General features: G+C 38.6%; 5 protein-coding genes and 13 pseudogenes across 6 annotated transcripts; 12 read left to right on the forward strand and 6 right to left on the reverse strand.

The window, feature by feature from the left end:
- Positions 1 to 702: 702 nt before the first annotated feature.
- On the reverse strand, positions 703 to 4,082 carry LOC131782899 (uncharacterized). 2 transcript variants are annotated; one of them, XM_059099641.2, is made up of 2 exons: positions 3,227 to 4,082; positions 703 to 768 (listed from the first exon to the last, which is right to left on the reverse strand). In XM_059099641.2, exons 1-2 carry the CDS (start codon positions 4,080 to 4,082, stop codon positions 716 to 718), a joined length of 909 nt encoding a protein of 302 aa, XP_058955624.2. In that variant the 3' UTR covers positions 703 to 715. The 2 variants fall into 2 exon arrangements, with proteins under 2 accessions (XP_058955624.2, XP_058955623.2); XM_059099640.2 differs by lacking the exon at positions 703 to 768 and adding an exon at positions 2,131 to 2,695.
- LOC131782918 (uncharacterized) lies at positions 4,081 to 5,564 on the forward strand. Its single transcript, XM_059099654.2, has 4 exons — positions 4,081 to 4,120; positions 4,277 to 4,400; positions 4,650 to 4,864; positions 5,410 to 5,564. The coding sequence occupies exons 1-4, from the start codon at positions 4,081 to 4,083 to the stop codon at positions 5,529 to 5,531; spliced, it is 501 nt and encodes a 166-aa protein (XP_058955637.2). The 3' UTR covers positions 5,532 to 5,564.
- A 1,765-nt stretch (positions 5,565 to 7,329) lies between these two features.
- Positions 7,330 to 9,801, forward strand: LOC131773464 (zinc finger protein 862). Its single transcript, XM_066158485.1, has one exon. The coding sequence runs from the start codon at positions 7,330 to 7,332 to the stop codon at positions 9,586 to 9,588; it is 2,259 nt and encodes a 752-aa protein (XP_066014582.1). The 3' UTR covers positions 9,589 to 9,801.
- Positions 9,802 to 10,969: 1,168 nt separating this feature from the next.
- LOC131793316 (uncharacterized) lies at positions 10,970 to 14,059 on the forward strand (annotated as a pseudogene).
- Positions 14,060 to 17,114: 3,055 nt separating this feature from the next.
- Positions 17,115 to 22,912, reverse strand: LOC131772620 (uncharacterized; annotated as a pseudogene).
- A 267-nt stretch (positions 22,913 to 23,179) lies between these two features.
- LOC131792429 (uncharacterized) lies at positions 23,180 to 25,424 on the forward strand (annotated as a pseudogene).
- Positions 25,425 to 25,882: 458 nt separating this feature from the next.
- Positions 25,883 to 27,529, reverse strand: LOC131782939 (uncharacterized; annotated as a pseudogene).
- An 18,964-nt stretch (positions 27,530 to 46,493) lies between these two features.
- On the forward strand, positions 46,494 to 51,043 carry LOC131782925 (uncharacterized protein C17orf113-like; annotated as a pseudogene).
- A 1,948-nt stretch (positions 51,044 to 52,991) lies between these two features.
- Positions 52,992 to 56,573, reverse strand: LOC136284165 (uncharacterized). The gene is made up of 4 exons (XM_066173991.1): positions 56,250 to 56,573; positions 54,958 to 55,040; positions 53,561 to 53,978; positions 52,992 to 53,489 (listed from the first exon to the last, which is right to left on the reverse strand). Exons 1-4 carry the CDS (start codon positions 56,571 to 56,573, stop codon positions 52,992 to 52,994), a joined length of 1,323 nt encoding a protein of 440 aa, XP_066030088.1.
- A 7,544-nt stretch (positions 56,574 to 64,117) lies between these two features.
- LOC136284166 (uncharacterized) lies at positions 64,118 to 64,711 on the forward strand. Its single transcript, XM_066173992.1, has one exon. It carries the CDS (start codon positions 64,118 to 64,120, stop codon positions 64,709 to 64,711), a length of 594 nt encoding a protein of 197 aa, XP_066030089.1.
- Positions 64,712 to 65,415: 704 nt separating this feature from the next.
- LOC136284167 (uncharacterized) lies at positions 65,416 to 68,921 on the forward strand (annotated as a pseudogene).
- Positions 68,922 to 70,166: 1,245 nt separating this feature from the next.
- On the reverse strand, positions 70,167 to 76,343 carry LOC131793257 (uncharacterized; annotated as a pseudogene).
- Positions 71,073 to 73,522, forward strand: LOC136284437 (uncharacterized; annotated as a pseudogene).
- Positions 76,344 to 76,580: 237 nt separating the features above from the next.
- Positions 76,581 to 78,140, reverse strand: LOC131782927 (uncharacterized; annotated as a pseudogene).
- Positions 78,141 to 80,143: 2,003 nt separating this feature from the next.
- LOC131793254 (uncharacterized) lies at positions 80,144 to 81,789 on the forward strand (annotated as a pseudogene).
- Positions 81,790 to 86,619: 4,830 nt separating this feature from the next.
- LOC131782876 (piggyBac transposable element-derived protein 5-like) lies at positions 86,620 to 87,353 on the forward strand (annotated as a pseudogene).
- Positions 87,354 to 97,059: 9,706 nt separating this feature from the next.
- Positions 97,060 to 107,496, forward strand: LOC136284168 (uncharacterized; annotated as a pseudogene).
- On the forward strand, positions 99,228 to 100,104 carry LOC131782928 (uncharacterized; annotated as a pseudogene).
- Positions 107,497 to 117,500: the final 10,004 nt, after the last annotated feature.

A 117,500-nucleotide genomic window follows, 5' to 3' on the forward strand; every position in this document is an offset into this window, starting at 1 on the left:
AATTAGGTAGCCCATTGGGTGGATAAACTCAATTGAGCCAATTGAAATAGGTCATCATAAGTAATTGTACAATTGTAAGAAATTCAAAGCAGACACAAAATGGTGAGGCAAAGGTGCCTAACGGTCAGACAAAAAAAATATTATTTGTGATTAAAAGGACTTTCTATTGATGAATTTGGCAAACAGGTTAGGTACCAAATTGTATTCTCATCTGAAAAATGGGATTAAAAAGTCTGATTTCTTGGTTGATCTTGACAGTGATATATCTGTTGTTTTTTTTCATAATTTAATCTTTCTAAGCACCAATGCCATCATTCATGTTCCACAGTTTTACATTTAGATCCTTTTTTAAGGTAATGTGAGAAATATTTCAACTGATTTTAGCATAATACTTATTGAATACCAACGTCAAGTTACTATTTTATCATCATAATATTTTTATTGCAGTCGACAAAAAAAACCCAAAACAAAACAAAATAAAACAAACTGATTGGCTGCATTAATTTTGTAAACATTATCCCTTTGAATTTAAGGATGTTTATTAATAAAAGTGAATTGACAGTGAGAAGTGCATCCTTCCATCTCAGCTCTTACTCATGTTGCTTTCCAGTAGCAAGTTTGCAAGATTATATAATTCCAATTTCTATATAATCAGACTCTCCAGTTACTTATGGCACCCTGTTCTTTTCTTCAACTGAGATGGTTCATCTATGAATCAACTGCCTGCTGTTTCCATTGTAGGACAATAAGCCTTCCTTGGATTTAAACCTTCAAGCATAAAAAACAACAAAGAGAGCAAACGTGTGTGGGAAATATCAGGGACCTTTGGCAAAGAGACTTTTCAGGACGGAGATGGTGACTGGAAGTGAAGTTTTACTTCCGTTTGAGTTCGTACATTTGGCGCAAAGTAGTCTAGGCTCGGCACTGACCTCAAAAGGCTTGTTTTCACGGTGTGTAGAAAACGTGTGTAGATACGAGGCTTTTGTCTGCCTATAATCGTTTTTCTTCTGGCCTTTTAGTTTTCACAACTTAAGGGAACACCTCGTAATTTACTTGAATAGCTTTTGGCATAAAACTTATTTTATTCATTGCATTTTAAAAGGACAGCTGTAGACTCAGACTGACTATGGCGGCATCTGATGATCAAGTGCAAAAATCCAAGTAAGTGAAATTACTTGGCCATGGTTTTTAGCTGCTTTGATTCTTCATTCCCTTACCAAAGCAAAAGTATGGGAATGGTATGGGACTGCTTGGACCATATGTGACCCATAGATGGGAATGGTATGGGAAGGTAACCTGGGTATATGGAATTGGTATGGGGCCAAATTTTACCAAATTTTTAACTATGGGACATGCATGGGAAGAAAATAGAAGGCTTCTTATTTTATGGGAAACCTATGGGAATAAGGTTCCCATACACATCCCATACCAATAAGAATTCCCACAACTGTCCTTACCTATGGCATTGATATGGGACATTCATTATGAAGAGTATACCATAGATTACCCATACCAGCTGACAGGTGTTCATCATGCCCCATAGATTTCCCATTGTGAAAACTGTATGGGATCTCTATGGGACATTCACTCCATATTTCAACCATTTCAGCTCTTGTTTCCCAAAGATCTCCCATGACAGTAGTTCTATGGGAAATCTATGGGACATATCTATGCTCATAATGGCAATGGGAAAACACATGTCCACACATTGAGTAATTGACAATTTTATTAATTGGACTGAGACAATAATGTCCTCTATTGTAAACAGAGAGCAAAAACCATTAATTATTCTGACAGGCTACATTTTTTTTTAACTGAAATGACCATAAAAGTCTAAGAATATTTTACATGAGTCAAGAGATAACTTTGCAACACTCTGACATGCTTCCCCAATAAAAATAGATGAAAATTTCATTCAAGTTTCTGTTCACCTATGCATTGTCATTGTGTTACATGTCATAATTCAAGTGTTAACTTGAGTTTTATGAAATTTACAACAATATCAACATGCATATACTGCATCATACTTTGTTGAATAATAGATCCTTCTCATTGTCACCATGAACTGAAGGCCTTTTTTCAAAAAAGTTTTTCATGTTTGAAAAATTAAGTTTGGTAGAAAAGATTCAAGGCTTTATATTAAATGAAATCTTTGGAGACTGTAAGTAGGAAAATAACAAGCTACATGTTCCTTATTACATGAAATCTTTGCAATGCCTAAACTTTGCGAATTTGGCAATTAATTTTAAAATATTGAAAAGTTTAAGTGGCATGAAAAACAAGTTTTGTGTACATAACATGATGTGAAAATTATGTGATGCATTAGGTAAAAATCAAGAAAGAAAAGTTAAATTACAGTTTGCAAGTCCAAAAGAAAATGAAAAGTGAAGTTAACTTTGAAGATGTGTGTCAACGGACCTGAAGCTTGATAACATAATAGTTTTTGAAACTTATTTGTACAACAATCCTTATATTTAGGTCAAAGAATTTTTACAGTAAATTGCCAAAAAGGTAAATCACCTCACTGATAAACACAGAATAAAAGTGACTCAAAATACAAAACCTTTTGCAAAATTGTGAAATGCATAAACCTCAAAATCACAAAATTAATGTGGTGCGAAAATTTAATGTAATAAGGCTTCAGCCCTCTTAACTCGGTGAAATCGGTACTTTAGTCCATCAACAAATTCTGAATCTGAAGAAAGAGACCCTTGTATAAAACATAGCTGAACGTTCTTGATGTAGAGGGCATACTAGCATTTTACATTTCCCTGTAATCTATGCTTAAATTGTATTCAGTAACAGCTCATATGCAAAAGAGGCATGCATTAATTTTTGCAGTTCCAGGTTCAAATCCCTGTATCAGAATGCACATGATTTGTGTGAAATCCCCACCTCCCCGGACCCAAAAAACTGTCCATTGATGTCGATTGACTTGCAAATTACGTAGGTGTCCAATTACAGGTATCCGATTTGAAGTATGCAGACATTGGATACCAGTACATGTACAGTACCAACCTGATCATGCACCAATTACATGACAAATAGGCCTCTCCAGAACCAGAATTTTGTTATAGATAATGAAAATAATAACGATATTATGTTATAAATTATGACGACTGTTGGACTGTGGTAGTAGCATTTGAAAATACTTGAAAAGTGGCTGGGTATTCTGAAGTTTAGCCAATAATAATAAACACAATTAGATACTTAGTCTTGCACTTACCAGAGAAAAACTTAAGCAGCTGATTTTCAATAGGCACTTCAATGAAGAATCCACCGTTGTTTTGGATGCTTTTGCCACAAATGGTACAGTTTCCTTTGACATCTTTGCCATAATATGCCTTGCAGAAACCACAGAAGTAATGCTTGACAACATTTCCCTTCGCTCTGCTCAGAAATTGGAACAGGTTGTTTACTGTTGTCTTGCAGTTGTTAGGCCGGGGACAGTGAGCCTCTATTACTGCAAGCAAATCATTGAATGCTTCACGTGTAAGCTTGTGCTTAAACACGAAAGATAGCAACAACACAACACTTGAGTTACTTGTGATTGGAGCTCCCGAATATAGCATGTCATCTGATTCTGCTCCACAATGTTCTGGAATGCATTCAGTGTCTATTTCATCAGGGTTCTCACAGTCACTGAAAATGTCCGAGCAAGCATCCTCGTCTTTGACAAATTGTTCAAAAGTGTTAGTATCCGCGGAATCAAACAGTTCAAATTCGTCTCCGCTTATCCTCGAATTATTTTCTTCTTCCAATCCAAATGTGCTTGAATCTTCCATGTCTTGCACTTGAAAATAGCTGCAGTCTTCACCTAAAATCATGCTGTTTGTTTCTGCTTCGAATATTTCGGCAGGATCGCCAGTACAAAGAGGCTGTGCATGTCGCGTGTCGGGAATCATTTCTTCAACATCGCATTTGTTTAAATCATTTCGTGTACCAGATGATGATTGTTTCGCTTTATAGAGGTTGCCTTTTCGTCTTCTTGCCGCTGGAAATTTGTATGGATTAGAATGACGCATGTATTCTCGGTAGCGACCTCTTTGTTTTCGTGCAACCTTCTCGCCATCGTCGGCCATGTTTGTTGACTTAAAGTCTAGTTCCCGGTCCCTCACACGTTAACCCCACACGTGTTGTTGTTCAAGTGCGCGTGCGTAGTGGACTTTCGGACTCAACACAAGAACACGTGGTGTTAAATTGACCAATAACGAGAGCCCTTCAGACCCACGCCGAAATGCGCGTCCTTTTCAAATTTTTCACACATTTCGGCAAGCCTTTCTTCAGAGAGTTTGTTACTTATACAGAGCGAGTTTTAAGGTTTGTTTGCCTATTTCCACTGCAAGAAAAGATGGAAAGAAATTCAAGGAAAAGAAGTTCTCCAGCGCGTCTAAGAGAAGGTAAGCAACTCGATTGAATCGTGTTTATGAAAGCACAAAGTGATCGACAAGCATGGATGTTGTCAGATCAGTGAAAAGAACTCTTTACTGATCAGTCTATCCAAGAGCAAGTTTCAATGATTGTAATCCGAAAAGTATGCCTGTTTACTACGTTAAGGCCGTAAGTACATGCACCTTAGTTGTTTATAATTTTTGCCAAACTATCAAGTTTATTCAAAAGGATTCACTTGTACTCTTGCATGCTTATAGACCTTGCATATGGGGATCCAGTGTCTTCTGGTACCCTCACCAACGGGCCTACTGTTCTGCGTTCAAGTCCTGGTCCGGATATGTCAACGCTGTTGTTGACATATTCTTCACCAAAGAAACACTTGCAATTTCAAGTGCAAGGGGAAGTGAAAGAAAAGGCAAAAGCGGTGATGCAAACATTCCGTTGACCCTCCTCATCATTGATGCCCTTGTTGGTAAGTAGTGCAACACTGAATTATTTTATTCAGAAATAAGTACATAACTTGCAGTCATGGGGATCTCTAACTCACTAATTAGAACTTGAATTGACTGGGTTTTTAAGGCATTGTTGTCCTTAAAAAATAAGCAATTTAATACAAACTTGCATGCAATAATTATGATATAGAATTGAAGCAGAAAGAATTTTATTTGGACACAAAGTACTGGAATCCCAGTAGTTTCCATTGCAGCCCATTACAATTAACCTGGATTGAAACTTCCACAAAAAATGTATAAAACTGATCTAAAGGTTTTAATCTTACTCCCTTAGCCACAGCAGAGATAATTAAGACACCAGTAAATGAAAAAAAAAATAATGTCACTGAGCTTTCAATTAAGTTATTAATTTTATAAATCAAGCAAACAAAACAGAACCCATTACAATTGATTACCTCCAATCAAGCAATTTTTGTTCCTTGGTAAGGCAACATTCCACGTATAAGTTGGGGTACTGTTTTACATGTAAATATGACTTAATATTAACTTAAACTTTTTTTTTCAGGTAAAGTCTGTTCAAAGTTTTCAAAGGACTCTCCTCAACCGAGCCAAATCATACAGAAGATAAACATGAAATGTGTGGAAGCTAGAAGGCCCCCAAGAGTACGAGAGCAACGAGCAGAATGAACACTTTTTATAATTACTGTAAAACTGTTTAACTTCAAGAGTTTACCAATTTCATTATGTTGACCAAAAAGAAAATTTCTGTTTGATAATGTTGACCAAAATCAGTGTTTTCAAAAGTAACCGGCGCCCGACGCAAGTCACCGGCTACTTCGAGCGTTAGCGCCGGGTACTTTTGGAAGTCAAAATTAAAAAAAAAAATTAAAAAAACATAAAGTTCCGATTCCTATGGGTTAAAGTTAAGGATAACATATTTTGTTCTTGCCCACTGATCGCGTTCCAGCATCAGAAATCGTAACTCTTTTATTCAACAGCATTCAACTTGGACTGGAAACCATTTGCGTTTTCCCACGAAAGACCGACATTTGATCCTGCTATTTCGTGACTAGTTTTTTCTTGCGTAAGCGAATTATGAAATCGTCTTCTTCTCCACATCGCGTGTTTGAATCTGTTTGTGAATTCGTGAGAGCTTTGTACTTGGCGCTTTCTTTAAGAAAACGGTCCCAGTCACCGGATGAAAAGGCAGAAATCACAGCCGCTTTTAACCCAGTTTGGGTTCAAACAGCAAAGAAAGGAGATTGCAGGTATGAAACACTTTTTAAAATGCAAATGTTCGCCGGGTTCCTGTTTACAATCCCCCAGTCCATCAGAAAATAAGTATTGGTGCATGTTATGAATGAAACATTGCTTGAAAACAATATTGTATCGCTTAGGTTGAATTATTTATTGTCAACAAGGCGATTTATAAAGGATGCTTTTATTTATTCAACGCTTGGTTTCGTGAGGCGCCGTTTCGAGAATGAACTGGCAGACTCTGGCGATTAAATAAATTTTATGCCGACACAAATTTGGTCACATTTAACTTTTTATATAAGCCAGGCATTTTTAAGATTTTTGTGAGACTTAAAGTTTCATTTCAAGTCTTCATAATCAGTAAAGCGGGTGAAACTGAATGTTTTACAGTTCTTTATGGAAAATTAATTTTATACGAAGCCGACACAGCCAGACTAGTCGCGACATAAGTCGCGACACATGTTACGGCTCGCTTAACATATATGAGTTTTACTGAAATTGATTGTTTAGCAAAGCATTGTTCTTCTGATAACTAAAAAAAACAGTTAAAACAGTTGTGCCCGCGGAATAAAATTGATTTATCTAATCGATTGAAATTTTGGCTAACAATGCATTATTTATGGAGCTTGTATGTCGCGCTAAAAAATAAAATTTAATCTCCGCCTTTAACTCAAATTTTGTATACGTGAGGTCATATACGTGAGCGCGAAATAACTATGCTTGGTTTATTTAACGCGTTGGTCATGGGGGATAAATGGTACACATTGTCAACATCGATACATATTCTCACTGCTTTCGTTAGATGCACCAGACACGGAAGGGTCTTCTGCAACGCCTAGTACGTCCTTAAACTTCGAAGATGCCGAAAGTTTGCCCGTCAATGTGTTACGCGACTGCCAAGAAATCTCTGTGACCGCAGCCCCTACCAACCACGCTGAAGGTAAACGAACTTTTTATTACAATTCGTGATATTTCTTTCTTTTTTTGAGAGTAGCCTTCTCTAGTTGGTGGTTTGCATCACACACTGAAGAAAAAAGGTAAAGAATCTTACATGTATTTTCCTCCCACAGATACTGTGTGTATACAGTCAGAGAGTGATATCACGAACAGTTTCACTGAAGAACAGCAGACGAAGAAAATTCATCACTACATTCTCTGCAAAAAGCGTGACTGCTTGGGTGTGTCTCAAGAAGAAAGAGCACGCATCAAAACAACCAAAAAGAAGCAGATGTTTAATCACAGCCTTATCTTTAATAAGGATTTGGCCTATAGCCCTAAAGTACAGATGTGGTGGCTCGTTTACATCGAAGGAGAAGGTCAATACTGTCTGATCTGCAAGAAGTTTGATTCCAAGAATCCCCAAAACAAAAAGGAATTTTTTTCTGCAGAACCAAGCACAAGGTTAAAGAAAGATTGCCTCGAGGAGCACATTGCAACAAAGAGACACAAAGATGCAATCACTGCCATTCTTATGAACAGGTTCTCAGTTTTCCAGAAAGAGCTCGATCATAATGCTGAAGTTCAGGTTGATGTGTATGAAAGAGTTTTCTATTGCCTTTACTGGTTGGCAAAGGAGGATATAGCAAATGTCAAGGTTAAGAGTCTGTTAAAGTTGGTTGCGAAGCTGGGGTGTGATATGAGTGGCTTTAATCACACATCAGTAGGTTCCTTTCGCAACATGTTGCTTCTTCTTGGTGAAATGATTCAAAATGAAGTCATTTCTGCTGTAACTGGGCCATTTGGGGTGATGGTTGATGACATGACTGACATTGCAAATTTGGAGCAAATGATTGGTTTCATCCAGTATTATAACAGGGGTAGCGAAAAGGTTGAGGTGAAATTTTTGTGTTTGGAAAATGTTCTCGCCAGCTCTGACGCAGCAGATTCTTTAACCATCACAAGCATCCTTCTGGAAGTCATTGAGAAACACAGTCTCAATTTTGACTGGTTTAAAAGCTTTGTGTCAGATGGAGCAAGTGTCATGGTGGGAGAAAGGTCAGGTGTAGCTACCAGGCTGAAAGCAGATGAAAGAATCCAGTCGTTAATATCTGTCCACTGTGTTTGTCACAAACTAGCGCTGGCGTGTACCGACACTTTAAACGATCTTGCCACAATAAAGAAGATGCAGAACACACTAAACACCCTTTGGCAACTCCTTGACAACTCGAACAAGAAGACAGCCATTTTCCTGAAAGTTCAACTAGAGGTGAGTGAAATAACTCTCTCAAACAAGAATTCGCAGAAGAAGATAGCTAAGAAGCTGAAGAAGGCCTGTCAGACACGATGGCTGTCATTTAACGCTGCCGTTCAATCCGCTTGGGAGAGCTTCTCTGCCATCATCCAGTTCCTTATCAGGATGAAAGATGAGGACCCCACATGCCAGGGCCTGTTAGTTCAAATGAACAACGTCCGCTTCCTGGCTTGCTTGTATGTTTTAAAGCATGTGCTTCCTGTTCTTGACAACCTGTCAAAATCGTTTCAGCATTCTACTGTCAATTTCAGTCACCTTAAACCAGAAATTGTTCGTGCTAAGGCAGCGCTGGATGAAGTGGCAACCAAAGAAGTCCCCATCAAGCAATTTTGCCAAGATATCAAGGAAGGAAAGATGGTGCTGCTGCAGTTTTCCCCTTCTGAGCATCAGCTTGCATCCATGCGAAATTTGTTGCTCAAGTATGTCTCTGCTTTGAAGGAAAACATCGACCTGAGGTTTCAGAACACCGTCCCTCTTCTGGGAGCGCTCTCCATCTTTGATCCAACTCTTATTCCTGCAAGCTCTTCAGAACTTCCCTCTTACGGAGTAGATTCTATCCAAGTTCTTGCCAAGCACTACTTCCCCGACCAACAAGACCGACTTTTGGCAGAGTGGAATATATTAAAGTACCACATGAAGGAGATGGCCATTCCAGCTGATGTAAAAGAAGGCAAGACTACCATGCCAGCAGAGTGGTGCATGTCCCAGCTAATAAAACAAAGATCTTCTTTCCTTTCTCTTCTCCCTCTCCTCATGCACATTGTAGAAATAGCTCTCACGATGCCCATAAGCAACGCATGGCCTGAAAGGGGAGTCAGTCGAGTTAAGCTTATAAAGTCAAGGCTCAGGAGCAGGCTGATCAATGAGATGCTGGAGGCCCTTGTTAATATCTCTATGAATGGTCCAGAGGCAAATTCTTCAGAATGTGACACCCTGGTGAAGAAGACCACTGAGAAATGGCTCTCTGGAAAACGCTACAATTTGGCCAAAGGGAAGTCAGCCTCAAGAGAAAGCAAGGGCAAAGAACCTGCACCACCAGAATTAACAAGTGTATCAACACAGACGGACCCACAAGTTGAAGATCGTCAGAGTCAAGAAGAACAACAAGCGTTGCAAGAGGAAGAGCAGGCCCTCATTAAACTTGGCTTAGCAAATTTTCAAGATGATCCAAGTTGTGACGACAGTGACAGGGACAGTGCAATGGGGGAAAGTGATTTCAGTGACAGTGACTTTTAACTAAAAAGAATCGAGCCTGAGTGCTTGGATGCCATAACGAAACTGTTCATCTGTATTTTCAATCTGTAGGAAAACTCTGACTGCAAAAATAATTATTTCAAAAGTTGATTCATGTTATAACAGGTCAATGAAGTACTGACAAGGGAAAGAGGTCAATTTTTATTTAGATGTAAATTGTAATATGTAACATGGGACTGGAAGGAAAGCATTGTAATATGTATGAGTAAACATAATTTTCAAGAAACTCTTGATAATGAGTCAGATTTAAGAAAAACTTTAGGTTATAATAAAGTGTACAACGACCTAAAAAATAACTTTTTGGTCCTGAAAATGCACCAGAATGCACCTCAGAGCATGCAGATTTTCAAAATTTTCTGGGGGAGGCCCCCCATACCCCCCCTGCAGGAGGGGGAAACCCCCTCCCGCACCCTCCCCACGGGCGGCTTTGCCGCCCGGCGCCGCTGTCGCGGCGCAGTGGTGCTCCGGCTATTTTAAAATTTCCTCCTGATACTTTTTTTCATTTTGAAAACCCTGCCAAAATACAGAATAACAGTTTCATAGTCTTGGCCAAAAATAACAGTAACCGTATTATAGTGTCGATCAAAAAGAAGAGTAACAATTTGACAGAGTTGGCAAGTTACCGGTAAGTCGTATTGCTTGATAAAAAAAAGTAGTGTTGTTAATGATAGTGTTGAGCGAGAGGAAAACTACCGGTTTCATAGTGTTGACCTAGAAGAAATATAAGATTTTTGGTTTTTTGTTATTTTTATTCAATTTTTTTTGCAAGAAATTTTAGATGCAATTAAAGATATGGTTTCAATGGACGAATATGATGTCACCATTACTTGCCTTTAACCTGACAGTCCCTTTAGTAATTTCTGAATCATATGGTAAAGATATGGGGCTGAAGTCAAAGGACCCCATGGTGTTCCCATATGACAGGGTTCGCACGCGCCTTGAAAGTCCCTGAAAGTCCTTGAATCTCAAAATAAAAATTCAAGGCCTTGAAAGTCCTTGATAATTGTAGTCAGTGCTGGAAAGTCCTTGAAATTTGTAGCTAATTTAATCCAACTTAGATTCTAGAGTGCCTTATCTGAAAATATATGCAACTGGCACAAACGTAGCAACACATAATAGTAAGATACAAATAACAAACGATCGTAACGCCACTCCGCATGTCGATCAATCGCCCATATCCATTTGTCCTGTTCTTGGTTCTATTAATCACTCTGATTGGTTGAATTTCTCGAATGTCAAGGGCCAATCAAATGTTTTGTACTATTCCCTCTTTCTGAGAAAAGCCATGTGCTTTGAGTGCTTTCCTTGTCTGGGTTAGTGTTGATTGTTTGCGTTTTGTTTCACGAGTGAGAGATTTAAAACAATGGGCAAGTGTGTTTTCAACAACTTGTGGCTTCAGAAATCACTGTATAAAGATTGGCTTCGAGAAGTCAAGGGTGACAAGCACAAGGCACGATGCATCGTGTGTATGAAGGATGTTGACATTTCGAGCATGGGAGAGTCAGCGCTCACAAGTCACTTGAAAGGAAAAAACATCAAACACTGACATCCCAGAAAAGGTCATTAGCAAGCATTCCAGATTTTTTTGGCGTTTCTTCTCAACAACCAGCAACTACAAGTGACGATGCCAAAGAAGTTTCAAAATCCGCTTCGTCTGAAAGTGGCGAACACAACACGCTCAACCCTACAAAGTCTAGTACTACGAGTTCATCTGGTTCATCGGTGATGGAAAGAATTGTCACTCGTGATGAGACTTTGAAAGCAGAAATTTTGTGGGCATTGAAGGTGATAATGTCTCATTACTCCTATAAATCATGCGAAGGTACGAGCAAATTGTTTCAAGCGATGTTTCCTGACAGTCGGATCGCGAGTCAGTTTACATGCGGAGAAAAGAAATGTGCATACTTGATCTGTTTTGGGCTCGCTCCACACTTCAAACAACTTTTGAAGGACGTTGTGAAAAAAGAAGAAGCTTATGTACTTATGTTTGACGAGAGCCTGAATAGCGTGTGCCAGTCAAAGCAAATGGATATTCACATTCGTTCATGGAATCATGACAAACACGAAGTTGAAAGTCGCTATTATACCTCAGTGTTTATGGGGCATGGAACAGCAGAGGACATGCTTTCTCATTTTCGTTCAGGCATAGAAGGAATTCCTCTCAAAAAAGTTTATCAGGTAGGATGCAACTCTCGTTATGTTTGGGTAATCCATGAAATTGTTTGCAAGATATGCTTCTTTGAAGTTGTATTATTTCTTACCCTCAATTATCGACATTTCGAAATAGGCAATAGCACAAACTTAGTCTTCACACAATTACCTAATTTCAATTATTCTTTGTCATATTGCCACTCTTTTGAAAGACCTATGTCTTGCCATTATTAAAAGGTGTGATCAAATTGGAATCAATTATATTGTTTTCATGACTGGCATTTAATTTCATCGTTCGCCGGCAAACGATAATTACAAGAAGTTGCGTTAAATTTTTTTTAACATGAAAATCTTTCAATGTCTGTTATTATTTTGCTGTAGAAGGGCGAAAGATGCAAGATTACTTAATCTAATTTATTGCATGTAATATAAATTGTGCGTTCACAATCTAGCCAATGTTCCAAAAAGCGATAAAATTGTATTAAATAGAAATGAAACACCTTACTTGGTTTTCTGCCCTTTAAGGTCTAAATAAATCAACACTCTTTCATTGCAAATCTTCACAATTCCAATGCATCCATGACTAGTTCACTTCGTGTCTAGGTGGACAATGACACGAACTCTGGGACGTAATGCAAGTACTAAATTAAATAATCTGTTTCCCTTTCAATATTACAAGGAATGTTTTCTCTCATACTAGTTGTCAATGGATGGACCCAACGTTAATTGGAAATTTTACAGTATGCTGACTGATGAGGCAAAAAGGGAGCATAATAGTCACATGCTGAACATTGGCAGCTGTGGTTTACACATTCTTCATGGAGCATTCAAGGATGGTGCTGTGGCATCAGGATGGCAGTTAGACAGGTTGTTCTCCAGCCTTCACTGGCTTTTTCAGGACAGTCCGGCAAGGAGAGAGGACTACACCAAAGTAACAGGAAACTCACTGTTTGCTTTGAAGTTCTGCAAACATAGGTGGTTGGAGAATGTCTTGGTTGCAGAACGTACACAGAGTATGTGGGACAGTGTTGTCAAGTATGTTCAGAGTGCAAGGGCAGGAAAAGTTCCACAGCCACAGAATAAATCCTTTGAAACTGTACAAGAGTTTGTTGCAGATCCCTTTACGACTGCAAAAGTCGCTTTCTTCCTATCAGTAGCCAAGCAAGTGACACCGTTTTTGACACTCTATCAAACCGACAAGCCTATGCTTCCTTTCCTGGCTACAGACCTGTACAGCATGCTTGGGGGATTAATGAGAAGATTTATTAAGACCACTGTTATCAGTGAAGCCAAAACCCCATTGAAGCTTACAAAACTTGACCCTGCTGACTCCAGCATTCATGCCTCTCATTCCAAGATTGACCTGGGGTTTACAGCTGACAAGAAGATCAAGGAGTCGATTGCAAAGTCCACAGTTTCAGAGAAAAGAGTGCTTCAGTTTCAGATGGAATGCAAGGAGTTCCTTATGAAAGTAGTTTGCAAACTGATTGCCAAAGCACCAATTCAGTATTCCCTTGTAAGGAATATAAATTGCTTAGATCCAAGAAACATGATGAGTGACCATGATGTTTCCATCACAAAATTCAAGAGAGTTTTGACTACCCTTGAAAATGCCAAGAAAGTCCCGGAAGGTGAATGTGATTCCCTTTTGGAACTATTTAGACAATTCATTATGGAAGTCCCCTCTTCTTCTCTGTCGGAGTTCAAAGACTATGATCCTAACAATGATAGACTTGATTCCTTTCTGTATCTTCACATGGGACAGAAGCGATCCTTCCAATCATTGTGGAAAGTAGTCTCAGAGCTACTGATATTATCACATGGCCAGGCCAGTGTCGAAAGAGGATTCTCAGTCAATAAGCAACTGGAAGTCGAGAACCTCCAAGAGCGCTCCTTCATTGCTCAAAGGCTGGTACAAGACCATGTACAATCTGTGGGAGGTGTCCTTGCTGTTTCAATCAACAAACCACTTCTTTTGTCAGCTGCAGGAGCTAGGCAGAAGTATTTATCATATCTTGATGAACAAAAGAGGAAGAAAACCTCTGAGGGTGTAGAACTGAAGCGAAAGGAGCTAGTCGATGAACTTGACGAACTTAATAAGAAAAGAAGGCGTTTAGACAGTGATGTTGACAATCTTGTTAAATCGGCAGACGAGTTTGCACAGAAAGCAGAGGACACTGGGAAACTTGTGTGGATTACAAAGTCAAATAGTTTGAGGAGAACTGCAAAAGAAAAGGAGATAGCTCGCAAAGACCTTGAGTGCAAAATTGCAAATGTTGTGGATGAACTAAAAAAGGCATAGACTTTTAGCTCGACTTAAGCTCGGCACAATCGCTACTATGATAAGGTGAACATTCTTTTATTTTGCAGTTGGTGGAGTCCTTGAAAAATAAAAAATATGTCCTTGAAAAGTCCTTGAAAAGTCCTTGAATTTTTAGTCCAAAAAAGGGTACGAACCCTGCATATGAGATGTCAGCTTTGCTGAATGCTATGGGAATGATATGGAACTTTAAAATCCCATAGCAATCCCATAGAGAATGGTCCAGGGTCATTATGGGAATGGTATGGGATTGTTGCATACCATTCCCCTAATGGATACTATGGGGAATATATGGAACTTTACGAAATACGTAGCAATCCCATAGAGAATGTTCAGCCATCATATGGCATCACTATGGGACTGACCCATACCATTCCCATACCAGATCCTATGGGGAATGTATGGAACTTTACGAAATACGTAGAAATCCCATAGTGAAAGACAATAGAATGCACTTGGCGGGCACTAGTCACTATTTATGGGTTTGATATGGGAGCTAACATCCCATATAAAAACCATGCAATGCCCATAGATTAGCCATATGTTGTCCCATACCATTTCCATATTTGGACCATATATGTTCCATATCAACAGCTTTGGTAAGGGTTCTTATCTATTCCATTGTTTCACTGTAGGCCAATGGAGTGGAGCGAGGAACATGCCGTGCTTTTTCTGAGAGAAATGCCAGCAAGAAATGTTTTTGGAGCAAAGAAAGGAAGTCCTGCTCATGGACTGGCTTGGGAAGCGATAGTAGATCATCTGAATGAAATCCACTCTCCAAAATTCCAACTGAAGGTTAAAAAAGCTGTACGAGAGCAGTGGAACCTTCTCCAAAAAAAGTTCAGCAAAAAGATGAGCGAGGAAGAGAAGGCAAGTGGGATTTCTGTGGAAGAGTTAATGGAAAAGGAATCCCTGATCGAGGAGTTAGTGGAGAGAGAAGATGCCATACAAGCAAAGGCTGAATCAGCATTGAAACAGCAACTCAAGGACAACGAGACTACGGAAGATATCCGGAAAAAAGCGATGGGGAGCCTTAAAAAGACCAAGAAATGCAATTCAGAAGAAGGTGGAGCTGAATACCGCACTTTTGACTGTTTTGCAAAAGCCACTAGACAACTAATCAGCTATCAAAATGTTTTTATTTAGAACATATGTTGTTGTTGTATAAGATTTAAGCTTAATGTTTCCATGTATTTCAGAACTTTTAAAGATTGTATCTTGGACTAATTATATAAATTGGAAGCCCCATGTTCACAAGTATACATACTTTGAAGAATAAATGTTTTCAATGTTTATTTTGTTTGCTTTTAAATCTGATTACTGGAAATACTCCTCTAGAGTAGGGGGCTCCAGGTCGAAAAACTCAGACGTCTGATTACCATATAAACAAGTTATGGCATTTTGCAGTAAAGCACATAAAATATACATTTTTCCTACACTGCTTAGACCTATCTTTAATTTTTCTTGTAATCTAAAAACTTAAAGGAATTAATTATGTCCCTGAAAAGCAATTCCACGGACACTAGTACTGCACTAAGTGCTTTATTATAATCTTCCATTTGTTGGGTTAGACATCCCTGGCGATATGGCGCCTGAAGATGAATCCGGAGGGGATAAGCTGGATCGCCATAAACGCACATAGGTTGGCCAGCTGGGGAAAAGGCGAAGTTCCCCATGTCTTTCAGAAGCCCAGAGTCAGCAAGCATACCTGCAGATTGCAGATTTAGATCTTGATGATGTGGCTCTCCATGAATTTGTAAAGTCAAAGTGAGGAAACCACTCCTTTAAAATACCACCTATTACTGAGGCACAGATGCTTGATCTCATTAACAAGATCCCTTCAAGTAAAGTGATTGGATGTGACAGCCTCAGTGTGAAGGTTTCTAAGATAGCAGCTTCTGTTCTAACCAACCCCATTTGTCGCCTTATGAATCTTTCCACATCTACTGGCTCCTTTCCATCAACATGGAAAACCACTCAGGTCACTTCCTCGTTCAGAAATGGCTCTCGTGAAGACATAAGCAACTACTGACCAATTCCTTTTACAGATACTTGAACAACACGTTGCAACATCCCTTTGGAAATACCTACATACACAGGAAAAAATTTCAAAAAAACATCCAGGTTTTTTTGCTAATTCCCATTTTTAGAAAAAACACATTAATGGGAAAAAGAGCGATTTCCAATTTTTCTACTGAAATAACATTAATGTATTTTTTGAATTTAAGTGTTTTTTTAGCAATTAACATTAAGACTGGGAAAAATCATGGATGGTTTTACATTGAAATCCATTTATGGGATTTTAGGGAACTTAAAACATTATTGTGATTTATAAAAACCATGAATGTGTATAACATAGGACTATTATTGGTATATTTATTTCCCATCAATGCGTACGCCAATAACCATTCATGTTATGCTATTTGACATTAATGGAATATAACATAAGCCTAAACCATTAATGTGTAAGGCTAAAACCATCAGTGGTTTATTATTAAAACCATTAATGGGATAGAGCTTCAGTTAAAAACCATTAATGTAAGATTGGAAACATCAATGTTTTCTTTCAAGGAACTTTAAACATTGATGTAATTTATAAAACCATGAATGTATATGACACTGGACCATTATTGGTTTATCTATTTCCCATCAATTGTGTTCTCTAATAACCATTTATTTTACATAAATGGAATATATGACGTAAGCCAAGCTGCATGCATAAATTATATTAAATAAATGTGTAAGGCTAAAACCATCAATTTTTTTTTTATAATTTTAGAGGAGTTTCAGTTAAAGACCATTAATGTAAGATTGAAAATTAAACGTCAATTTTTTTTAATGTCATTAACAAAACGGTCTGTGTATTTTAATCATTTCCCATCAAATTATGAATCTAATTAGACACTTGTGTTTAATTAATTTCTCATTAACGGAATACAATCTACAGCATCAGTTTTTAACAGCAATAATGTAAGTTAAAAACTCTAAATTATGTGTTTTTTACTTTTAGCCATAAATGGGATACCAGATCAGCTAATAAAATAAAATAAAATGCAATATCAACTATCAGTGGTTTGTTGTGACTTGTGTCTTAGTAAACCATAAATAATTGAGACTTGCATTTGCGTTTTGATGTTGGCTGATTTATTGTTTTATCTTTATAAAACATCATCATAATGTTTCATACCAGTAATCAAAATAATGAATCACCGATGATAAAAACAGCTTAGCATCTCAGGGTGTTCTAAAGTGTTTGTCCATTAATAATCAACTGGCACCATTTCCCATATGTCCTCATTCCAGTCTCCATCAGCATTATGAAGTAAAGTGTTCCAGGAAACTTTATCACTGGCTAAACGAGGATTTCTTTCTGGGGAATACATAGCAATAACAGACCCATATACATCTTCCCTCTCTCCAACCTTGTTGTAGTACAGAACTTTGGCAATTTGGTGATTTGCATCAACACTTAACACCCTTCCAAACCATGGCTGGGGATCAGTTCCGTTGATGAAAACCATCTCTCCTTCCTTTGGGTACAATGGTACTACCACATCGTTTGGAGACAGTGGCATGCTCTTCCTCATAAAATCGACAACAATTGATTCTAAAGGCTCAGAAGAATTAGGAAAAACTATAGCCTTTCTCAAAATACTTGGCGCCAGTACAATAATCTTCTGAGAAAGACTCCCATGGCATAAAATGGGAAAGCCAGTACTTGCAAATGTTACAAGTTTACCATCATCATCTTGTTTAGTTGGAAGTAACTGGCCTTGAATAAACTTGTGGTATTCTCCTTCAATCTCAAGACCTAGAAATTTTTCTACCAAAACAACTGATTGGACATTGTTCATGTTAAGAAAAACATGTTCTCCTGTCCTGTACAATAGGCCCTGACCTTGAACACCTTGTTGTGGTAAAAGAAGACTTCTGTAAGCCAAAGCTATTTCCGGAACAAGAAGTTCACCACTTGATGTACTTGACCCAGTAAACTTTGATTTGATGAGATCCACATCCTGTTTTGACAGCTGGACTTCATTTCTCTCAGACCCACCAACAAGAATTCCCTTTTTGCTGTAGTTCTCATGACGAGGTGAGGTTTTGGCAATGTCACTTACGTGTCTTGCTCCTTCCAAACTGGTGGCACTCATCTAGAAAAAACGTTAATATTTTTCTCAGTCAGATTGTAGCTTAACATAATTATAAGAACTAAAGTTAATTTGGCTAAAGATCACTGTATGAATTATCACTGACATGAGAACAAGAAATAGAACGGAGGGTTTAAAGTTTTGTGTAGTTTTTCTTCCATACAAAAGCTAACTTTAACTTTTCAAATTTTTAAATCACCGTGGAAATCATATTTTTTTTTTGGCTTAGCTTAACAATATTATTTGTAGTCCTAACCTTTCTTTAGGATTCATTTACATGCCTTAAGTATTAGTGGACTGCATAACAATGGAGTTACAATTATATCATTTAATGTAATGTCTACAACAAACTAATGGCTTCATGACTGAGTCTGTAATTACTGTATGTAAAGTTAAGGCAGCCCAGGAATTCCTTTTTGTTCACAATTACATTCTGAAATGTAATAACATTATGGCGACTTTCAGTGTTAAATTTACATGTACAATGCAGTGATGGCATTTTATGGCTACTAACAACTTTTCAAACACCTTTTCCAGGCAGAACTTGTACTGTTTGGGCTGGTCCTTGATGCTAGAGAAGAGATGTTGAAGCAATTCACGTCGTGCTTCTTTTTTGAAATAGGTGCATTCAATGTTCTTAAAGTTGGACTTTGTTGTAACATACCTCCGCACTGCCCTTTCAAATGGAAAACACCAGTAGTTGTCAGGGTGTGAAAACCGCATAGCATCGTCAGGAATATGAAGAAGGTTGTGCTCAGTGACTGTACATGAAGTCAGACCCCTATGCTCTTCAGTAAGCACTAAGTAGCGTTGAGCTAACTTGGAGAAAAGATGAACATCATCGAGCACCCATCCATCCCGTTTACAGAAGACAAGTTCTGTCATCCTGACAGTAAGTTGCCAAATGTGATAATCCATATCTTCTAAGAGGTCAGCAAATATTACTTCAGAGGCTGGAAAGGCAAATTTGTGGAGTTCTTCTGCCTTCCAAAAGGCCAGGCGAGAACCATAACCATTAGGAATTCTTCCATCTTTCAATTCTACAGTTATAATAATCAGAAAATCAATTGTACAGTTCTGTTGTATAAATTAATATATGTAGTGTACGCTGAGTAAAAATTTACTGAGTAGCTAGACACACCGTGTTTTAAGTTACTAGACGTAATATAATTTGTAACTTCATTTGGTATTTTTTCATAAACAGACTCATCAACAGACTCTCTGGTTACTTAACCAGAGATGTGCTGCTAAAGATTTATAAGCAAACAGTGCTACCAATCCTTGACTATGGATGCACAGTGTGGATGGAATGCTCTAAGGGTATGACAGACAGTCTGGAAAGACTTCAAAATCAAGCAATGCGCTCCATACTCAAAACAAACAGAACCGCATGCACCCAGAAGATGAGAAGTAAACTGGGACTTCTGACACTTAAAAACTGGAGGCGTTTTATTAGTTTGCATATGTATTAATGCAATTAATGTTAAATTAATAACTTAAGATGTTAATGACAAAAGAATAAATTCTTGTTTATTACAGACCTGCAGTCCAAGGAAAGAAGCATAGACGTTGGTCAACTAATTTACTGTCAATCTTCTCAAGAGTGATGAAGCCCTTTGAGTTGTGTTGCTATGACATTTGAAGGGAGGTTATGCATAGTGTCATACACAAGATCCTTGAAAATGTCAAATCCATAAAGTTTGTGCGGTCGATAAAGGACGCTTAATCCAGTATAACCACTGTTCCTGCTTTTTTCTGCCCGAACAGTTTTGCGGTCTTCCTCATTTATATCTTTCATTGTTTTCAAGTCTTCTTCCAGCTTTCGCTCCTCCCATGCAAATCTGGCGTGGTACCGATTATTAACATAATAGTATGTGCTTCCACCCTCTGGATTGATAGTACCTATTGAATAAAATGGACTTTTATTTCAGACAAGAAACTGACCAAAAACCAATGTGAATAAAGAAATGACAGCATATTACCAATCTTTTCTTCAGAAATATGATAAACCATTTTGCTTTGAATTCATTCTTACTCACCAGCTGGTATTTAATTATTTTGCAATATGCAACTATATGCACAGCATTTTCTAGAAACATTATTTTACAAAAATACAATAAACACAAGTGTACATAAAAAAAACACGATATTTTATTAACCTATCAGAATTTTTGCCAAAAATTAAACAATATCATTACTTTTACATTAATTATTACTACTGAAAAGACTAATTCACATTAATGTTAGAATAATTTCAGTAGAGTGCTACACTGTAAATCATACATGAATAAATTGTGTCTAATTTACCTTTTAGTTTGTCTCTACGGCATGGTAATATACCATGTTTGATGAACTTCCCTACTTCGTGTTGTGCAGGATAGTCACCTGTCCATAGCAGAATCAAGATGTGCAAGATGATCCTTCCTGCCGGAAGACCAGGAAATGACTCAACATAGTCAACTTCAAGACCTGAAAAAAAAAATGCATGTTTAAAGAAGTTGCTATTGCACACGCATGCAAGTTTTGGTTAATTAATTAAATTATTCAAATGAAATTTGGTCTTGACTATTTTTTTCTAGTTTTTTTGAAACTAAAACAAATTATTAAGTTTAGAATAGAAGTGGTCTGCATGGTTTCCAGTACATGTGCATGTATATTAAATAAATGTATAATTATGATAAATGACTACCTGTACTGAATACTGGTAGATAAATGTTATAATAGAAACTGGGTGTGCCATCAATGGCTTATCAGACGGTATATTGCAACTTGGATTCATACCATCGATAAAGATGTCTTCGATGTCACTGATGAGAGGATGCAAGAAGGGATCCAGTGAGCAAGGCCGACTTTTGGGTAGCTGGTAAGAAGGTACAAAACCTACTACATATATCTGATCAGTACTGCATCGCTCAGCTTTAGCCATGTTTGCAATGGTCACTTCTATTGCACCTGCAAATACCATATTGAAACATTCAATACTCATGTCTGTTAAAGTGATATTTTAGAATCAATCAAGCAGGCTCTAACTAAAAGGTATAAATGAATGGATCAATTAATTTTGTATCCCAAAGATGTAGCCACATTTACCAAGAAGTTTTATAAATTGTAGATGCGACAGAAATTGATAGGAACAACTCTTTATAAGTATTGGCCGGTGGTAAAAGGGTATAGGGTTAGGCTGGGTTCAAGAACTTTCGCAGCACATGTACACCCCTATCCAAAATTTTCAGGAGTACCCCCCCCCCCCGGGAAAACGCTAAAGGAAGAACATAAAAATTGTTAAATAGAAATTATAATTACCACAACTATGTGCTCCAGGGTATCCGAAAGGTTGCCATCCGTCCCAGTGCCCAATAAGAGCAATGTTGCGGGGGTCACCTGTGGCATAGGATGGTGTTTGCTTCCACCTTGTTCCACATTCAGGACATGTGATTTCATACCTTCCATCTTCTTGGGGACACTCCTTCATTTCATCGACACTAATTATGTTGGTACAGAATTTACATTTCACAGGAAACATCCATTCAGAATCTGGTTTCCAGAACCAACTGAGTTCATTAAATCTTCCACCATCCCATATCTCTTTTAGTGTAAAGTTTGCACCTTCGCCTTCAATCCAGTGATCTTTCTCTCTCCAGTGGGCCATCATTTTCTTACACATATCACGGTTAGCACACCACAGTTCAACTTTGTCAGAGATACCCAGGTAATAATATTTAATTTTTCCTGCCTTACCACAATGTCTGCACATTTCGTCTGCTTTTTCCATGACATCATGACATCCCACTGTGCATAGTGGCTCTCGTCCAGGCAAACATAAAGTTCTCTTGGGGCTTTGTATCCACAGTTTTTGAGAACTGATTGAGTCTCTTGCCAATTTCTTGGCCATCTTTCCTCTAATTTTCTGTCATTTCGACAAAACAACTCCTTAGAAAGTTAGAGAATGTCTTCAAAATCTGAGATGGATCCACTCATTTGATCCACTAAATTCAAAGACTTTAGTATAGCAATTGTAATTTCACTATCATCATGATCAATTTCGTTGTTATCAGTAGTGTCTGACGCCATTGAGTCAGGTGAGCATGGCCTGCTACATAAATTTTGTGCACTAGTTTGGTTCTCAGAAAGAACACTACAGTGATCATGAGTGAGGTTATCATCACCAGACGGTGGTAAGATACACTCATCAATGCCAGAGTCATTATTAGTGTCACCAGGATCTTCCACTCTGTTTGAAAATAAAAATATATCTAGAGTTCATGGGCTGAAGCAAACTTCTTCATATTGTAATTCATCTAGCAAGGTGTGTTTCTAGTGTTGCTGATTACAATATTTAATCTGACAGCTGAATTTGAAAGTCTAAATAATTGTTACATAGGTGCAAGAGAACGAACACTTTATTTCATAAAGCACAATATATTATGGCTTAACGTCAAATCAAATAATATTTACAGTAATTAGCTTGTTCTCACCTGTCCACCACAATATCAGCTATTTCTTGTTGTTGTTGCTGCCAGTGAGAATGCTCTACTGAACGTGCAACTGTAGCACCATTACACTTGGAACAAGGACAATGTACATGTCTGGATTTTAGCTCTGAACAGTTGCAGCAGACGATATCATCTCTCGTCCAAGCAACAGCCTCATCATCAATTCGTCGTCTTTTATTACTATCAGCTTCCATGATTTTGAGTGCGAAAATATCGAGCGAAAATCACAAAGCACCAAATTTCCCGTGTAACGATTTCTTGCACCAATCACATCCCTGCATATCCACGTCCAGCCAATCATGTCGCAGTATGTCAATCCCCCCGCGTAACTCCCCGCTGTACATTGTTTAGCAGGGCGCGCTGCGAAGACTACTTCTGTCTTTCTGTCGATTGATGTCAAGGGCTGTTATACAAATTGGGAAGCTATTAGGTCTTTAGTTCTACGAATAAATCGTGACATAATGAACGCCAAAAAACCAGTGGAAGAAATGGATGTTCGTGAAGTGTTCATTTTAATAGAAAAGCACTTCAATACTGAAGTAGCGGAAAAGTTCGAAGGTACGTTCAACAAGTGTCAGAATCGATTTGTAGATTTCGTCACTGAATCTTACACATGTATTTTACAGTGAATTGAAATGGCCTAAATTCCCTTTATTTATTGTCTGTTATACTATTTTAACTTACCGTGATAAAGCTGGAAGGATTTTTAACAATTTCTCACAGTGAACACAGAATTTGTCATTTCGGGAACTGATTTTGCATTGCGTTGATACAGGTTGATACTAGTTTGGTTTTGGCGCGAAATAATTGTACGTTAAAAATGTCCCCAATGAACTTCCCCAATAATTTTCCATTGATTATGACACTTTTCCAATTTTCAAATATGTTCGAAAAGCAGGAAATAATATATCATATGCAGAATTCTTGTTGAAAATGGAGATGTTCTTTATGAATTGGTAAGGTTTCCCAGAGTTATGAAAGTGGACATCACGTAATTGTGCAGCTTGTTGCATCGAATACATTGTGTAGGGTACATAACTTTTCAGATGTGTTCATACAATTTAAGTTTAAACAATTTTTCTTACTGCTCATTTTGATTTTATGCAAAAGGCCCAAAAGGTTGATGGAAAATCCTTGGTCCTTCTCTCTAAACGTGCATCCCAAGAACAGTACGAAGCCTGCGGCCTTCTTACAGTTGCCGACCAGCTAAAATTAAGCTCCGTGGTCAATAGTTCAGCCGAGAGCGGGTCCACTGGTTTTGAAGTGACGACAATCAAACCCAAAAAGCCCTCCAAAGCGCAGCTGCTGCAAATAAGTGAAACTGCACGAAGAATTTACAAGACCAAGTAAGTAACTGTCAGGAATGTGTCCTTTTTTACTGTATTTTCTAACTTCATTACAGAAATTTTTCAACCGATTGCATTTGCTCGAAGTGTTTAAAAACAAATTTAAATGCATAATGTAGCAGTAGTTTCTCGAACAAGGAGGAAGTATTTGTATTTCAAACCGTCACAATTTAATAAATCTATGCATGAATGGTTGTCTTAAATATTGGATATAAATTTCCACAATTTTTTTAAATCAGTTTCCTTATTAGGAGAAAAGCTATCAGAACTGTGGCAATTAATAGATGGCCTGGGAATGACATCCCGAATTTTAAGAAGAACAAGGTCGCTGTTGACGAGTTGAATGATCTTGTTAATGACCTCAAGGAGGATTGCTCGTTTCCACCTTTAAACTTTGGCAAAGAGGGTATCAAACAACATATCTTAGACGTTCTTAATGAAAGAAGGAGACATAAAAGGAGAGGACATGACTATTCTCAGGTGAGCTTAATGTCAATAACATTAATTTTTATATATTGACCAATTATTTCTTATTCATGCATGCAGACCTTAATTTGGAAGGAGCTTGAACCTACGGAAAAGATTTTGTTTGCTTTACAACAAAGAACATCTAAATGAACATATTGCTACTAACTTAAACCCATATAAGTTAACAAATTATGATGAAAAAAAAACAGCTCATGTTTCTGTACAACCATTTACATGATTTTTTTGACATTGCAGCCGGATAAACGGACTCTTAAAAGGAAAGTGGATCAAGGAACAAGTTCTGACAGCATAGTACTGATAATGATATTGGTGGCTCAAGTTCAGCTAGTGGATCAAGTGCTGATCATGAAGAGATTGGAGACTCTGAAGAGACAAATAACTCTGGAGACACAGAAAGTGTAGAAGAATCCGATGAAAACGAGGGTATGCATTACACTGTAAAATATATCTGCATGCCCCCAAAAAAACATTTGCCCCCCAAATGTAATGAAATTGTTTCAGAGGAGTGTACACATCCAAGGTGTATCAGAAGGTTGTAATTTTACACTAGGTGTAGTGAACAGTCAATGGTGGATCCCACTCTATTTTTAATGAAAGCTCTATTTTTTTGTAATCTTTCGTAGATCTTGATGAGGATACTGCCAAGTTGGTTGTGTGCGTGGCCTTTAATGCAATTCAAATATCTCAAATTTCACGAACCCAGCTGCAGTCTTCAGCAAAAGCTCTTAAAATTACAACAAAAAAGAAAGAGAAGAATGATCTAGTGAAGATAGTTGCTGAAGCACTTGTAGAGAAAGGATTTGTCAAAGTGTTAAATGGACACTCCAAAAATGTCTCACGAGATGACATTAAAAAAATTAAACCATTTTAGCTCACCAGCTAGTGCTTCTTAAAAAGTTTTCAAAAGGCAAATTTTAGTTGAGTTTGTGGAACTGAAGAAAAAAGAACTTTTATTGGTAAATTTTAGTGAGTTCCAAGTTGCTAGTGTGTTTGTTGGATTTAAAGTCACACTATCCAAAAAGAAAGTCAGGATTTGTCAAAGTGTCATATAGACACTCCAAGAAGGTCTCACGAGATGACATTAAAAAAGTTAAAGCATTTTAGCTAACCAGCTTAAGGGACCGGTCATTATTTATCGCCTGGGGGGGTCGGAGTATTTTTGTTGTCACATTGGAGCATTTACCTGATCCCCCCGTAGAGTATCTAGTTTTTTAGAGATCCCCCCTTATCGGTAGTGGAAAGTTTCATGATCCCCCCCCCTTTTCTCCCAGCCGCCGCCAAATAACTTTTTGAATATGCAAGTGATATTTTAATAGTGGTACTTACGTCTCATGGACCTTGAACCACAACGGTAAATATTTGCTCATCAGATACGAACTGAATTGTCGAGGAAGTGCCAATCTCAGGCTGTTCATCCAAATCCACGAAAACATAGTCATCGTCGCTCTCTGCCTCTCCACTTTCGGATTCTTCATCCTCGGATTCCACGTCATCTTCATCACTCGACAGTTCTCCTGTTATCACAGTCTCTTTATTCTGTCGGTAATAGTGACATCGAATGGCCTTCACTTTGTCAAGTTTCCGACCCACAGTTGTCAAACCATGCTTGTTGAGATACAGGTCTAGTTCTCTTACCCGCAACTTTTCAACTTTGCCACCCTCGATGAGGTTATCCCATTGAAAGTCCTTGTATGTTCGTTCGGCCTCTTGCCTTCTTCGCTCCTGAGCTGCTCTTGTTCTGATGTCCTTTCGGATCTCAATATCCTTCAAATGATTAACATATGCAATGACGTGCTTCTCTTCCACATTATATTTTGAGCAGAAGCTCTTCATGGTATCCTGATCGTTTCTGATACTGTCAGAATGTTCCTCGTACAGATCTTTAATACATTTTCTTGGAAGGTAATCATCTGGTGTCCTGCCCGTCGATTCCGTCTGATAGATATCCATGAAATGTCCAGGATTGTTTGAATCTGGTACAGGTTGCGGAATTCTTTCCGTTTCTGGACCGACCCATCTATTGTTAGAACACCAGGAACAGAGATTGGAACTTTCTTCTCTTGACTCTTTACAGGCATCATGACAGAATTCCATAAAAAGTTCTCCACGAATATAGTGGTCTTCCATAAACGATTCGATCTTTCAGAAGTATGCTGCACCGGGCGCTTGCTCTTTGTTTCGTTCTGATGCACCTCGATAGTTGTCGAGGTAAACAGAATTGAAAAAGAATAATTCATCAGGGGACTCGCTTACTTTGCTCTTGATGTAATCTTTAAGGACAGGGGCATCATCAATTCTCTCGGCTACCTGACTACAGACATACCAGGCATTTTTCTCCATCCGTTTCTTTTCATACTCTTCATATGACTGGAGAGACAGTTGTTTGATTTCCTCTTCTGAAAGATCCTCAAATCTCCTATATTTTTCCCACTCTAGAGTTGCGCCATCCACAAGAGCATCAGAAATTGCCGAGTTTGTCCTTTCGGCTTCACCTTGCCCGCTGTCGCCCCTCGAACGATGACATCGCACTCTATAATCGGAATTGTGAACCCTTGCTAACTCGGCGTCTCAAAATCTAACTTCGTAGTTGGAAACTCCCACGCCCGGACCAGCATCTGTAAGGTCAGCCCATCGTGGCTTTACAGGTGGAAGGCAGAGATCTCCAAGAACTTCAAGACCATGTTTACATGAACTGGTTACCCTTAAAATCCTGTCCTTTCTCGCATCTTTTTCCATGGAATCGACTTCCTCTTTAAACAGATCATCAATGGCATCTAAAATGCGTTTCGTGACTGGTATTATCTGACTAGCAAACAGAGCCCTATTGTGCTCTGACATTTCTGTGTCTTCGTAAAACTGCAACAAATTGTCAATCCTTAATTTCAAGTGTTCTGCTCTCTCTTTTTCGTAAGTGAAGAATTTACAGTTACTTTCTGTTTCTCCGGATAATTTGTCTAGGTCATCTGACTCTGTCATATCATAATAAAGAAAGAGGTCATCTTGTAGTTGCGCGCAGCATTTACGAAATCCCAGTGAGTACTGTGGACTGCCAGGTGTCGGTTCGTCAACCTCAAAAGCTGATGGATCCTCATGTCGCAAACAAACCGTTTCGCTGGCCCATACAGTGCCTGACGATCCCACTATTGCTTTGGGCCGGACAAATACATAGTGGCGATCGTCCTCAGTTATCAGCTTCTCTTCAGTTTCATTCATTACACTTGACTTCGTGAAAACACGGTGAGAACCCGGGGTCACATATACCATTTTCTCAGGCCAGTCGTACTTTGGCAACTTCCTTGCTTTAGTGTGATCTGATAATGTTAAGATCCTAAGATTTCTGGCTTTGTCAAAACCTTCAGATGTACCTGGTCTAAGGTAAGCCTTGTCATCGGTGCTTCTCATGAAACAAAACTTTCTCGCGCTGGAATTTCTGGCACCCCAGAATCGTCTTTTTATGTTTTTTACGTGTGCTCATTGGTAGTGAGTGTTTTCGTTTGTGTTTTCTTCGCCTTTTGGTGGCTTTTTCCAACAAAATAGGCCTTTGCCACAATGGCGCTTCGCTTGGAGACTTCTTTTGTTTCTCGGTCTCGCCCTGTTGTATACTGTTGTAGCGGATTGAATTAATTTCTTCCCACGTTGAGCTAGTCGGTAGTTGGCAATTGAAAGAAGGTTTTTCTTCTTCACCCTCTGGCCGGTATAGAGGACCGTATCATGTCGTCTACCATGATAAGATGATTTATCCTCAATTGCCTTTGCAATGAAGTCTTCATCTTCCTCATCTAGCTTTGGCTTTGGACCTTGGTTTGACAACTTTCGCCTCTTCAGTCGATTACATTCGATAAGGCTTGAAGCTTGGCGCTTGAGCATTTGGCGTTTTCTCTGATAATTACTTTCGGTGGGCTAGCTGTGAAGAAGCCCCTCTGTGTCTTCAACTTTTTCCTTGAGTTTTTGTACTTCACTTTAGATTTTTTCTAACGTTTTGGATGACCAAATATTTGTTTTCTTTTGAAGAAGGTTTTCTTTCTCTTTTATCTCCTTCTCCAGCTTTTCCTTCTTGGAATTTAAGCGCAACCTAACGAGGTCGGCTGCTGCCTCATTAGCATTTTTTACCTCTTCAACAACGAATTTAACTCTCTCCGTCATAAACGGAAGATTGTCAGGATCGAAGCCTAGGGCTGTCATTTCTTCTCTAGAGAATATGGATCGCAATATAACTCTAAGACAAATTTTATCCCATTCTGAGTCCATGGTAGTAACGATACCTTGCACGGTTTCCTTATCGAGAACAAGAGCACTATGTCCACTTTTAGTACTACAAGCACTAAAAATATCCAAAAGGAATGACTCTAAGTCGACTTCGTCAGGACGGAGCGCGACATGCTCAAAACCCTCGGTTATACGAATGATATTGATCCTGAGACCATGTTTTTCATGAAGTAAAGCTTCGCGAAAGGCAACTCTCTGATATTTTGATGGTGCTCCAGAGTGATGAGGTTGAAACGCAAGAAAGTACTCTAATGCTTCTTGAAAGGGGATTGAAGACCTAATTCTTGTCTTAGCATTGGCATCTTGCACCGGAAGAAATAGTTGATCGAAGACATAGAGCAGACCTTGAAACTTGTGCTTCTTTTCCTCTGAAATTGCTCTCGATAATTCTTCTTCTATAACACCCCTATTTTGCTCTAGGGTGCAGCTTTGTTGCAATGTTACAATCTCCATTCTCTTTTTTCCCTGAAGTAGTTTATAAAAGGTGACTTCATCTTAGATCGAGAAACTCACAGTTTTACTAGATCTATGGGCTTGAGGAATGTATCTTAACGATTGGATTTTGGTAGCTGTTTTCTCTACAAGTTCCGTTTCTTTATATCACCGCGTTAATTTTCTTCATCAGTTTGAAATTAAAAAACACACCTTTCGCATTTATTTATTTTATTAGAAAGTATTTTGCCTTCACTTAGCGATAATTTAAATCGCGTCAATTTTCTAGTAAGTCTGCTGGTTTATAGTCTGCATTTGACGCACGCACAAGGGAGCCCCCACATTTTTTTTCTTCCCCACGCTTTGCTTGCGTCACGTTCTACATTTCCGTTTTAATTTAATTGTATTAATGGTAAGCATAGTTAAATATTTAACACTGTTATTTACCACTGATCTGCAAATTATAGGGTTGTCTTTCAGATGCCGGGAATAACCCTATCTAAATTATAGTGACCACAAATACCAGTATTTGCAGTCTTTAAATACAAAGAATTAATGTCCGCGTCGTTTCGACGTTTCAATGTTAATGATTACTTATACTATTGCATGCATATTTTATTGTTTTACTTCTCACCAGTTTGAGCGTAAAATAATGGACCAGTATCACGAAGAAATTGCCACGTTTTCCTTCATGATGATTTTAGTAACATCGAAACGCCGTCAGACAACATTTCCTAGCTTTTATATTTTTATAAAGACTGCAAATCCATCATTTATTTACCTGGTCATTGTTGATATCTGATAAAAGCCGCTCAGTTCTCGCCCTTCGCTCGCTTCGCTTTTCATTATGGCATCGTTTATGGGTACTTCCATCACTTAAATCCAAATGCTTTCCAAGCTGATCACCATTATCGTCCAGATTGCTAAGCTTTTCTGTCATATCTTCCATTCTTGCTCAATTACAATGTCTGAAGTCCAACTGTCGGAAATCTTCTCAGCGCGCTTTTAAAATAATGCTTTGTTGTTGTGACCTACTATTAACTAACATCGTTGTGACATATTAACTTTAACTTTATTTTTTACATATTAACATATAAAACCTATATTTAGCCGAAATGTGGGCACAGAACTCGTTCAATTGCGCTGATTTGCTTTCATTATAAGCCTTTTCAATGGATAAAGAAATTGACTATCTTTTAACAAAAGCTGACTTGAGCAATTACACAGACAATTTTAAACAAATTGGTGTTGCAAAGGTCGAGCATTTCCTGGACGTCGATGACGAAACTCTTGAGCGAGACATTGGACTAACGAAGATACAAACTCGCCGTCTGAGGCGTTTCTTCGCTCAGATACAAGGCGAATCAAAGCAAAGAGGAACAAGCAGTGAAGGTATTGAGTTATCGTTTCTTAGATGATTATTTTGAAGGCCTCTATAAAATAATTGGCTTGTGCTTCAAACCAGCCATGAACAAAAAACGTAAGGCAACATGGTGCATAATTTGTAACGCAATCCTTAACAAACATTTATTATGTGATCGGTAGGTGTTACGTCCGCCAGTGCTCCCAAGAAGCGCAAGCAGGCGATTTTGTCATTTGGACGCTCCGGGCAATTACAAGTCCTGAGGAACGACTCAGCACCAGAAAAGAAGCCGTGGGAAAAATATCTTCTTCCCAACCCACACACAGAAAGGCTGAAATTCTACAATAGTGTTGTACCGCAGATTTATGAATCTTCATTCGTGAGTAAACAAGCCGGTTTCAAACAGTATCTCCTCGAGCAACAGCAAATGCGTTGGCAGTTAAACACAAAGATAAAAGCCCTTTCCGATAAAGAAAACAACTTGCTTAGAAACGAGAATTGGGGAGTGTGCCAAAACATCACGAAGTTCATGTCAGGCGTGGATGGATGTAAGGGCAGTGGTGATGTCGCGAAGTGTGAGTCCTCCTTCACCACTGTCAATGAGGCCTTTAATTCAGCATCCGATTTGCTCTCATTTATCGACAACAGACGAAAGAACCTTTATACAGAAGAGCATACCTTAAGGTCGTTTGCAAGTGATGAGCTCAAATATTTCCAGGAAGCTCAAGAGCGAGTGAAGGCCATACACCACGAGCTGCAGAAAGCCTCCAATGCGCTCACGACCACCCTCATGAGCTTGAAGAGAAAGTTCCCATCTCCCATGGGGAACAACGGCCAATCCCGAAGAAAAAAAGAAAACAAGAGAAAAGTGAAAAAAATCAAGGAGAAAAGGTTGCATCAGCGAGCAGCAATTCTCCTAGAAAAACTTACCTCAAAAGAGGTAGCTAAAGAGGTTTTCGATTCACTCGAAAAGAATACTTACAAATGTGTCTCAAGTATTAATGCAGGATTCACTGCGAGATTTGTCAAGCGTCTCCACCTGGATCCTCTGCTATGGCTTTTGGAAAGAGGCGTGTTTGAAACAGAGCTGGCACGCAATTTGAAAGTGGTAGTGGCCAGAATGAACGAAGAGAATAGCAGTAATGGTGCTGAAAAAGGGTCAAGTTCGGCGAGGATTCAGATGAATCTGACGAGGAGACTGTGCAAGAGCCAGTGGAGAGGGCTGCCGAAGATTCTGACACGGAAGCGGAACAAGATAGAGCCTCACCAAAATAAACACTTTTTTATTTGTTGTTTTCATTCGGCCGCGTATTAAAATAATGAAAGTTTATGATTTTAGATTACGATTCTCTATAAAACAAACTGAAACGTTATGAAACAATTTTGAGCAATTGTAAGTATTCCATTCTCAAAATCTTGATTACCTTTCTAATTTAGATCGTGCCTGAATAAAAACGTGTATGTTAGACTACAATAGTGATTCTTTTTTACAAAATGGAGGGTCTGTAAAAGGGTTTGGGTTTTGTGTCTGGGCTAGAATAGAGTTTATATAATACAAAATACAACTGAACGTGGTCTTGAATATATGGTTGGGGGTTTAGAGTCCCAGCGGCAAATCCTACCAAAGTATTTACAAATGCAATCACCCGGGGTCCCAGCGCGACCTAAAATTCCTTTTTTTTTGGTCTGATCCCCCCCATTATGCTTGTCAATTACGGCTGATCCCCCCCTAAAGGTCTTCAAAAAACCATGTGATCCCCCCCTAAATACTCCGACCCCCCCAGGCGATAAATAATGACCGGTCCCTAAGTGCTTCTTTAAAAGTTTTCAAAAGGCAACTTTTAGTTGAGTTTGTGGAACTGTCAAGAAGGAACTTTTATTGGTTAATTTTAGTGAGTTCCACGTTGCTAGCTATATAGTGTGTGTGGCATTTAAGGTCATACATTTTTTAAAGAAATTTCTAGAACCCAGCTACAGTTGTCAACAAAAGATCTTAACATTTAGACCAAAGCAAAAGAAAAAAAAACAGTGAAGCTTAATGTTTCTTGATTGCCACCATTAATGTTTCTTTCATAGCCATTAATGTTTAATGGACATTTCACTTGATGTTTAAATGAAAATAACTATTTCTGGTTATTATTCACTAACCATCAATGGTTTGTGCCTCTTACATTAATGTAAATTATTAATAAAAACATTAATGGGAGATGTCCAGCTTTTTCATTATTGGTTATTCCTCGTGGGAATTTACAGATTACCATTTTCTTTACCATTGATGGTTTTCTGGAATTTTTTCCTGTGATAGCTACGATTTGCTATACAACCTTCAGTCAGCTTTTTGACCAAATCATTCTACTGAAATGGCAATGATTAAATTAACTGATGAACTGCTCCGTTGATATGGATAATGATATGGTCACTGGCTTAGCTTTTGTCAACAAGTCCATATTTAAAATGCAGTCAACAAGACATATACTACTCTATGATCATTAAACCTGTAATGCTTTACGGCAGTATGATTTGGACTTCTCGCAGTAAAGAAAATCATTTTAAAGTCCTGCATCTTCAAAAAACATGCAGCTAAATTCTTGATGCCAAAAGAACAACACCCTCTCTCAGCTTATTTAACTCCCTCAAGTGGGTTCCTTTTCTGCTGAAGCATATGTAGATCGATGCACTTTAACTTACAAAAGGCTGAATGGCAATACCCCTGAATATGTAAATGATTTACTCTGACACACAATAGATCAACCTGTTTCTGTAATTTTAACTTAAGTTGCCCTTAGTGTAAGAGAAAGAAGGTCGTCGAAGATTTGCGGTGAGAGCAACAAAGGAATGGAGCAAACTAAGTGTGGACAAACAAAGTACTAGTATCCAAAACTTTAAGCGTTCCCTTTGTCAAATAAATTTAAACAATCAAATCCCTACACAATTATTCATGCAAATTTTAAAATCTGTATATAACCACATTTTGTAATCTTATTTTGCAATAAACAAAGGCTTGTACACTATTTTAATTACTATTAATATTGTTACAACTATTGCTATTAGTTTGTTTTGTTTTGTTCCTTTTTTTTTTTAACCATTACGTTATCAGTTTTATTACTGTTGAATGTTACCCTCATTAAATAAAGTCTTACCTAACCTTACCTTACCTATTCAGTATCTGGCAATTAATGTTTGACAACTGGGTCCACCTCTGATGACTTGACAAGTGAATTGCCCACCTCTTCACAGGAAGGTAGTTGAACTGTTTGTTCCTAGGCATTTGAATTTAATGCATCCAAAATATAGTCAGGCTTTACAACAATTTAATCACTGAAAGTTCTAGCAATTGTGAAACTCCCAATGTCAAATGAGGTGTTACCTGCAGTCCCAGCTACTCTCTGCAACACAAGTTTGTTTTGTTGTTGTTTATGTTTGTTTGTTTGTTTTTACTTTTGTTTGGTTTATTTAAGGCTCCTTTTTTTGGTTCCTATTAAGCACCATTTACAACATTAGGTACAATATAACTACACTAGATAGAGTGCTAGACAGAACAGCTGAGCAGCATTGGAATCCAGTTCCCCAAATAATGGTTTGTAATGTTTGTTTGTATGCATTGTAACAACTCATGCAAAAGTGCCTACAAAGGTAACATTTTAGGTTTAAGTTCTTTCCTAAAGAATTATGTGACAATTTAGTTATTGCATGTGTATAAAATTTTGCCATTGTACCACAGATTCCATGAAATCTTCAAATTGATGTCCCATTAAAGGTAATTAAGGTAACAAATTATTAGCAAGTGGAATCAGGAAGGGTCCTTATGCTACTCATTTTGTTTCATAATATCAGTACAATGTTCAGGGTGCACTGTCAGTTGTAGTTTGGGAAGTTAGGGAAACCAAATAGTCATACAGGTTTTACTTACTCTTAAAAAAAATTAACATACTTTCTTCAATGGTAGTAAAAAATTTAAAAATTCAATTTCTTCTAACACTCAGAGTCATCCTTGATCTGTGTAACAAAATTTGAGTATGCACCATGAATAGCCTATTATGAAAACCCATCATTTGATTTGCCAAGATAGCCAATCAGGTCAAAGGGAAGTGTAAGGGCACTTTTGGTAATTTGTAGAATCCAGAACAAGGCAATGCCTGTTTTGCAGATGTTGCGAACTGGGGTTGGTTTCATTTGCAATGCAAGCTATTTTTTGGCTTGTTTTTGTTTTTATAGTTTTTGTTGGAGCACCACAACTGGATTTCGAAAAATCTAATTAACCTGATTCTCAGATACAGAGTCTGAATGTACAGAAGGTGGAACACTAGACAGAGTGCAAGACAGAACAGTTGGGACAGCATTAGCTTCCAGTTCACCAAATAATGGTTTGTTTGAATTGTTTGTTTTTCTACATTGTAATCATAGAGTTAGTAGGCAAGATGGCCGCCACACGTTGTCTCTGCTCTCTCGTAGTTTTTCTACCTGCTGGGCATCTTATGTGCCCCAGAGCTTCACTGACCTTGTTGTGATAAAAACACCAACCTTACGGAGGATATCTACGATATTTATTCCCGTAAGAATTTCGACTCAGGTTATATTGAAGGATTTGCAAAATTACCATACTTCAGGAGCTTGTTTATTGTGGTGACTTCGATATAGTCAGAATCTGTGAGACTTGGTTCAATGAATCTGTTATAGACAGTGAAATCATTCCAGGATATTCTATCTTTTGCCGAGATAGAGAGGATCTTGGTGAGGGAGTAATTGTGGCTGTCAAAGGAAATATTCAAACTTCTAGACCATTGGATTTAGAGAGGGAAGATACCGAGCTAGTAGTCGTGGAAGAGCGGTAACTTTGATGGCTTACGGGATTCTCTCACCTGTCTCCTGTTTGATGTTGCTACCTCGGCTGATGTGAATGAACACTGGTCGAACTGGAAGGACCTGTTTTTAACTGCTGTAAAAGAACATATCCCTATCAAAACAGTTGGCGACAAGAATTCTTCACCTTGGATTGACGGTGAAGTTTGACATCTGATCCATAAAAAATATGCAGCCTTAAAGAAATTTCACTTGAACAAATTGCCAGAGTGGAAGCTGAAGCTCTGCAAACTAAGTCAAAACATCAAATACCTAGTACGGTCAAAACACCGGCAATACTAAGCCAAAATCAAAGCATCTTTCAAAGACAACCCAAAAGAGTTCTGGAGCTACCACAAAGTGTTCATGGGCAGACGCTCATGCACTAACTCAGCGATCTGTTACGATGGTGAGGTGGCTACAAAACCGACGCAGAAAGCTGAACTCTTAAATAAATATTTCTGTTCTGTTTTTCTATCGGCTACTTTGGATGTAAACATAGATCCAACGAACAATTCACTTAGAACAGAAATGGAAATTTCTCAAATACAGGTGTCAGTTGATGATGTGACAAAGCACCTGATTGGGCTTGACACCTCAAAAGCTTGTGGACCCGACAGCATTCCAGCGCACATACTAAAAGAATGTAGCCAACAAATTGCTCCAAGTCTCTGTGGGATCTTTAATCAGTCTCTTAGTTAATTCCTAAAGAGTGGAAATCCGCAGACATAACACCCATTCACAAGAAAGACTCAAAAGAGCCTGCCGCAAATTACCGACCCATATCACTTCTTCCGATTGTCAGCAAAGTCCTTTAATGCTGCGTTTTTAATTGCCTGCATGATCATGTTAATAACTTAATTACCCCTTTACAACACGGGTTCCTAAGGAATCACTCATGTGTCACCCAGCTACTATCCGTTCTTCATACCATCGGCCGAAACCTGGATAAAAACATCCAGATGGACGTAATTTACCTTGACTTTGCCAAGGTGTTTGACACTGTAGTTCATAACGCCCTTCTTCCTAAGTTAAAAGCCTACAGGGTGTCAGGTCAGCTTCTAACCTGGTTCGCTAACTACCTATCCGGCCAACTCCAACGAGATGTTATCGATGGCACAACTTTCCAATGGGCCCCTGTCACTTCTGGGGTCCCCCAAGGCAGCCTTTTGGGGCCTCTGCTGTTCATAATATTTATTAACGACCTCCCAGATGCAGCCATAGGTGATGTTTTCACTTCCCTTTATGCTGACGATACCAAAATATATCGCAACATCAATACCAGCGATGACTACATGTCTATGCAGAAAACCTTGACCAACATGCACACGTGGACTCGGCACAACAATATCCAGTTCAATGTTTCTAAATGCAAGGCGCTAACCATCACTTGAAAAAAGAGCCCACTAGACTTCATTTACAAGCTTGATAATTTAGAGCTCGAGCGTGTGTCCACAGAGAGGGACGTTGGAGTTAACATCACCAACTCCCTCACCTGGAACACACATATCCATGCCATTTCTGCTAAGGCCAACAAGTTAGAATGGTTTTACTGATCTTAATGTTTACGATTTTGTTTCTCCTGTTTTTCACGGCTAAACCAGACTAAGTAATTCTTATAACCTTAAAACTCCTGTATGTAAAACTAGCACTTTTCAGGCCTCTTACTTTCATCGTATTTCACCCTACCAGTTTTTCAACTACTGCATCCTTCCGCAACTTTGTTACTGAGCACATGTTTCACCTTTTGCACAATCACTTTGACATATCCTATCCCTGTACCTGGTCAATTGTACGATCCTGCCCCTGCCATCTCTAGTTTTTTAGCGTCTTTTAAATTTGGTGTCTCTTGGTTGATTGTGTTTTAATTATTATTTGTACCATGGGAGGTGCCTCACATGGGTCCTTGCATCCCGTTCGCACCTTCCCTTTTGACCTTATGACTTTAAATCACTTTGCACATATATTTCATTTTTTTCTTGGCTGTTTAATTTGCTGTATGTAACATGTGTAATGGTCAATAAAGCTGTTAAAAAAAACAAAAACAAAAAAAACAAAGAAAGTACAAGTCACAATAAATGCATAGAGGTATTGTTTTAAAGACAAATGACACGTAATTAATTTTAATACTGGTTTTTGTAAGACTCTGATGTTTTTATAAAAAACTGTAATTTTCTTTAGACCTTTGTACATCTACATGTAAAGTTGATCTAATAATAGTATGCTAAGAAATCCCTGTTGGTTGCATTTTATTTATTGTTCTTATATTCTGTTTTCTCCATTTCAACAATGATGGTGGTGTACAGACGTGACTCAGTTGTCATGGCAGCTGGCCTTTTCAAGGAAAATTGACAAGAAATTAATGGCAAGAGAGTACCAACAGATCATGTTTGTGTGCTACTAACAACAGCAAAGTCCAATGTTACGGCACCATTTATTGGTAATCCAGGTGAAACTCTTTTTTGGAGGAAGGAAAGTTTTTTGCTTTTCCTAAACAATTCTTATACCAAGCAAGTCTTGAGAATAGATCACTCCATTTGACACCATATAATGCTGCACCTTAAAGGGACAGGAAGGGCTAAACAATTCCTTTACCAAGCAAGTCTTCTGAATGGATCACTCCAGTTGGCACCATATCATGCTAAACTTTAAAGGGACAGGAAGGGCAAATAATGATCAATTTTTGAGTGAACTTGGGAATCCAAAGACAATTTTAAAGACAAGTACGCAACATGTGTCACTGATAAAAATGCAAGGTCTCAGCATTCATCCTGAGAGATTTCATATTGGAGTTAGCAAGTTAATAATACAACAGCAAAGTAAGGTGACAACATGAATCATCTATTTGTCACTAAAAAGCTGTATTCAGAGGGTTGGAAGATGACGTAACATGACAAAAATGATTATCCTTGTCCCTTTTAGTGCATCTAGCATTGTTTTTTTCTGAAAGAAATTGTTCAACTGTTCTTAATTGCAAAATATTTCATTCTCATCATTTCCTATGTTGTGTATCAAGTCAAAGTTTTAAAACTCAGCAGTATTTTGAATCACTATCAATCCATTAAGAGAATGGTATTATGAGGATAGTTTTTGAGGAATTAGTTCTTATTTCAAATCACCATAACCAAATCGCAATCGAGTATGATTCAAAGCAAGAAAGTGGTATCACTCATTGCTGTTGTAGAGGTGACTTGCTGTAATGTCTGAATACCCTCGGGGTAATAGGGCATATGGATTGCTAAGCAGATTTATGTTTCTGTTTTCAGTTGTGTTGTAAATATACATGATAATAGTACCAGCAATAATACTTTGACTTTTCTCACAAAAATTGATGGTATTTTGGGTTGCAGAACTAGAGTGGTTACAGTTCTGCCTAAGCATGTTCTGTTATAAATAAACTTCATCAATCTCAAAATATGAAAGGTTGAGAGGGATTAATAAGGAAGAAAAAAATATGAATGATACTGTTTGTTGCAATTGTTGTAAGTAACATACAAGATTACTAAGGTACAACCCCAACCATAGCTGCTTCAAAAAGTCTTCCTTCCCCTCCATGTAAGTGGACCTCTAAAAGAAGGAACGATGAGTGTTCATACATCAGTCCTACATCTGAACTCAATCAATGATATTTCTCACACATTCATTTACAGAGAAAATTGTTTTTGGGAGAATTTAAACCACATTCTATGGTAATCTGACTCTAATCAAAATCATAGAGGAGAAGATTGAAAGAGACTGAAATCAACATCTATGGGTAGGGTGGATGTTTTGTTATCCTCCTGGCATCTGTAACTGTGGAAGAAATCAAACCAAACATTGGACACAATTAGCATCAAAATTAATACACTTTTTGCAGCTACATGCCTTTGAAGACTGGTGTCAGCAAAAGACATCTAATGTCTCTAAATGAACAGATCATTCATGGCCCTCTCTTTGTATTGCACCACATGTAAGGCACCCTTGTCTAGGTACAGATCATGCCTCCTCATCCTATAATATGCTCAATATAACTGGTGTCATCCCCAGAGCTGATGCATTTACTTTCTTCTGCAAGCACTTCACTTTTTCCATTCTTTTTCCATTCTGATTCCTTTCTCTCTTCATGTTCATTGTGATCAACATTATTGGTGTGGTGAATTATTTCTGTTCTCCCTCCTTTTTAATTTGTTCCAACCTTGGAATGATACATACTCATATGTATGGAATGACTAATTTTAGGGTGTTGAGAGAGAAGGATGATCTCTTTGTGCCATCCAGGACACAAGCAAGTCCAGGCTTTGGCAATATTCCAAACCACGAATTTGTGGCTGGTGATCAGTCAATCCTCTAATAACACCTTTGTAGTACTTAAAGAGATGGTTATCCAATCTCTTGAGCATAGTCCCTCTCAGTGAGCACCCCTTGATGAGGCAAACGCCACTCTTTCCTTTAAATTCAAGAAAATGAAGACATTCTTTCTGTTACGTGAAGCTCCTCAGAGAACTCATGAAGATCAACACTACTGATAAGTCTACAAAGTAATGACGAAATTGAATCAAAACACTTTAGTTTTCCTTACTTAAATTCCACATATTGCCAACAATAAGTATTTGCAGATTTCTTTAGTGATTGCAAGAGTCAGGTGCTTGAAGCTAATTGTCTTGGAAAAATGGTCACAAACAGATATGATACTCTAAATGACACATTTGGGTCATTCCATGATCAAGGACGTTACATTTGCACAAGTGTGGTTAGAGAAAAATCATTAGAACAGACACAAAATTAGAAACAATCATTCCCTTGTACTTTGATTATGACAGATAGGTGCTAGTTGCATGTTTAGTGGGAAACTCAAATTTCCTTTAAGCAAAAAATTATATTTAAATAAATAGAGCTGTCATGGATGTTACAACCAAATCAACCACGTTCTTAAGCACAAATGTTTAACATTTAATTCCTGTGAATTCTGAAAGTATAACTTAAAAACAAATGATTTTGTTTTTTAAGTAAATAGTGATACTACAATTACATACTAATCAATATTTTTTTGTGGTGTGTCTTCTTCATTAGATAATAAAACAATGTCATGGACATTGCATTCCTGATCATGGACATTTCAGTGTGTGAAAAAGATAAAGAAATTAGCGATGTAAAATATATAAATTATCTCTTCCTTCTTTCTTTCCCACAAACATTAGAAAACTGTCCATTAGTTTTGAAATTAGCATTATCTTTCCCTGTTTTCACCTGAAATATTGCAAATAGTGTTTCTAGTCAGCAGCACTCACCTTGAAGTGTGCTCTGTATGGGGAAAGTGTTTTGAGCATGCTCAGACAACAACAGTTGCTGGATTATGCATTTTCCAAGTTGTCTGCAGTTTCAATGAACTAAAAGACTTACAGGATAATGCCTAATCCTGAAAAACGGAGTTATTATTTTAAAAAGCTTAAGGTAGATCCAGAGAGATACCAAGTTTATCTAGAGAAGGACAAACAGCGAAAAAAGAAAATGTTACTACTGCAGTACTGTAGTAAGCGATTAGTAAGGTCAGCAGTTGTCACCAATTTGCCAGGTGACTGCTAAACCACGAGGGCAGCCATGTTTTCGTCTCATCACAAGTGTGATGCGTAGTTTTCCATCAGTGCAAACCTCTGACCATCTGCATTTGTAAAGGAGAACTTAAGTTGTTATCTGAAGATTAAAGTGTTGATCTAGCAAATAACAATGGTAGTATTTTTATTGTCGAAACTCCTTTGGACTTAGCAAGTGTGATGTTCAGAGGAAGCCACAGAAAGAAAGGCTAAAGTGTTAAGTCCAGCTGAATGAGCAAAGAAGAAAAGAGAGTGCAGGGAAAGGGTTTGCTTACACAAACTGAAAAAAGAAGTCTCTGTAAGTTCCAAACATACCCACTAGCAGTGCTGATGAAGGAAAAGTTTACAAGACTCCTCAGGCTCTAAGGAAAGCTCTGAGCAGGGTGAAACAAGTTCTGCCAAACAGTCCATGAAAGAAAAGAGCAGTGATATCTAAACTGGCAAAGTCTGCAGATGGCATTTCATCATAGCAGCTCAAACTCATGCAGAAATGGAAATAAGCAACTCCCAAAGTCAAGTGTTAAGTATGTTCACAATTTTTTTCACCTTGACTCAATTTCACAACAAGCATGTGGCTGGAAAGATTATGTTTCAGTACCGTCAGAAGGGAAGAAGATGAAGTTACAGAAGTGTCACATTATGTGGTTCCTCAAAGAAGTATACCAGTTATTTCTGAAAGAGCACCCTGAAATTAAGATAAGTCTCAGTAACTTCTGTTCCCTTAGGCCTGTCAATGTATTGCTCTCCTCTGCTATGCCCAGGGATGCCTGCCTTTGCCAATACCATGAGAACATCAGGATGCTGTGTGAATATATTGCCTAGGAAATTCAAGCCCTTCCTCCTTACTCTGAAGCATTAGTTGATAACTTTGTGTGTCACAGCACAAGTGAGTTCTGCATGACAGGGAAATGTGCAAAATGCCCCAATGAGTGGCTACTAGAAATTACAGCAGATGCACCTCTGCATGAAACAATGAGTTGGTGTCAGTGAGAAGGAGTAACACACACCATGCCAGGAAAACAAGGAAAAGGTCAGCAACAACTAGGTTACAAGGATGCTGAAGGTACTTAAAGAGAGCATAATTGAGGAGGCTATAACGTCCCTAATGAAGAAGACGCCTCATTATCTACATATGGCTAGTTGTTATGAAGCTGTTACTCAACAAGAAAGTGAAATGCAAGCCAATGTCAACAAAATTGATGCGAAATCTGCTACTCGTAATTCAAAGATGGCCGGCTGATCACGTGACACTGCTCACCACAGGCAACCCACCAAAACGGAAAAAGAGAGAAAATTTTGGAAATGCAGAAACGAGGGACACATATCTAAGGATGAATGTTGCCCAGCAAAGAAAGGGAGGTGTAGGAAGCATGGTCACGTCGGACACTTTGCTAAAGTTTGCAGGAGCAAGAACAACTACCAGACAAAAGTCTTCAGTGTGGAAGATAATGAAAGCCTGGATGACGAAATCTTTGCAATTGAGCTCTCCCCTGAAGACGAGCTGGAAGTGAAGCTTACCATTGGAGGTCAAGAAGTTGACATGTTAATAGACTCTGGAACTTGCCATGTAATCGACCATCAACTATGGAAGCAACTCCAATTGAATGGAATCAAATGTGGAAGCCAGTCAGAAAACAGGTCCATACGGTCTTATGCTACAGCGAGCAAAGTCCAAGTCGAAGCAAAGTTCTGGTCAAAGGTGGAGCTTGGAGACAAACGTTTGTCAGATGTTGAATTTCTGGTGATTTCAAACAGAGGCAGACCCATAGTGGGAAGAAAAACAGCAATGCAGCTTGGAGTACTTGCAATCAAAGTACCTGAATCTGAAGTAAATCTTGTAGAGGGTGAGTTCCAGGAACTGTTCAGTGATAAAATTGGAAAATTGACAAATCATTCCTTTAAACTGCATCTCAAGCCTGATGCAAAGTTTGTAGCACAACCGTGCAGATGTGTCCCATACAATCTTTGCAGCAAAGTAGAGGAAAAGCCGACGGAACTGGAAGATATGGACATCATTGAGAGAGTGGAAGGTCCAACACCGTGTGTCAGCCCGATTGTCATCATTCCTAAACAAAATGGGGACATCAGGATATGTGTGGATATGAGAATGGCCAATACAGCTATAGAGCATTCAAGACACCTGATACCAACAATCGATGATGTGCTGAGTGAACTCAGTGGCAACCCTGTGTTTACTAAACTTGATCTTACCATGGGATTCCATCAACTGGAGTTGAAAGAAGTTATCTCAAGAGAAGTCACAACCTTCACGACTCATGCAGGCCTTTTTAGATATAAGTGTCTAGTGTTTGGCATTTGCTCAGTGCCAGAGTTGTAGCAACATGTAATCGATCAAGTTCTTCTGTACTGGATGTCAAAACATATCTGATGATATTGTGGTTTACAGCACCGATGTAGCTGAACATGACGAAAGGCTGAAAAAGGTCCTACACACGTTGAAAGAGAGAGGTTTGACACTCAACAAGAAGAAGTGTGTCTTCAGGATGAATGAGATTGAATTCATGGGACATTTGTTGCTGGCGAAAGGCATAGGCCCTACAGAGTCCAGAGTAAAAGCACTCCAAGAAGCAAGGGAACCAACAGACAGCTCAGAAGTGAGGAATTTTCTGGGCTTGGTGAATTTCAGCGCACAATTTATCAGTGGCCTGGCAACAAAAGCAGAGCCATTGAGAAGACTCACACAGAAGAATACACACTTTGTGTGGGGAAAGGATCAAAGGAAAGCCTTTGAAGAATTGAAGAATAGCCTGATGGATGTGGATACACTGGCATACTTTAACCCTGCTTTGAAAACTGGAGTTGCTGCTGACGCCAGCCCAGTAGGGCTCGGTGCAGTGTTGTTGCAGGAACACGACAAAGTCTATGCAAACAAAACCCTGTCTAGTGTGGAACGAAGATACTCGCAAACCGAAAAAGAAGCATTGGCCTTAGTCTGGTCTGTTGAAAGGTTTCATGTCTACCTCTTGGGTAGAGAGTTTGAACTTGTCACTGACCACAAGCCCTTGGAAATTATCTATTTACTTAAATCAAAGCCTACTGCGTGTATCGAGAGATGGGTTCTTTGGTTACAACTATATCATTTTCATGTCATCTATAAACCTGGTAAAGAGAACATCACTGACACCCTGTCAAGATTGCCACACACAGATGAGGGAAAGAACTTTGATGACACTGAGAATTATGTGAATTTTATGACCGTGAAAGCTGTTCCAAAAGCAATGAGTGCGAAAGAAATTGAAGAAGTGGCATTGAATGACAAAGAGATGGAGTGTTTAAGGTAAGCTATCCAAACTGGGAGGTGGAAAGGAACTGAATGTTCAGAATTCCTACATGTAGCCAATGAACTGTGTGTCGTGGGTGGTATAATTATGAGAGGAACCTGCATAGTGACCCCCAAAGGTCTTAGAACAATTGGTATTGGACATGAAGGACATTTAGGTGTAGTCAGCATGAAACAGCGTCTTCACACGAAAGTATGGTGGCCAAAGCTAGAAAAGGATGTGGAAAGGTTTGTCAAGACCTGTGATGCACGTCAGTTAGTAGGCAGACCTGACCCTCCAGAGCCTGTGGCAAGTACAGAACTACCTCAAGGACCCTGGTGTGCTGTGGCAATTGATTACCTAGGACCGTTACCCTCAGGTGAACACATACTTGTAGTTGTTGACCACTATAGCAGATATTACGAGGTGGCTGTTGTAAGGACAATTACATCAGAGAAGACCATAGAGTCTTTAAAAACCATATTTGCCAGACATGGACTGCCTGAAGTGCTTGTAAGTGACCATGGGCCAAACCTTGTCTCAGAGAAATTCAAAGCGTTCCTAAAGGAGAATGGTATTAAGCATCGACGTGTAACAACTCGGTGGGTTCAAGCAAATGGTGAGGTAGAGAGACAATAGATCCATACTAAAAAGATTACAGTTGGCACATGCAGAAGGAAAGGACTGGAGAAGAGAACTGGTCAGGTATATGGCTGTTTACAGAACAACTCCTCACCAGACAACTGGACAGACACCAGCATCTCTTCTGATGGGCCGACATCTGCGGTGATTATGGCGGTCAGACGTGTTTCGAGCTTTTCTGTAATTTTATTAAGTTTTTTCGCTGTTAGCTTTGTTCTCTGTCAACTTATACTCTCTCAAGCTCTCGAAGAATGCTCAAGTGCATTACGGGGATAAATTTTTTAAGTATTTCCTATTGTTAAGTACTAGAACTCCCTCCCTGACCACTTTAGAAAGACTGTAGATCATAGTGAATTTAAGCGCAAACTGTTAGTGCACGGTTTCTGTTAATATTACATTAATATTACATTATATTAGTATATTAATGATTATTATATTATTATATTATTATATTATGATTTTTTTTTCTCTTTTTAGCCTTGTTCTTGCTGTAGCTTTTAAAATTAGTAATAAGGATCAGAGATACTAGCTTGTAAGCTACATTGAAATCCGAGGATAAATAAAGCTTATGTATGTATGTATGTATCCAAGAACAAAGTTACCTAAATTGTCACAACCAACCCACAGTGATGAGGAAACCAGAGAGAGAGATCAACTGATGAAATTCAAGAGCAAACAGTATGCAGATGCTGCAAGAAATGCTAGGATGAGTGAGGTGAAACAAGGTGACCTTGTACTCATGAAACAGGATAAGAACAAACATTTGAACCTCAGCTGTAAAAAGTGAAAGAGAAGAAAGGAAATCAGGTTGTTGTGTTTGATAGCAACAATCCCACACGGGTTTTACACTGAAACACAACTGAAGTCAAGCAGTACCACCCTACTGATGATCAGCTCAGTGATACGAAGGCTAATCAGGAGAAAAACACCACTCCCGCTTCAGTTGAGATGGACACAGAAGTCGAATCAGGAAGTACTGATTTCCAGAAAGATTCACCGAGGCGTTATCTGCAGAGGATTCGCAAACCACCGGACAGATTGAACTTATAGAGACATTGAACACTTCAAGAACTATTCACATGGACATAATGTTTCCTTATTTTGTACCAAGGACTCTATGAACGATTTTCTTTGTGACGGTTTATAGTTTTACTCTTTGTTTATATTTCTAGGGAAGAAAGGGATGTAAAGAGAATATTCATAGTTAATGAGTACAAAAAAATGAAATTAACTCAAATGTACACCTTAGATACCAATCATGCACTGCGATTGACATCTAAGGCAGTGTTCACACTTGGTGCCCGGGCACCGTGCCCGGGTTCTATTCTACGCCGGGCACCAATGTGAACACACCTTTTTTCCTGGTACCCATGCCAGAATTCGGGCACGGTGCCGGTGCCCGAGTACAAGGTCGAGACCTTGTACTCGGGCACTAAACTGGGCACTGAGTCCTTATGTGAGCACATTTTTCGCTGGTGCTCTGGCACTTTACCCACAAACCACTTGTTTTCGTACTCACAATTCCTTGTCCCACTCGAGATTTCAAAATGGCGTCCGACGGTGCAAAGTGGAGTCAGGATGAAACTAGTGCACTTATAGATGCTTTCAGTGATGCAAAAACGTCAGCAGAGCCCATGACAACAAACAAAGATTTATATTCCTCAATCAAAGGCCTCCTTGAGCGAAACAATGACATCCAAAGGACAGCGAAGCAGATAGAGACAAAGTTAAAGAAACTGAAATCCGGGTACAGCAAATTGAAAGATAGGATGAAAATATCAGGAGCAGAGCGACCGTATGATTCAAAAGCTCTTTCAAGCCAGGAGAAGGCAGCATTTCAGCACTGGGATAAGCTTGACCGTATTTTGGGTAGGTTGAGTTATGTTTGTGTAACAAATAGAAAGTTATGCACTTGTGATTGTCAAGTTCAAGTGAAGCATTTGTGAACTTTAACCGCAACCTTTACATGTCATAACTTTAAAAATGCAAATATTTATATGGAGGGAAGTACCTGCTTATATATAGCACATGTGAAGATTTTAATATACAAAATTTCAATGGACTATTAAAATGTTAACAGATTTGAAGAGGAAAGAATTACTGTCATTACCTTCTTCATGGTGATAATCCTGATAAACCACTTCGTTGGATAAAACACAAAAATAGCTCTTAGCCCTAATTTGGGAATTTTCCTGCCCCAAGTAAAACTTAAACTTTCTTATTTCATTATTTTCATACACAAGGTAAACCCAGGGGTTTTATTAGAAGCCGGGACCCGGGTACCGGCACCCGTCTACTCTGAGTACAGTACCCGCCTTCACAAAAATGAGGTCATGAGTGGATAAATAAAAGAACAATCAAAAAACTCAGACTAACCGAAACATCTTTCCACAACTCTCCCGCTTTGCTAGCATAAGCTAGTTAACCAGGAATTGCATCTCCGAATTACAATCCTTTTTACATGTAAACTAATATTTCTGTGTCTGGATTAACGAGTGTTTTGTCAAGCAAAGTAATAAATTTCAAAGTTTGATCGCATCGCGTGTCTTCGCGAAACGCATCGCTTACGATATCAAAGTAGATACCAGGACCCCCTCTTGTCAGCTGTTGCATAACATTTGCACGTGACATTTCACACGACTGAAAAGCACATGGTTTTAAAATGGCCGTGACGAATAAAAGATCTTCTCAAGGCGTCCTTGACAATTTTTTTGTCGTTTCAAAGAAGTCAAAAGGTGAGTTCTTAATACTTCACAAGTCATTTCTTCAACATAATAAACTTGCACTGGTGGATATAAATAAAGTATATTTGCATGTCTAAAGAGTCAGTGAACCGCAACGACCTTTCAATATAAACAAATCATCAAAATCACCCTTCGTTCGCCACCGATTTCGCCGCTTTGTTTACTTCTTTTCGCCCTGACTATCACACCCTTGTGTCTCCGAGGATGCATACAAATATAACTAATCAAAGACTGGCTCTTCTTTGCTTATTGTGACAACCTTGAGAGCTTTCAAGCGCACGGAATTACTAACAGTTAAAAATAAAACAAACATTGCGTGAGAGTGCGCGGCGTAGATGTTGTCCGAGGAACATTGCAGATTGCTTTCGGTTTTTTCACAAACGAGCCAGTTAAAATTTTAAGGAAAAGTTTTAAGGTTCTTTGCACTGTTTCAAGCACTTAATTTTCTCGATATGGCTTTTTTAACTGGGTTTTTGACTGAAGATATGAAGCCTTGTGTACACATACAGTTTTTATGACTCTTCCAAAACTTATAAAACAAACAACATAAAAAATTACTACAAAAAGGTAAATGTAATTCTGCTATGGAAACCTGCAAAAAAATGAACTCAGCACATGCGACAAGGTAAGGCGTATTTTTTTTTTTTTTTTGTAATTTGTTTTATTTTTTTACAACACGTTTCACTTCTTACACTACTTACAATATGTACATTATCCATTACATGATATCGCTGTTTTACACTTACAATAACTTGGTAAGGTGAGGCTTATCCCTTGTTATATTGAACACTTCTTTGGCAGACAATTCAACAGTGCCTTCAGTACAAGAGGCTACTGGAGAGGCAGAAACAAAGTCTTCTAATGAAGCAATCTCAGATACGTCACAGCAAGTAGAAAAAACTCGTGGGACAAATGTTTCTAAAGCAATAGCAGATGACATTATGTTATTAGAAATGGAGAGATGTGGACTTGCTAACCTGCACAACTACTATGAGTGCAAACAAAAAAGCTGCAAAGATTTCTCAGAAGAAGAAGAGGCCAGGCAGAAGAAAGTGAAGAAGAGACGATTTCATCACAGCTGGGTTGAAGAAAGAGAACTAGCCTATGATAACACCACAGGCATTTGGTGGCTTCTTTTCTCAGAAAACCAAGGCATGTTTTGTTTTCTTTGCTGCAAACATAAAACTTTGAACACTCAAAACAATGCTGCAGTATTCAGCACTACACCCAGCACAAGATACAGGAAAGAGGCCATCAGAGAACATTCTTTAACCAAAATGCATGAAGCTGCTGTGGAAGCTGAAATGAATCAGAGGGTGTCAATGTTTCATCAACAGTATGAAGAAAAGAAAGCAGTTCGCAATGATGTATTGTACAATGCTTTTGCAGCCTTGTACTGGTTAGCAAAGGAGGCAGTTGCCAATGTTAAGTTTTTCTCTTTGCTAAATCTGTTCCGTGCTGTTGGTCTAGACAAAATGCAGCATTTTAACCACAAATCTCCTGCTGCAGTGAGAGAAATGTTCCTGACAAGTGGAAATGTGGTCAAGAACATGATTATAGAAGAAATAAAAAAAGCAGGGTCTTATGGCCTTCTAATTGACGAAGTAACAGACATTGCTGTTACTGAGCAATTAATCACATTCGTGCAGTTTTGGAACAGCACTTCTGGTGGCACAGAGATTAAGTTTCTTAGTGCTAATGATCTCCTTGTTGAATCTGATTCTGCAAATGCAGAAACCATAACAAGCACTCTTGTAAAGGAGTTAAATCAGTGTAACTTATCAGTTGGAAAGCTCAATGGCCTTTGCACGGATGGAGCATCAGTGATGACCGGAAAAAACCAGTGGGGTAGCTACCAGACTCAAAGAGTTAAACAAACACCTTGTCAGCATTCACTGCATCTGCCATAAACTGTCACTTGCTTGCTGTGACACTAATGATGAGATCGCATACATGCAAGAAGTTGAGAGATGGCTTTTTCAGGCCTGGAAATTTTTGAAAATTCCCCCAAACGACTTGCAGCATATCTAAAGACCCAACTTTCTGTGAAAAAGCTGCAAGAGCCTTCTAAAGAGGCTAAAGATAAGTGTGTCCGTCGACTTGCTAAAGCTACTCGCACAAGGTGGCTCTCTCTGGGCAAGGCTGTAGAGGGTGTACATAAGGATTACATACCCCTCATGCTTACACTAAGGCAACTTGACCAGAAAGATGCCCAAGCATCAGGTCTTCTTGGAAAAATGTACAAAGTGAAATTAATTGGGGTGGTAACAGTCATGCATCACGTTCTTCCTGTTCTCAACAAACTCAGCTGCACCTTCCAAGAAGGAAAGATTTCCTTCTCCCATATAAAGCCAGCAATTCAGAAGTGTATTGACGATCTTGACAAGATTGTCCAGACGGGAGTTCCAGTCACCGAGTTTCTTAGAGATCTATCACCTGGAGGCAGACTGGAACAAGCTGATCTCATTGCTTCTGATGGAGATGAGCTGTTTCTCAGCAATTTCCTGGTGAAATATGTCAATTCACTGAAAAAAAGCTTAAACAGCAGATTTCCCACCCTTCCTCTCCTGTCTGCTTTTAGCATATTCGACCCTGCACTAGTTCCAGAAAGGGGCCAGCCGGGATTTAGGGATTATGGCAGTGTATCAGTGAAACTCTTGGCTGAGCAGTTCTTTGATGAAGACAGCGACAAAAGGCAGCTGATGGATGAGTGGCAGGTATTCAAGTACGACTTGGCAAAATGGAAGAATGAGCTGCCTGAGGAAGTAAGAAAGCCCCCTGGTGGGAGCAAACCTACAGTCACTTCAACTGACTGGTGCCTCCAGAAGCTAATGTTCATGAAGGACCTGGTTCCATTTAATCTTCCACTGGTTGCAAAGGTGGCAGAGGCAGTGATTTCTCTTCCAGTCTCAAATGGATGGCCAGAAAGGGGTGCCAGTTCTTTAAAACTGATGAAGACAAGGCTTCGAAGTAGGATGAAGAATGACATGCTCAACGCCCTACTACACATTCTCATTAATGGTCCAAAAGTGGGAAGTAAGGAATTTGAAGAAGTGATTGATGCTTCTGTTAGAGCTTGGTTAGCTGCAAAACCATGGCGAAAGTGTCCTCCAAAGTTTGTCAGCACACCAGTGGTTGCCAGCGCAGGTGATATAAGTGAGAACTTTGTAACTGTGCAGGATGCTGGTGTACAGACGGAGGGTGACGCGGAGGGTGTCACGCCAAGTCACCCTTCAATTGCAGAGGAAGTTGATGCAGCCTCCAAAGCACTTGAGCTACCTGCAGATGACGGTGATGATTCAGATTATGGCTCTGATTTCGATGACTTTTAGTTTAGTTGTTTCACCTAACACTGTTTATTTGTAAACAAAGTAAACAATATAAGCCAATGAGTTAGATTTAATATAATTATTCATGTTATGGATTTAGTGAATTCCCTGAGTCTGCAAACAGTTGCAGTAGTGTTTTAATGAAGTCAAAATGCTTGTCAATTTAGTAAATTGTGAACAGTTACAGTAGTGTTTTAATGAAAGAACAATGTTTGTCAATTTAGTAAATTCTCTGAGGCTGTGAACAGTTGCAATATTGTTTTTCATATAGTCACTTTGTGCTAGTGGGTAAAACCTCCTTAAATTATTCACAATTTGTGTTTGCAAAATGAGGATGTAGAATAATAAATTTCCACCTCAGAATGCTGGAAAACGCATCTCCGAGAGTCTTATTTTAAAAATTTTCCGGGGGAGCATGCCCCTGGACCCCCCTAGCGGCTCGGGCCTTCGGCCCTCATGTCCGTGGGGCTGCCCGCTTACTCTAAGACAAGAACCCTCCTACTTCAAAAGTTAATGAAACCCCTGTAAACCAAAACTACTCTGTTATGTTTAGGTGGGATATCAAAACAGATCCTCTTTGACTTTTGTTATCAATAAAATGGTATGCTTGTCATCCAGGAACACACCCTGTTGAAGACCCTCCTGAGGAACATTTGCTCGAAAGCTCAGCTACAGGAGAATGTGTGGATGCACAATCAAATGCTGAAGTAAGAGTAGCAGAATCAGGTACAGAAGAACCAACTGCCGTTATTGCAGCATCAGAACCAAATAAAAGAACAAGTACAGCAGAAGCAAATTCTCAGGCTACTCATCCATCAAAAACACCAAAGAGAAAGAGTGGCAGGGCATGTAAACCTAAGAAAAAACCTCGCCTGTGCGATGTAGTGGAACAATCCAATGAGCAAATGAGACAGATGCAGGATTACATGCAGAATAATTCAACTACACCCGAGGCACGATCTAAAGAAAGAGAAGAAGACGGAGAATTTTTTCGCCACATGTTTGGTATGATGTCGCAAACTATGATGGGCATGACCCAAATGCTACTTCAAGGAGCTGGTCCAGGATATCATCCACCAAACCAGGTATATGCTCCTCAAAGTGTCCAGCCAAACTACAGTTTCTACCCAGTGGCATGGGTTTTGGTTTTGACACTCCATCAGCAAGACCATCATCATCATCAAGCTCAGTTACAAGCGATCCATCATCAGTTGAAGAAAACGACTATTTTACCTTATAGAAACTATCAAAGAAGGTGCATGTTTCATGACACTAATGGTGACTTTGTTGTTATGTTGAGTTGAAACGGTAATAATTCATTTTGAAGCAAAAACACACTTTTTGTCACAATGCATTTTACACCTTAAGTTTGTTTTGTTTTGGATTTACTAAGGCAGAAACTATAAGTGATTGTTCGACCTTGGTCTCTATTGTTAGTTTGTTTGGGAAATGTACACAATTGTCTTTCCAGAAACAGAGCAATCAGTAATTTCTGGTTAGGCTGGTCACTTCAATTTTGTGTTTTATTTATTGAAACACTGTCTATAATAAGTTGTTGAAAAAATACAATAACACTTTAATGGCAGGAATTCAACTGACAAAGGAGTGTGTTAATTTTCTGGGGATAAAATGTTAACTGTATAGTAAAAAGCAACTGCATAGCAAAAACAACTGCATAGTTAAAACACAACTCTATTTTCCATCAAAATAAAACACATTACGAATTTAACTATAGCATCTCCAAAAGTTGATGCGTAGAACTGTTTTCAAATGCTCATACGTCAATATCGAAATACAGCTGAACTGTTAAATGGTCCTGGCTTATCATTAATTCCTTTTATTGTAATCCGAAAGTTAAACAAATATGAAACCATGCAGTTCACGTAACATGACTTTGGTGATCAGTCATTGTACAAAAAATGAGCCAAGATATTCCTAATAATATTAGAATTGCTATCTGCGTCATCATCGTTCAGCGGATCGGGCGAGGTAGGTCACCAATTTCATCTTCACCCAACCTGTTCCACTCTTCGAGGAAGCACTCTTTTCGCTCTTCACACATGTTGTGCAGGATACAGGCTGTTGTGGCATGAAGTACAACTTTATCGAGTTCGCATTCCAACGCCTTAAGCAGACATCTCCATCTCCCTTTAAGATGTCCAAATGCCCTCTCAATCTGTATGCGGGCGCGACTGAGTCTATAGTTAAAATGCTCTTTCTCAGGTGTGAGATTGCTGCCTGGGTAGTTTTTCATTAGATGCTTGGAAATGGGGTAAGCTGGATCCCCAATAAGAAATGGCTCAATGACGTGGTTATCAATAACCTGTCGCAAATTTGAATCATCAGGAATCAGTCTTCCCTCTGTTATCAAATTTCCTATCTGAGAACGCCCAAACACCCTAAAATCATGTGCTCGACCAGGCCAGCCAGCAAAGACATCAATGAAGCAGCACTGGCTGTCACAAACACCCTGCAAAATAACTGAATTTTAAAATCTATTCCTCTTTGTTTTTTGCTTATGATGTGCATCTTGGAACTAACCAGGAGTTTCATAGCTTCGTTAACTTTAATGCATGCAGTAGAAGCACCGACTCCAAATTTGTCTCCGATCTCTCTGTAGTCCAGTCCTTTTCCCAGACGTTTCAATAGCATCGCTACAACTGTTCGTACAGGTACAGGACTACGCAGTCTTGTTACCTGTCGCTGAAGGCTCCGCAAATCATGCGTCAACTGTTCAAACATATCTTTGGAGATACGATAACTTTCCAGCCATTTTCTGTCAGGAAAATGAAGGAATTCGTGTTCTAGAACATTCTGAATTCGTGGGATTTTCCAAGCTGCTCTCCCTCCACTATCACTCGTTTCTGCAAGGAATACATTCAACCTACTTGTAATGCTAGCGCAGACTTCCGTGACGATCCAAGATAATCTTCGCTTGTCGTCGTCATCCGCGGTGTCTCTTAAATGTTTCATGTAGAAACACAGCATTACAAAATTAAAAAAGCAAAAAACCAGTAAGCAAGCAGATATACTGAACACGGAACAAACGCATGTTGTGACTCGAACAATTTCTCAATAGTGAGCGTGTGCTCTGTTTATTGAATGTGAACATATCTTCAGACTGAGTACTGTGTGTCTGAACACAGCACCATTTAGTGCCGGTGCCCGGGTACTAGTGCCCGGGCACCAAGTGTGAACACTGCCTTTTAAGGGGTAATCTGTAGATATGTGATATGCAACACATATCCAGGTATGTTTATTTTATGATTACTGCTTTTGTGCCCTGTAGTACATACAGATTGCAGTTTTCTTTGATACCTGTTCTACAACCCACAGTTACTGATACCATTTATTTCTCTTCGCTCTCCAGGTAGACACACTTCAGTTGTAATAGGACTCGAACGACAAAGGACAACCTAACAGGATACATTCATAACGTATCCCCTGTTAAGCACTCCAACAAGACTTGCTATTTTGGCATGCTTATTCAAACAGAAGCAACCAAAGTACATGGAGTCTGTTTCTCTTCAAGCAAGCATCTCAACTTTGAAAGATACAGCAAACAAAAGTCCTCAGTAAAGATAAGCAACTTCACTATTAAAAATGACAGTGTTCTCATGAATGCAAGAGTCCAATAGAGGAACTGAAGGAGGTCACTTTCTATAAAAAGAGATTCCCTCCACTCTAAACATCTCGATGATTATGTCACCAATAACCAACTTATTAATCTCAAAGCCAAAGTGGTCCACTTATCTGGAGTGAAGAAAATAATCACAAGAGATGGCACGAAGTCGAAAGCTGCTTGTTGCCTCCTAGATCCATCTGGATCAATCAAACTAACCCTGTGGGAGGACCTGATTACAGAAGTTGCAGACGACAACACATATAACTTCTGTAACCTTAAAGTGAGGAAGGATAATGACAACTACTCCATTTACCTTACTACACCAAAGCATGACTGTTCCATTACACCAGCTGATCCCTTCCAAGAGGAAGTAGCTTCACCAGGTGATTTGCCAGACTATTTCACCCAAACATCAACAAATGCTGAAGTCCTAGGTGTTCAAAATTTCATGTGCTATTGCCAATGTTGCAAATGTAGCAAAAAGCTTCCAGCAACACCAGGGAATGTAGTAAAGTGTGAAACATGTGGCCTCAGGCAGAAAGTGTGTGCTTGCAGCAGTCAGTACCACTTGCAAGCATTGCTGAGACATGTTGACATTAATACCACTGTAACATTTTTTTAATGATACTTTGCTCAGTGCCTTACAGTTGTTTAAAGTTGACACTGAGCAGTCATTAAGTGAAGATATTGTTGTTGAAGCATTCCTAAATACATCAATGCTCTTTGTTACCTTTGATAAGAAAACTAAAGTTGTGGCTGCAGTCAGTGTTGCAGAGAACTAAACTGCAGCGAGAACCAAAATAATGGTAAAGATCAGAATGCATCCACTCTATATAACCATTTAACAGGATACCAAAGCCATTGTTGTATCTTTCACTAAAGACAAAAATGTTCATGTTATTATCACTGGGACAATGTTCTGTTATAGCATTCCCCTTCTCCCAAGGGACTTTTTGTATTTAAAAGTATTTAGATATTATATATTTTATTGAGTTTGTACATTCAATTGAAAACTGCAACTGAAGTACAATTATGAACAGTCTTATACATTGAGAAGAGAAAGTTTCATAAGGAACCCAAGGCTTTTAATGCAGATTACTGATGTTGCCACTTATAATTTTCAATTACAACAGTAACCCGTCTCAGTTGAAACCTTCTGTAATTATCAAGTAGTAGAGCTGTTCGCATTTCTTCATACTCTCTTGCCGTTAAACTTTCTATTTCTTTTTTATATTAGTTATATGTTCCTTAAATTTTCTGATGTAAAAGAAAAAAAATCACAATTCCTAACTTGAATCATGTTTTGTTCTTACTTATTGTATTAAATACATACAGTTACGATTCCTTTTGTAATGCAGGCTGTTTTTTACAATAAACTTGTCCATCCCTAATGTCTATGTTCCAGTCTCTGTATTCAAGTTTTAGCCACCTAACCTGGCAGCTAAAATTATTCTAATCAATTCTTCTTCAAATTGTTTAATTGAACTTGCAAGCAAACCTACACAAAACAAGACCCCACGGAAGTACCGCTAAAACCCAGCACAAGACACACGTACGCATTGCGGACCTATTTTTACTTTTGGCAAATGCCTCCCTATTTAGTACCCCGATATGATCAGAATTTGATTCTTTGCGTCTATTAAAAGCCTGCCTTTTAGATTCTCTTGTTTTTTCAATATTTTCTGATCTCTTTGCTTGCAGAGCTCTGTTTTGCTTATTTCTGAACTCTTTATCTCTTCTCCTTGTTGCTATGTATTCCTTCACATAAGCTTTCACTTCCTGTTCTTTGGTTACATCTACTGTTTCATTATTATTTGTCATTCCACAGTAATCTTGATGTTTCTCTATCACGGCAGGCACCTTTGATAATACAAGTGGACTTTGACCTACTTCTCTGTTTCTGTAATTTTCCATGACTTCTGTTACCATCCAGTAGTTCTTCTAACTGCGTTTTGTTCTGCTTTGCCTTACGAGTGTTTTCATTAGATATTATGAGTAGTTTTGTCCGAGCTTCTGTTTGATTCATAGTTTTGCTGATATGAGTGCTCATAGGTTCGCTCAAAGGTTTGCTCAAAGTTTTGCTCATAAGATTCACTTGCAAAAGGCTCACTATCCATAAACCCCTGTGAGCTTGGAGGATCAATGAGACGTCTCCAAGAGTGAAAGACTGTTTGCATTCAATGCTCATAATCACCCCTTCAGTCTTTCAACAGTTTTGACTACATGTGCATGTGCTGCCATGATGAGTATTAATCAAACTCTCTCGAAGAAAAGCCTAATGAGGCATTCCAGCATTGTTTGGGAAAATCTATGTCAATTGGTCTGCCGTCGACATATTGATTTGTTTACATCTGAGTGAGTAACACATTTGCATATTCTGCCCCATTCTAATAGTCGTTTCTACACTTCACGTATCCACAACTAAAAACAGTATAGGACACACAAGGACAACAATGTCAAAGAAGGTTGTAACTTGCACTTGTTATCAAGAGCATGGGAGAAGACTGATTACAAAACCAACATGGCCATCAGGATCAACAGAAACAAGAAAGTGCCCTATCAGTGTGAAAAAGACCTTTGGTGGAGCCACAATCACAGTGTGGACTGCTTTCATTTAACTTCCTCTTGCCCTCTTTTGCCAGCAACAAGACAAATTTTGCACTTACTTTGAGGAGGGCCTGAGTGCCTCAGAGGCATTTCATCATCATGAGACACAATTGATGAAGGATCCAGTAACTCTAATGTTATTGGCTGACCACCAATATGTCCTTCTCTATGTGGTGTAAACAATTTGTACAAGAAATGGTTGATTGAAAAGAAAGAGTTATCCAATGGATCAGCAATGTTTGATCAACTTGAGAAAATTGTCGAGGACTACAACAGAAAAAATGCTAATGTAGGAGGAAAGTGTTTCTTGTAAAGGGTCCAGGGTCATGGTGCTAACCAAAAGCATTTGATATTATCTATATGCACCCCTCTCATGTAATGTATACACACAACTAGGAAGGCTGAAGAGATGACATTTATGGATTCATCATGGAGCCTTGATTGATACAACAATCCAGTTCAAATCATGTGTACTCATCATCCCTGTGGAGCACTACCTCTTGCAGTCTGGGTAACTTCAACTCAATCTCAATCATGCCCGGAATGCTGCTTAAAACAACTGAAAGCAATTCTTCCAAGCCATACTTTTGGAGGAAAGGGTCCTGAAAAGGGACCTGACATTTTCTTGTCTGATGCTGACACTGGGCAGAGGCAAGCTCTGAGAGTCCACTGGAAACAGGCAACACTCCTATAATGCATCAAGCAACGTGGCAGTGGCTAGTGAACTCCAAGTGCACCATTTCAAAAGATGACAGACAAGACCTCATGTCCATAATGTAAGACCTTGTGTCTGCCAAGACACCACGAATTTGAAGAAATCAAGGACCTTCTTGTATCAGACACTATTTTACAGCAATATTCTCTGTATCAAGAATATTTGAACAGAGTTATAGAGAGAAGGAAGGAATGAGCACTTTGTTGCAGAACCTATCTCAGAACAAGAAGTAACAATACAGGCAACTACACAGACTCAATGATCTTTGTTTCAAATGTGTTGTTCTAGGAAGAATGAGAGCTTACAACCTTATTGAGCCATTCTGGTTCATCACTGAAGACCTAGGAATGCACTTCCAAGGAAAGCCTCTCTCCTTGGCTTTTGGTAAGCCACAAAATTTACACCTTGCAGCCTGCTGCAGAACCGCAAACTCTGTTAGTAAAAGTACCATCACCTTGGATGAAAAGAATCCATGCAATTTCCATGTGCCAAGAAGAGATGAAAACACCATGTGGCTTTAAAATTAAGAATCAGCAACATAAACTTTAACATAAACAGCAAAGGAGAGATTCAACCTTCCTATCCATGCTGTTGGAAACAATAAGAATTTCAGTGTTAGCCTGTTTGTAGGCTTCCAACAAAAGGAAATTGAAATTAAGCTGACTTCTATGGAGACCAAGAAAAGGATGAAGAACAGCAAATGTTACTACCCATGCTTGACTCTCTGGAAAGTGAGACCATGGAAACCAATGACAGCATTACTGATGGAGCTTTGCCAAATAATGAAGGCAAATCATCAAAGCTTCAAGAACAAGTTTCCCAAACTTTTTTGTTTAACAAATTTGAGGTCATGTTTCCTTGACGCTGCTGTTTCTGGTATTCCCCAGTGAAATGAACCTGTGGCAAAAAAGGTCACACAAGCAAGGAAAGGCTTGGACATAAATTCAGTAAGCTTAGCTACTGAATTTAGTCTGGTTTCTAAGCTCCTTCAGAAAATGATCCCAAAAAAAAATTGCCAACCAAGACCAGGTTGAGCCTGTGATAAAAGCAGTGTCATGCTGTCTTTCCTGTGGTTATGTACCAAAATGGAAGACTCATGAGTGGACTCTATGATAATACAGTCAGTCTTATAAATTTTTTTCAGCTAGTTCAGAGAAGTTAAGCATTACTGTAAATAAAATGAACCTTAACAATGTAACCTTGTGCAAGTTTCTTGGTGCAAGTCACACCTGTTGTTATTAAAGAAATGCTTGGGATATTCATTGAATAACAATGCTTAGACCAGGTTTGGGAGAGGAGGGTGGGTGGGTGAACCTCTACAACAGTTTTTGTGTCTACTGCACATACAAAGGTAGACACTAAGACAGAAAAAAGTTTGTTGACTTGTTGATATGCAATCACTGATCAATAAGTGATCTGTGATGTTGAGGAGAGTCGGTCAGGCCAATTCCGACTAATCATATGTGAAATTGCAATGAGTGACCCACATGTGCTTAACCCTTTGCGTACCAACTGGCCATATATGGCCAGCTAATCACAACTCCCCTCTCGGAGACCATAAAACGAGATCTAAGGGCCTGGACACGATTATTTCATTCTGTGCCAGATTACATGAAGTTATTTTGCAGTTTTGCTCAATTTTCGCTTAAATTGAGACGAATTTTGAGAGTTTCTTGTAAGTTAAACATTTTCAGCACGGTGATTTAAAAATGGCGGCTCTTAACCCCGATTGCACACTCGATTTTTGCTCCGCAAACTATCAAAGCAATGTGGAAATTCGCTTTGTTGACGAGGATGACTTCCCTCTTATAAACATAATGGAGCATCGAGCCTCTGAAGAAGAATTTTACTCCGATGAATCACAATCCAGCGAACAGGAGTCCAGTGAAGACTCGGCTGATGAGAGCACACAGGAGGTAATTGAGGTCATGGAAAGAGAGTGGTCCAGAGAAATTAAACGAAGAAGAGATATTGACTTTAAAGAAAACCCTGGAATAAATGTAAACACCAGAGATCTTAAATCGTGTTTGGATTTCTTCTCACTTTTCTTTACACCAGAGGTATGACAGTTATTAGTTAGTCTGACCAATTTGTATGCAGAACAGAAAAGAGGCCCGAGGGAAAGTTCTGTATGGTACCCAGTCACTGTGGATGAAATGAAAGCTTGGTTAAGTCTTTGTTTAGATATGGGCCTAGTCACTAAACCAAGTATCAGTTCTTATTTGCATAATTATGCTAATTAGGTGGCTCGTGACGTCACAAAAGTATCATATCCCATAATTTCTCTAACTCATATGAAAGCATATTTTCCTAGCTTTCTAAATATGTATAGGTCTGCAGGTGTCTGTAATAAAGAACAGACTTGGCAAGCATTGTTGTAACTACATGCCTATTTTTGTGTGAAATAAATACCACCCCCCTTGGTATGCAAAGGGTTAATCTGTGTTGCCAAGGAGTCAGTCACATGTTTAATTTCAACCAATCACAAGTGAAATTGCACAAAGGACTCACCTGCATTAGAGTGTGTGGGTTCTGCAAGCTCATGTTTTCGATAAAATCAGTGGACCTGTATCGAAGACATGCACGAACTAATCAGTGACATCCATTCTTCTTACTTACCGTGAGTTAGGCGCAATTATGGAAAACAGCGCCTTTTATATCAAGGACTGGGAGAATGGAACAGTCTTGACAAGTCAATACATGATATGAGGTCACTTAATTTTTAAGCAAGCCTTGAAGAACGCAATTTTTTAACTCATTTTATAATGTAATTTTATTGAACATTTTAACATTGTATTTTAAACTATTTTTAACCTTTCAAATTAAACATTTTTCTTTTTTTTGGCAGGGCCTCACTGAATAACACCTTGGTGATGTGAGCTCCCTGGATAAATAACATTATTATTATTATCAAATCATGAAACCAAAAGGTTCTTCTAGGATATCGTATACAGCACGCTTTAAACTCACCGTTGTTACGTACGCTTTAGAGAAAGGAAATCGAGAGGCAGCACGCCAGTTCCAAGTTGACGAGAAGAATGTTCGAAGGTGGCGCTCACAGCAAGAAAAATTAAAAGGTCTTCATCACGATCAGAGAGCGGCACGGTATTGCCCAGCTAAATTTCCTGAATTGGAGAAAGAACTGAAGGAATGGATTTACGAGAAGAGAAAGGCTGGTATTGGAATTTCCACCACAGTTATTCGTCTGAAAGCAAAATCGATGGCAAAAGCGAGAAACATTGCCGAGAGTGAGTTTAGGGCTTCAGTACACTGGTGTCATCGCTTCATGGACCGACATGACTTGTCGATCCGCCGAAGAACAACAATTTCAGGACAAAACTTGAGAAATTTCAGGCTTTCATCATTGCTGAACGAAAAAAGCACAAATATGAGCTCTCGTTGATTGGAAACCCAGACCAAACCCCGCTTACTTTTGACATGCCTTCAAATTCTACGGTGGACTCAAAAGGAATAAAATCAGTGTCGATCATGACAACTGGTCATGAGAAAGATCGTTTCACAGTTATGCTAGCCTGCCTAGGAGATGGAACGAAGCTTCCCCCCTATGTGGTGTTTAAATGAAAAACTCTGCCAAAAGATTTGGTGCTGCCACGGGGTATCCATGTTCGTGCTCAAGCCAAAGGGTGGATGGACGAATCGCTTGTAAAAGACTGGCTGAACTCCGTCTGGACCAAAGTTGGCGGGCTTCTACGAAAAAGAAATCTCCTTGTGTGGGACTCGTTTAGAGCTCACTTAAGTGACAATGTTAAGCGGGTTTTGAAAAATTCACACACAGATGTGGCCGTAATACCGGGTGGGATGAGAAGTCTTTTACAACCTTTGGACGTCGGTGTCAACAAGCCCTTCAAAGACAATTTAAGACAATACTGGAACGAGTGGATGCTTGCTGGAAACCACACATTCACACCAGCAGGCCGCATTCGAAAACCTGACCTCCACCAGATTTGCCAGTGGATTCTAGACAGCTGGAATGCCATTTCCACAGACACCATCAAACGATCATTTCTCAAATGCTGCATCACGAACGCACTTGATGGCACTGAAGACAACATTCTCTGGGAAGATATGGATGAAAGTGATCCGTTTGCCGACAATGATGGAGCAGAGTCAATTGTAGATGAAGAAGGTGAACTTTTCTATGCTGGTGAAGAGGAAGTTTCCGTCCTGGATGTGAACGAACAAGAATACCGTGACATTTTTGGTGAAAGTGACATTGATGAAGGTGATTTCAATGGATTTTAATTTTGATTGGACAACAATGAAACTTTGTTGTGTAGCTTTTATCGATTGAAAAGTTCATCACGGAATGTATATTAGTTTCATGTAAATATTTTAATAGTTGTTAACAGATTACAACTTGTTTATGATTTTGGCAAACGTGTTTACAAGGGTTATGCTTCACTTTACTAGTGTTTGTACATATAAGGACAGAAACTTGTTCGAAAAAATTATCTTTAATTAAGATTATTTTGTATATAAAATGTTAGTGAATAGACGTTTCAGTTTCTAGTTTGAAAATTTTCACGTTCGTGTAGGAATTATTGCAAAAATAAACTTGACTTGATACACATCAGCTGTTGTTGATTTCAAACTTTGCTTTATTTATCCCAGTACTCGACCTCAACAATTTTTTTTTTCCCATGAAAACCATTGAAAGTTTGGGGTGCGGCCAATACGCGGGTGCGGCCTATCCGCGGGTAAATACGGTATTATTATTATTAGGAAGTACTCTTAACCTTTAGAAAATTTGCCACTGGTGTCGTTCTTCTAGGCGCAGATGCAAGCAATCTTCTCAGCACAGGAGAGTTAGGCAAAAAAAGCACAGAAACCATACTTTAATAGCAAATCCAGAAAAGTAAAACCAGTTTCTGGACCCAGTGACTGAAGATTAAAACATTCAGTTCTGTGGCAAAGAAAGTTGCAGTGAGCAAACAGAAAGACGAGACTGTAACTGTTAATGCTGATTGTGAGCATTTTGGTCGCCTTCTGGTTGCTCCAAGGAATAGGGATATTGATCTCAAAGAAGTTCTTTCTTATGAGCTTTGAAATGTACCAGTCCCACTTGTACATCCTCATGGCAGCCTCAGGAATACGACAAAAAGTACCCAAATACATGTCCTTGAAAACAATGTCACATGTAGATGAAGCCTGCTTTCATCACAACATCCTACAGCACGTCTAATTGATGCGATGGCTCTCATTCAGATGGTTAGATCGGCAAGGTCTGCAACATTTGACTAGTTATTGCAGAAATGCAGAGTGGACCTGATTTTCGACCAGTATAGACATGTCTCCATCAAGGCAAGGGAATGCAGCAAGAGAGGAGAATCAAGCTCATTTGAAATCAACATCGACAGTGGATCCATGCCAATACCGTGGCAATGGTCAAAATCCATCTCAAAACCAAAGAACAAACAAGACTTAGCTGCCTTTCTCTGTGAGTCCTTAAAAATTAACTTACTAGCACATTTAGGCCCTCTCCAGAGGGTCATGAAAATGTGGGACCAAACACTGACACTTTTAATATTGCATAGCATGATTTTTTTAAAAACCCCTTGTGCTCAAAATTATGTTCCAAATTGGGAGATGAAACTACAACAAGTCAGGAATCATTTTGAACTAGACAATGATTTATATGATCCTTTGACTGGAGATAGAGAAGAGTGGATGATACTTTCTGATTTCCATAATTCCAATATCAATTTCAGTTCTGATATTCCTCAACATGACTCAGTTGACTGACATTCGAGCCTCGCTAACTAGACAGATCAGGAGATAGGGGAAATGCCAAATTGGATCAACTAAAAAAAGGCTTTGAACTAGAACATGTAGACAAATAACAGAAAAAACAGAAACTTGCATTGGACAAAGTATGAAATCATTCCAATGCAAACAGTCCAAAAGAACCTCTTTTCTTTATCATAAATGGAGTAGCCAGAAATGGAAAGAGTTGTCTGATAAATGCAACTCCTTCAGAAAAAATGTGTTGTTACTGCAAAAGCATCTTTTAATATCAATGGTAAAACAATCCATTCCTTTTTTAAAATTCCCTGTTACAAATTCACACAAAGATTTGTCTGGTAAAAGCCTTGTCCAGTTACAAGAAAAAGTATTGAATGTAGACTATATCATGATTGATGAGTATTCTATGCCTGGACAATCAATGTTTAGATGGATTGACAGATGCTGTAAGAAAGCTACTGGTTTAAAGCAGCAGTTCTTTGGTCATCAAATATGGCCCACAAGGACAGTTGTGAATGAGACAATGCCTCAGAACTTTAAGGATTCCTACCCTCAAACAAGAGTTATAAAAGATTGCAATGAGCTGTTTACAGAAATGCCAAGCTCTCTAAGATCACAGAGCAAGACATACTCCTATTACCAACACCATAACACTGCCAAGGGATTAGTAGGCATTGCACCATATGGAATGATTACATTTGTTTCTGATCTATATTCAGGAAGAACAAGTGGTAAGGAGGCTACTAAAGATTGTGGAATACTCTCTTTACTTGAAGAGGGTGGCAGCATTATGGTGGATAAGGGATTTGACATTGAGGATGTGCTACCAAAGAAAGTTTCTCTTAATATCCCACCATTTCTTAGGGAGAATGACCATTTGTCCCTGGAGGAGGAAACAGAGACAAGAAGGATTGCAGCACTATGCATACATGTAGAGCGGGCCATTCACAGAATCAAATGCTTTCAAACTTTGAAAAATTAAATTCCCATCATAAATGGCTGCTGACCAAAACAAAATGTGGGTAATTTGTGCATACTTATGTAATTTTTTGCCACCAATCATTGCAGAAAGTGAGTAGAAAAAAAGAGGGAGAGGTAAAATCCCATGAAATGTATGTTACACCAGTACACCTTGGTACGCTCTAATTCCATTGTTTTCTTTTGTCTATTTAACTATCACACTTAAAAGTTAAATTTTGTTTTGCTGGTTTAACAACTTCATTCTAACAACATGTACAGTGCATTCATAGAAAACAATAAAATTTTGTTTTTAGAATGTTCAACATTTTCTATCCTTGAGCTCAAAGGTATCAGAGCAACAAACAGAGACTCGGCCCACCAGTTCCAAAACCGAGACAATTTTCCGACCTTTTCCCTTGGGCTAGAGTTCTTAAATGAGGCAGAAAAAGAGAAAAACAATGGAAAAGGGGACTCAGCATCACGATTCGCTTCATTGTCCAAGGGTGAAATGCAACAAATTTTGATGGAAAGACACTGATAAAACCAAACAAATGACAAACTGGTCTATTTCAACCTTCAAAGGTAAGCTTAAATTTTTCCCTTACAAAATTGTTAAATATGTTTTTACAGTTGTTCTCGGAAATAGTAAAACTCACAGAAAAATTGTCTGCAAAATTTAAAAAAAATTGTTATATAAATATATTGTTTTTGCATAAATGCAAAAAAATGTTGGAGTATCAAAACTTTAAGAAATTTTATTCTATAGTACTAATGGGGCTGGTAGGTTCCCATTACAGGTTTGTATGGGGCAGCTGTGGCTTCCCAGGTAACTCACATGATGCTGTAATTTTCGTTCAACAGACCTCTGGAACTCCATAAAAGAAAGTTTTATTCCAATGATTGGCAAAACTGTGAGGGATGTTACTATCCAGCCTCTCATTGTTGGAGACTCTGCATTTCCCCTTCGTTCTTGGCTATTGAAACCATATACCAATGCTGTATTGACACCTCAGCAGCATTACTTCAACTATCCAGCCCCTCATTGTTGGAGACTGCATTTCCCCTTTGGTCTTGGCTACTGAAACCATATACCAATGCTGCATTGACACCTCAGCAGAATTACTTCAACTATCGCTTGTCTAGAGCGCGCATGGTCACAGAAGCTGCATATGGCCAACTTAAGGAGAGGTGAAGGGTCCTATTCAGGAAAAATGAAAGCAGCCAAGATCAAGCCCACATAACCACTATAGCATGCATGGTGCTTCACAATACTTGTATTATGCAGGGAGATGCCATCTCAAGGAAGCTTGATTTGTCTCTTAATGAAAGTGGTGGAAAGAGGAACAGGGACAAATTGAGAAAGTTGCTGCAGATGGGAGACTGTCTAAGCATAAGGGATGCTACTCGGGAGGCAGCCAGAATCAGAGATACAGTCTGTGAGAAATTATTGCGCGAGAAGCAAACAGGGAAAGTTTTGTAAACCCTAAATAACCCATGATAAGTGTAAGGGAACACTTCCCCTATTCATGCATGTAGTATCCACTTTGCACAAACTTTGAGCAAAATTGCTACCAATCTGCTAGTTTGGCTGAAATAGCAGAGCAGTTGCAAAACATTCAGTCAGTTTTACATGTATTTGATAATGGGGAACTTGTGAGCATCCCTGATACCATGGAAGTGGTGGTAAAGCTTTTGTTTGATCTGATGTAGTTATGCTAGAGTATTTTAAAAAGATACCACAAACCTGTCTATTAAGGTTATTTTTAAATCACAGACTTTTTAACCAGATTGTACAGGACAGGGTTAAGTGATTTTCTTTGGGCCACGAAACAGAAACCATCAGTTTGATACTATTTTGGACAACAACTACTGCAAACTGTTTCAGGGTCTGAAGAAAGTTACTTTCTAGAATTATTTCATAGTCACCTCTTTCATAAATGGCAGGCATTATTACCATCCTTTTGTGTACATGCAAATAAGCCTTCCTGGTCCCGATTTTGAGTGAAAAGTCTAGTATTGTTACACATGTTGAAGAGACTAGGAAGGCTAATTTACATGCGTATAAAAGAATAACAATAGGCCAGCCCCACCATTTAATATAGAAGTCTATCACATTGCATAATAGCCCCACACTCAAAATGATTATAGCATTTTCATGTCTGAGTTTACAGCAAGTTGTTTTGACTGTCAGTGTCTAGGGCACTGATTTTGATGTTCTTTGTTACACTTAGAAGTTGTAAAACATTCTAATCATTGATCATTGAAATATGAGAAATAATATAAAATGTTGATCAAAAACAACCATACTGGTTATAATAATATCACTAGGTGAAGATATACCGTAAAGAGAGAAACAATTCTCTACATTGATCCATTTTCAAAAATGCATTTGCAATATTAAAACTATTGTTTATTTTGAAACTGAGTTGAACTGTTGTTGTTTTCCTCTTTGTATTAATAACTAGGTTCTTTTTTAATGTATGAAACTTTTGATGGAAGGGGAAATTTCCATGGATTGCATCATAGACTTTTTATAGCAGTAACAGTTCCTTCAACCATAGTTAGTAGAGGGGGGACTGGTTAGGAAACCCAGCGAACATCAAAGAGAGATGTCTTTGTTTACGAATTTCTCTATCACGTGACGTTGACCCTGCACAACATTTCAAGATGGCGTCTGTGTAGGAGGGCGATCGATGCGTGAGATTGGAAGTCTATTTATTCTATTTAAAACCGTGTTTTTTGACGCGCTAAGTTTACAGATTCTAGGAAAAGGTTTTCATGATTAGTTATACGTGATGCTGGGTGAAAATTGTGCGGTGTGGGGCTGTGGATCGTGCCGGAGAACAAAAGGTCTTGGTATATTTAAGCTGCCAGCGGCGAAAGATGAGGTTCAAAAGAAGTGGAGGGAAGGTTGGCTTGGCGAGATTACGAAAACTTGCGAGAAGAACTTTGAGTTTCAGAAGCTGATAGAAAATGACCAGGGTGTTCATTAGGCATCGGAGATTGGAGAATTCTCCGCCTACTACGCAGAATTCTCCGGCTAAATTTTGACGGCCTGGAGCTACATATTTCTTATTCAGATGAGGAGCTGTTATGTAGTAGAAAATTATATTTGGCGAAAATGGTGTCTTTTTTTCCAAGAAGATATACACAGAACGCGTTGAACAAATAATTCTTTGTTCACATGTGTGGTCGTTGAAAATTCTTATACCGGTATATTGAAACAGGCATGTCACAGACATTGCACAGTAATGTGTAATTTTAATGTCATGCCGACGTGACTCTACATGCCTAAATAAATAATGACTGAATATATAGATGACCTTATTTAAGACTTATTTAAGTGCCAGCAGTGTTAAGCTAAAAAACTAATTGGGGACACTAAAATAAAAAGAAAGAAAAAATGACTACTGCTTGCGCAGTTTCCAGTCTGCTCGAGCTGTTCATTTTTATCTACATGCGAAAATTATTCTTAAAAAATAAAGTACAAGACGAACAAGTAAAACCGACATAAGTCACAAAAAGAAAACTTGGCCAAAGCTAAGCAGAAAAAAGCGAGCTGCATTCATATGAAAACCAATTTTTGTGATATAAACTGCTTCGCAAGCTGTTTACCGTACAGCATATTATGAGATGAGTATCAAATTACTGCAAAGCAAATGCAAATTTTGTCAATTTCTATAAACCACTTGTGAAAAGAAGCACTATAATTTGCAACTGTAAAGGGACCAAAGATGAAATTTTCATTGATAGTTATCTGCTGCATTCAAGATATCATTTAAACCGAACACACAAGTTTTGTACTGAGAGCAAATTCACGTCTCGCATGCATGTCACCGACAGAGGCGGGAAAAGTTTTCTCACGTCGCATGCTATTTATAGAGTTTATTATTACGGCATGCCTTTGTCCTAAAATTTACCACATGAAAAAAGATTTCTTACTATCTTTCTAGGTTTTCTGTCGGTTTTCTGTCGGAACAAGCAATGGTGGGAAGCGCTCAAAAGTCAGTTCAAACAGCGACAACAACAAAGATGAAGATGAAGAACCGCCAGCTAAACGGAGTCTGAAGTCAACTTCTTCTGAAGCAACTGAGAGGTTTGCTTCTTCCAAAAAATCTTCTGTCAGTTCTGAGGATGTGTACCGTATAATCAACGATGTCTTTACAGAAGACCAAAAGAAAGTGCTGCATCAGTACCACTGCTGCCGCGAAAGAAATTGTTCTAGGCTTTGAACAGACGAAAAACAAAGGTTGTCAAACAAGATTACATTTATCCAGTTTTACAAAGAAGGTAAAATGTGGAGCCATTCCAACTGAAAACATGCCCAAGAAAAGCCACGAGACACCAAAACCTCCCCAGCGACCATCAAGGGAAATTGTTAAAGAGGTACCTTCTTTGGTGGAGAGCAGAAAATATTATAAGGGACTGCCAGATCTATGTAAAAGAGTAAAGTCATTGAAGACCATTAGTGAGTGGACAGTGGAAGAAGGTAGTGACAGGATCATTTTGAGAAAAAAGAAGGATTGTTTTCAGCTGCCCGAATTTGAAGTCATTATTGATGACAGTCTGGGATTTACCATTTTAGTTTATGGATGGTTTTTACCTGAAGACCATCCATTGTACACACAGAAACTGAGGTCTATGCACAATGTGACAGTGTCTGATTTATTACGAGAAATTGAATGTCAGCTTATTTGCCCTGGAGTGCAACCCATTGAATTTAGCGGTCAAATAATTCCACATGTAATCCCAAGAACTGATGACCCCTTGTATTGTGACGATGAGGGTGGTTTTGACTCTTTCCCTAAGAAACAGTTCTGGCGAACAGCTGATTGTAGTCTACTCTGCAACCCAGCATCTCAGCACTGCGATGCTTGCATGGACTATTCACATGCCAGTGATCTCAAAGTAAAAGCAAAGCAAAGGAGGCTGTCCGAACCAGCACACCTCAAAGCACCTGTAGCAAACACAGCACCTGAAAGACTCAAGATTACATTGCAGATGCAAAGGCTGAAATGTTCTGAGCTTGTGCACCAGTTGGAGGAAATGAAGCAGGAAATAAAAAATTCTTCAGTCCTGGTTGATCATGACCTAAGCAATGATCTCACTTCCATAATTGGCGACTGTGCGTCTGGTATGACACCATTCATGAATCTTTTCTGGCAACAACAGAAAAAATTATTGAAAAGCAGTGCAACTGGTGTCAGATATCACCCGATGTTAATACGTTTTTGTTTGTCACTGACTGCTAAGTCTCCATCCTGTTATGAAGAATTGCAAAACAGTAGAAAATTTTACATTTTTTTTCTTAAGCAAAGAAGGGCAAAACCAACCTGTGAAACATCCAGCAAAATGAAACAGCAGTTTGGGTAAAAATTACAATGAAGTTATTAATATTGCTTAAATTATCAACTGATATGTACAATAACCTGATATATCATCATGAAAATAACAGTAAACATTCCTCATGAATTATTCTAGTTTTGCCTCTCTTGAGTTTGCTGGTCACAACTTCTTTGGATTTCTTTCCGAAGAGCCTTGCTTTTAGCTTGCTTTGCTTTAATTTTGAAGTCTTGTATAATATCCTTGGCTAAAGAGAATGAGCGAACCCTGATGTACAAATTTACAATACTGTACAAGGGCATCTTTACTGACATTTTTAGTGGGAACTAGTTCAGCATTTGAGACCATGGTTTGGTAGTTTGCAACCACATCATTATCTGTTAATGACTTCTGAGCTATCCCAGTTATGTCCACAATTTGCATACTACTAGCAGATTTTAAAGTTGACTGTCTGAAATAATGTTCAGACCTGGTAAAGATCTTTTGCGCAGGCTCTGCTATGGACCAGAGACCACCGCGGCTCAGCACGCTTGGAAATTTTGACCTCAAATTGGGCCAAGGAAATGTCCACTAGATTCCAGTCCTTTTAAGGCCAAATTTCGCTCGGCCATTTTCATGGCGACTCAGAGGGACCCGGGGAGTCATCTATTTTGCCTGTTTGCGGGAGACTTGTAATGAAAACAAACGTTTGGCGCTAAAAAATAAAATCTATTCCTTTCAAGCTTTAGTTTGATATCTGATTCATCGACTTTGTCCATATTTCTTGATTTTTGCATTCGTAGTGAACACAGGGCTCCAAAGAACGATCGCAGTTACAAATATAAGTCTTCAGTCGACTTCAAAAACGGAGGTAAATAATGTTAAAGCACTCGTTTTGCTCAAAAAGGAAACGGTAGAACCACAGAAGAGATATTGATCGTTTATAATTTCGAGTTGAGCGGTCATAATTTTGCTTTTATATGTGTAAAAATTTGTAACAAAAATACTCAATTTTAATTGAAAGGAAATAGCCTGTGGCCCATGACCGTGGCGATCGGGCAATGGGAAGTAAGAAGAGAAGAACCCCTCGGAGATCGCTTGCATTTTCGCAGAAGAAACGATTCCCTGTAGCTGAACTAGCTAGAGAAAGGGCTACCCTTCGAAAAGAGTATCTGTCAAAGAGTAAAGAGCTCTCTGCTCTGAGAAAAAAGTTAGAGCGCCTACAAAAAAATGGCGAGAAAATACGAGAATGTGTGGATCAGCTTGAGCTTGAGGTGACCCCGCCAACTCAAAGCCGTGCGACAGCATTTGAAATCTTGCAAAACACTTCTACAAGTAGGAAAAAAAGCCCAACTGAACTCACTGGAGAGGGTAAATTAAATTTACCGAGACGAAGTGCCCACAGAAGGCAATTAGAGACCCTGATTGCTGCTTCAGAGGTGAACGGAGGTTCCGTGGAAGATAGAACTCCTGCTCTTGATGGAATGTTTTCCACTGTTCTCAAATATGGCAAAATGGCTGATATTTCTAAATATTTCGATTCTTCTAAAAAGCTTAAAAGGGCAGCTGCGATGAAAATAAATGCTCAAGCGAAGGAGTACGAGGAAAGCAATGAAAATTTCATCCGTTCCTTATCTCTACTGTATGCAGGGGGGATCATTGGAAAAGTAAAATACCAGCAGGGGAGATCAGCAATGGTTATGAGACATACTGGGAAAAGAACCATGAAAGGTTATCTTTCAAGGGAGAGAATCAAATTTGGCTTTGGAGTTCCCATTCCAAGGCCACTTGCTTACAGTGCTCTCATGCACAAAATTGAAGAAATCAATGTTGGAGAGACCTTGTCAGTGAGAGAAACACTGTGCACTACCTTACCCAGGGATCAACGAGTTGATGGGGTCTACAGAGACTTAGAGACAATGCTAATTATGCTTAGTCAATTTTACTTTGAAACAAATGAATTTAGAAAGGACAATGACAAACTTAATTGGTTTGGTCACAAAGAAGGATCCTTTAAAGTGGCAATTGGGGGGGATGGAGCACCCTTTGGGAAGTGGGATGAGTCAATGTCCTGGTTGGTGAGTTTCTTAAATGTTGGGCCAAGAGTGGCTAGCCCAAATGACAATTTTCTTTTATTTGGTGCCAACTGCAAAGAAGACCACCCATGTGTAGAGCAATTTACTCTGCAATTAACCTCCAAGATTGAAGCAATTGAGAAGAAAACATATACAGTGTCAGAGAAGCAAGTAACCTTCACTTTTGAACTGGTTCCCTCAGACATGAAATTTCTGGCTTTCCTTAATGGGGAACTTAACAATGCTGCCACTTATTTTTCCAGCTTTGCAAATGTATCAAAAGAGGACTGTGTTACACTGAATGGAAAATTTGGGCTAATGAATGATTGCAAGTGGAAACCATGGCCATACAAAGATAGATTAAACATTGCCAAACAGGTAGAAAGTTTTAAGGCAAAGCTTCCCTCCAGCCTTGCAGCCTCAACAAAAAGAACAAAAATCACCAAATTTATTGCCAGTAATAAATCAAGGCAGGAATTTCAGCCACTGATTGGAAAGTTGTGTGATAAAGAGGTTGTAGAGCCCCTTCACCTTAAAAACAATGGGGTACAGCATTTACACACAATGCTATTAAACCTAGCAATTTCTTCAAGTAACCTCCCACAGAAGATCTCCAGCCTATCAGACCTATCCCCATGCTATCCCCAGCATGTGCAATGTCAAGGTACATGAAGGCACTAGAGTGTGATGTAAAAGCTGGACGTTTGAAAAAGCAGCTAGGAAAGTGGATGCTGGAAGATAGGTCTAAGGACAAAGACTTTTCTTACAGACTGACTGGAAAGGACTCAAGACTTATTTTGCATGGGTTTATGTACCTTGTGAATGCCATCAGGGGGGATTCAGTTGATCCCAAATTGCTTATGAAACTTTTGTTCATTGTTTTCATTGCAATGAAGCTCAGAGATTGTGCCTCCATTTTTTCAATGTACCACATTACTCAGCCAGCCATTGATGAACTCAAGGTCTTAGCTCGGGATTACTTCACAGCAGTCACACTCTTCACAGGCACTGTATCAGGGACAGTTTGGAGCATTGGACATTTGGTCCCAGTTCACACCCAGTGGGTATTTGAGAAATATGAAACTGGATTAGGAGTGAACACCATGCAAGGGAGGGAAGCCAAGCATGTTCAAATTGCCAGCTATGCAAGAAACAGCCTTTATAAAGACCGCTGGAATCAGGTATTCAGGCATGATTACATCAGTAAACTTTGGCTCCCTCTCCACCAGCCATCTCTCTTGACATATCATCAATCAAGAGACAGCCTCATCCCCAATCGCATTACCACAGATGCACAACACTTTTGCTCCTGTGGGTTTTCCAAAGGTGAACACGACGACAAATGTTTCTTTTGTGGTCATAAATTCATGGATGAGATCAAGAAGTCTGTTGCGGAGGGAAAGCCTACTAGAGAGTGTTTGAAGTACTTGTCTTAACTTGGTCGTGGCTTAGTCTTACAAGCCTAGTGGCCCATGACTGCCAGAGCTTATCCCAGTTTCCGTAGCATGAAGCAACTATTGTCAGGTTTCCCTGACAGTTTGCTGGTACCCATTTATACTCCTGGGTGGAGAGAAGCACTATGGAGTAAAGTGTCTTGCCCAAGAACACAACACAATGACCTGGCCAGGGCTCGAACCCGGACCTCTGGATCCGGAGTCCAGCGCGCTAACCACTAGGCCACCGTGTCTCCGACTAACTATAAATCGGAGTCAAAACATTGTACCAAAGAAATAACAGAATTGGGATCATGTGTCAGACACTCTCCGGCTACCTCAATTATTTTCATAATAATAACAAATTCTGAGAGCGTGAACCTATTTTAATAACCGGGAAAGAAATTTTATTTTAATACATACATACATACATACATACATACATACATACATACATACATACATACATACATACTTTTATTGATGCTCCCTAGAAAGGGTTTTTCAGCTAAACACAATACAATTACAAATAAAGATTTAAATTTAAATTAATTAAGAATATAAATGTAATTATAACTATAATAAATGTCAAAAATATTCTAAATGTAACGAATATTCTAAATGTACAGTGTTGTTAGTAAATCTGCTTAATAGTTTCCTTAAGAGAATAATTTTTATTGTTAGGGGTCTGCCAGAGACTGTTCCCCTTTTCTATATTTTAATTCCACTGAGGGCATTGCAACAATAACATATAAGACAATTAATGTACCCACAATTGTGTTAGAAGTGTATAAAATCATAAATATAACATCTATTACATATATGTTGTTGTCTCGACTCGATTACAATTTAAGAATGTACCACTGCATCCAATCAATACTGGAAAAACAAACTGCTCCTGTTTCAATGCTGAATGATGCCAAATGCATTCCAGTACCCGTAATGGAAATTAAATTGTAAAATTTCCTCTTTAAACTTGTATCTCATAATTCCATTCTTCCTGTCGTCAACAATAAGTTTTACCACCCCTTTTCCAGCTCCTAGCTCCTTTGTAAATGCTTCGCAGTCCTCAAATTTATTGAACAAAGCACACAGTCTTCTCATATTTGTGAATGTTATTGTCACTGAACCGGGTTTCTCCGAAACATCTACACCATAACTTGTGCGATTTACGATCCCTTTGTTTAATAGACTGAACACTTCCTGCGGCATCGGAACATCGAAACAGATCACCCAAGGATGGATTTTACTCATCCGTGGAGTAAGGCGTGTATTAATTCCATTCTTAGCTATTATCATTGTTCGTTCCAACATTGGATATACATGACTGATTTCATGCTCGTGTCGATAGCGAAGGGGACCATATTTTCCTTTCACAACAGCTTCGGCCAGTTTCTCTAGTGCGTTAAATGTCTCATCTAGATCTTTCAACTTGTGAACATTTGAAATCTGGCGTTCGAATTTCGATTTCTGCCGCTTTAATGCTCCTTTGATCCCATTAAAAAGTTCTTCTTGGTCAGGCTCACTTTGGGACGCCATTTTGATTTGTTTGTGTACATGGGCCCAGACCCTGCCCGGCCGAAAGAGTTTGGCCCAATTTGAGGTCAAAATTTCCAAGCGTGAGTGTGGAAACCAGCTTTTGGGAATCACTGCCCTCCTCCAATTTTCCAGCCTTGAGTATAGCCATTGCCTGCTGACTTTCACTTGAAGACATTTTTGCACACTTTTTGTGAAGATTGTGCAATACGTATCCTCCCAAATACTGCAACCCGGCTGTCTCTTTGTCTGATAAGACTGTTTTAGATGGATGGACACTGTTGTCAGGAGATGACTTTGCATGCTTGCCATGTGCTACCATGTTGTCGGCCACTTTAATTGCTAGCAATGTAGCTGCATTTCTGGATAACCCTCTGAAAAAGGTTGTAGATTTCAATGGAACCTGAGAATAATATTTTCCATAAAACTTTTCAGTGTTTCCATTTTTCAAGTATCCATCATATAGTGTTTTAAACACACAAAATACCTCAGTTTCATTGGGCTGTTTATATTCATAGTGCTTAAATTCCTTCCGCAAGTCAACACTGAATACTTTGTTTTCTTTAACTTTTTGCAAGGCATCATTAACAATTTCAGCAAGAATGCTAGGTGTCAGAGACACTGGTTGGGGCTGATCATTGTGTTTGGCATTTCTGTGTCTTTGGTATCCTCCACTGGACTTGTATTTTTTACCACAGTCACTACATATAATTTCCGTCGATTGAACCTACAATGGCACAGGAAAACAATAAACAAGGATAGGCTACTGTAAAGTGTTTAGATAAAACAGCATTGCCTGATGTGAAATATCACGAGTTCGTTTGGATATTAAGACATTCATTACAAACAACGCTGTAATAACTAAGTTTTGCAACAGCTGTTCATAGACATAGGCTAGCATGAGTTCTTTCAGTCTCTTCCTTTGCTAGAACATTTATTTCGAAAGAATCCATGTCTATAGAATTATTCATACGGATAAACAAGACAAACTCATGAGTGTCCTCATGAGCAACTTATAGGATAAGATTTTACTATGATGCAGCTGAAAAAGCAGATATTTTTGTAATTCCACACTCACATCGCTTACTAAGCTTTCAAACTGTCCATCTAAGTCTTCGTCTTCTTCCAGGATATCCATGATAGCATCAAAGTCTTCTCCAAAGACATAAAGATTGCTCCTTCGGCCCGCCATCTTGTTTTGCCGTGTGCAGGGTCAGTGTCATGTGACGGGTCAGTTCAATATCTGAGAGGCCGCTATTGTTTTAGCCTTTGAAGTTTACCGAGTTTCCTAACCAGTCCCCCCTCTACTAACTATGCTTCAACTAACCTAATTCACAAGCTTCCTGCAAAACATTAACTATTGATTTCACATGTTTCTTTCTTTTTTTTTAAACATTTATAATAACAACAATGACAGAGCAATAATTTCATTAGACAAATGTACAAAAAAAGTAATGAACATCACAGTCCAGTATAGTCCCTGTCGTCTAGTCCCATTTGGGTTAGGGTAGGAGGCTCCAAATGACTATTCAGACATCCTCGGACCTGGATGACTTAGGGGACCTTGTGCGGCATTATGCAAGCTTGGGTAATAGCCAAGATTTCCACTGTATGGGTTGTGTTCATTTCCAGAATAAGGTGTGCTATTAAGGCTGGCATTAGGTCTGCGGCTGAGCAAAAGCTGAAACAATCTAAGCTCATGCTCTCGGGATTTTTTTCATTTCTTCTTTCATGAATGATATCAGTTCTTTGGTGTGGTCGTTTTGAACAGCCTCTCTTACAAGGGTCAATACCTCTGTTGTTGCTAAATCCAGTCTCTCTTTAGACAACTGCTTTCTTTTTGTTTTTATTGGAACAAATAGTTCTTTTTCCTTGACACTGTCATCCGAGATTTCCACAGACAAATCACTAGGTGAAATTGAAGCTAAGGGCTCTAGTGCCAAATCGGCCTAGCAAGATTCCCTTGTCTTCACCACTTCAAAGAGAGTGGTGAACCACTTGAATAATCCTAGATCTTCTTGAAATCGTTTGATTCCAGTTGCAGATTTTTGTGTCAGAACTGCCTGCTTACACAAAGGGACACATTTTTTGAACTTGCTTCGCAATTGATTCACAGAGAAATAGAAGTGTTCACCTCTAGCAGAAGCTCTGCCTTTAACTTCTTTCAAAATTTCTCCATACAGCTCTCCATTTCTCTGATTCTTTGTATTTGTGAAAATAAGTTTCTTTTTATATGAGCTGTTATTCTCAATGATATCGATGAGATCATCAAGTGCCCATGGACACCACTTGGCTTTCGACCTGGTTTCTTTTTCTTTTGTCAATTGGCTTTTTTCATGAAAAGTTTGAGAGATGTATCCAAGTCTCCACCCTCTTCAGCCTCTTCATCTTCTTCATCCACTTCTACCTCGTCATCATCATTGTCTGGTGTAGCCATTCTATTCCTACCAATGGAAAAACAATAACATACATTATATTATTGCCATCCGCCACAAAATAAGCATGATGATAAGTCCTACAAATTTTTATCTTGTCCACTAAATAAACAATCGTATCAGTGCTGTCCTAGTATGTCATCAAAATTTGTTTTAACATTCTTTCACAAACTTTTGTAGTTGACTACTTGGCTTGTTTGTTATTGATAGGAAACAGGTTCTTAAAGATCACAAGAACAATAACAACTCTCAAACATGGCAGTAGAAATATTAAATTATGGCATCATCAGTATCTCGGTTCCATAATTGAAACTAAACATGTGGTTGTGTTGTTTTCATACTGACCTTTTCGTTGTATCTTCTTCGATGGATTTCCTTTTTTTAGTAGACCGTTCTTCCTGCTTTGCAAGATCTCAATCTTTGTGGGATTCATCAGAATCATATTTACCTGCGACCTTTTCGCTCTCTTCCATAACTTTTCGGAAACATGGCTCACAATGTGCGACTTAAGTGCCCGCCTTCCAGCCCTTCACAGTTTCATCATTCTCGAACACAGAACAGGGAATACAAAAGTATTCCTGGCATCTTAAACAAGTATATTTTATATTGTTAAAACAAGAGGAGCAACATTGTTCTTCTTTACCCGCCATTTTCTCAAATTTAGTCTTCTGCGCATGGCAACTACGTAAAAACAAGCAGGATTGTGGGAAAAAATTATTAATTTAATGGTGCATAATGTATGCATAATGTATGCATAATGTATGCATTTGGTTCGGCACATGTAAAGATCGACGTATGAATCAAAGTCAATCTTTTCCCGTTCTATTCGACAAGCTCAGTCAAATAGAACGGCAGATCGACCCAAATAAAAAACTGTCGATCCCCATTGATTCATACGTCTAACTTCACATGTGCCAAACTTAATTATTAGGTTCGGCACATGTAAAGTTTGACGTTTGAACCGGGCTTAAGTTATGGATCCTCATTTTCCTACTTCTTTTTATGACTGATGTGCTATGTGCTTGGGCCATATGGCAGTGGAAAAAACTTGGTCCATTGCTTCATATAAGAAATAACTCATAACAACGTCATCTTTTCTCACTACATGAAATCATTAAATATGCTAATTATGCTCATTATTTTATTGATCTTACAGTGCTATCCTAGGCCCAGTTGTTCGAAGGCCAATAAGCACTAACCCAAGGTTAAATTTTATTCTAGGTTTCTTTATTCCTTTATTCAAAAGCCTTTTTGGGATAACTTTCTGTGTTCTTTTAAGAGCATCAAAGAGCCATATTCTAGACAAAAAGAAATTTGACTAAATTTCCTTTTAAAGCTTTCAGATCTGAAAGCTTTAAAAGAAAATTTCACACTAACCCTGGGTTATCTTAACCCAGTTTTAAACAACTGATGTTTAAATGTTGACTATCATTTTCATGAATTTCACAATGAGCAAGATATCCTTTCCATTTCATTATGACTTGTGCATCTGTGACTGTAACAGAAAACCTTGGAATGTCACTATAAATCAATAAACAGTGTTATTTTTTATTACTATCATGAATAAAATTTTGTTTTTCAAATTAGCTGATGTCATTGAGCAAAATGTGGTGAAAGAAGAAGGTGAGCTTTCTTAAAGCAAATTTGTGTACATGGAAGTTTGGCATTTCTGATGTTAATAATTTCCCCCATCTCTACTATTTCCTGTTTTTTCACTCACCCAATAGAAAAACCCTGACACCAATTTTCTTTTCAATTTACATAGAAAGGGCAAGAGCTGGGCAAGAGCTTTGCAACAGCAATTAAGCAAATAAATCTGATATTTCACTTTATGAGAGCAAAGCAGGAGCAGCAGCAAGAGCAAAAGCTACAAAGATATCAACAAACACTGGGCGATAGATAACTTGCCTGTTCATGTTGAAGAATTTCTCAAATGCACTAGTCCAACTTCATGAGCCCCAGAAGATGGAACAGTTTTGGATTTCTTTCTCCTTCTTTGGTGAGAAGATCTGTTCACTAAAATTGTGGAGGAAACCAACCATCATGCTGAACAGTGCACTCAAACAAAACAACATGTGAAGAAATGCATGCATTCTTCACATTTAATGTTTCGTTTGGCATCAAGTCCTTGTCAGAAACAAGTGTAATGATTAATGTGTAATAGTTAACCATGATTGTGTAACTTCCGTTGGGTTATGAGATGCAAATAGCTCAGCAGATCAGTTTTTCTTAATCAAGCGACGAGATAACACGTGTGAATATAGTAGCGTTGATTACTGGAAAGAAACCGAAAGAAAAGAGTTAAGATTGGAGAAAGAGGTATGATTTGTAGTTGTAATTTGTATTAATCTATTTAGTTATAGTATTTCTCTTATATTATTGCTCGTGATTAGTGTTATTTTGTGAATTTCTCGTACTGTGATACGCCCCCTTTTGCGTTTTTATTGTACAATCGATGTTCTGTACGAATTATAGTAATAGGCTTTTCGTTGTAATTATCCTTTCAGTTTTTACGTAATCAAGTAAATCAAGAAATTAAAGAGCTTTGATCGATACGAGTGGCTTACTTGGTTTCAGTATAAAGTCTTATCTAAATATCGCATTCGGAGCAACGATGGAATGTCTCTAGATCCCTCCGTCCGCTACAACAAGAATGTACTACTTGAAAGACAACTTTGTTGGTGTTCCAACCGTTCAAAAAGTAATGCCAAGGAATCACTTTGGGAAGATTCGACAGTATCTTTGTTTAAACATGTTACCACAAGATGACCCTGCTTATGATAAGCTATTCAAAATGCGTCCTTTGTTGGATAGACTTGCCAGCACTTTCTGCAAAGAGTGTCAGCCATCAAAGTTCATTTCAATTGATGAAGGAATGGTCAAGTACAAAGGAAGACTTGGCTTCCAGCATGAAGCCCATGAAATGGGGCATTAAAGTATGGGTCAGAGCCAATGCGATAAATGGTTTTGTAAGCCTAAACACAGTCTTGGACGCTATGTTGTTTGTAATCTTCTGAGTGATCTAAAGGGAAAAAAATTATCACATCTTTTGCGATAATTTTTTCACTTCAGTTCAACTGGCTGAAGATTTGCTGTCCAACAAACTCTATATTTGTGGAACTACGTGTGCCAAAAGAAATGACTTTCGTAAAGACTTGAAAGCCAACAAGCCCTAAGTGAAAGTGCTCCACTGTGGCACATCTGTCTTTTGTTGGAAAGGGAACATTGTCCCATCCGTATGGAATGACAAGAAAACTGTGGCTTTTATAAGTACCCAATGCGATGCTAAAGGAAACCAAACCATGCACAGAAAGCAGAAGGATGGAACATACATTGAGGTTTCTTCACTTCCAGTGGTAAAGCTTTACAACCAATACATGGTGAAAGTCAAGCATAGTGATCAAATGTATTTGCTCAGTTGGACCTCTACGCAGACGATACGACTGTCACCGCTTCTGCGGATGTGAAGGACTTAGCCACCTTAAATTCATCACTAAACAAGTCTGTTCCGAAATTCAATTATGGGCTTCAGCGAATAAGCTCCCATTAAATGAAGACAAGACTAAAGTACTTACGATCACTGGCAAAAGACGCGTGGCCAACATAAATAGAAGTGACATAGATGTAATCGTAAATGGAAAACAGCTCAGTAATGCGGATTGTTCTACCTTATTAGGCGTAGAAATTGACAGCAAATTGTCATTTAATGAACATGTTGAGAAAGTATGTAAAAAGTTGGCCTCTAGAATCGCAATATTGCGTAAGATCCGAGCGTGTCTACCTCTTAAACAGCGACTTCAGTTTTATAATAGCATTATTCGCCCTGTTATGTCTTACGCTAACGTTGTTTGGGCAAATTGCGATAAAGAGTCGGTTCATAGGGTCTTAAGATTGCAAAAACGTGCGGCACGCGTTATTTGTTATGCCGATCGCATGACACCATCAGTTGCTTTGTTTAACAAGCTAGGTTGGATCCCGTTTTATGAGCAACATAAGATTGATAAATGCACAATAATGTATAAGCGAATTAATGGGACTTTGCCGAATTATCTAAATGAACACTTAATTTTAAATAATAAGCGGCACTCCCGCAACACTAGATATTCAAGCACTAATGCTGTTTGTCCTAAATATAAAAGAGAAACAGAAGGAGGACGCTCTTTCGCTGTTTCGGCAACAAGACTGTGGAACAGTACACCAATTGAAATTAGGAAACTAAATTCTGTAGCATGTTTTAAAAAGAACATGTTTGCCAAGATTTTTAAGGAACAACAATTTTTGCATCATTTCATAATTTAATAATTTATTTTTTATCTTATAATCGAATCCTGTCATATTTTATATTTTAACTGTATATATATATTTTAGCTTACAGTATTTTAGATTGTAAATAGTTGTGAGGGCCACAAGTTTATTAGCCTTTGGCTATTAAGTGCCACCCTCTTTAAATAAAGGCTTTAATTAATTAATTAATTAATTACATCTTAAAGGGCAAATAGATGGTGGCAGTAACTGTTATGGTTTTGTTTAGATGTTAGCATTGTGAATGCACATATTTTGACACAAATTGCAGTTTTCAATTTCACTTCCAAATGGAGAAGATGCTGATTAGCAACCTCTCATCACGGCAACATGCCCTTCAAGGAGGAACCATTCAGACCAGACATTGGCCTGTAAAAATAAGGGAAGATGTAAGAGATGTTTGAAGGGAAAAAGACAAAGTTCAGTCTGATGGGATGTAATTCATGTGGCAAGAGGTTCTGTTTGGATTGTTTCAAGAATCACAACACTGAAGCCTGACCTAGCACAAAATTCAAATGCCTTGAACAATGAACACTCTTTTGCTTCAGTTAAAAAAAAACACTTTAGAAGACATACAGTGTTCTTTTCAAATTAATCATTTTCACTGTAAATATTTCTGTAAAACATTTTTGTTTGACCTACCTTATATCAAGAAATTGCTTAGTAAAACAGCATATATGCTTTTGTTCATTGAATCAAAATGGTGTGAAGAACAGTTTTGTGTGATTTTGAGGTTTGTTTTGTCTACTCATTTTCTCATATTAAAGATGTTACTTATCTTAAATGAAAACTTCAATCTCTAAAGAATTAAGTTTCTCTGCATTGCTCAGTCTAAAATTGCCTGGTTCACTCACTATTTTGCTATAGTTCTATGGCACCTCAAATTTGCCTTTCAAAAGGCATCATGATACCCAAACCCCACAAGCAATTAGGGTATTTACCTAGATAGGCACTCTTGGGAGTGAGAGGGCTAACTTATTTAATGATATTATTGGCTTGAGATTGTCTACAAACTCAGACAACTTAAGGCAATTTTGAGGCAGGAAACAAAAGTTATTTGACTTTGAATCAAACTGAAACACTTCCTCATGTTTTGGTTGTGTTCACAAACCATGATGAAGTAACAAGAATCCATGACACTACAAAATCTTTGAAAATGGCCCCATAACTTTTCAAAATAACCTCAACATTTCACCTCCCTACTGCTTCACTGTACAAGAAGGTACTCATATTTCAATTATAGGGGTGGTATTTGTTCCGGCAACTGAAAAATGTTTTGATGATGGACAAGAGACATTTGAAATATTACCCTTGTTTATGCAAGACCTTGTGCTAGACTATCAGGTTTCATTTTTGTCAAAGGACAATGTGAGAAGTGTGTTTACTGAAAGTAAGAAAGATTTATAAGCTTTATGTTTATGTCTTATACCAAAATGTAATTTTCTGTTCTCATAGCTTCAGATTACTGAGATTCTACTGTCACCATTAAATCCTGAAAATCCAGGCCTGTTCTTCTTAAAGGGGGGTGGGTCTAAGGAGGGTGGGGCCTGCCCCTAAGACTGGTCAAAAGAGTAAGTGTAAAGATCAGACAGCATTGTTTTCACTTGAGCATTCTTAGCTTGATGTCTGAATAATACAGAAGATAGGATGCATGGTAGGGGGGGTTAGGGTAGTTTGTGAAATACAGGAATCTAATTATTCACTAAGTACTGACATATAACATATGTCATCTGCAGATAATACACATGATATTTTTCAAATTTTCTGAGAAGGAAGAAGGCATGATGCTGGAATGCTTCAGGATTCTCAGCTCCTGCCGAGTTTGCAGATATTTGCTTTCAATCTTCATGGGCAACCAAAGTGCATCTATGGGGACCCTGCTTATCCCTTGAGGATTCAATTGCAGGCACCATTTTGCAACCGAGCGTTAACTCCTCAAATGCAGGCATACAATTCAGCCATGAGTGAAGTTCGATCCTCAGTGGAGTAGTTGTTTAGAGATTTCATTAATTATTTCAAGTTTTTAGACTTCAAAAAAATCTGAAAATTGGCTTAAGCAGTGTGGGGAAAATGTGTGTGATGTGTGCACTTCTTAGGAATGCACTCTCTTGCCTCAATGGCAACCAAACGTGAGAGTTTTTGAGCTTGACCCACCCAGCCTACAAGATTACTTTGCTTAAAAAAGTGTAAACATTTAACATTCATTACATTTAAGTTAAGATTTCCTAGACTTGAGTCTCAGAAATGGTGAAGTTTTGTCCCTAAATGAGAAAAAACTCAAATGTCAATTGTACACGTATGTTTCACAACCAAAGTCCTTTTGTATTGTAAGGACCATACATTAACTTACCATAAGTAGAATTAAAATAATAACAATTTTACATCCAATCTTTGAGTAAAACTTTGATGAACTATCAGATTCTTCCAACTTGTGTCATTTGATAATTATTTCTTGGGATCTAAGCTTGATTCTGGTTTGCAAATTTAATTTGCAGTTTTACTTTTATTTTCCTTTTTTTTAAATTTAGGGAAAATAGAAAAACCAAACTGGTTTTAATTTTTTCGACCAAAAACAAATTTAAACTACAAAATAAACCTGCCTTTTTCTATTTCGCAACTGAACCAAATGGGTTGAAAATATCAAATAATGACAACCCCACTGAATGCGGAAAACCCAGCAAAGGGTAACACCAACAATACAAAAAGGTAGAGATCTTAAACCATGTTTTAAGATTTCTTTGGTAACAATCTTTCAATTAGGGTCATCATGGCTGCTGTCTGCGGTTGTTGCTGCTACATTATAGCTAAAATCTGACCCTGTCTGGCAGCTTCTTGTTGTTACTGTTGTTTCTTTAAAGCAAGTTCTTCTGCTCAAAACTCATTTTCCTTCCCTGTATTTTCCTTCAAAAACTTCGCTGCACCATTTCCACTCCACTGTCATTTGGTCTGTTTCCCTTAATCACCCTCAGCTTCAGATATTTTCTTTGTCTGTCCAAATCGCTCCATGGCCTCTTTTCACATTTTCTCTGCAGTTTGTTTGCCCGCCTCAATCTTCTTTAGGGCTTACTTAGAATCTCTGGATTCTGCTGTCAATTTTTCTCACTCTATTATTTCTTCCATTAAAGTTTCAAGTTCAGTCAGATTATCTACTGCAATGCCACTAACCACCACCAACTTACATATCATCCAGGAGAATTTCTTTGAGAAAAATTCCTGAAGATTTTATCTTTGTAAACCCTTTTATATTAAATGATTTTGTGTACAAAAGGTACTTGTAAATAAACTACAGTTAGATACATCCCAGTAGAGAAATCAAATTGTAACGCCATACAGTAAATTTGACTTGAAACAAATAAAAATGAGTTGTAAATGTCATTTTAATCTTAAAAACAGGGAGACTTGCTCCCAGTAAACATGTAAGCATATTATTTAGCACAATATTAAATGCATGCAACACCCAAAATTGGCCAGTGCACACAAAATTTAAAATTCCAAATAGATGGCAATTGAATGCATTTCTGTCTAACAAGGTGTTAATAGATTTGCAAGGTTTGGAAAAAAACTATAAGCCATCCTGTCACCAGGGAATGAGTGAATATTCATACATTAAGCTTAGGTGTTGTAAAATTGCCAATTTGGAGCCTATAAAACCAAATCAAAGTTTCTACATGGTCCTTCATAACCCCTCGTCATTCCTCAGCTTCAGCTACTTGAATTTCATGTAGTCTTTGAGGTTTGATAAGGAAAACTTTGTACTTTCTCTTGCTGTTCACTGTGTTTGCCATGTGCTCACTGCCTTGATTCTTCGACAAACCTGGCAGCAAAAATAAAGGCAGGTTCACTCGGTAAGGAGCATGAAGCTTGATAAATATTCATGATAAACTATTTTTAAAGATGTTAAGTGTATTTCAACAGTTAAAATTGCTCAGGAGACTGTATGAAGCAGAGAAAGAAGCAAGATAAGTCCACGTACCACAGAGTACGCCAAAACCTTCCCACTAGCGTAGAAGGATTACATGCTACGGCTGGATGGGAACAACTGACATGCTCAATGACTCGTTTTTTGACAATTTTACTTCCAGTAGCCTTAGCAGCACCAGCCATAGCCATTTGCTTAAGCTCCCTAGTGATTCATATGTGACTGTAGTGTATTTAATTACTGGAAGATCAAAAGGCACAACGAGGAGTCTGGGGTAATTATTGATAGCATTTGCCACATCTCATTGTGCACGCCATGCCAAATCATGTGAGACTTGTGGCACCACTGTCGCTTTTGGTGGTCAACAAAGCCTGGCTGGTGCTGGCGGCTTTGCTTGGTTTGGCCTTCAGGTCAAACAAGAGACAAAATCCTGAATTAATTCTGTCATAAAAGTCAACCTTTCAAACCAAAGTGTAGACAGAGTGATACATACAATAAATATTCTTGGCACACTTTTGCAACATCAAGAATTATTTGATACATTTTTGTAATCTTGGTTATAAGATTCATGCTATTTATATTTCACAGTATAAAATTGTTCTTAATACTGTATATTGTCATCTTTGATATATTAAACATCAAGTACAGTATTAACCCATTGACATCCGATGCGCCCTCATGCGCCCAGAAATAAAACCCCTCTGAAATTCCAATGCGCCCTCATGCGCCCTGTCAGAAATGGCTTGTTTTGATTGGCTGTAGCTTAGAAACAAAACTCCCTTGGGTATTGAAAAGCAGTGAAACGTGACATGCAAAAAATAACCTTTTGTTTGAGACCAAACTCACTATTCCACGTTTACCATGCGATTTTTGACAAATTTTTCAAAAAATATGTCGTGGTCTTAGACATGGCTTCTGGAAGAATTGATGAAAGTTAATTTTCATCCGATGAAGAGTAAGAAGTCTTTGCTGGTTTTATCATCGAAGAAATTGAAAAAAGCGACAAGCTCGTCAAGCACAGCATGAACAAAACTTACTTCGCAATGTGAATGACGAGATGGAAGACTTTTTCGACCTACGGTCGCAAGAAAGGGGAAGCGATTCCAATGTTGAGCCATACGCTAGTGAGGAGAAAGAAAAAAGCGACAAAAGTAGTGATGAAGAATCTGCCGGAGAAGAAAGCCGACCAAATGCTCTTCAATGGTCTAGCTAATTGCAACAAATTAATGTTGAGGAATTCTCCATTCGTCGTGGCCCGACCAGAGATCTCGGAGAAAATGCAACTGCCAAAGATTTCTTCAATGTATTTATCGACGATGCTTACATTGACGAAATCGTCCGATACACCGTAGCGTACGCTCGTTCGAAAGGGGATCGATCGTTCACATCTACGCAAGCGGAAATTTCAGCGTATCTCGGGCTAAACATTCTCATTGGAATCCATGAACTTCCTCAGCTGGCAATGTACTGGGATTCTGACGAGTCTGTTGGAGTTGATTGCTTTAAAAAAACGATCTCAGAGCACCGCTTCATGACTCTGGAGAAATATTTACATCTTGCTGACCCGACCGCAGAAGACCAAAACAATCTCCTCTGCAAAGTTTGCCCCCTTGTAACTCGCTTGGAGCAAAAGTTTGCCTAAGCGAAGAACATATATGCATTGTTCAAAGTGAAACTTTTCATTTAGGCGTAAAAATTGGTTTGTTCTTGCTCATAACTCGCAAAAAGTACTTTTATAGCTGCGCCTTGTGACGTGTCGCGATGTCGCTATGGCGGGCAAATTCAAAATTGACCCACATTAAAAAGTTTAGGATTCCTTTTGTTGAGGAGAAATTTGCAATCTGCCTTTTGGTGTTGTATTTGAGGGAAAGCTTTTTACATGATTCTGATGGAATAAGAGTGCAAAAGAGAGTCATCATACTGATAAATACTTTCAAAGCTGAAGGCAACCTTGCCAATGACTTGCTGTACATCATGAAGTTGAATCCGTTCTCTAGCTTTAGCATTTTTTTTGAGAGAGCCTGATGCTCAAGTTGAAAATAAAATTTGACAGGGGGAAAGTATATTATTTAATATGCAACTTTGTGCAGTTTCCCTTCAGTAGAGTGAAATGAAGACATTAAAATCTTAAATTATTTTGGCAGTGGTCTGTGTGTTCACTGTGCCAGCCATTTTCTCTGGAAGTTCAGGGGGTGGTCTGAGCTCTAAGGTGTGGAGCTCACTGGGTTAAATTGCTTACACAAGTATACACCTGTTATTCACTATATATCCAGTTTAAAACTTTTTGTGGAACATTTTATTTTTATTTTTATTCCAACCCCCAACATTAAATTCTTGAAAAAAATTCCTGTACCACATACAATATAAAATGTCTGGCCTTACTTCCTTAAAATTATAATCAAGTTATAGTCAATCCACTTTGCAAAAGTAGAAAGACAATAAATGAAGTCATTGAACTGCTAGCCGCCAAATACCAAGGTTCCAAATAATGTACACTTTATTCTTCCTGTTATTTATCTCTGTACAAGTTCAAATCTAGTAGAAATCTAGTAGAAATATACATGTTTCTGTCAGAAAGATTCTCAGGATAATCAAGCACATAAAGTAGCGTATACATACCCGTTGGTGTCTCAAATTTCGCGACTAGTAGTCATTTAATTTTGTTTTACTAATAACAGATTGTTACGTCACTTCATAATAATTATGACAATAATTTCAGTAATTTCGTGTCATAGCGAAACAGTCATCAAGCCACTCTGTTAAGATTTTATCTATAAATTGTAAAAATGTTTTTCGATCTACAATCATCTTCAGTGTTAAGACAACAAAATGATTTTAAAATGGAAGCCTCACCCTGTCAATCATCAAATTGTAGCTGCATATAGCTAAAATAGCATTTTGTGTTGTACTGTATGTGGCCCAGTGGGGCCGTCTACAAGCCGTGGTCTTGCTACACCATAAGGCATCCTCATAGAGAATGAGGAGAGTGAGGCTGCAAGTGGCCATTCACTGGATCATGAATTGGCCAAGTGAAGTTCATACCCACTAGTAGCTCTATATCTAGCAGTGACATTCAATCTGAAGATTTTGGAGTGGCAGTTGAACTTAAGAAATCACGATCACTAACTGATAGTGAGCAGTAATATTTGGTAACAAAGCACTTTGTGCCTAGTTCAAACTATGTTTTCCCATCAACGGAATATAGGGGGAAGGACCAGGTCTTTCCAGTTTTCTTGGATAGAGAAATGCAATGGACTTGTGTACTCTGAGAAACACTGTGGGGCAAACTGTAAGTACTGTGTGCTTTTTCCAGAACTCCATAAACTCCACAATAATCAAATTTGGCGTTCTGGTTGCAGCCCACTAAACCAACTGGAAAAAGACACCTGGCAAGACAGGAAAGCTACATTCCCATTTCAGCACAAGTCAGTATCAAGCACGGGCTGTAGAATTTGCTGACGAGTTCCTTCAAACCACGTCCAAAAAAGCAAAGCTAGTGGATCAACACATCAATTCTTCAAGAGCAAAGCAAGTTAAGGAAAACCAACGCAAGCTAGCCTCCATTGCCAGTGCAATCCTGATGTGTGGGTGACAATGAATAGATCTTCGTAGTCATCAAGATGACAGCAGTGATGTGGCCAATGACCTCGACAGAAACCATGGAAACTTTCTGGCACTGCTACAGTATAGGGCATGTGGAGGCAATTCAATCCTGGATGAGCACTTCAATTCATGTGCTGGGAATGTGATATACAGAAGCAAGACAATCCAGAATGAGCTGATTATGATCTGCAGTCATTTGATCAGAGGCTTGATCCTGGAGGAAGTAAGGGAAGCCTGATTCTACATAGTCATTGCTGATGAGCAACTTGTCTAACTTTGAACAGCTTCCCATCAGTGTCAGATTTCTTGATAGCTACCACAATCCACAGGAATACCGTAGTTATTCGGTTATAATGCACACTCGGTTATAAGACGCACCCCAAACTTAGCAATTTAATTGAGTTGAGTTCTCAAACTGAAAATTACGTGAAAATACTTGGTTATAAGACGCACCGAAAAGTTGAGAGTTAACAAAAGGATGTGATGAATCTGACAACAATTATCCTTACACAATTGGCATGTAAACTCTCTTTGTTAACATAAACAAAAGGAGCACTGGGAGCAGAACAGTCCCAGTGTTGTCCTGCGGAGCCGACAAGCAGAGTTTCACGGTTGCTCTGGCCATGAAAGCGAACGGTGAAAAACTCCCACCAAAAGTCATTTTCAAAGGTGTTAGACAACTGAATATCAACACGCCACCAAGGATGCAGATTTCAGTACACAAGAAAGGCTGGATGGACGAAGAAGGTATGTTTTTTCCTCCAAAATGCTTATTTCAGAGAAGACACTTTTCGAGTAAGTGACACGATTATCAGAATTCAAAACGAGGTTCGAACGATTGTATTGTTGTCAAGGATATCATGTTACTGAGCATGTGCTGTTAAGCACGTATGTAGCACGTATGCAAATTCTGTTTGTTTGCTTTTCTCCTGAAGTCGTTAGTGTTCTAAAGGTCTCTAAAGGCAGTATTCTTTTTTAATTCACAGGAATAAAGGAGTGGATTAGGCACAATCTTCGCTACACCGCAGACCGAAAAGCTCTACTCGTCTGGGATTCATTTTGTGGTCACTTAACGGAGGCCGTAAAAGATCTTCTGGCCAGGCGAAATGTTGACGTCGCTGTTATCCCTGGCAGACTTACACCCGTGTTGCAGCCCCTTGACAAATGCATTAACAAGCTGTTTAAGAACAAGGTACGCTCCCAGTATCAGGCTTGGATGGTAAACGGTCCGTTTACTTACACTCTGTCGGGGAAAAAGCGAGCGCCGAGTAAGGAACTTGTTTTGCAGTGGATCCACAAAGCTTGGCAAGAGATACCTGCCGATTTAGTCGCCAACTCCTTCAAGTCCTGTGGAATTTCGAATGCTCTGGACAGCACCGAGGATGAAGCTGTGTGGGAGGAGGAAGGGGCTGGAGCTGATGAAGCAGACGACGAGTTCGACACGGACAGCGAGCAGGAAGACTAGGCGACAAGACAAACAACACAACAACCACCTCAACGGCTCTTTTCAGAGCCACCCTGGTTCTTTTCAGAACCACCAAATCTATAAAAGTCAATGACCAACAACTAGTGTCCTGTTCTGGTGTTTTTTAAACTGTAAGTTCTTCTCAAATTGTGATCTTACGATTTTGTTGTGCGAAAATACTTGGCTATAAGATGCACCCCAATTTTAGAACTAATTTGCCACCTAAAGACAGATTTTTCTTGAAAAAACCGTGCGCCTTATAACTAAATAACTAACTAGAGCTCACCAATTTGTGTGGACGGGCCTATGATGGTGCCAATGCAGGTGCCACAAAGGGGGCAGCTGCACACATCCTACAGCAGTATTCCAAGGCCCTGTTTACATACTGTGCAGACCATATGCTGAACTTGTGCGTGGTTAAGTGCTCCTCAGTTCTCAAAGTAAGCAATGCTACAGACCTTCCAGATAGCATTGTTTGTTTCTTCGATAATTTACCTAAACGTCAGAATTTCTGACATCGTTTATTCCTGAAGGTGAAAGCAGAAGGACATTAAAAGAACTGTCATACAAGATAGGTAGAACACCATGATGCCTTTAACTCTTTTCTGACAAAACCAAGGAGACTGGTACTAAAATGTACCACCCCAGTTTGAGTGGTCAGCAAAGTTTGTTTTGCTACACATGCTCAATTAAATGCAAATCCGAAGAAAACGTGGTTTCAGAGCGAGGAAACGTTGGGTGAATCATATATATAGACATATTTTTTCCCCAGCACATAAAAGAGGATTTCGCGTGGCTTTCACCTGTCATTTTGAAGCATTTTAGAGGTGTAATGACGGAAAGGTGAATCGTATTTTTTCTATTTTGCGTTCGTTTTGAAGGTCGGTGTTGTCAATCTTATCGCAATTTCATTGTGTTTAGCGATCACTTACCTCAGTAATCAAGTTTTTTCCCCCAAAAAATTTAAAATTTCTGTCATCTGCACTTAATAACTGATGTTTACTGATTTCAAAATTTTTATTTTTGCATTACTGATCGGTGCTTTTGTCTTTCAATTTTTTATTTTTACCACCTGATTTTCGACCACAGTTTCATCAATGAGTGATAGTGAGAGTTCTGACAATGGATTGTCTGAGAATGAAGAACTGGGCCACGATGAAGAGATGGAAGATGATGGATCAGAGTGGGAAGATGCATCCTCAGATGAAGATGATGATGAGCCCCCAGCGAGAAGGGTCAGACAGGAGTTGACTGAAGGGTATGACACTGCTGATACGTATAGGCCCGCTGTCCCATTCAACCCAAGAAGACCCACTGGGCCTCAATTAGCGGACCAAACAAGGCAAGATGCTATACTGCAGTTCAGCAAAGAGGTGGACTTTTTCAAGTTATTTTTTTCAGTAGCATTACTTCAAAAACTCTGAGATTTCACAAATGCCTATGCCCAGGAACACATTGATGACAATCCAACCTATCAAAACAAAGCCAAAGGCTGGGATTTGATATCTGTCAGTGAAATGTATGGTTTTATTGCCTGCTTGATTTATATGGGCTTCATGCAGTTACTTTGGCAAGAGTATTACTGGTCCTCTGCATCATTGCATCATTGGACAATGGCAACTGGGTTTGTCGTATGATTTCCTTCAGGGACAGGTTTAGGGCAATCATGGCATTTTTCAGATGTAATGATCATACAGCTATGGATAACAATGAAAAACTCCGACATGTATGATACTTGATTGACAATGTCAAGCAGTCCTGTCAAGAATTTTTCCAATGCAGCAAGGAAGTTGCAGTGGATGAGAGAATGGTGCGATCGAAGCACAGATCTGGTATGAGACAATACAATAAAAACAAGCCCACAAAATGGGGTTTGAAACTGTGGGTCCTGGCTGATTCAGATACAGGTTACACTTATAATTTCAATGTGTAACTTGGAAAAGCCAGAACAGCAACATCAGGAAAAGGGCTTGGCTATGATTTGGTTGTGGAACAGAGTGCTTGCCTCAACAAGGTTATCATGTGTACTCTGATAATTACTATACCTCCCTTCCTCTTCTGGTAGACTTGAAACAACTGGGACTTCTAGCCTGTGGTACTACATCAGCAAACAGGAAGCATTTTCCCAAAGAAATGAAAACAAGTGGTGCATGGGCTAAAGGTGAACCTTGGAAAACAAAGGTGGCAACGGTTTGATGGAGATGTTCTTGGCATCCAGTGGAAAGATGACAAAGTTGTTAGTATGCTGAGCACCATCCACAAAGGAAGTGACAGTGTCTGGTGTAGACGGCGATGTAAGGATCCTCACACAGGAAGGTTCTCTATCAAAGTCTTGAAACAGCCAAAGGCTATTCAAGATTACAACAGGAACATGAAAGGGGTTGACCAATCAGACCAACTGATTGGATCATACAGTGTGCTATGAAAAGTGAAAAAGTATTGGAAAGTACTATTTTTTCACCTGATTGATGTTAGCATTGTCAATGCATTTGTACTGTGGAAAGAATATCAAAGTCAACACCCAGAAAGAGCTGACCTGCAATGACCAAAGGGATATGACCAATTGGCATTCAGGGAAGCCCTTGTATGACAGCTGGTCAGTATTGAAGAAGCTGACCCAGTTCCTGTCAGGGGGAAGCAACCCAAGTTACCAAAAAATGCCTGGAATGGAGCCTCTCACCTCCCAGTTGTTGACAGCAGTCATGGTAGATGTAAAGTGTGTACGTCATCTGGAGTCCAATCTCACTCCAATGTGAAATGTGAGACATGTGATGTTGTTCTATGTCTCAACAACGACAGAAACTGCTTTTATGTGTATCATACCTTAGATTACCAAGGAGGCACATAGATGATTGAGTTCAGTAATGTACTTCATAGCTCCTGTAAGTTGCTTATGAACATTTGTCATAGCTCATAGCTCCTGTAAGTTGCTTATGAACATTTGTCGTCACTTTGCTTATGAACATTTGCCACGGTCATGGCAACACTATGATGCTTTGCCATTGAAGGTTTTGGGAGACAGTGCCTATAAGAATACGTAGATATTGACATTTCTCACCAGTGTTTTGTTAGAACTGGTATAACTGCCATTCTGTGTAAAAGAAATCAAAAGATTGTTAGTGTCTGTAAACCTATCTTACTGTCATGCTATTCACGCTGGAGAAAGTTGTGGTTTTTCAATGTGCTTGCTGACAAGCCCATGGCACTCAGAGAGCCAACAAAAACATGTTTTTGTCTTGCTAAAAGATCAAAGAACCTTGTGAAAAAAAAAAACTCAATTCATGTACCTTTGGTCTACCATTTTAGGAGTTTCAGTAAAAATTTTGATTTTTTATGACAAAAAATAGATTTTTTTTTATTTCAATCTCAGTAAGAACAATTTCAAAGGTCATAACCATTTTTATAAACAACTTTATTGAACAGTAAATTTACACAGCTTTAAAATGATATGTAGCTTGATAGGATTACATGGTTAGTAAATATTTTACAATTTTTTAATAATTTTCTCATTCTGCATCGACAAAATTTCTTAAATTATGGCTGTTAGAAAAGAGTTAAAGTTTTTCTTCTCCTATACAAGCTGTTGGCACACTCCCTGAAATATTTATCAACTGCACCGGCCAAGGAATGGAACAGGGAAATTCACAACGACACCCGCCTTATACTGAATTTGTTACTCCACTTTCCCCTTGTTGTGGCATTAACACTAACTTGAGAGGTGCTGCTGATGACCAAGGCCCTGCATATCAAGCTGCAAGGCACCTACATGGACATCATGTGAGCCCATGAGGAAGTTGCGCTTGTTAAGCAGCAAGTGAAGCAAAACCGCAAGGAGGTTGATGGCTTCCATCAGCACATTTACAATACTGCTGTTGCTCTGGCAAGTGAGGTCGGGCTGTTGGAGGAAACACCCAGGGTAACTGGATGGCAACAGCATAGGACCAACCCTGAGGCATCTACACCATGTGAATTCTACCACCACTCAACAGCATGGCCACTGCTTGACCACCTCCAGGTGCAACTTGAAGAGCAGTTCAGTGCTGGGTTGCAGAGTGCTAGGCATCTACACCACTTTGACTATCTTGCCCTGTGATCTTCAAAGGAGGGTTGAGCCACTGAAGAGGGCTGACATTGAAGATATTCTCAATGTATGAAACAGACTTGCCATATGCCTATGCAACCTGTGTTGAGTTGCAAGTGTGGTACCTCAAATGGCATGGCAATCCCAACAACACAGAAGTTAATATAGCCCCCAAGGTGCTACAGAATACAGACAAGGTCATGTATCCTAACATCACCACACTTCTTAGGGTTGCAGCAACACTGCCAGTGACAAGTGCTATGTGTGAAAGGTCTATCAGCACCCTACATTTGCTGAAAACACATTTAAGGTCAACCATGACTAACTCACAAATGAATGGCCTTGCAATGATGTTTAACCATTGGAAACAAAGCAGCCAGAAGCTCTAAAATTTGATACCATCATCGACAAATTCCCAGCTCGCAACCCTCAAAGAATGAAACTGTCTGATTTGGGTGAAAGTGGCAAAAGATTGAGCTCACTTATCCCTCATGAAGAGCTAGATTCAGCTTCGTAGACAATTGTCTCTGATTTCACTGATTCCAGGAAATATTTGTAGAACAAAGTCCTAAGGAGTCAAAGCTACATAGTCATGGTCAAGTCAAATCAAAGTAGTAGACACATTCACAATACCAATCCCCATGGACCAAGGTGCCCCACCTCTTCCTTTTGACTATATGTTAAACCTATTTCTTTGTGAATTAAGCTTGCCCCCTGGAAAGCTTATGCCTAAAGCGCTTGTGGTTTCGTCAGAGAAGGAGCTCCTCCAGGAACTGAGTTCCATCCTGAAGGAGTTTGTTGATTTGAAAAAAAAAACTATTAAAAATGAATCAACTCCCCTATTGTTCAAGAGAATAATATTCACACCCTCTTCAGAACTTACAAGTGAGACATTGTGAATATTATTTGCCTGTGAAAAATTCAAGTTGCCTTGAAATCAAGGTTGTTTTCAAAATATTCAAAAACTGTTTTTTTGGAAATCAGGGTTAAAATTCATGAGTTGCCTTGAAATCAAGGATGCTTTTCAAAATGTGCCAGAATCCCCCTTTTCTAACCACTGATCCAGAACACGAGAGGACAGAGGGGAAAAAGGAGACTTTCTATACAAGGTGAGAGGTATTTATGATCACCCTGTGTGGAAATTCAAGGAACTTTATAACTGTTCCCAAGAAATTTCAATTGATGAAGCCTTTGTGCCATTCAAATTCAAAGGGAAATTCACTCTAAAGGTTAGAATGTCCGATAGGCGCTTTAAGTTTGGCGTGTAATTCTTTCAGCTGTGAGATGCAGAGAATGGCTATTGTAAGAATTTCATCATGTATGTGACTGACAGGGTTGTTATGAAACTGGTAGAAGATTTGCACCACTAAAATCATCTTCTCTATGTGGACAACTTCTACACAAGTCCACTTCTCTTCCTTCTCTTGAAAGCAAGGGGTACCCTAGCAGCTGGAAAAGCAAGACCCATGTAGAGCTACCCTCATGACTAGCTAAACCAGACTGCCCAAAGAAAGTGCAGAGAGGTGGCCTGGCTGTCAGCCAAAGACCAGAAAATGACTATCTTGAGGAATTTTTGTGTGCCACCCTCCACCAGTAGTACCAGCTTGCATAGGACAAGATGACAGAACATCTGATGATGATGATGATGATAATATCACTGATATTGTGCATTGAAGGGTCATGGTCCAAGGTCATTGAGTGTCAAAGAAAGTCTACAGGCCAGACATTGTCTAGGCATGAAATGACTTCATGGGACAAAATCTTGAAAATTGGTGCTAAATCTTTTTTAAAATCAACAAAAGTGATTCACCACATGATGTGTAATGCTTTACAGCTTGGGGGAGACACCATTTTCAATTCATTGTACAAGTCATAATTCTTGAGTTACAGAACAATTTAACTTCAAAATGTAATGCTCATAAGTTGATTTTCACTTCCCAACAATTTTTGGGGTTTTTATCGAAACGTTGTCAAGATTTGAATTTTTTTTGGAACCAAAATCGATCCAATCCATGAAAAGCCGATGAAAATATTGGCAATAGAGTTTGTTCTTACCACAAGGTCTACAATGTTGATCCTGGGGAAGGTCAGTGATCGAATGAAAAGCAAAAACAAGTGTGACAATCTAGCCATTAAAAATTAAAATTAAAGTAAAATATTACATCAGGTGAGGAAATGAGTGAAAAACTCCTTAACCATATGCCTCATGTTTCAAGCATGCAGTCAAGCAGTGTTATTTGCAAGCACAAGGCCGTGAAATTGGATGCAAAGATTATGGATTCTAGAGTCTCTAGGAATCAGATGTGGCAAGAAAAAAAAGAAGGAAATACAAGAGAAAAGAAGAGCACTTATGAGGAAAGCTGAGAAAATATTATTGAAAAGGTCATGGAAGCCAGAAGGGAAAGTCAAGAAGCCAAGAGCGGAAAATGACAGTATGTTTCAATCAGAGATGCCACAAAGAAACGTTGGTGCAAATGAAACCAGCAGAAGATAACTTCAGAAAATGAAGGAAAACTTGACAAACAGAGAAAGATGTTTAGAGAATGAAGTAAGCAATACCATCAAAAACAGAAGATCAAAATGTACAGTTTTAATTGGAAGGCGCACTGATCAAAGTTACTAGACAGGATGGCCAAGACATGTCCCATTGAGCTAGCTAAGACCAGTCTCCCAGATACCGTGGAGAAGAAAGCAGAAATAATGGCAGCTATCTCAGAAAGCCCATGGACAAGGAAAGTGCAGGAGAAATTCAGACTAAAAGTGATTGCACCAAAAGCACTAACAATCTCACCCAAGGCTTTAAAGGTGTCAAAAATGACAAGTCAAACAAAGGAAGAGCTGCACTTGGAGCAGCAAAATCACTTTCTTTTGGTCAAAATTTTAAAAAGAAGTAGAAGCCAGACGATACTTTCAAGGCTCCTCACCTTGGATAGAAGAAGCATCAAGTAAGGAATTGAGAAATGTCAAATAATTTTGGAAGGTGAAGAGCCACACTGGCTTGCAACCAAACTAAAACCAGACAGGATGAGGTCACTGAAGAAACCAAGGAGGTTGTTTATGATTATTGGAAAATGGTGGCAAGTAGACCAACAGGAAACAAGAAAGACTTGATTAGAAAACACATTGGAGTGAAAACGTGGGTTGAACATCCAAAGCACATGCTAGAAAAAACCCAAATGGAAGCCTACGCAGAGTTTGCATCAATGCATCCAGAGATAAAGGTATCTCAGCGGAAATTTGAAAACCTAAAGCCTTATTTCGTTAGGGTGGCATGGAAACAAGATAGACAGACCTGCATGTGTCACGAGCACATTGTACTTCAAATTGTTTTCAAAGACTGCATGAAGTTTAGGAAGAGATTTGTTGATGAAAGCAGAGAAGTTAATCAAGCAGTTACAGAAATGTACACCTCAGTTGGAAATATTATTGAAAAAACACTTTGCCCCAAACCCAAAGATCACAACTATCTTAAATTGAAATGCTTCAAAAGGAAGTGCAAAGACTGTGGAGTTTCCAGCTTGTTTTTGCTACCAGAGGAGAAAGATGCTGGCAACCACAAAGTAAAATGGAAGTGGTACGAATGTGTCAACTAGAAAACTTACCACTGATGGAAGGGACATGAAGAAAATAGCCCCTGTTAGGAACTGCTTGATTATTTCATTCAGCTGTTTGGACGGTTTCCTTATCATTCCATTCTTACAAAATGGCAAAGGGATCAGCTCTATTCTCTTTTTGAAAACCTTCCTCTTGATCAAGCCATATGCATCTCTAACTATTGTAGGGGTTTTGCCTGTCGGTTTTAAGATATATCCAGTCCCAATACTTGTGATGTGTTTACTCTTGAGCTTTTTACTGTGATAACAGGGTTTACTTACCTTGGTAAATTATTCGTCACTGTAAACATCAACTAATACCTCAGTAAATGCTGCAAAAGACAAAGGCCTAGCTTGCACCAGAGAAAAAGTTCAGACAAGTCTATTTTGATAACCCAAATATCTGTCAAAATCCTGCCATCAGTTCACCACACCAAGTGCGACCTACTTGTCTCTTTGCAGACAAAAACTTGTCTACAGAGACAAATCTTCAGAGGTACCTTCATCCTGCCTTAAGGCAGGACTTTACGCACAACAAACATTTTATGCTTTTCTTTTAACCAAATTGTCAATCAATTCATTGAATCTTGAATAAATTGTCGTTTCACTTTTTACTCTTCTCTTTGAATATCCAGTGTTGTCTTGTCATGGCTGGTCATGAATCCTGATTTTTAATTGAATTTTCCATTCTGGGACAACAGCTCTCCCTCATACAAGGACCAAAGTCAATATAGGCCAGGGCAACTGTTCTGGAACTGAAATCATGATGATGACATGCATCCATTTCCCCACAATTTTGTGCCATCGGCAGCAGGAACGGTGGCAGCTTTGGCACCCTTTGGGTTTGTTGAGCCCAGGATTGGTCAACCCTCATTCGTACAACCAAGTTCCAGCAGCACTGCATCTGTTCAATCCCCTTCACCTTCACCGCCAGAGTCAATTGAAGAGGAAACAGCTAGGCCAAAAACTGGCAGAGGTTATGGAAAGTGGAGCGAACAAGAGGAGACGTTATTAGTTCAGCTATGGTGTGATAAACACATGTGACTAGAGACAAGGCATTCCCAGCAATTGTGGGAGGAAATAGCTAAAGAAATATCTAAAACTGGGAATGTGACAAGTGCCCAGTGCCAGAGGAAAAGCAAATATCTCGAGGATCACTATAAAGAGGCAAAGGATCATAATCATAACCAGACAGGAGGTGACAGAAAAACCTCACCATTCTACAAGAAAATAGGTTCTGTTCTGGGGTGAAGAGACATCATGACCTTCAGTTACGTTGAAGAATCCAAGCCAAGCACTTCCCTGCATTCTTCAGATTTGGTAAAAAGCAACACAGAAGAGGACAAAGACAAGACCAATTTGGTGCACAGCTTGAGCAGTCTTTGGCGATGTTTGGCCAGAATAAAAAGAGGGAAAGGAAGAGTAAACAGAGGGATGAGAGAAAGTGCGCCAAAACTTCCAAAGCTCCACGGAAGGAACATGATGATGAAGAATCAGCCCTTTCCCATGAGACCATAGAAACCCTTCAGAGTCAAGGAGAGAAACTAACTGGAGCCCTAGAGGCCATGGTAAAAACCAAATGCAGCAATTGCAGTTAATGAACCAGTTTATGAACACTTTCATGCAGGCAATGCAGTTGAAAGATAAATAATTTAGCTCATGGATTATTACATCAGAGCACTACTTGCAGCTTGCAGTGATGTTATAATTAAAAAACATTTATTTTTGTACCCAAAGAATACATATAGAGAGGACAAGAAGGTAGCGATTAAAATGACTTTAAATTTTATACTTTATTAAAATATTCTTGATACCATTTGGTATTATTAAAATTTTTCATATTAGCACATCATTTTTTAAAAATTTCCTCGTTCAGAAACTAGTGACAATATGTGCAGTGAATTTACTATTTTAATTTTTTGAATTGATCATTATAATAGCAAATGATTTCTTTCAAGTGATTCCATATATAGTGATATTGGTACATTACCATTTTTGTACATGAATCTTCATTGATTAATCAACTTCATTCCTGGCAATACTTTTAATAACATAATAAAACTATGTTATCACATAAACTTAGAAACTGGAACAGTTTTTTTTTTTTTACGCTGTCCTTCAAAACTTTGTATTCACATATTCCAAAGATATTCCTTTAAAAAATCTCTCAGATCTGCACAATCAGCATTTCCATCCCTGATAGGAAAATCGTCATCATTTTCATCATCCCATAAATCTGTAGCATCAATGCAAAAATTGTGAAGAACACAACATGCAATGATTGTCTGATTAGTAAAGGCTATACACCGAATGCAAATATGGCAGACCACTCGGACAGCCCAAAACTAATAGCATGGAAGCAAGGCTAGTCAGTCCTCTGATGCTTTGTTTTGACTACACATCCTTTTGACTTTGTGTTGTTGTGTAATCATTTTGCAATGCCTTCGCTCTGCTGCATACCCAACTGCAATCAGAAAGGTTACACATTGTCATTAGGAGAAAAGGTTTCTTTCTTTCTTTCTTAAAGCGCCTCTGATAAGAAAACAGTGGATGCACACAAGCCGTTGGGAGGAAGGCAAGGCCTTCATAACAGAGCATACAAAAGTCTGTTCACTACATTTTAGGTCAGAAGACCTTAGGAAGTCTATTAACAGACGGATTTATATCAAGGAAGGCAGTGTTCCTTAAAAATTTGACTGGTCAGGACCTTCTCCAAAAAAAAGAAAGGCCCAGACCGAACAGACACCGCTGCCTGCCAAGAAACAACTGCTCACCGAAGACAACTCTTATCGCTCTGATCAGTCTGCCTCTGTAAACAGTGAATTGCAAGAAACCATCGAGATGTCTGCCTGTGAGCCAAGTACAAGCTTCGAAGATGACACATGTAAAACCCCAGATTTAGAAAGACAAATCGCCGAACAAAGCACAAAGATCGGCGAACTGGAAGAGAAATTAAAGCAGGCAGAAAGTGAAATAAACCTTCATCACAAAAACATCGAATTGAACGAGAAATTGGCAGAGTGCAAATGCCAACAGAAGGAAATGTCTTTGCGTTTATTTTGTGTGGATCGTTTCACAACAGAGACGTTTCATAGAGGGAGACACTTCTTTTTACACTGGTCTGTCCAGTTATGCGACTTTTATGGCCATTTTCGAGTAGTTAAATCCTGGAGACAATTGTGCAAACATTCGCCCCCGTGGCAGTGTGACAGATGTCCCTGAATACTTTTATAATTCAGACTCTGAAGATGAGGGAAATGTTCAGGCTGCAAAGAAAGGACGTCGCCAAAAGCTCAAGCCACTAGATAAATTTTTCATTGTGCTTTGTCATCTGAGAAGAGGGTTCTCAGAAAAACATTTGGCTCATCTTTATGGTGTGGCTCAGTCTACTGTGAGTCGAATTTTTGTACCATGGATAAATTACATGTACTTGAAATTTGGCCAGATATGCATTTGGTCATCAAAGAAGGATGTGCAGGCAACCATGCCAGCTGATTTCAAAGAGAAATTCCCTACTACGAGAGTCATCATAGACTGTACGGAGGTGCGCTGTGAGATGCCCAGCAGTTTGCTGCTCAATTCTGAGTTATTCAGCTCCTATAAAAATCATGTAACACTCAAAAGACTAGTGGGCATTGCCCTGAGTGGTGCAATTACCTTCATTAGCCAGCTTTATACTGAAAGTATCTCAGATTGGGAAATTGTTATTCAAAGTGGCTGCTTGTCACAGAAATTTGAGAATGGCAACACTGTTATGGCCAACAAAGGATTTCAAATTGCAGACATTTTGCAACTTGGAGTAAAACTGAATATTCCGCCTTTCCTTGAGGCAAACACTCAAAAATGTCTGCCAAAGACTTTGTACAAACACAACAAATAGACCTTTTTCGCCGCTGATGTCATAAAGCTGTCACGTGGTCTCTTTTGGGTAAACAAGCCCAGGAAGAACAGCACTTTTAGTTTTGGAAGCCATGGTTCATTACTGCTGTGTTTACGATTGTAAAAATAACTCAACTGATAAGGATTTCTCATTTCACGGCTTCCCGAAGGATGAAAAGCTCATAAAGGTAAGAAATATCGCTACAATCAACTGAAATATTTCGGCGAGTTGAACGATACCCTAGTTTGTTTACGGTGTTCACTCAGCTAGCAACATAATTTGTTGTTGTTTTTAAGGTTTGGATTACCCGAATAAAAAGAGATCCGAAGAAAGATTTTAAGGTGACTGAAAGTATGAAAGTTTGTTCTGACCACTTTACCCCGGAGGATTTTATCTCATCTGCAAATCAGAAGAGAAAATTAAAGAAAGGTGCTTGTCCTTCAGTGTTTTCATGGACTTCCCAAGCACAAGAAAGGTCCTTACCTGCAAAGAGATCAAAACTTCAGGAAGAGCAAGAAATTCTAGAAGCTGAGATAACAGCCACAGCATGTGAGGTTCCTCGTTTATTCGCTGACTTCAAAAGCACAACGCTCTTATGGTTGCATGCCCAGCGCCCTCATCATACCCTACATAAACATCATGAATATAACTTTCGGTGAAAAATTTTTACCCTTTTGAACCAATATCCTTTTTACCACCATCCAGGTGGTTGTGAAGTTGTTCTGTGGTGAACCTCGGAAGAGGATGAAGATTTTTGGTCCAATTTAAATCTTTTCTTTCTCCACGTGCGCTAACACCACTCTGAGACGCCATTTTTTTTTTTGTATTGTTTACCCATTGCAGACTACGTGACCTCAACACGAAAAAGGTCTATTGCTGGGTTAAGAATCCATGTGGAGAGAGCAATTAACAAGATAAAGAACTTCCTTATCTGGAAGGGAGAAATACCATTATGTTTATTCTCTGTTGTTAACCAGATGTGGAGTGTGCGTGCCTTTGTGTGCAATACACAAGATCCACTAATTTCGGAAGAGTTTGTATCATTCTAGGGAAGGGGGAAAGGGGCTGCAATATGAAACAGACAGGGATGCTTTTCATACTGTTAATTTAGGGGTCTTAGCTTCAGGTTTTGGGCCTTGCCTAGGACATTCAGGGAAAGATACTATTTTTTACACCTGCCAAGGCCTTCTTTGGATTTGGGTGTTTTTGATCACAGAAGCTTAAGCCACTCCCAGATTGGTCTCCTTCAGGGATTTCATTCAAAATTTTCAATAAGCATTCCATCTGTTTCATATGGGAGTCCTCTCCCACATACTGTATCATTTTCATTAATCTTCTTGCACTTAAGAAGCACATCAAGAACTGGTTAAGTTATTTAAGGCTCCCTTGTTGCCTGTAAAAGAAAATGATTAAAATAATACGACTTTAATATTTCTTTTAAGGTTTTCCAAATGCTCTCCAGGAGTGGACAAGCCTATGTTGCTGTCTTTCCTTGAACGATCCTAAGAAAAGGACCAGGCATTCATGGAGAGGATAGCTGAGGCTGATGGGCAGTACAGAAGAGAATAACAAAAGTTTTCCATGGATGCAGTGGCAATGCTCGGGAACATTCTTAAGGATGTTAGTAAAGGGAAAGAATGAAGACACAAACATCTCTTTTTCCTGTCCTGAATTCTTTACTTTACAGCTGTTGTTGTTGTTCTGTTGTCTTCGTCCCATAATTTTAATTTCAAGTACAGATACTTGAGAGGTGCTTTCTATGAATTGTTTGATTATTGTTTGATACGAATTTTTTGGGTATGCTTCATAAAACTTTTGAAATTATTGAAAATAAAACAAGTGATCAGTAATAACATGAGTTGTTTCGTAAAGTTTGAGTATCTAAGTGGTGTAATTGCCAGCATCTAAAGGTGCATTTTATTATTAATTGTTCTAAGCTTTGCCCATTATTCAAGGAACACTTTTAATCAACGAAAAAAATCTGCATGAAATCAATTGATTTGTAAAGATACTATTAATTAGGAAAAATTACACATGAATTACTTTCAAAACCTTAGCAAAACTTGGGTACATATATCTAATTATATAGACCAACATAAGCCACAGTACAAGTTTCCATGAAGAATAAAGAATAGAGCATTTAAAAAACTTAGTGCTATTACATTGTTAATCGTGAAGACGTCCCACCCTACTTCTGTATTATTAACAAAATTAATTTAGGGATTTTAGCATTTAGGGATTTTAGCTACTTTTCCGTGAGGAATTGACTTAAAAGTCGAATGTGGAAGTACCCAAATACATTGCCAATAGGGACTTCATCTATTCCCTTAAAATGACAGATACTCCATAATATTGTCTTTATCATCAGATGCAGTTGGTGATACATCTCCATTGAAACTTTGATCCATGTCATCATCATCACTATCCACTATGTCTATAGGGCATGGGTCTCTGACATCTATAGAAATGCTGTGAAGGACACAGCATGTCAAATAGTGATGCCCACTCTGCTTGTCTCTTCTTCCAGTGCCTTGAAAAGGCACCTCAAGCACCCTTTCAACATTCCATAGGCCTGCTTGATAACAACTAGGGCTTAACTGAGCACACGATTAAAACACACTTGGCTTTCACTTAATGTACGTATTTGCTTAAAAGGCTTCATTAGCCAAACAGATAAGGAATATGCTGAGTCCCCTACAAGCATAGGTACAATTTCCAAGCCTGAAATTTGTTTCATGGGCCCTTTCAGCTAGTTGCCTTGATCAATTTCTCGGTGCAGTCTGTTTAATGAAGAATACGAGCGACATATATGCTTCCAGGGTAGCCAGCACCTACTTCGAGAAATCAAAATGAAGCATCTGCAACACCTTGAATCACAACATGAAGTAATCAATCCGCTCATCAACAGGCACTGTTTTCAAAGCAATATGAGAGCTGTCAATTGTGCCTACTACTTGGGGAAATGGGGACTTGTTTGTAAACAATCTAGTACTTTGTTGCACCTCTTGCTCAGTTTGTGGAAATTTAATAAATTCTTGAGCACATCCAGCAATGGCCTAGCAAAAATCCTGTTTAATCAACATGGCTGCACACCTTCCAATGCCGAATTATCATTGTGTAGATCTGTATGTGTCACCAGTTTCTAGTTGCCATAATGCTACCACCACTTGCTTGTGCACCAGAATAGATTGCCACAATCTCGTGTCTTTTTCCACCATATGTGGACCAGTCATGCGAACAATATACTCAAATGTACGCCTTGATATTCTGAAGTTTTCCTTCCACCAATCTTCAATGAATGCTCCACGAAGGAGGTTCTTGAACCAGAATTGGTTCCTTGGACATGACCATGCTCGTCTTACATGTCTTCTGTTTCTAATTATTTGAAGTAAAAACATCCATTTGCGCCTCACTTTCTTGAGGTGCTGTAGCAACAGCAACTGCTGTAATCTAGAGGCTTCTATTTGCCGCCAAAGAACTATAAAATAAAAAGCAGTGACTATAAGAGCCACACTTTTCTTTTAGTGGTGAGCATGGTTAGGAATTTGTATTTCCCATCAATTTGATTTGCTTGTGAGTGTTGACAGGCAAACTTAAGGTATTTGATCCAGTAAAAACAAGAAATGGATGTACCATGGTTTAATAACTTAACCTTGGTAAAATAAAACTGTGATATATGCTCAAGTGTAAACATAGCCTTTGATGTAAACAAAGTAATTCTTCCTGCAACAATTCTTTACAGGCATTCAAGTGCTGAGGTGGATGGCATCCAGAGCACAGAAGAGGAATCAGCAGTTTGCAAAGAGCATTTGTTTGTGATCTCTGATGACCTTGCCCAGGATCACGACTCTGTCCTTTACATCCAGAGGCTAGTTTCAAAGCTTTCAGAAGTATCCAGCTGTGCTACCAAGAAAATACATGAATTCACAGGTGGATGTGCAGGACAGTATGTTAGGATTGTTTATTTTATTTTCTTTAGTTCACGCACTTTGTTTTTATTTCTTTCATTCATTTATTTTTTTCGCTAAGCATTATGGTATTATAATAATTATATTATAATAAATTATGGTATTGCGCAAGTTTAAGTTCACGCAGCCTCAGCCAAAGTTCAATTAGAAGTAATAAGTTCATTTAGGAGTAAGAAGTGCTTTAAGTTCGCCATCAAGTTCAAGTTGACTGACGCCTTTCCCTTTAGTATTTTCACTGTGTGGGTCAGATATGTGAGTGTTTTGTTTCCTTTTTATTCTAATGTAGTTACAATTGATTCATTTAGTGATTACACGATCCATTTCTAATTCAAGCCTTTTATTATTATTTCCCTCGTGCATATGTTAATAAGTAGCCCGTTCGAAGCGTTACAAGTTTATAATCTTATCTATTTCAAAGTATCAGTTGTAATGTTTTCAAGCATGTTTTGGTTCGTTAAGTCCTCTCATATTTCATTTTAGTCTTGTTACTTCTCATGCGTGGAGTATGATTATTTCAATGAAGAATTGTTGTTCTGCGAATTGGGTTCCGCCCCCAAATATCTTTAGAGTAGTTTTGCTTCGTGACCCTTTTGTTTTTAGTTTATTTAGCTTTATATTTAGTTGTATTTTGTAATCGTTGTCTTCAGTTTACGAGCATTATCGAACCGTCCTCGTCGACAGAATAAATTCGTTTATCACCGTCTTCAAGTTTGGTTCTTTGGTTCTCCTTAAACTACACCCACCATTCGCCACACGTCCTGTATTCCTCGATAGTCACTGCCGCCACACAGTACAGGAGCCAGCACTGTTATAGTGACCTGTCATGTTCCCTGGCAACTCTTGAATACACAGTCCAGTGAAACTCCTTTGCCACCTCCCATGCAAAGGGAGAACAAGATGCAGCTGGCTCCCATGTCAAACAGAAGGTGACCTCAGCAGTTCTCTCCAGGAAAGTCACACAATCAAATGAAAAAAAACATTGTAACTTTCTCTTCCAAAGGGAAAGCAGTTTTTCTTGGAAATCTCCTTTAAAGGATTAATTGATCGCATATACAAACTAGATGAGAAGGTGGCAGAAATATTCCCAGGAACTGCCCAGTATATTTGTGGACCACTTGTATCAAAACAAAGGAGGGGAAGACCAATTTATCAAGTTCCATTGGATGAACATGAACAAATTCTGGCATTCCTTTAGCTGTTTTTATTCTTTATTATATCATCAAGTTAGCTTGAAATGCGTTCAAATTGACTGAAATGACAATTTCAAGATAGGAACCAATTCCTTCACTTTCTGACTTATTTCTAACAAAAATTGATTCTTAAATAAATTTTCTAATTTTACCCCAATGTTACACCTGTGTTACCCCTTTGCACATCAGAACTGTGGTACTGATCATAAATATTTACTTTCAATTTCTCTCATTTTAATTTCTGTAGCAACAGCATTTGTTTGCCCCACAAGAGAAGAGCCACTGCATGGAAAACCTGTTAATAGACCATTATCATCATCATTAATATTAAAAAAAAATAAAGCTAGCAAAAAATGCGTACGCCAGAAGTTAATTTTAATTTTATAACTACATAATAACATTTATTGTATTGATGTGATTGGAAAATAAAATTATACATTGCAAATTGTTTTGACAGCATCTGTAGGATAAGTCGATCAATCACTGTCAGAGACTGCTGATTTTCCTCAGCTTGTTTGGGATTATATCATCTCAGGCATTTCTCTTGGATATGGCAATAAATGCAATGAAGGCTTCCACCAACATTTCATCTTGTCTTTGAGATTACAAATTTTTTAATTTCTATCAACTTAACTTAGGTGTTCTTGACAGTGTAATATAATCCTGTGCCTACAAAATATCACCAGAGAGACCTGTGTAGAGTAACAAAATTTGTTTAACAAGAAAAGATAAAATGTTTTGTGAGCTGCAGGTAGATATGGAAGGAAGTTATCCTGAGAGCAAAATACCATCATGCTACCTCGGGAGGTTCTTTTACTTTCCTAAAAACCTGGCAGTCAAAGCCATAGTGAATGTCCAACAGAGAGAGAGAGAGAATCCATTCAGATATCAAAATTGTCTTGACAGTTATAAATTGAGGAGAAAGCCTGTAGTTGTGGAGAGGAAGGCAACCTGGTCCAAAAGCTATAGTAGACCTTGCCTCTTAACACACAGATTAAAACCAACCTGTTTCAGATTTTAAGTTAGCTGCTGACACAAATAGAGTTTAGAGGCTATTAGCAGACTGAACACAGCAACTGGTTTTACTCCTGTAATCTTAAATGTATTACCATATATTGTGCCCCATATCAAATCACAAGAAGATTGCCTTGAGCCAGGATACTGCCAGAATACAATCAGAGGCATAAAGTACACAAAGAAGGGATTACCTCCCAAAATTAAACTAAGAATGTTCCATGTTCAAAGCACAAAATTTTTCAGTTCTACATGGACAACTCTATGTAATGATCTGAACCAAGGTGGAGAGTAGTGTTGCGATAGTTGGAAAAACATTTGCTCACAGTTAAGGAAAGGATTTGAAAAGCCTCCCTCCCAACATTTCAAAGACCTAGGAAGCAGGAAAAGAAAGACAGCTTAGATTAAAAATTATTACCAAAGAGGGCTTTATTTATTACCATTTTGGTTAGTTTGATGTCTTAACTAGAGCTAGTCGATTACAACTAAGTAATCTTTTGTTAGTCATTCTGATACATTAGGTTTTGCTGGGCCTGTATATGCTTTACTTTACCTTTAATTACCTCAGACTTTTGTGAACACCTTTAAATCTACCATTACAGACTATTGTTGATTATTTCACATTATGTTATAAAAAGTTATTTATTACTCTCTTAAGATCATTGTTTAACCCTTTTTTCTTTTGAGTAGTTTTATTCTCTTCATATTCACGACAATGGAATATCTTACAATGTTTTTAATTATTCAGTCACATATTACATTTGCTTTAACTATACATATCTGTTTGTGAGAAAAATGTAAGATCTCTGAAATTCATGTCCACACAACAGACAGATTTTAATGTCTGATGATTGCGTAAGCATGAAACTCAGAGTCACAGAAAAGTTGTCTCATTGATTAGTTCACCCTTCAGAGATAGATAGATAGATAGATAGATAGATAGATAGATATATGAACAATGAGCATTTCTTATCTTGTGGAGCTTCCTGTGATCTGTTGACTTTTACTGATGTAGATGTCATCACCAAAGTCTTTCTTAGATTATGATAATAAGCCTTCCCAGGTAGGAATCATTGGCTACAAGTCTGTGGCAGTGAATATTGACTACTGACCAATAAGTTGTCCTGGTAAAACTTTATTATAAGGACAAACCATGGGCTCCATACAAAGAGTTTGGATCGTGGGCTTAAAACAAAGGCTGAACCTCTGAAACAAATGGTTTGAGCCATGAGCAGAGTAGAGAGAAGACATGAATCACACCCTTTTTGGTAGTGCAATCAAGAAATCTGTGGAGAAAAGAAAAAGAGAGAAATTTGACATCACAAGCAAATTACCAAAGTGGCCACGCAAATGTGAGATTTGCAAAGAATCCTTCGCACCGAAGAAGTACCATGACACATATGTACAATGTAAACATGGCAGCGATGTAAACTTCAAATCTAAACCTGTATCCACTCCCAGCTCCACTGAAAGTGAAGAGATATCTTATGATGAGTACACACTGGTGCTTGATGACCCAGGTGTAGTGGATACAAGAGAGGATGAGCTGGCCAAACCTGAGAATAGGAGAGGAAGCAGCCAGTGAGAGTCATACACAGTTGAATTCAAGGCAAAGACTCTTGAACGTCTAGACCTTTTCAGTGAACTTAAGGTTAGATGGAACAAGGGTCATCATTTGGCCCTCTTTTGTGGAATATCTTTGCAAATGACCTAACCCTCAAAGTAGAAGAAAAGCTTGTCAATGTATGCTGATGATCACCAATTATTGGTCAAAGAAGAATCTGCAAAAGGTGTTGCACAAAAACTGAATGAGACAGGAAAGAAAATATCCACATGGTACAAGGACAACTTTCTGAGAGGTAATTATGACAAATACAAAGCAATGCTTCTGAGAAGAACAAGAAAAACAGGTGAAAACACAAAAATCTATTGACATTGAGGGAAAAACCGGAAGATCCAGTCCAAAGCTTAAACTCTTGGGAGTTACATTGAATGAATAACTGAACTATTCTGAACATAGAGGTGAGACATGCAAGAAAGCTAGTAAAAAGGTTAATGTCTTAGTCTGTTTCAAAAATATAATACTTGAGAAAGCTAAATTGACACTTTTCAAATCATTTTTTCTAGGTGACCTTAAATATTGCAATAAAGTCTGGCATTTTTGTAAAGCTTCAGATGCTCAGAAATTAGAAAAAATACTGGAAAGGGCTCTACAAGCAGTTTATAATTATAAGGGGGATATGTATGAAGAACTTTTGTCTAAGGCAAAGTTACCTAGTCTAGCAAATAGGTGCCTACAAGACATACTAACTCTTGTGTACAAGGTTAAGAATTCAATAGCACCACAGCAGGTATGCAGCATTTTCTTAAAGCAATCTAAACCATACAATTTACCTAATAGCAATTTTGCTATACCTAGTTTCAATTCAAGAGAAAACAGAAAGCACAACTTAAGATATTGAGGACTCTATTTGTGGGTAAAAAATAGGAAATGAACTCAAGAGCAAGGTGAGCCTTGCAGCATTTAAAAAAGCTATATGCAAAATGAACATTTTTAATATTTTATATAACAGTTGTAAGTGTACTGCATTTAAGTCTTAACCAAAGTCCACTCTCTTATTTTACTGATTTTTCTTTACCCCTTTCCCGTCTGACCATGCCATATGGCACTCACATGTACCACCCCTCAAATTCCCAAGCATGCCATATGGCACTCTACAAAATGGTCAGTTCTAAGCAATGAAAAATGCTTATTTTCATTGTTTCTTCTGGCCTATTGTGTTTTAATCAATAGGGTTAGAGTAGAAGCTCAGTTCAAGCCAACTCTCAGGGGTGGAGTTCCTATGAATTTATTGAGAAATTGTGAGCTGAGATTTGTTTGTGTAGTTATAAAATGGCAGTGCTCTTTGATCCAGATAACAAGGAAGAAGAGTTCATTGGCTTCACTACTGAACCATAGTTTGAAAGAAATAATCACGAGTCAAAATCTGACATTTCTGTTTCATCAGTTGACACAGAGAATTTGTCAGATCTTGATCTTAGCAATCAGGAAAGTGGCAAAGAAGATGAACAAGCGTGGAACAAGGATTCTGGTCCAGTTGTTGTGAATCTGTTCATTGCAAATACCAGCCTGGTCAGGGACGTTCAAGGTTATTCAACCATTAACTTGTAACCTAATGTTTAAAAACAGCAATTTTGACGGAATTGCAGAGGAAACAAATGGTTATGCACAAAAAGAAATGGACCCTGCTTGGTGTAAAACTGATGCCGAAGAAGTGAAGGCATTCTTTACATTAAATATCCTGTTAGGGATTAAACAACGGTATCCAGTCAAGTCGCCAACAGTTCAACTCGCCAACGCCAACTTGCTGACGTGTAAAATCAAGTGGAGATGTCAGCGAGTTGGTCTTCAATCCAGTACAACTTATTAGAAGACAGACATATAGGAAAGTGAAAGATATTTAGTGAAAAAACAATTTTGTTTTCTTCCAACAAAGTTTTTAAGGATTTCATGGCGAATAAAGCAAGGTAAACATCACCAATGAATATAAAAGCTTCAGATGTGAACGAGTTGTGTGACAATACTGTAAAGACTCATCATGTCAGTCAATCAGACTATTTTAAGAAAACTTGGTTTTTTAGACAAGATCTTTAGTAGAAAACACAATTCTTTTTATTTCCAAAAAAGTTTATAAGGATCTCAAGGGGAAGAAAGTAAAGTAAACATCACCAATGACCAAAAAAGCTTTAGACGCAAACAAGTTATTGTGTGACAATAAGTTGTACTGGATTGAAGACCAACTCTTGATTTTATACACCGGCGAGTTGGTGTTGGCGAGTTGAACCATCGGCGATTTGACCGTAATTCTAAACAACTGCCTGAAGTCTATTCATACTGGTCCACAAATCAGGTTCTTGGAGTCCCAGGAGTGCAAAAGATTTTTCTGAGGAATTGATTTGCCAAAATATTGCAATATCTTCATCTAAACGATAAGAGAAGAGGATTGCCAGGTGGGCATGCAAACCACGACATTATTCAAAAAGCGACCTCTTCTTGATTCTGTTTTAGAGGCTATTAAAAGTGAGTACAAACTGTCGAAAAACGTTTCAATCAACAAGGCAACAATTCCTTTTAAAGGAAGACTTTACCTAAAACAATATATGCCGTTAAAACCGGTGAAGAGGGGAATTAAAGTGTAGGAATGCGTCGAACAGCTTTGTTTGTGATTTGAAGGTCTACACAGGAAAACAAGACAATGGTAATCCCAAACAAGGACTACTGGTAAGACACCATGTTGTCCACAATCTCACTCAACCCTAGGTAGGCAAAAACCATCATGTTTCTGTTGATAATTTTTTCAATTCTCTTGCTCTCACAGAAGATTTGCTTCAAGATTGCATTTATATCTGTGGAACTGGTCGTGGAAATCAAAAAGGCATCCTGCGGGAAATTGCCCCTTCGACTCAAAGAGTCACACAACTTCGTCAAGGGGAGTTGTTGTTCCTTTGCAGGGAGAACATTGTTGTCACTGTATGGAAGGATAAGAAGCCAGTTTATTTTTTGAGCTCTCAATCCAATTCCGTGGGGAACAACACTGTCAGTAGACAGTAATGCCACAGAACAGTGATTCAAGTTCCCAGCACCCCAGTTGTGAAGACATACAACAACAACATGGGCGGTGTAGACTTCAATGATCAAATGCAGGGCTATTCCATGGCTAGAAGAAAATCACAAAAGTGGTGGCATTGCCTCTTGTGGTTCTTTGTGGACATTGCAATTGTAAATACACATATTTCGGTGAAACTGTCCTCGCATCACCGATCAAGAACCCAACTGGCTTTTCAGTTAGATCTTGTGACGTTACTGATCGCAAATTTTTCATCACAGCAATTGTCCACAAGTTCTGGGCACCTAGAAGGAGGGCATTGGCCCATAAAGTTCTCCAAAGGTCGCTGTAAGCGCTGTTCAATGGAAACAAGGAGACATGGTGCAGAGTGGCTTGTGGACTTTGCAGTAAACACATTTGTTTAGACTGTTTTAAGAACCATACCACAGAGGATCTTGCTTGAACATTGGCACTAAATTTTAAAACTCAAGCTTGTAAAAATTTGGATTTTTTGTAGTAATTTACTGAAGAATTGACCACCGAATCAGTCCAAAATAGCACTAATAATTCTATATCATCTATTTTCTTCCTTTAATAGGTTAGTTAGATGTAGTTTGTCCTGAAATATAACAATTTTCTGTGAGATATCGATGAGTTCATGAACAACATGGATGGTTTTTGTTGAGATTTCTATTCACTTAGCTTGAGTTCTTCATTCAAAATACCCCATTCCAAATATATCTATATATAGATTACTTAATATTTTAATACATATTTTATAGTTTGTATATTTCAAATTTATATCTAAATGTATATAACTTGTTATTAACACTCTTTTATATACATTTTTGGTTGGAGTGTCCCCAATTAGTTGTAAAGCTAAATACAAAGACACTTTAATAAAGTTTATGTATGTGTATGACAGCTGATGGCTTTGATGATGATATGATCAGACCTCAAGGGCTAGAGCCATACAGTTTTCAATTTTTTTCATTTCTTCTAATTGCTCATTAGAGTGTCACAGAGAACTCCAAAAAGAGCAATGCTGTAGGTTGACTGCTTGGAACTAAACTAAACTTGGAACTGTTTATGAATGTACTGTATTTGTCCCAAGATTTTCTTGGTGTTATCTTTGAAATGGCATTTCAGAGAACTGACAATGAGTTTGTTTAGGCAAATGTTTTGTTAAGGACACACCTTCCCTGTACTTCTTTTAGGCATTGTGGTATAAATAATTTACATTGTATTATAAGATTCCTATTGAAATACAAAAACCTATGGAAAGATTTTGCCATCTATGAAGAAATCAACTTCATACACTGCCTTTATTACTTTGAGGGATGGCAAGATTCTTCGTGCAAAGTGTGGCTGCCCTGCAGGCATCAAAGGCCACTGTAATCATGTTTCTTCTATGCTGTTCTTCATAGAAGAATTCTGTGAACATAATGCAAAAAATGCAGCTTGCACATCCCAGCCATGTACTTGGAACAAACCAAGCAGGAAACGAAAAGTAGATAACCACCCAATTCACCAAGTGAAGTTTGTAAAACATGAACATGGTAAAAAGAAATCAGATGTTGATGGCTTACGTCAAAGTAAAGACGTGAGGGCCCCACATCAAAGAAACCTGGACAGAACAGAACTCTACGATGTGAAATGTAAACTTGAGAACCTGGCGAGTAAAGGACAAGAAATTGGATTGTTACACATCCTACCAAGGAAAAGCACAGGGGAAGTGCTTGAAGATATAAGTCATGACCATGGCTACTGTAAAAGACCTAGTGACACTGAACACATCATTTCGCCACCAAAGGTCCACCCCATTAGCTTACAGGAACTGAAAGAGCGTTGCTCTAGAATTAAAAGAAAATTGGCTTTGGAGGAAGATCAAATTAAGGTGATTGAAAGAGAAACTAAGGAGCAATCATTAAACATGGAAAGTAACTTAAAATGGAATGAAGCAAGGAATGTTAGGATTACAGCATCAAAATGCAAACAAGTGGCAAGTATGAAACAATCAACTTCTCCAGTTGCAGCCCTCCAGGATATATTACATTACAAGCAACCATTCCAAACTGATTTTATGAAGGAAGGTCTTGACAAAGAACCAGAGATCATCAATGAATACATTGCTCAAATACAAAAAGATGGTCATGAAGTAACTGTGAAAAAAAGTGGGTTCACTGTAAGTGCATCCCATGGGTTTTTGGGAGCAAGCCCAGATGGTTTAGTCCATGACCCTCTAGAATGTACTCCTAATGGGCTAATCGAGGTAAAACACATTGTACTCCAAGGGGGGGAAACACTTAAAGCTGCTCTAATAAGAAAGGGAATTTGCAAAATGTTTGGGGGTCATATTTCCATTAACAGAAATCACCAGTACTATTTTCAAATACATCAGCAGATGTTTTGTTGCTCCAGGATATGGACTGATTTTGTAGTGAAAGGTGGCACTGAAATGTATAAAGAGGTTGAATAAATTAGTCATGGCGTGCAGACATATTTTTGCAGTCGTGCTTCTATTGACTATTTTCAGCGTTTTACTTGGCCAATTTACTTCAATTACACCTGAATTCGATCGCTCTACAGTTACACTCTTCATTGGGAAGGAAATATCTGCTCCACCTACGTTCAACTGTAAGTCAAAGCCTTCGAAATGCACACCTTGCGAATTGAATTTGAAGCTTCACGCGTTGTTGCGGTTCATCAAGCTTGGCCAATTTTGTCTGTGCATTCTTCTATCTGGCGATATTGCCGTCAATCCAGGGCCTAATAATCTTCAACCACCTGCAGGCTTCAGAGGTTTATCAGTCTGCCACTGGAACATCCAACGACTGACTGACACCAAATTGGAAGAACTATCGCTAATGCTCACCTCGAACAACAACAGTGCTGCTAAACTCGACGTCTTAATTCTCACTGAGACGTTCGGATCAAGTAAAATTCCAGACAGCTATTACATGATACCCGGCTACACATTACACAGAAAAGATCGAATCGGGAAGAAAGGTGGCGGCATATTTGCGTATGTAAATGAGAAAGTTATGGCTTTACGTCGAAGAGATTTGGAACTGGATGATCTTGAAACTCTCTGGCTTCAAATTTGTCCTCATAAATCAAAGAGACCGATTTTGATATCTGGTGTTTACCGTCCACCTTCAGCCAACAAAGATTATAATGAGAGCTTGGGTAAAAATATTGAAAATGCCCATCTCCAAAACAATGAATTGATTATTCTGGGAGACTTTAATTTGGATTATATTGATTTCAACTGTTATTCAAAACATTGTCTCGCAAAGGCACTGAACAGTCTTGGACTAACGCAGATGGTAAATGGGGTAACAAGACCTGCCTCTGATGCGTGCTTAGACCATATTTATTCTAGTCATCCTGCTAGAATTAGAGAAGTATCCATAGGTAAATCTGGACTTTCCGATCACCTTCCGGTCACCATCTTGAGGTGCTACAAAACCATGGATGCACAACGTAAACAACATTCCAAAATCAAATACAGAAATATCGACAAAATCAACAAAGAGTGCTTTCTGCGAGACCTAAGAGAAGCCCCTTGGGATATCTCCTTTGTTTTTCGAGATGCCGATGACATTGTTGAATCTTGGTACAAAATCTTTAATGACATTCTTGATAATCACGCACCTTTAAAGTCCAAGAGTGTGAAGAAAATCAATCAGCCAAAATGGTTCACTAATGATCTATACAACGAAATAAATAAACGCGATAATCTTCTAAAGAGGGCCAGGAGAACACAAAATAAGCAAGATTGGTCTGCTTTTAAACTGGTTAAAAACAAAGTGACGAGGAAACTAAGAAATGCGAAGGAACAGTACTTTAAAACTCAGTTCAGTAAAAATCAAAAATGTCCAAAGAAACTTTGGTCTTTAATTAAAGACCTATCTAAAGATACAAAGAATAACGACGACTCCGTCCCTATTGCTGACGAAAACAACAACTTGATAAAGGATGACCATTCAATCGCTGAACGCTTTAACCGCTTCTTCGTTGATGTATATAAACGTCTCATAAAGTCGACACCTGTACTTCATTATGATGCTCTTCCTGGTCCACCAGACAAATCTAACAGTCAAATTGAAAATCTTATTCCGCAAATAACTCCTAGTGAGGTTAACGATTATCTTCTAAGTATACCTACACACAAAGCCACGGGAATCGATGGGCTTGGTGCCAGAGTTCTAAGGATTGCAGCTCCTGAAATATCATGCTCCATAGCTAAAATTATAAATCACTGTATTGAAACTTGTACATTTCCCTCACAATGGAAAATAGCAAAGGTTAAACCTCTTTTCAAGAATCAAGGAAACAAGCAAGATATTCAAAACTATCGTCCTATTAGCATTTTGCCTATTCTT

Source organism: Pocillopora verrucosa, chromosome 11 (assembly GCF_036669915.1).
Source record: "Pocillopora verrucosa isolate sample1 chromosome 11, ASM3666991v2, whole genome shotgun sequence".
NCBI lineage: Eukaryota > Metazoa > Cnidaria > Anthozoa > Scleractinia > Pocilloporidae > Pocillopora > Pocillopora verrucosa.

Bases quoted from the DNA above. Each gene is read 5' to 3' on its own strand.
- LOC131782918 (XM_059099654.2), top strand. From the start codon at position 4,081: ATGTTTGTTGACTTAAAGTCTAGTTCCCGGTCCCTCACAC. The intron at 4,401-4,649 runs GTAAGCAACTCG...GCATGCTTATAG, and splicing joins TCCAGCGCGTCTAAGAGAAG to ACCTTGCATATGGGGATCCA. The intron at 4,865-5,409 runs GTAAGTAGTGCA...TTTTTTTTTCAG, and splicing joins CATCATTGATGCCCTTGTTG to GTAAAGTCTGTTCAAAGTTT.
- LOC131782899 (XM_059099640.2), bottom strand. From the start codon at position 4,082: ATGGCCGACGATGGCGAGAAGGTTGCACGAAAACAAAGAGGTCGCTAC. The intron at 2,696-3,226 runs GTAAGTGCAAGA...CTCTTTCTTCAG, and splicing joins GCTGCTTAAGTTTTTCTCTG to ATTCAGAATTTGTTGATGGA.
- LOC131773464 (XM_066158485.1), top strand. From the start codon at position 7,330: ATGTTTAATCACAGCCTTATCTTTAATAAGGATTTGGCCTATAGCCCT.
- LOC136284165 (XM_066173991.1), bottom strand. From the start codon at position 56,573: ATGGTAACAGAAGTCATGGAAAATTACAGAAACAGAGAAGTAGGTCAA. The intron at 55,041-56,249 runs GTACTAAATAGG...TGGGTGAAATAG, and splicing joins CAAATTCTGATCATATCGGG to TCTGGCAAATCACCTGGTGA. The intron at 53,979-54,957 runs GTAAATGGAGTA...GAAACATTTAAG, and splicing joins TCATGCTTTGGTGTAGTAAG to AGACACCGCGGATGACGACG.
- LOC136284166 (XM_066173992.1), top strand. From the start codon at position 64,118: ATGATTGATGAGTATTCTATGCCTGGACAATCAATGTTTAGATGGATT.